The 144,179-nt window shown below is 37.6% G+C and overlaps 1 protein-coding gene and 1 pseudogene across 1 annotated transcript; one reads left to right on the plus strand and one right to left on the minus strand.

Moving 5' to 3' along the window:
• Positions 1–536: 536 nt before the first annotated feature.
• On the plus strand, positions 537–112,562 carry TINAG (tubulointerstitial nephritis antigen). Its single transcript, XM_003404131.4, has 11 exons — positions 537–1,529; positions 22,189–22,252; positions 22,895–22,984; positions 28,868–28,982; positions 42,136–42,259; positions 46,075–46,225; positions 48,184–48,364; positions 50,756–50,801; positions 53,950–54,073; positions 93,968–94,013; positions 112,297–112,562. The coding sequence occupies exons 1-11, from the start codon at positions 1,175–1,177 to the stop codon at positions 112,429–112,431; spliced, it is 1,431 nt and encodes a 476-aa protein (XP_003404179.1). The 5' UTR covers positions 537–1,174; the 3' UTR covers positions 112,432–112,562.
• Positions 112,563–138,233: 25,671 nt separating this feature from the next.
• LOC135232862 (NADH-ubiquinone oxidoreductase chain 5-like) lies at positions 138,234–139,148 on the minus strand (annotated as a pseudogene).
• Between the last annotated feature and the right edge of the window lie 5,031 nt (positions 139,149–144,179).

Consider the following 144,179-nt stretch of genomic DNA (forward strand, 5'->3'; position numbering starts at 1 on the left):
GAAGATAGTGATAAAATGAAGATAAAAGACTGAGTTGAATAATTTATGGAAAAAAGATGAGAAAAAAATTGAAAATTGCTATTGTGAATTACCCTTGGGGAGGAAGATCCTTGTTTTATAGGCAAATGACTTGGGACCGTAGAGAAGTGGTGAGCCCAAGGTCACAGAGCCAATTAAAGAGTAGCTTGGAGATCAGAGTCCAGGTCTTCTGATTACCAAGACAGGCCCTTTCCACTAGGCAATCCAGCTACTCTTGCTGAATCATCATCTGGTTGTCACAAATCCCTAATCCAAAGGGAGTTATTGTAGTTAATGAATAAATGCCGTAGGGCAAGACCCACTGTAAATGCACAGCTCTACAGAAACATGAAAGATGTGTTGACCTTTGAGTTTTCTTCACAACTCTATTCCCCCTGCAAGCTCTACAACAAGGAGTACTAGATTTTCTTGCCTATAAAATGCCTTCTGAATACTGCAGGTGCCTACATCCATGCCAAGTCGGGACTAAGGTCACCCTCAGGAAATTTCTAGCTGAATAAGGCTAGGATAACCTAAGCCTTGAAATCAAAATGCTTCTGGTAGATAAATGGGGTACAGATGGGAAATCAACCTAGTGTGTGACTAGGCATGATTTAGAGCAACTGTTATTGATATGGCAGATCCTAGCAGGCAATCTCAAGAGAGCTTTGATTTTAGTTGCAGTGCAAGTAGGTGGAATGAATAATTGCGTTTTTGACTTTTGCGTTTCCTGCATCTCACCAGTGGTTATTATAGCCATAATTTGGGCCATGTGTATTCCAGGGAGGTTTTTGATTTAGGAATATATATTTTTTGGGGTGGGAGGGCAAGCCATATTTAATGTATCATCTACACATAAGATTTTATGTAGATAATTTTATGGTGATGAAAAATGTTTATATTATATGAAATATAAATTTTTAACATTGGAGGAATGACAATGGTCTATTTCAAGTACTTACATTATCTTGGGCAAACACTGAAGTCCTTGATTAATGTTTAACTAGAAAAAGCTTGCTTGGTTCAAGTAAAGGATCAGTTTCAGGGTTCAGGCTGTTGTGTCTTGATGATTAGAATTTAGGCTCCAAGGAGAAGCCCCCAAAGCCAAGGGCAGTGGACATAACAGAAAGTGGGAGCCGAACCTGACGTCTAAAGAATGTGGGCTGGATACAAGATCTTAATCCTCTCCTATTTTACCACAGAAATTTGGATGGAAAAGCAGTATTTATCTCAAAGACAAGTGAACCCAGGAGCTTATTTGCCTAGAAATCACACCATTTTGGAAGGCACTCGATTCAAAAGAGCCATTTTCAAAGAGCAATACTGCAGACATTTTGGTTGTTGTAAAGACAGAGATGATGGCTGTGCCATTCAGTTCTATGAGGTGGATGCACTGTGTTACTGTGACAAATTCTGTGAAAGGGAAAATTCTGATTGCTGTCCTGATTACAAGTCCTTTTGCCGGGAAGAAGAAGAATGGTCTGATCATGCACAGCCTTGGTATCCAGAAGGTAGGCTTTGGGATTGTGTATAAGCATTATTCCAGCTATAATAACAAGATCTGATAAACTCTTTCTATTTTCTTTCCTTCTGCTTCTTTTTTTTAAATGTATGTACTTCTATTGTGATTGCCAAGGTAAATTTTTTGGGGGGGATTGTTAAAGTGCTTTTGTTTAGATGCAGGGTACCTGCATCATACCAGCACATTCAGAAATGTTCTGGTCTGGCGGCTTGAGTACTGGTTGGGAGCCTTTTTTTGAATACTCACTCAACACAAGGATTACTTAAAACTCTTTCCTTATAAAATGCATTGATATTAGGGCTTTCAAGTTGTTTGGAGTGTAATCTCTTAGAAAATCTCATGAAAGTCACAAGACTGAGCATCTACAGATTCATGAAATATTTTCTTTATTCTATGCAGCTTGTGGATGTCCTAGGATTAATTAGAACCTGTCATTTAGCAGTGCCATTAAAATAAGGGCAAAAAACAAAATGACATCAGCTACGCTCCTTGCTTAAACAATAACAAATAGGTTCTTCATGTGTCTTTGCTTTCTGTTGTTTTACTATGCCAGTCTGGAACTCTTTAAACTATTAAAAGGAAAAGAGGGCTTCATATAAAGTAATTATCAAGGGGTAGGATTGAGTGGATAAATAAAAATAATTCATAAGGAGGATAGTGATATTCACGATCTTTCTCTAATTATAGGAGAATGGTTGATATAACCAATCTTTGGAAAAATAAAAACCTGCAGCTGCACTCCTCTAAGGCTCTGTCTGCCCTCACAACAGAAGTCTTCTATCTCCCATCACATCAAATGTCTTGGGCAGAAACAGATTTAATCACAGATTTAATCACACTACTATAAAGGGGCAATGGTGACTAGAAATTACATTTAGAAGACAACTATCTTAAAATAAACTAGGGACTCAGTATCCCCATTTCAGAATCAGATCTCTACATGGCACATATATGTATGTCATGTTAGGGATTTCCACAGAACTGTCTTTTATCCCAGGCCTTTGTCCTTACCAATAAATAGTTCAATGAACATTTATTTCATCCTACTAAGTGCCAGATACCGTACTAGGCACTTATACTAGTCATTCACCAACGATTATTGATTGAATACCTCCACTGCACCAGGTATTGAGCTTGGTGCTAGGCAGCAATGGGGAAGAAAATAGACAAGGTCTCATGAAAGTCACTGTCAAGTGAGATGGGTTCATATATTTAACAAATTAACTGAATAATTGCAAATTGTGGTGCATGCTCTGAGGGAAACATTTAGGGTACTGTGAGAAAGTATAACAGAATATAACCTTAATATGTAATATACAAAATTAGCCTGGATAGGGGAATGGGTCAGAGAGTGAAGACTTTTAAACTGAGACTTTAGGGGGGAGGGGGAGTGAGCTGGAAAAGAGTTGACATCAGAGAGCTGCAGACCTGTGAGTGAAGACGTTGGCATGATCTCGAAACTGGAAGAAGGTCACCGTTTCTAGAGAATAATGACCAGGAGGTTGGGTGTTGACATGAGATGAGGTTTGAGAAGTGATTAGACGTCAGGTTATGCCACGCCATGTAGGCCATGTTAAAGATTTGGACTTAAGTCTGATTTATGAGAACTCATCGGAAGATGTTAAGTAGAAACAGTGAGCTTCACAGGTGTTTGACCTGTGCAGTTGCACAGGGCTTCATGCTCAGAAAAGCCCCACATTCAGTTTAATGCTATGCTGTTGCCATTTTGAAATTCTTAATAATTTTTTTTTTTTAAGTAAGGAGTTCTGTTACATATTGAGTTGTGTCCCACCAAAATATATGTTGTCAGTCTTAACCCCTATGCTTGTGGTTGTAATACCCTTTGGGAATGGGTTTCCTTTGTTATGTTAATGATACAGTATTAGCATAGGATGTGTCTTAAGTCAATCTGTTTTGAGATACCAAAAAAAAAAAAAAAAAAAAAATGGATTAAGCAGGCAAGAGAGGAAGCCCAAGCAGAGATAGGGGAAGACAGTTGCCCTACAACATGAAGATCAACAAGGAGCCAAGAAACAAGAACCTTCTTCCAGAGCCAACAGAGAGAGAAAGCATTATCCCTAGAGTTGGCACCCTGAATTCGAACTTCCAGTCTCCTAAACTGTGAGAAAATAAATTTCTTTTTGTTATAGCATCACTAGGTATCTAAGACAGACTTGAATTTTTTATTTTCCACTGGGCCCTGCAAATTAAATGGCCAATTCTGAGTACAAAAGTTATATTTGCATTGTTTAAAGATTGTGCTGGAAGACTGGAAGGCAGAAACAAGTGGAAGTGGAGAAATTAAGTAATAGATGATTGTAGTACTCTAGAAGGTGCTTCTCAAGCTATTGTGGTAAATGACCACCTTTTTATATTTTCAATCCCTCATGGAAATTATTTTTGTAAAATAGAAATCATGTGCTTGGATGTTGTATGATGTCCAATTGCTATAAAAATTTCAATAGACCTGTCCTCACTATTTGTACTTAATTCTTGGTAGACCAGTAGCAAACATTTCTCAGGCCTGTGCTCATCTATAGACCACATTTTTAGCAGTACTGGGAGATAAGAAAAGATGGCAGCTGGGCTAGGGTAGCAGCAGTGGGAATGAACTAAAGCCTGTAGATTTAAATGGATGAAAGTAGAAACTTCATAAAACATAGCTTACCCTTGAGAAATTAACAAAGGAGAAATACACATAAGGAGAGAATTTTAGCACAATAAGGTAATAGCTATGGGACAAATGTACTCACTATGATGGAACCCGGCAGGTTAGAGCTGAGATATAACATATGAAAAAAAAAAAAAAAGAATGAGCATTAATCCAAGGAACAAGATGAGAGGAGCAGGTCTGAGAATTCCTGGCTGAGAAAGTAGTACACACAGGATGAGGTTATAAGAAACTACACTGTACAGAATCAACAATTAGGTAGATGGGAAAAGAGGTAAGGAAGGATTAAATATTGGACAGCAAAAGAAGCTTATGTGTTAAAGGTCTCACATTGGCTTCCTGCCAGTCAAAAGATACGGCTTTTTGGCCCACATAGACAATAGTTTTTAATCAATTAAATAATTTTTTTTTTCCTTATCATCTGTGAGTGCAGAGCATTGAATTAATTAAGTTTTACTCAGCATACTATCGTCATTGGTCCATGAAGTTTCTTTCTTATTTACGGATGGTTCTATCATCTCTCTTTCTCTCTCTCTGTCTGTCTATCACGTATCTATTTAATCTTCTTTTATCTCATTCCCATCTCCCTCCATAGTTAATATGCCCTTTTTTTTACTTATATGAATCCTCTTTATTTTTCATTTTATTTTATTTATTGTGCTTTAGGTAAAATTTACAAATTATATCGGTTTCTCATACAAAAAATTATACACACCTTGCTATGTACTCCTAGCTGCTCTACTCCTAATGAGACAGCACATTCCTCCTCTCCACCCTGTATTCCCCGGGTCCATTCAACTAGCTCCTGTCCCCTTCTTCCTTCTCATCTTGCCACCAGACAGGAGTCGCCCACATAGTTTCAACTATCTACTTGAGCCAAGAAGCTCACTACTCACCAGTATCATTGTCTATCTTATAGTCCAGTCCCATCCCTGTCTGGAGAGTTGGCTTCAGGAATGGTTCCAAGCTTGGGCTAACAAAGGGTCTGGGGGCAATGACTGTCAGGGTCCCTTCAGTTTCAGTCAGACCATTAAGCCTAGTCTTTTTAAGAGAATTTCAGATCTGCATCCCACTGTTCTCCTGCTCCCTCAGGTATCCTCTGTTGTGTTCCCTGTCAGCAGAGTGATTGGTGGTAGCTGGGCACCATCTAGTTCTTCTGGTCTCAGGCTGATGGAGTCTCTGGTTTATGTGGCCCTTTCTGTCCCCTGGGCTCATCTTTACCATAGGTCTTTGGTGTTCTTCATTCTCCTTTGCTTCAGGTAGGTTGAGACCAATAGATGCATCTTAGATGGCCACTTGCTAAGACCCCAGCTGCCTCTCATGAAAGTGGGATGAAGAATGTTTTCTTAATATATTCTGTTATGCCAATTGACCTAGATGTCCCCTGAAACCATGGTCCCCAGACCCCCGTTCCTGCTATTCTGGCCTTCAAAGCATTTGGTTGTATTCAGGAAATTTCTTTGCTTTTGGTTTAGTCCAGTTGTACTGACTTCCCCTGTGTTGTGTGTTACCCTTCCCTTCACCTAAAATAATTTTTATTTATTATCTGGTTAGTGAATATCCCTCTCCCTCCCTCCTCACCCTCGTAACCATCAAAGAATATTTTCTTCTGTGTTTAAACTTTATCTAGATTTCTTATAATAGTGGTCTCATACAGTATTTGTCCTTCTGTAACTGACTAATTTTACTCAGCATAATGTCTTCCAGATTCCTCCAGGTTATGTTTCAGATTCATCATTGTTCTTAATAGTTGCATAGTATTCCATTGTGTGACTATACCATAATTTATTTCTCTATTCATCTGTTGATGGGCACCTTGGTTGCTTCCATCTTTTTGCTATTGTAAACAGTGCTGCTGTGAACATGGGTGTGCATATATCTGTTTGTGTGGAGGTTCTTATTTCTCTAGGATATATTCAAAGGAGAGCAATTGCTGGATTGCATGGTAGTTCTATTTCTAGCTTTTTAAGGAAGCAACAAACTAATTTTTATTATTTGCTTTCTTCTGGTGCCTAAGTGTTTCTTTTGTTGCTCTCTTTCTATTTGTTCAAGTTGTAGGATAATTCCTTGATTTTGGCCCTTTCCTCTTTTTGTATGTGTGCATTTATTTCAATAAATTGACCTCTGAGCACTGCGTTCGCTGTGTCCCAAAGGTTCTGATGGGAAGTGTTTTCATTCTCCTTGGATTCTATGAATTTCTTTATTCCATCCTTAATTTGTTCTATAATTCAATAGTTTTTGAGCAAAGTGCTTTTCAGTTCCCATGTGTTTGTCTTCTTTTCCCTACTTTTTCTGTTATTGGCTTCTAGTTTTATGGCTTTCTGGTCAGAGAAGATGTCTTCTAATATTTCAATATTTTGGATTCTGTTAAAGCTTGCTTTATGGCCTAATATGTGATCTATTCTAGAGACTGTTCCATGTGCTTTGGAAAAGAAAGTATACTTGTCTGCTGTTGGGTGGACTGTTCTGTATATGTCTGTGAGGTCATTTTGGCATTTAGCTCTTCCCTGAGCATCTTTCTGGATGTTCTGTCCTTCACTGAAAGTGGTGCGTTGAAGTCTCCTTCTAATATTGTGGAGCGATCTGTCTCACTTTTCAATGCTGTTAATGTTTATTTTAGGTATCTTGAAGACTTTCATTGGGTGCATAAATATTTAATATGGTAATATCCTCCTGGTTTTGTTTGATACTCTCCCTTTAGTCATTAGATAGTGTCTTTCCTTTTCCTTTGTGGTGATTTAACTTTGAAGTCTGCTTTTTCAGAAATTAGTATTGCCACTTCTGTTGTTTTTTGATTGTTGTTTGCTTGATTTTTTTTTTTTTTCCCATTTTGAGTTTTAGTTTGTTACTTTAAGTCTAAGGTGTGTCACTTGTAGCAGAATATAGCTGGATTATGTTTTTTTATCGAATCTGCAACTCTGTCTCTTTATTGGTGCATTAAGCCATTTACATTTAGCGTGATTATAGATAGGTATGAGTTTAGTGCTGTCATTTTGATGCCTTTTTTGTGTGTTGAGAGTTTCATTTTACTACTTTTTTTTATTAACTTTTATTGAGCTTCAAGTGAATGTTTACAAATCAAGTCAGACTGTCACGTATAAGTTTATATATACCTTACTCCGTACTCCCACTTCCTCTCCCCCTAATGAGTCAGCCCTTCCACTCTATCATTTAGTGACAATTTTGCCAGCTTCCAACTCTCTCTATCCTCCCATCCCCCCTCCAGACAGGAGATGCCAACACAGTCTCAAGTGTCCACCTGATGTAATTAGCTCACTCTTCATCAGCATCTCTCTCCTACCCACTGTCCAGTCCCTTTCATGTCTGATGAGTTGTCTTCGGGAATGGTTCCTGTCCTGGGCCAACAGGAGGTTTGAGGACCATGTCTGCCAGGTTTCCTCTAGTCTCAGTCAGACCATTAATTATGGTCTTTTCAAGAAAATTTGGGGTCTGCATCCCACTAATCTCCTGCTCCCTCAGGGGTTCTCTGTTGTGTTCCCTGTCAGGGCAGTCATCGATTGTGGCCGGGCACCAACTAGTTCTTCTGGTCTCAGGATGATGTAGGTCTCTGGTTCTTGTGGCCCTTTCTCTCTCCTGGGCTCTTAGTTATCCTGTGACCTTGGTGTTCTTCATTCTCCTTTGCTCCAGGTGGGTTGAGACCAATTGATGCATCTTAGATGGCCGCTTGTTAGCATTTAAGACCCCAGACGCCACATTTCAAAGTGGGATGCAGAATGTTTTCATAATAGAATTATTTTGCCAATTGACTTGGAAGTCCCCTTAAACCATGGTCCCCAAACCCCCGCCCTTGCTCCACTGACCTTTGAAGCATTCAGTTTATCCCGGAAATTTCTTTGCTTTTGGTCCAGTCCAATTGAGCTGACCTTCCATGTATTGAGTATAGTCCTTCCCTTCACCTAAAGCAGTTCTTATCTACTAATTAATCAGTAAAAAACCCTCTCCCACCCTCCCTCCCTCCCCCCCTCATAACCACAAAAGTTTGTGTTCTTCTCAGTTTATATTATTTCTCAAGATCTTATAATAGTGGTCTTATACAATATTTGTCCTTTTGCCTCTGACTAATTTCGCTCAGCATAATGCCTTCCAGGATCCTCCGTGTTATGTAATGTTTCACAGATTCGTCACTGTTCTTTATCGATGCGTAGTATTCCATTGTATGAATATACCACAATTTATTTAACCGTTCATCCATTGATGGACACCTTGGTCGCTTCCAGCTTTTTGCTATTGTAAACAGAGCTGCAATAAACATGGGTTGGCATATATCTGTTTGTGTGAAGGCTCTTATTTCTCTAGGGTATATTCCGAGGAGTGGGATTTCTGGGTTGTATGGTAGTTCTATTTCTAACTGTTTAAGATAACGCCAGATAGATTTCCAAAGTGGTTGTACCATTTTACATTCCACCAGCAGTGTATAAGAGTTCCAATCTCTCCGCAGCCTCTCCAACATTTATTATTTTGTGTTTTGGGGATTAATGCCAGACTTGTTGGAGTGAGATGGAATCTCATCGTGGTTTTAATTTGCATTTCTCTAATGGCTAATGATCGAGAGCATTTTCTCATGTATCTGTTAGCTGCCTGAATATCGTCTTTAGTGAAGTGTGTGTTCATATCCTTTGCCCACTTCTTGATTGGGTTGTTTGTCTTTTTGTGGTTGAGTTTTGACAGAATCATATAGATTTTAGAGATCAGGCGCTGGTGGGAGATGTCATAGCTGAAAATTCTTTCCCAGTCTGTAGGTGGTCTTTTTACTCTTTTGGCGAAGTCTTTAGATGAGCATAGGTGTTTGATTTTTAGGAGCTCCCAGTTATCTGGTTTCTCTTCATCATTTTTGGTAATGTTTTGTATTCTGTTTATGCCTTGTGTTAGGGCTCCTAGGGTTGTCCCAATTTTTTCTTCCATGATCTTTATCGTTTTAGTCTTTATGTTTAGGTCTTTGATCCCCTTGGAGTTAGTTTTTGTGCATGGTGTGAGGTATGGGTCCTGTTTCATTTTTTTGCAAATGGATATCCAGTTATGCCAGCACCATTTGTTAAAAAGACTATCTTTTCCCCAATTAACTGACACTGGGCCTTTGTCAAATATCAGCTGCTCATATGTGGATGGATTTATATCTGGGTTCTCAATTCTGTTCCACTGGTCTATGTGTCTGTTGTTGTACCAGTACCAGGCTGTTTTGACTACTGTGGCTGTATAATAGGTTCTGAAATCAGGTAGAGTGAGGCCTCCCACTTTCTTCTTTTTCAGTAATGCTTTGCTTATCCGAGGCTTCTTTCCCTTCTATATGAAGTTGGTGATTTGTTTCTCTATCACCTTAAAAAATGACATTGGAATTTGGATCGGAATTGCATTGTATGTATAGATGGCTTTGGGTAGAATAGACATTTTTACTATGTTAAGTCTTCCTATCCATGAGCAAGGTATGTTTTTCCACTTAAGTATGTCCTTTTGAATTTCTTGTAGTAGAGCTTTGTAGTTTTCTTTGTATAGGTCTTCTACATCCTTGGTAACATTTATTCCCAAGTATTTTATCTTCTTGGGGGCTATGTGAATGGTATTGATTTGGTTATTTCCTCTTCGATGTTCTTTTTGTTGATGTAGAGGAATGCAAGTGATTTTTGTATGTTTGTCTTATAACCTGAGACTCTGCCAAACTCTTCTATTAGTTTCAGTAGTTTTCTGGAGGATTCCTTGGGGTTTTCTGTGTATAAGATCATGTCATCTGCAAATAGAGATAATTTTACTTCCTCTTTGCCAATCCGGATGCCCTTTATTTCTTTGTCTAGCCTAATTGCTCTGGCTAGGACTTCTAGCACAATGTTGAATAAGAGCGGTGATAAAGTTCATCCTTGTCTGGTTCCCGTTCTCAAGAGAAATGCTTTCAGGCTTTCTCCATTTAGAGTGATGTTGGCTGTTGGCTTTGCATAGGTGCCCTTTATTATGTTGAGGAATTTTCTTTCAATTCCTATTTTGTTGAGAGTTTTTATCATATATGGGTGTTGGACTTTGTCAAATGCCTTTTCTGCATCAATTGACAAGATCATGTGGTTTTTGTCTTTTGTTTTTTTTATGTGGTGGATTACATTAATGGTTTTTCTAATATTAAACCAGCCTTGCATACCTGGTATAAATCCCACTTGGTCGTGGTGAATTATTTTTTTGATATGTTGTTGAATTCTATTGGCTAGAATTTTGTTGAGGATTTTTGCATCTATGTTCATGAGGGATATAGGTCTGTAATTTTCTTTTTTTGTGATGTCTTTGCCTGGTTTGGTATCAGGGAGATGGTGGCTTCATAGAATGAGTTGGGTAGTATTCCGTCATTTTCTATGCTTTGAAATACCTTCAGTAGTAGTGGTGTTATCTCTTCTCTGAAATTTGGTAGAACTCTGCAGTATAGCCATCTGGGCCAGGGCTTTTTTTTTGTTGGGAGTTTTTTGATTACCGTTTCAATCTCTTTTTTTGTTATGGGTCTATTTAGTTGTTCTACTTCTGATTGTGTTAGTTTGGGTAGGTAGTGTTTTTCCAGGAATTCATGCATTTCTTCTAGGTTTGCAAATTTGTTAGAGTACAATTTTTCATAATAATCTGATATGATTCTTTTAATTTCAATTGGGTCTGTTGTGATGTGGTCCTTCTCGTTTCTTGTTCGGGTTATTTGTTTCCTTTCCTGTATTTCTTTAGTCAGTCTAGCCAATGGTTTATCAATTTTGTTAATTTTTTCAAAGAACCAGCTTTTGGCTTTGTTAATTCTTTCAATTGTTTTTCTGTTCTCTAATTCATTTAGTTCAGCTCTAATTTTTATTATTTGTTTTCTTCTGGTGCCTGTTGGATTCTTTTGTTGCTCACTTTCTATTTGTTCAAGTTGTAGGGACAGTTCTCTGATTTTGTCTCTTTCTTCTTTTTGTATGTGTGCCTTTATTGATATAAATTGGCCTCTGAGCACTGCTTTTGCTGTGTCCCAGAGGTTTTGATAGGAAGTGTTTTCATTCTCGTTGCATTCTATGAATTTCCTTATTCCCTCCTTGGTGTCTTCTATAACCCAGTCTTTCTTCAGGAGGGTATTGTTCAGTTTCCAAGTATTTGATTTCTTTTCCCTAATTTTTCTGTTATTGATTTCTACTTTTATTGCCTTGTGGTCTGAGAAGATGCTTTGTAATATTTCGATGTTTTGGATTCTGCAAAGGTTTGTTTTATGACCTAATATGTGGTCTATTCTAGAGAATGTTCCATGTGCGCTAGAAAAAAAAGTATACTTTGCGGCAGTTGGGTGGAGAGTTCTGTATAAGTCAATGAGGTCAAGTTGGTTGATTGTTGTAATTAGGTCTTCCGTGTCTTTATTGAGCTTCTTACTGGATATCCTGTCCTTCTCCGAAAGTTGTGTGTTGAAGTCTCCTACTGTAATTGTGGAGGTGTCTATCTCACTTTTCAGTTCTGTTAAAGTTTGTTTTATGTATCTTGCAGCCCTGTCATTGGGTGCATAAATATTTAATATGGTTATATCTTCCTGATCAATTGTCCCTTTTATCATTATGTAGTGTCCTTCTTTATCCTTTGTGGTGGATTTAAGTTTAAAGTCTGTTTTGTCAGAGATTAATATTGCTACTCCTCTTCTTTTTTGCTTATTGTTTGCTTGATATATTTTTTTCCATCCTTTGAGTTTTAGTTTGTGTCTCTAAGTCTAAGGTGTGTCTCTTGTAGGTAGCATATAGACGGATCGTGTTTCTTTATCCAGTCTGAGACTCTCTGTCTCTTTATTGGTGCATTTAGTCCATTTACGTTCAGCGTAATTATAGATAAGTGTTTAGTGTTGTCATTTTGATGCCTTTTTATGTGTGTTGTTGACAATTTCATTTTTCCACTTACTTTTTTGTGCTGAGACATTTTTCTTTGTAAATTGTGAGATCCTCATTTTCATAGTATTTGACTTCATGTTTGTTGAGTCGTTACGTTTTTCTTGGCCTTTATTTTGAGTTATGGAGTTGTTATACCTCTTTGTGGTTACCTTAATATTTACCCCTATTTTTCTAAATTAAAACCTAACTTGTATTGTCCTATATCGCCTTGTATCCCTCTCCATATGGCAGTTCTATGCCACCTGTATTTGGTCCCTCTTTTTGATTACTGTGATCTTTTACATATTGACTTCAATGATTCCCTGTTTTGACCATTTTTTTTTAATTAATCTTAATTTGTTTTTGTGATTTCCCTATTTGAGTTGATATCAGGATGTTCTGTTTTGTGACCTTGTGTTGTGCTGGTATCTGATATTATTGGTTTTCTGACCAAACAATTTCCTTTAGTATTTCTTGTAGCTTTGGTTTGGTTTTTGCAAATTCTCTAAGCTTGTGTTTATCTGTAAATATCTTAATTTTGCCTTCATATTTCAGAGAGAGTTTTGCTAGATATATGATCCTTGGTTGGCAGTTTTTCTCCTCCAGTGCTCTGTATATGTCATCCCATTGCCTTCTTGCCTGCATGGTTTCTGCTGAGTAGTCTGAACTTATTCTTATTGATTCTCCCTTGAAGGAGACCTTTCTTTTCTCCCTGGCTGCTTTTAAAATTTTCTCTTTATCTTTGGTTTTGGCAAGTTTGATGATAATAGGCCTTAGTGTTTTTCTTTTTGGATCAATCTTAAATGGGGTTCGATGAGCGTCTTGGATAGATATCCTTTCGTCTTTCATGATTTCAGGGAAGTTTTCTGTCAGCAGATCTTCAACTATTTTCTCTGTGTTTTCTGTCCTCCCTCCCTGTTCTGGGACTCCAATCACATGCAAGTTATCCTTCTTAATAGAGTCCCACATGATTCTTAGGGTTTCTTCATTTTTTTAAATTCTTTTATCTGATTTTTTTTCAGCTATGTTGGTGTTGATTCCCTGGTCCTCCAGATGTCCCAGTCTGCATTCTAATTGCTCGAGTCTGCTCCTCTGACTTCCTACTACGTTGTCTAATTGTGTAATTTTATCGTTAATCTTTTGGATTTCTGCATGCTGTCTTTCTATGGATTCTTGCAATTTATTAATTTTTCCACTATGTTCTTGAATAATCTTTTTGAGTTCTTCAACTGTTTTATCAGTGTGTTCCTTGGCTTTTTCTGCAGTTTGCCTTATTTCATTTCTGAGGTCATCCCTGATGTCTTGAAGCATTCTGTAAATTAGTTTTTTATATTCTGTATCTGATAATTCCAGGACTGTATCTTCATTTGGGAAAGATTTCGATTCTTTTGTTTAGGGGGTTGTAGAAGCTGTCATGGTCTGCTTCTTTATGTGGTTTGATATTGACTGCTGTCTCCGAGCCATCACTGACTGGGACGCTGGCTCCAGGCTCCAAAAACAGTCGCTGCTTCTCCGTAGTTGTTCGTTCTCCGTCTCTGTCACTCAGGTCAACTCTTTAAATCTGTGTTTGTTGTTCAGGGTTCATAGATTGTCATGTATGTGATCGATTCACTTGTTTTTACGAGTCTTTGTTGCAAGAGGGATCCGAGGTAGCGTCTACCTAGTCAGCCATCTTGGCCCCAACCTCTCTGTAGGGGACTTTTCGTTTATCCCTAGCCACTCTTGAAATTCTCTCTTTATCTTTGGTTTTGGCAAGTTTCATTATAGTATGTATTGATGACTTTCTTTTGAAATCTACCTTATGTGGAGTTCGATGAGTGTCTTGGATAGATATTTTCTCATGTCTCATGATATCGGGGAAGTTTTGCGCCAACAAATCTTCAGCAATTCTCTCTGTATTTTCTGTTATCCTTCCCTGTTCTGGTTCTATAATCACTTGTAGGTTATTTCTCTTGATACAGTCCCACATGATTCTTAGGTTTCTTCATTTTTTAAAATTCTTTTATCTGCTTCTTTTTCGAATACATGGTTGCCAGGTGTTTTATCTTCAGTATTACTAATTCTGCCTTTCATTTCCTCAATTCCACACCTCTGACTGTCTATTGAGTTTTTCTCATTCTGAAATTTTATTGTTAAGGTTCTGAATTTCTGATTATTGTCTCTGTATGGATTCTTGCAGCCTGTTAAAATTTTCATTATGTTCTTATATAACCTTCTTAATTTCCTCAACTGCTTTATCTCTTTGCTCTTTAGCTTGTTCTGTGTTTTGCCTGATGTCATTCCTAAAGTCTTGAACACTTCTGTGTATTAATCTTTTGTATTCTACATCTGGTAATTCCAGTAAGACACCATCATTCAGAAGATTTCTTGATTGTTTTGAGAGCTTGTTGAAGTGATCATGGTCTGGTTCTTTATGTAATTTGATATTGACTGTTGTCTCCGAGCCAGCTATAAGTTATTGTATTAATTTACTTTATGTTTGCTTACTGTATCTTAGCTTCTTGCTTTGTTTTGTTTTGATATGCCCAAATAGGCTGCTTAAGTGAGCTAGCTTGATTATTTTTGCCTTTGAAGCTCTAACATCTTGTCACCAGATGGCTACAGCTGATACCAGGTATGTGAGCCTAGGAGTCCATTCACTTTTCTTGTATGGATTCAGCTTAGGTGTCCAGGTAGTTGGTCATCAAGTGTGTGCTATATGGTGCAGGCTCTGTCCTACAGTCTTACAGGGACAGTGGTGATTGGTGTAGGCACAGGTATCTGGTTTCAGCAGGTGGTCACACTCTGAATAAGGCAGGGGGCTGACAACTATCCCCCGAGTGTCTTTGAGGAAAACATGTTCCTGTTGCCTAAAGCACACAGGTGGGTGGGTTCTGTAGCCGGACCATGGGCACCCACTGCTTTTGGTTGTAAGGACTAGGAGGTACCACTTATCCTTGGACTTCTGTTACAGATAGCTAAGTGATGAGGGTGGAGCCTCCAGTCCTTCGGCCCCTGATGTGGGTAGGTAAGGACCCTGTTTAATAGGCAAAGTGGTGTCAAACATAAAAAAACCACCTCTCTGCTGAAAACCTGAAACAATTGCAGTCTGCCAACAAGGGCCTATTCTCCTGAAATAGGCCCACACAGGTCCATGCAGGGGTGAAAAATATTCAAAGTCCATGGACTGTTTGTGCCTGGACAAGAGCTGCTTTTGTCCAGAGCTCCCCAGCTTAGTGGAGCTAGCAGATTATCTTTTCCCCCAATTGTTAATTTATTCTTTCTCCAGGGTGGGAGAATGGCTCAGGATGCACCGCAGGACCTATCTCAGGCTCAGGGAAATCAACAGTCACTGAAGCAGGCTTAGGGGCTGAGGGTGAAGTAAAATAAATGCAAGTACTTAGCTTTTGCTGAGAGGTGCGCTCTTCTCTGGTTCCGGAGGTATGAGTAGGCTATGCAGTTCGCAGTCTCTCCCTGAGGAAACCACGTCCAGAGCTCTACCACCCGCTCCACTACAGTTGCTCCAGTCATCATGCCTGAGGGTTCCTTCCGAGTCAGGTCAGGCAACTTCTTGCTGCTTCTATCTGTCTCTCCCTACCCCTGCCTCTCAGTACATTTTCTAACTCTGCCTTTGACATTCAGGGCTCTTAGTTTGTCATATATATAATCGTTGAATTTTTTTTTTGGGTCTTTGTTGTAAGAGGGATCACCAGAAGCATCTGACTACTCTGCCATCTTGGAACTGCCTCTCCGAGTTTTTCTTGAGATGCATATCCCATTCAGAAAAATAATTGTTACTTCTTCAATGTCCATTTTTGCTTGAGAGAAGGAATTTTGCTAAGAGTTTAATTTAGGGTCACATTTTTGGTAGAACTTATGTTCCAGGTGTACTTTTTACCGTACTCATTATGGAAAGATACAATTAATCATTTTATTTAGTACCAAATAGTTTATATTATACTATAATTGCTATTACTAAAGAAAAATTTTTTTCTTTTACTTCCCCTTGTATGAAAGTAACTGGCTGAAAACAATAGTACTATACTACATTGAAATATGTGGAAAATTAACTGAAATAAAAAAATGATAAATTACTTATACTATTTTTATGCTTGTATAAAGCAACTTTCCTCTGAGATGCTATGCTGTACACTGATCTATTAAATGTTATTTTTAAAATTGTCTAGTTACATGGTATTGTCTAGTTCTCTCTACTATCCTCTACCCTCAAAGCTTTCTTAAATCCATGATGTAAAACTATGTATATTGTCTTAAGGATTAAAAAAATAAATAAGTCACTTTTGTATAAACTAGAAGTAGGAAGTCTCAGTAAATCTTTCTTTCTTTTTTTTTCCTGCATAACTGATGGTAACTTCTAGTATTTGGAGAATTTCAAATGTCAGAGACAGAACACAAATGATAGGGTTTGAATCAGAGCCTAAATGGATTTTCTAGACAGCATCTTTTGGTCTAACATATCTTAAAGAAGGAACCCACTACACATTTTGTTGTGGACAGAATTAAGCTAATTTGATTCCTCACTACTTTATGTCTTATTGATTAAAAATGTAGGCTACTGACATGTTGAATTGGATGAGTTATTCCTTCACAACCTACTTAACTAGATTATAGTGATGACAAATCACAGTCCAAATTCTGCCACACATCCCAGTAGTTACAAAAATATATATGGAAAGGAGGTACAAACAAACCAATTAGTAAGCTTTGGGAAGTCTCAAGACACTGTCTTAAATGTGTTCTCATGTTCATCCTGGGTAAAAAATTTCCTGGAAGCTCATGTGATAATATTATGGAGGTAGAACTCTGTTACTTTTACTGTGGGTACCAACGAAGGAGAAATCTTCCTGCCCAGTGGCTGAATACAGGGGTGTTTATAGATCAATCCTGTGGTACCAGGTCTAAGAGTTTAGGCTTTTTGCCTTGAGAGATACATATAAACTCTGAGGTATAAAAGATGGGTAGTAACTTCAAAATATTTTAGCTAATCCGCATAAATTGAAAACTATTAATTTAACCAGTAAGAGCTGATTACTTATATCCATTATGCTGATTAATAAGTTACTAATTTTACCAATGAAAGCCCATTTCTGACATTCATTATACTAATACTCAAAGGCTCTAGTGTTGATCAAAACATGGATAATGGAAACACTTGTAACAGCTGTCCTGGAGTCTGGCCTTTCAAAGTGAATGCTCCTGATCACCCCTGGGGTGTGGATTCCTCATTAGAGCAAGTAACTGAGGCCCTAAAATGAAGCTCAGAACAGCACAGATATTTATAACATAGTGCCTATGCTGAAGCATTTTAAAATAAATTCCAGACATCATATTATTTTTTTCTCAAATCAATTAAGACTAACTATTTCACTCTCTAAATTCTGATTTGCCTACTTTTGTTTTAGAGGCTGCTGCATTTTAAAAACTCCCTTAACTTTAACTGTCATTAGATTTCTCTTTGTCAAGATGCTACATGAGTAACAGATTTGACTAACTCACTCTGAGGGCTTCATACATATTTCACTGAGACAATAAAGCCATCAGATAGTAATTCTCTCATTTCTCAACTACTGTAGTTTTCAACTACTTCCATTTGTGTTACTCCTAAACGGAGTGGATTCCTCCTCTTGAGTGCTTAATTCCATCCTCTCTTGTCTTTTCAATATATTCTTGCAATACTCTTCCTCTCTCTCTCTCCCTCTTTGTCTCTCTCCTGTAGTATCATTTTCTCCTTCTCTCTGAAATGAATGGATATATTTTGGAGGCAGAGCCTCCACAATATATGTGTATCTTTTAACTTTAAAAGAAGTGTTTATGTATCTTTTAACTTTAAAAAAACTATGCTTAACTCCATGTCCTTAACCAGCTATCACTCCACTTCTGTCTTTCCTTTGATGGCAAAATATTTCAAAGAAATGTTTTGCTTCCTTACTAAAAAGTCTCTCATCAGCCCATTCCTACAGGACATCGCTCCCTGCTACTTCACTGAAACCTCTCTTTGAAAATTTATTGTGGACTTCCATGTTACCTCATGGCAATTTTCAGATGTCTGTTCTTTTCTTGACCCCTCAGCAATATTCCTCAAAGTTGACAACTGCTTGTATGAAATACTTTATTCTCTTGATTTCCATGACACCACCCTCTCCTGAATTCATTGCTTCCTCAAAAGCCACTCCTTTCCAGTTTCCTCTGCTGGATGCCTGTCTGTCTGCTGGAGTGTTTTGAGCTCAGTCCTAGACACCTTTCTCTGACCTACGTATACTTTGCCCAGCGTCTTCTTATTTAGTATCAAGGCTTTTAAAAAATCCACAAATGTTGATATCTTCCAAATTACTGCTGCAGTCCTTAATTAACTCTGGACTTCCATAAAATACTGCTTATTTGGCATCTCCTTTAGAATGACTAATCTAGATCTAACCTAAATCTAAAACATGCAAAGCAGAACTCTTGATTTCTTGCTACAAGCCTGCTCCTTATTTGCGTAATAGTTTCACTGTTCCTGTATTGCTCAAGCCCAATTCCTAATGAAATATCCTTGATGTTTCTTCCTTATTCCCCAAGCTCAATCTGTGAGCAAATCCTGTTGGCTCTACCTCCAAAATATATCCATTTACTTCTCTGTTTGCTACTATCATGCTAACCCTTCATTGCTCTGGGGAACCTTCACTCCAGCCAGCACAGCGGGAATGGTGAGGACAGAGGCGTGGGCAGAGATATTTTGGATAAGGCTTGTAGGCCATGGTAAGAAGTTTGGATTTTATTCTAGATTAGATGGGAAACAATTGAAGGATATTTAGCGGGGAGTGGCATGATTTATACATTAAAAGATCTCTAAATGCTCTATGGGGAATGAAAGGTACACCAAACTTGGGAAGGATTAAAGCAAAGGAGTGGACTGTGTGTCTGAATTGTGTAGAAGCTGATGCTTCACTATGTCATCGCCTTGACCAGGGTCAGATATAACTGATTATGGTTTATACATTTTTATGTTTTTATTTTTATGGTAAAATATAAGTAACACATTTCCCACTTCAATGTTTTTCACGTGCTTACTTCAGTGAGACCAATTACATCAGTTATGCTGTGCGACTTGACTATAGTTTATTCCACCTCTCAAGTGAGATTAGAGTGAAAGTGGTTTCTCATAGTTAATTCTGGCTTGATATTAGGGAAGGATGCCCAAGAAACAGATCTCTTGTTAACATTAGATTTAGTGCTTATGATTTGAGTAAGCCTGGTTGATGGCTTTCTTTTGACCTGGATTATGGGTCAGAGAAGGGGCCCTTAGGGCCTTTGTTATGAAGGGAGCTTTCGGACCTTTTTTACTTCTATACTCTTTACCTATATGTGTTCAACAGGTGAGATTCATGGTGTATGATTAAAAATCAGTTTTGTTGCAGCCATCTAAGGTACAACTACTGGTCTCTACTTGTTAGAAGCAAAAGAGAAAGAAGGGAATCAAAGTCTCAGAGAAGAAACTAGTCTGTAGGGCTAATAACCTACATGAGTCATGGCTTCATCTACCTTGAGACCAGAAGAACTAGACCAGGGCCACAACAGATGAACCCTGATAGAATGGGAGAAAAATGCAGAACAGAATTCAAATTTTTAAAATGTCCAGACATAGTGGACCAGTTGAGACTGAAGACTCCCTGAAACTATAGCCCTGAGATACTCTTTAAACCTTGAAACAAAACTATCTCCTGAAGTCACCTTTTAGCAAAATAACAGATTGACGCACAAAATAAAAGATATTATCTGTGAGTACAATGAGCCATTAAAAAACCATCTGTGTGAGACCAAAAAGTCAACAATTACTCTAAAGCAAAGAGAAGAAGATAAGGGAGTAGGGAAATAGAGTACCTGAAATGGAACAATCAGAATACAATTAAAGAGAATGTTGGCAGATCGTAAAAAATGTAACTAATGTCATTGAACAATTTGTATAAAAATTGTCAGATGGGAATCTAATTTTCTGTGCAAACTTTCACCAAAAACACAATAAAATATAATAAAAAAAAATCAGTTTTGTTTTTGTCCCACTCTCCCTTTAAAAATGGTAGGAAAGTAGGGCTCTGACCATTGAATGAAAACTTGGATCGTTGCATGAATTTTCTGTTGCTTAAAAAAAAAAAAAAAATTTTTTTTTTTTGTACATAATGGAGCCTTGGTGGTACGGTGATGAAGAGCTTGGCTGCTAACCAAAAGGTCGGCAGTTCAAATTCACCAGCCACTCCTTGAAAACCCTGTGGGGCAGTTCTACTGTCTACTACAGGGTTGCTTGCTATGGATTAGAACCAACTCAACGGCAAAGGATTTTTTTTTCCTATAGGTAGTACAGGGTCTCTTTAAGTTTTGCGCTACTTAATGTCAGTTCGGTTATTAAATGCATTCAATTTCGTGTAATAATTCGAACTCCAAACTTTATTTAAAGTTAAATTTTCTCCACTCCCTGAATTTGCTGCAGCAAAAAGCCTGCTGTCTAGGAAAGAGGTGGTTTTCATCTCTCTTCGCATGATTGTGGAGTGGCAAAAACCCATGGGAAGGGGGTGAATAGATTTAAATACATGGATATTTTGATTCATTAAGCAAAATGTGAACTGAGAAAACGTTGTAAATGCTGAGTAGGGGCAGTTGTGAAATCTTTTTGATGAACAATTGAAAAAACAAAAAACAGGATAGGTAACTCCATAAGTGGGTTTGGAGAAATTTTGGCCAGAAATTAAGCCAGTTCCCTTGGAATGCTTTCTAAACATGTATACTTTTCCCTATGATTTTATGAATCAAAAGTTAGAATTTATTTTAATTAAGGGCCATTAGTGTGATCTATTAATTATATGCTTCTCTCAAAAAAATTTCACCAAAGTAGAGTCTCTTGCTACTTCAATGTGAATTTTAAATTTGTGAAAATTATATTTTTGGAAGGGATTTAACTTATAACTACGTACTATTTTCGCAATATCTCAGTGATGGTTTTCTGATAATAGTGATCCATCACTGGGTTCTTTTGAGTAGTTCATGTGATCTGTTTAACTAGTTAACAACCGTTTTTAGGTACTAGTTAAGAAACATTTGGATTTGAAATATAAATGACTACAATCTTATGAATTTTTCTCTTGATCTAAATCCTGAAGAAAAAAATAGAATTCATATTTCTAAAGTGAATTCAAAGAAATAGCTTTATATTTTGATCCAAAACTATGGGCTACTTGGTCTAGTCATGTACAATTAATTATGCTCACTGAAAAGACTTTATTATAATATTTGAATAGTTTTTTTTTTTTTAATGAGAAATGTCTCAAATTGATTCAAGCCCTCTTTTATTCTGTATCTTTTTAAATACATTAATTATTTTTGAGAATGATTTGTCATTAATTCCTTGGTGTCATGGATTGAATTATGTCTCCCCAAAAATATGCGCATCAATTTGGCTTAGCCATGATTCTGGTATCCTGTGATTTTCCTATATGTTGTAAATCTGGCCTCTATGATGTTAGTGAGGGAGGATGGGTGGCAGTTGTGTTAGGGAGGGAGGACTCAACCTACAAGGCTGGATTGTGTCTTGAGGCAATCTCTTGAGATATAAAAGAAAGAAGTGAGCAGAGAGACAGGGGGACCTCATACCACCAAGAAAGCAGTGCCAAGGGCAAAGTGCGTCCTTTAGACCTGAGTCCCTGTGCTGAGAAGCTCCTAGTTCTGGGGAAGATTCACAAGAAGGCTGACAGAGAGAAAAAGCCTTCCCCTGGAGCTGACACCCTGAATTTGGACTTTTAGCCCACTTTACTTGAGAAAATAAACTTCTCTTTGTTAAAGCCATCCACTTGTGGTATTTCTGTTATAGCAGCACTAGATGACTAAGACACTTGGTAATCTAGTCGTCATGTTTTCAAGTCCTCTCTGTTGGATCATAATATGAATTTTAAAGATAAAAACTCATGGAACAAGCCCAGGAAAATTATATGTATAAACCTTGACACAAACCAAATGTGGATTATTATCAGATTAGCACTAAATATTTTTCCATATTTGAGAAATTAGACATGAATTTTGATTACTTCTTGTGTTAATGCACTTTTCTGCTAAATTTTTTGCATTTTTTATCTGTTTATATGGTATGTTGACAGGTTGCCTCAGAGATGGTCAATGTTATGAAGAAGGATCAGTAATTAAAGAAAACTGCAATTCCTGGTAATGAATTTAAGTGGCATAGAACTGAATTCTACTGTCTGTGTATGTTTTCTTCAAATAATAGAAATATTTGTGAAACTGAGCATATATTTGAAAACAGATGGGTGAAGTCATAAGACATCACATATCTGTAGCTTTTTTTTTTATCAGCTCATTTAATTTTAATGAGTGTTAAAAATCTAACCATGAATGTATATTTTAATGCTTGATTTTGATGGTCTTGACAACGAGTGTTCATAATACAGCAGACATTAGGTATTAAACATACTTCTTTATCACAGGCATATCATGTTTCCTTGAGCACAATAATAGTATCTAGCATAACTGCTTTAAAAAGATAAGCCTGCAGAAAGTTTCCAAATACAAATACAGTGATCTACTGTCTAAATTGTCTTGTTTTCAAAATTCAAGGAATGCGTGCTCATTTCTTTTATTAATTTTCTGGAGTAGAAGATCAGAGCAACTTGAATGGTAGCTTATGCATGTGTTAAGATTTACTTTGTCAAGAATCAAATAGCCAAATGGCTGACATTAATCTAGAAATTATGTTTTATGCCTTAACAATGTGTTACTGCTGTTGCTAATTTTGAAATGTACTCCATAAGGGCCAGTCCATTTTTGTATTTTGTTCTATCTTTGTAGCACCTGCTCAGGACAGCAATGGAAATGTTCCCAGCATGTATGCCTTGTTCGTCCAGAATTAATTGAATATGTCAATAAAGGAGACTATGGGTGAGGAAATTTGGCTTTATAGGCTTTCTGGCACCCCCATTTACTCTTCTGGTTTCAAATGATGTATCTCCTATCATTTCCTTCCAAAAATGGTCATGATTTAATAAAGAAAGAGTGGGAGAGAGATGAGAGATTGAAAGGCATATGAAATTGGAATACATAAGAGATGAACATTAAATAATTGAAAATTTGAAAAATACAAATAAGAAGGAAGAAAGATATAGCTTTTGCCTAGGACAGAATAATGTCACGGCGTGAGTGAGGAGAGTGGAGGGAGCTTTACTTTCAATAAATATTCATACAATACCAGGAAGTGAGCAGAATTTATTTAGTCTTGTTAATTATCTTTCCCTCCCTTTCTGCTCTGACCCAGGTAATCATCCAACATAGACAATTACCCTGAGTAGAGTCTTCCCCTAAAATGGCAATATTCTATCTTGATGATCCCCCAAATAACTAGTCTATCTAGTCATTTCACTGAAATGGCTGACATCTAACCAATTTCACTTGGAATTAAGTCAAAAGACAGGCTGAGCCACTTTACTTTGCTAGTAAACTAAAGATAGGGATGATTGACACTTAAATATTGGAAATAATTGTTACTCTCCTACAGATCAGTAAGTTAGGTGGTTGCACCACATACATAGAGGGAATTAAGATGTTGGCACCAACACTGGCTTTTGTTTACAGAACTGAAAGAAAAGGTTGGTTGATATCTGCCTCAGTAGTTCTCCAGTGCCATTGATCACATCTATGTATACTCTAGATAACATCTTCCACATTTCAAAAAATATTTCCCATAAGAGGATCTATTGTCAGGCAACTAGAAAATTGAAGTAATCCTGAAATGTATTTTTTTTAAAAAAGAAGTATTGTTTCCTTCCACACGTAAGACATATGTTTCCCAGCATAATGAGGTACTGAATTTCAATGTCCTCAAAGTCCTTTTTTGGAAGACACAGAATATAGGAAGTCAAATCTGTTGACATTAAGATTCTTAAACCACTCTCAATTCTTGAGTATGTGTGTGTGTTTTACTAACATTTTAGGTGATAGTAACTTGATAACGTTTTTAAGTATTTCTTGGAAAAAAACCAATTATACTTTTCCGTGGTTAAATGACACTTAAATCATTAAAGGAACGTCAGAGTATGTGTCATCATGAGAAATTATCTGAATCAGGTTCCTAAAAAAATTTGAATGCTTTACCTCAGAAGCATAAGCTTCCAAGAAATGATAATAGATTAGCCTACGTTCTTTGCCGTGTTACAGAACACACAAGAAATCACAGTCTGAGCTCTGAAATAATGTGGAAAGAAAGTACTTGTAAGAGTACAGAAGTTGTTGAGAATGTTGCTTTCTTTGGAAAGAGGAACTTTCTTTCCTAGAACATTCTAGGACTATTTAAGAAGCATGGGTTTTGCCTTTTAGTAGTAAACATTGTTAGACTTAAGTTATCTCTGATATAAAAATCTCTGATAGGTGACTTTAAAAGAGTAGGAAGTAAACTAGAATTGGAGCAAAGGAAAACACATAATAGAACAAAGAAAAATAGATAAGTAAATGAGACAAGCTAGGAAGAAAAGGAGCGACACTAAAATTATTTATTGGGGAAAAAAGGATAAAGTCCTTGAATTTTTAAAAGAAAATTCTCGTTCTCTGCTATTCTCTGTTCCTGAAGCTCAAATTGTTTTTATGTGTGAAAATATAATTATATTATTCAATATGTATTAAGCGGGGACCTGGTGGTATCGTGGTTAAGAGCTCAGCTACTAGCCAAGAGGTCAACAGTTGGAATCCACCAGCCACTCCTTGGAAATCGTATGGGTAGTTCTACTCTCTCCTATAGGGTCACACCAAGTCAGAATCAACTCGATGGCAATGGGTATATATTAAGCTTTTCCAAATAGTGTCTGTACAAATATACCACCTTTTCTTTAAAATATGTGTGTTCCACATCCTGGTAGCATTTTAGATCTAAGTCTTTATTCATTCTACATAACCTACTTCAGAACTTATCAAGTCCCTGTATTATTTTTCAGTGCAATCCATTACTATCAATAAAACGTTTTGCTTTGTGGCACTGCTGAGGATACAGACAAATAGTTGCTCTGTTAAAGGAATTTACCATCTAGTAGAGAGACAAAATATCATAACTTTGTATAGGAGTCTATTGATGGGGCAATATATACGTACCAAACTAGTGTTGCAAGTAATAATCAGCGAGATAGTGATACAAAGGGAAATTAATAACTATTTCAGTTGTCTGTTGCTGTGTAACAAACCACTCCAGAATTTAGTGGCTTAAAACCACAGCTTTTCACTTGCTCATATCAGCAATTTGGGATAGGCTCAGTCTAGGCTCTTCTTTCTGCTAGCCTTTCCTGGGGTCACTTATGTGTCTACAGATATCTGGAGCCTCAGCTGGGACTGGATTGTCTAAGATGACCTGTCTCCATGTCTGGTGATTGGTGCTAGTTTTTCGTTGGGCCATGTGTCTCCAGCAGGCTAGCCTTGGCTTCTTCACATCATTGCAATATTCTAATAAGGCAGAATAGAAGCTACAAGTTCTCTTGACACCTAAGCTTGAAATTTCCACAATATCAATTCTCCTGCATTTATTTGGTTAAAGCAAGTCACTAGGCCAGTCCAGAATCAAAGCCTGGGGAAATAGACTCCTCTTTTTGATGGGAAGATCAAACCAAACCAGACTTTCTGCTATTGAGTCAGTTCCTACTCATAGTGACCCTGCAGGACAGTGTAGAACTGCCCCATAGGGTTTTAAAGGCTGTTAATCTTTACAGAAGCACACTGCCACATCTTTCTCCCTTGGAGCAGCTGGTGGGTTCAAACCACAGACCTTTTGGTTAGCAACCAAGTGCTTTAACCAGTGCTCAACCAGGGCTCCCTTAATGGGAAGAGCTGAGAATAATTTGTGGTCCTTTTCAATCTATCATAGCATCTCTACAATTGAATTTTCTTATGGACTCAAAATCTGTAGTCTATTGAACAATTTGGTCTTCATTTTTCATACATTTCTCAAAATCAGCACACCCTGAACAAAAGGTATTGACTTCCTGTACCTGTCCTTGGTTACCAGCATCACCCTCCACCTAGTCAACCAAGCCAGAAAATTTGAAGTTCATTTGATTCTTCCTCCCCCTCCACTCCCACTTCCCAGAACTTGCTAATTTCCCATACTCCAAGTTTCTCTTAGATATTTATTTCTTCCATTCCTATGCTACATTCTAGTGCATTTCTTTATCAAGCATAGCTTTGAAGTGGCCTGACTGGTCTCTCTGTTTCCAGTTTGACCAAGCTCTAATCAATCCTTTATGCTTTAATGGTTAGCCTTCTAAAACAAAACTTTGATTCTGTCATTCAAATTCTTAAAAATCTTCAATGGCACTCCGTTGCTTAAAGGATATAATTTACGTTTCTTCACATAAGTAACAATCTGGCCCAGATGTTTCTTTACTGCCTCACCTTTTACATTCCTCCCAGTTCCTGTTCCCATATCTTTTCTCACAGTTTAAGCATTTAACTTATCTGCTGTACTGTATATTTGCCACCCATTTTCAAACCTGTGTGTTTTTCCCAAGAGTTGCCTTTATTTGGAATAAATGCTTTCTCCTTTCACATCTGGACACAAAATTCATTCTCATCTTTTAAGACTGAGCGCTAAAGTCAGTAAAAAAAAAAGTCTGTAAAAAAAATACATATATATCTATATACACACACACCAATTCCTCCAGGCAGAGTTATGTTTGTATTCTAGACTCTAACCATAATTTAACCTACTTCTAATAAATGACATACATTGAAGTCATGTCTGTTTTTGTAGTCCTTGTTAGGGAATGACCTCCTTGAAGGTAGAGAAATTTTATTCATTTAGTGTTTACCCGAAAACATGATAGATAAATTCAGAATGTTTAATACATGTTAAACTGGATTAAAAGGAAGTAATGGATGTAGGTCAAGCAGGGTGGTGCGGATAGGGCCTTTCACGCTATTTTGGGTTATGACTCACAGTAAAAGATACATTTTACTCTGTGACCTAATACACACATGTACGCATTTTATGTATGTGTGTATATACATATATATATACACACACATATAGACACACACACACACTATTTACATACACCAAACCAAAAAAAAAAAAAACCAAACCTGCTGCTGTCAAGTCTATTCTGACTCATAGTAACCCTGTAGGACAGAGTAGAACTGCCCCATAGAGTTTCCAAAGCTGTAATCTTTACAGAAGCAGACTGCCACATCTTTTTCCTGCAGAGAGGCCGGTGGGCTTGAACTGCTGACCTTTTGGTTAGTATCCAAGTGCTTAACCACTATGTCACCAGGGCTGTATTTACACGCACACACATACAATATGGAGTCCCTAGTTGGTACAAACAGTTAACAGGCTTGGCTGCTGGAGGTTTGAGTCCACTCAGAGGAACCTTGGAAGAAAGGTCTGGAGATCTATGAGAAATCAGCAACTGAAAACTCTATGGAAAACAGCTCTGAATCGACTGGACAGCAACTGAGTTAAATACACAGTATACAACATTTACCCTCACTTTTGCAATAAATTCAGTTTTATTTCTTATAAAAATGTTGATCCCTAGTCCCTAAAATGCAATTAATTAAATGACCTATGAATGTCTCATGACCTACGGTTTGAAAACTTTACGTGTGGATTACCAAAAACACACTTTACTGACTTCATCATTTTTCCTAAGGCTGGCTATGTTACTTTCTTAAATAATACTACAATGTCTAATATATTCAGAGGTTTCCTTATTGAAATTCTTTGGGTATGGAGATAGTTTGTTAAAATTGTAGTTGAAAGCTGCTTAAGATTTTATGAACTAACAACTTATAAAAGAAAAACATTAAATTGCCAGGCATATTATTGAAAATTGAGCTGTATCTTCAATCATTTATAAGAGCCTAGCACATTGTAAACAATTCTGGTGATGAACACAACAGGATAAAGCTTAGGTTGGACTTGAATTCTGAAAATATATTCCCCAAACCATATTCCCCTGAAGTTGTAGATAATTCAAACAGGCAATGATTAAATTATTTTCACCTTTTTCACTTTTCATCTCGTATTACCTTTTAAGGAATTTTATTATCTCCTAATTTTAATGTTAAATTTTATAAATAAAGTTAATTTTTCTAAGTAAGAGCACAAAATATTTCTCTAGAAAAATGCACTTTTTTGATATCTAATTTCACATCAATTGATTTTATATTATTATTATTACTAAAAACTAAAATTATTGAGCACTTAACACAAATTAGCTGATTTAATATATAACCGAATATTTCAATATCTAGTTAATTAGCACTGATGTAATTTTTTTAAGTGTAAGTATTTTGTCCTCAATTCTTCACGGATACTTTAAAAAAAAAAAAGGTCTGGTAGCTTCTTGTGAAATTTAAATTATCAATGAAACAGATTACCCAATTTAATCTATAAATAAATTTCTGCCTGTGTACGCTCCTTTCTAAAATGCATTTAATACCATTTAAAATAAACTGTATATATTGCCCTTATTATCACTTTTATGGTGTAAAGATTTCATGTTCTTAGGTTTAGTGCATACTGATAGCACCTTAGGGTCCTCATGGGTCATTAAATAATCAAAAAGGAGCTAATTCAGGAAGAGTGTCTCATATACTCGATTATTAATCAATAGTAAATCCTTTACTTAGGAATTTATTGAGAATATGTGACCTGCAGTAACAGTTTCCATTTTGTGAGGTCTGCTGCAATTTTCATTGTATAGTTTAGCACATATAAATAAGCACATAATTATAAAAGTGATATGCATAACCTATATGTATTTTTGTCTTTCATTTGTAAGGCAGATGGACAGCAAAGAACTACAGCCAATTCTGGGGAATGACTTTAGAAGAAGGTTTAAAATTTCGCCTTGGCACCTTGCCGCCCAGCCCCATGCTTCTGAGCATGAACGAAGTGACGGTAGGTGTTCTCGTTGACTCATGTATGCATGTGTGTATGTGTGTGTAAGTATATTTTGCATGTGTGTTTAAAGTAATGTCAAATAACTAAATTAATGAGTTTTCAGCATCCAGAGGTATAATTCAGTCATGTAAAAAAAAAAAAACTTTCTTAAGGTTATATTCCTCAAAATTTTGGGGGGACTTTGACAGTTTACTACTGTCAATTAGATATAGACTCTTATAAATTGATTGTGTGTTCTTTCAACCTATGAATGATTTTTCTGAGATTCGTATTTCTGATTATTGGTTGTTCTGTGACCCAAAGCTTAAGCAAGGCATTAGTTGTCTTTTTTTTTTTTCAAGTAAACACATCTATTTTTTTTAATTCAGTATCACATAAGGATAAAGTAAATGTCAGTAACTGTAGATATGTATGCTATGATGATTAGTAAATGTTTACCCCCCAAAAACAAAATTCCCTTAAAAGAGATATTGCTTCTGAACCCACCAGTTGCTCCATGGAAGGAAGATGTGGCAGTCTGTTTCTGTAAAGATTACAGCCTTGGGAACCCTATGGGGCAGTTCTGTTTTGTCCTATAGTGTTGCTATGAGTCCGAATAGACTCAGCAGCAACAGGTTTTGTTTTTTGGATCATCTGAAATATTGGTGGTTTGAACCCATGTAGGAGTGCTGTGGAAGAAAGGTCTGGCAATCTGCTTCTGAAAGGTCACAGTCATGAAAACCCTATGGAAAACAGTTCTACTCTACAACACATGGGGTTGCCATGAATCGGAATTGATTTAATGGCAACTTGTATTGGTACCGGTATCATCTGATAAAACATACCTTGCATAAAGAGGCACTTACCTTTTTAGTTATCCACATCTCTAACACACTGGTTTTACCACCCAGTGTGTAGTGTCTCCCAGTCATGTACACTTTTCAGTTGAGATAGTCAGTAAATTCAAGGCCTGGTACGAATGCCCAGGGTGAAGTGAGGCTCCCAGGCTGCTGGCATGCAGCCTCTTCACTCTGCAAATAAAACATCAGGTCCTGGCTGTCTGAAAGCTTTCAGCATGCAGAGTGAGCAGGATGGCTGTTTGCTGTTGGAAGAGTTATAAACCCACAGGTTTCTCATTAAACATTGATTGTGCTTTGCTGTCAAGAGATGTAATCATCTGAGTCACCAATTCAACTTCCAGTAGTAGGGCCAGCTAAATTATAATTTGTATCAGAGAAGATAATAATTGCTGGCATTTATTGGATAGCTGCTATGTTGAGTGCTTTCATACATTATCTCATTTAATTCCCACAAGAGCTTGATGTCGTGGGTACTATTATGACCCAACTTAATCTCATTAAGTTACACTGAGATTGAGAGAGGTTAATAGCCCATCAGAGCATTTCTTAAATTATAACCAGGACATCTAGAAACTTCTGCCCAAAAAACAGTCCCTAGATTTTCAGTACAGTCAGCTTTGACAAATTCAAATTCCAAATAGCAAAAAACAAAGTCTTTTCAGCTCTTAACCAGGGCTAATTTACTGAAATAATCAGTTTACATATATTTTTCCTTCTTTCCTACAATCAGTACAATATAAAAACCTTCAAAAATATGGTTCAGATTCATGATTTTTAGTACTCCAACTATGTGATCAATTGGAAAAGAGTCACTATGTTGTTTTGCCTTTCATTTTTGCCTCCAGATTAAAGACTCCTTATTTCAATTTGCTTTCCAGAAAGTAGTGTTATATACCTCTTTCAGCAGAATGTTGGGGGAGGGAGGAAGACAGCATTTTCTAAGAAAAGAGCTGCTCTCTTTCTAAGGGTTGCTCTTTCATTTGCTTTTATTGAGGCCCACAGTCTGCCAAACAGTCAATTGAGTGTCTATAGACATTTCATCAGGGCTATTTCTGACATATCCTTTTTAAGCTTCAATTTTTGCAGCTTGAAATGTTTTATGTTCTAGAGAAAATGAGGTATATTTCTTCTTCTTTTTTTAAACATTTTCAACCTAGAGTGGGCTGTACGTACAGTCAGGTCAGGCATTTGCTCCTATAGTTCGATTTCAGGCATACAGGGAAATTCCCCTGCAGCCCGCCCCTAAGGTATGTCCCTTTCCTTGGCCACATTGCCTTGATGAGAGCTGGGGTTCATGAAATTGTTTTTCCTGTGCAGGAAAGATGTGCCATCAGTCATCCAAATTCTTGGGAAAGCTCTTCTCTAACCTGACTGGTTTCCCTTCATTCCTTAAGTAACTATTTCCCATGTGTCTGCTGGCTTTATGTTAAAGGAATACCAGTATGTGTTACACAAAGAATTACGTGATCATATAAATTTGAAAAACCTATTTAATCTATGGAGCTCTGAGTAGTGCAAATGGTCAAGCACTTGACTACTAACCCAAAGCTTGGTGGTTTGAACACTCCCAGAGGAGCCTCAGAAGGAATACCTGGTGATAGCTGCCAAAAGATCACAGCCTTGGAGACCCTACGGAGCCAGTTCTACTCTGAAGCACTCGGGGTTTCCAAGAGTCAGAAACCACTCGATGACACCTGGTTTGGGTTTTTTGTTTTGTTTTGTTTATTTAACCTATATGAATTAGTTCAATCCAAATAAATTTTTGCAGAGTGTGATTAGTAACAAGAAGGAATAGGAATATGTTGATAGTGAAAACAAAAAACCAAGCCTGTTGCTGTCAAGTTGATTCCTACTCAGAGCAACCCTATAGGACAGAGCAGAACGGCCCCATAGAGTTTCCAAAGAACGCTGGTGGATTTGAACTGCTGACCTGTTGGTTGGCAGCCGTAGTTCTTAACCACTACACCACCAGGGTTTCCATGTTGATAGTAGGGGATTGGAAAATGTAGTTTGGAGGTTTTGGGCTGGTACTTTCTAAATAGACATCTTAAATGAGGGCAGATAAAAGGAAACATAAAGTTATTGTTTTCTCTGGGTAAAAACAGAGTAGACACAGTCCTGAGGGCACAAGACTCAGCAAGTCTAATTCAACTTTGAAAAGGATCTCATCTGCACAGACAGGATTACATGCCAGGGAAAAAGGCTTGGCAACACAGCAAAGATGGATTCCATCCTCTGCTTGACACTTGAGCTGGGCTCCCTAGAGCAGCTCACAACTTGAACAACTATAGCCAGCAGAGGGGTGTAGTGGAAACCTACTTCACTTACTTTAGTATTTTGTCTAGTGTCAGGTCAGCAGATGGTGCTGATCAATTCACTTTTCCTGAAGGTGTTATCTTGAGACTGTTCAAAGTCATGTGTCTTATTTGGACATTTCCTTAGTTTTAGAATCTGAGTCTCTGTCTAGGTGTGATTCAAAATTGTTTTCCTATAAAAAATGTAAAGAACAATTGGATGAATTAACCATTCTTTATCAGTCAATGCAAGCTTTGTTTGTTTTATGAATAGACTCCAGAGGGGACTGATTGAAAGCTGTCCTTCAGGAAAGACTACGGCTCCCCAAAAGAACTTAAAATTCATTCTATTGATAGGTACTGTTGTCACCTTATGGTACAAAACAGATTTTGACAGAGTTTAACTTGTAGCCCTTTCATAGGGTTCAAGACCTTGAGTCAGTGTTTCTCAACGTTTCTTCCAAGGAATGCAAATCTTACAGCATGCTCTAAGAACAAAAGTGTCCCATCTGTGGTCAAATAAATTTGTGAAACCATGCCTTATATCCTCCCTCTGAAGGTTCATATTGTTTGTTAGTATATAGAGTACTGGGAACCCTTATTCCATTAACCATTTTTTTTTCACCCACTATTTCTTAAATTCATGAGATCAGAGAACCTTTTTTGTTTATAATAATATTTACATAAACATTTATATAATTATTTATATTCCCCAGGGCTTAGGTTCCATAGAACATACTTTGAGAAATACTAACTTAAGCTCAAATATTGAAATGGGAATAGTGGAGGGAATAGAAACATATTCTGGGGAAAAATAGGACTTCCTCAGTGTCACGGGAAGAAAACAATAGAGACAACCACTTATTCTGTGTGCTAAACTGACATTGACTAGGTCCTTCTGAGCCAGTGGAAACATCAAAGTTGAAGCCAGGTTAAAAGCATGTGTATGAAATAGTGGCACAGACAGTTCACGCCTCTGCCACCGTTCCATATGCCATGGTGGGAGGAGCTCTGGAGCCCTGTGCTTAGGTCTCAGTCTGGCTCCACCACTTACTGCTTGACTTCAGGTGATTTATTTAACCTCTCTGCTTCCGTCTCCTCCTTTGTAAAACAGTGATAGTGGTAGTACTTAGCTCGTGGGGGTGTAAGAGTTCCATGAAATGCTGAATGTGAGGTGCTTCGCACAGTACTTGAAACATGTTGTCATTATAATTGTTGTTAGAACAAGAATGATTGGTCCTTGAGTCGACTCTGACTCATGGAGACCTTAAGTACAGCAAAATGAAACTTGGCCCAATCCTGCGTCATGCTCACAATCACCAGCATTTAAAGTCCACTGTTGAGGCTTTGTGCCAAGCCATCTCACCTGAGGTCTCACATGCCCTTGTTGGCCTCTACTTTACCAAACACGATATCCTCCTCTAGTGACTGATCCCTCCTGATGACATGTCCAAAGTAAGCAAGTTGGGCAATATTCTGTTGTGAAACAATAGTTTTTCACTTGCTAATTTGTGGAAGTAGATCAGCGGGCCTTTGTAATCCGTCTTAGTCTGGAAGCTCCAAAGAAACCTATGTACCATAGGTGACCCTGTTGATATTTGAAATACAGATGGCATGGCTTCCAACATCAGAGCAACATGTAAGCCACCACAGTACTGCAAAGTGACGGACAGGTGATGGATTTGGAATAGAGAAAGTGATAAAGAAATGTTATTATCTAATACATAATGTGGCACTCTCTCCCTTGTATTCACCTTGGGAGAATCACAGGGTACTGAAATATGTCAATTCTATATGGACTAAATGACCCAAACCTTTATCATTTGGAGCATTTTATTTGATAAAGAAAGGTGCAGCCCTGGATTTATTGACACTGATGAAGTTTACATACTCCTGGTGAGCCTGAACGTTTTTCAGCTATGCTCCTAAATCATATCAGGTCAAATCAAACCAAATCAAATCAACAACTCTGCACCTGATTGTTTTTCCAGACATAATGTTCAAGTGCTTTTGAATCTGAGAGATAATTCTAAGCAGCTTCACTGTGTTATATCCTATTATAAATATTGCAAATATTTCAGATGAGAAATCCTGCTTTTGAACAGAAATGAGAAAATTTAGAGTTTATTTTATATTTGCCTCAGTAAAAAAAAAAAAAAAAATTGTTTTTACTTTGTTGTTGTTAATTCCCCAGGAAGAGTAATGAAGTTATCAAAGTTATTACAGATAAGTAACGCATCCAAGGTGGAGCTATTTAGAGGCTATTAAAATACTAAAAAATCTAGTATAACATTTAAAACCTGTAGATCTACTATCTGGTAACAGATTGATATCTGTAAAAATGTTTTATTTATTTTTTTGGTTCAGCCTCATAGTTAACTAATAGAACATCTGTCCTTAATCATCTAATACAGTTTATGAATTTAGTGTGTTTTAGTTGGCATTACTAGCAAAGGAAAAATTAAGTCATATTTTAAATAATTTATTGGAAGTTAAAATAATATTCTGTGTAGTATATAATAACCTTCAAAGCCACCAGTTAATAAATTATTGAGGTGAAAAATGAAAAAAAATGTATTTAATCACCTGGATTGTCTAGACAACACATAGTAGATGATTGGCTTTTTTTTTTTTTTCCTCTCCAGTCATTAGTTATAATACAAGGATTTTTTTTTTCTTTCCAAAATTTATTTCAATGATAGCAAGTACCAAAGAATGAGAAGTACCTTTGGAAAAATAATCAAATGAATATTTTCAAGTTTAGTGTTTACTACTCATAAGTTATTGGAATTTTTTTATTTGATTTAGGAATAACCCTATCTGAACAAACACCCTCTATTTGCTTCCAATAACCTTTGTCGCCTGTATAAACAGAAGCCAAAGAAACCAAAATACTGATTAGAAAAGTGAAAACTACCATTATGTAGTTCATTTTTATATACTGTTGAACTGAAATGGCTACATTTTTTCCACAAAATTGATGTTTGGCTCCCACATAAGTGAACATAAGGCATGTGGCATAAGGCTTCCAAAATACAGTGAGGTGTTGATGGTGCTGCAGGAAGAAGGGAAGGGCCAGATGTCCTGGTGGGGGTCTCTGTTTAAGCATATAGTTCCCTCAGCTCATCTCAATATCTTCTCGTTCCTCTAGATAAAAGCCAGGGACAGAATGGGATGGCAGTCATTCTTGCTGTCATGAATTAAGAATTTTAAAATTCAAAGACCCTCAAAGCATTTGCTTATGTCTCCTCAAGCTTCTCTCTTTTCTCGTTCCCTCTTTCTCAGTGTGGAACATCAAACTCTTCCGTAAACTAGGAAGTGCACACCCAGACCTCACTCCTCATGCAGCTGCACTTGAGGTAGAATGAATGTCTTGTCTCTGAAGTCAGTTTGCAAGCTTTCAGTTTTGTTTTTCTGTGCTACTCACAGTCTGATGCATAACAACAGTGATATAATTGAACATGACTTGAACAACACAGCAGGACTGAATTGATCACCATGGGACAAATCTTCAAAAAGAAATCCGAGAAAAAAAAAATTTTCCCTTCTCTCTCTGAAAAAATATTTTGAGCTGTTAAAAAATACATTCTTGAGGTGATTTGGCATGTTGATAGAACAGACATCTACCCTCTGGTCTCCTCACGTATGGGTCTGTCTACTCCTTTACGTGGTACTTCCCAAAATATAATACCCAAAACACTAGTCCTTTGACCTGCTCCACTTTGAAAATAAAATGAAAAGAAATGAAATAAAATATTCCACATTGGGCCAAATTATAAACATTAAAATTATGAATATTATTTCCACTTAGAGCCTCACAACACATTAGCAGTTTATAAAAACTTTGCAATCAAGACCGACAATCTATTTAATTTTCAAAACCTGTGTTTTCTCGGAATTGTTTGATTAATCAACTCCTTCTTTTGTAATTACCTGTTAAAATACCTCAGAACTAGTGTTCTAAGAAACTCATTTTAAAAAAATCATAGTTCATCAATTTGCAGATGCACATTTTCTTTACTCTTTAACACCTCTGAAATTGGGATGCTTCTTACATTTTTGATGACATCCTGGATTCAGTGAAATGTAGTATTACCTAGCAACTTCGATCACACTTAGGTATGCTGTGTTAACTATAATTAGGCTCTCCTGAGAGTGAAAGAAAATCTAAAATGACAGTGGCCTAAATAACAGAGAAGCTGATATCTCACCCACAAATCTGGAAGTGAGTAGTCCTAAGCTGGAATTGCATTCTGTAGTGTTGGATACCCAGACTTATTCCTTCTGGTTGCTCCATTGCCCAGAGCCTTTATTTCTCAGGTTATATAATGATTCATGAATCCCTGAGTGGCAATCAGTTAACAAGCTCAGTTCCAGTCCACTTGGAAGAAAGGCCTGACAATCTACTTCCAAAAACTCAGCCACTGAAAACCCTACAGACTGATGGAACAGGAGAATAGTGGGATGTAGATCTCAAATTCTCATAAAAAGATCAGGCTTGCTGGTCTGACTGAGACCAGAGGGACCCTGACAGTCACGGTCCCTGGACCCTTTGTTATCCCAAGATTGGAACCATTCCCGAAGCCAACTCTGCAGACAGGGATTGGCCTGGACTATAAGATAGACCATGATACTGGTGAGGAGTGAGCTTCTTGGCTCAAGTAGATACTTGAGACCATGTGGGCAACTCCTGTCTGGCGTCAAGATAAGAAAGAAGAAGGGGAGAGGAGCTGGTTGAATGGACACAGGGAATACAGGGTGGAGAAGAGGAATGTGCTGTCTCATCAAGAGGAGAGCAGCTAGGAGTACACAGCAAGGTGTGTATAACTTTTTGTATGAGAGGCTGACTTGATTGGTAAACTTTCACTGAAAGCACAATAAATAAATAAAAATTAAAAAAAAACTTTTAAAAAAAAAAAGAAAACCCTGTGGAGCACAGTTCTACTCTGACACCAGTGAGGTTGCCATGAGTTGAAATCAACTCCACGGCAGCTTTTTTTTAAATAATGATTCAAGAAGGCTTTTCCACATCCATCTAAAATGTAAAAAATTTTGCCAGCAAGAAAAGAAAATAGACCAAGAAAAAAGGGGTTGAAGTTAATTAAGTTCAGCTGTCTCTGAAGGAACATTCTCAGAAGCTGTCAATGGATATTTCTGCTTACATCTCACTGGTAAGAACTTAGTAACATGGCCACACCTAATAGTAAGGGAAACTGGGAAATATAACTAGTTTTCTGAGCCTGAGAGTACTGAGCAAAGAATTCTATTATGATAAGGAAAGGGAAAGCCTGTAAAAAAGGAAGAGGACTGAAGAACAACTAGCACTACCTGCCATAATATGATCACTGAGTACTGCTCTGTAACTGGAAACTAGACAGTTACTAAAGCATGACTCTTTAAAAGTTAAGGCATGAAAGCTTATATTGTTGAATATGAGAAATTTATTTAGCCATTTGGAACCAGAAAATGCTCCCTTTCCTCTCCAACATCAAACAGTTTAGAATAAACCTCTTAGAGTCCATGGCCACTGATCTTGGTTTGTGAAGATCAGAACACAGCGATTATCTTCTGCTGCTTTCTTTTGATTCTCAGGTCACTCTGATTATTCAAATTTAAGTTGGAGAAAGTGCAATTGGAGATGGAAGAAGTGATTCATAGAGTGGCTATTGTGTGGACATGGGCTTGTAATAAGGATAAAAACCAAAAACTAAAACCAAACCCCCTGCTGTTGAGTCGATTCGAACTCATAGCGACCCTATAGGACAGAGTAGAATTGCCCCATAGAGTTTCCAAGGAGCGCCTGGTGGATTTGAACTGCTGACCCTTTGGTTAGCAGCTGTAGTACTTAACCACTACATCACCAGGGTTTCCTGTAATAAGGATAGCCACAATCTATTCTGAAGTTCTTGAGAAAATTGATCAGTTTCTCTTAGATTGCTCTGTGATTATGTTTCCAAAACTTCTTTAGAGATTTTGATTCAATTAAACGCAAGAATTATTGTAAGAAATTCTTCAGTGTTCATCATTGCATTTAATTCTTATATTTGTTCCCATTGTCTTTAATCTCTGCTTTCTAAATTGAAATATTAAAGCAGCAAGACTGTTCAAATTTAATCTCAAATTTGATTAATATTGATTTTGAAATATTAGGTTATGACCAAAAGTTTTTAAAAATTGCAACTAAAAGAATTTAAAATTCCCAAATGGAATAGTGTGTTGTTGTTGCAGTTAGTGGCTGTTGAGTTGACTTCAAGTCATAGCGATCTTGTGTATAACAGAACAAGACTTTGACTGGTCCCGTGCCATGTTCATGATCCTTGGTATGTTTGAGTCCACTGTGTTGGCTGTTGTGTCAAGCCCCCTCATCCATCTCATTGAATGTTTCCTTTAGTTTTACTAACCCTCTACGGTACCTAAGGTGATGTTCTTTTCTAGAGGTTGATCTTTCCTGATGAGGTGTCCAAAGTAAGCGAGCTGAAGTCTCACCGTCCTCACTTCTAAGGAACACTCTGGTTGTATTTCTTCTAAGACTGATTTGTTTGTTTTTCTGGTAGTCCGCCTTATGTTCAATATTTTTTGCTAATACCACAGTTCAAATGTATCAATTCTTCTGTCTTCCTTTTTCATTGTCCAGCTTTCATATATGTATGAGGTGACTGAAAAGACCATGGCTTAGGTCAGATACACTTTAGTCATCAAAGTGACATATTTACTTTTTAAAACTGTAAAAGAGATCCTTTGCAGCAGATTTTCCCAATGCAATACCTAGTTTGATTTTTTCAGTGCAGTTTCCATGGACATAAAATAGTGTATATCTCCTTTAAAAATACATTTCTATCTTTAAGCCACTATCATTTTGGATATTCTATCACTCTTGGCTGATTCTCTTAGTTTTCTTACTTTATTAAGCTATCTTTCAACAAAAAAAAAAAATAGTTCATTGAAACTAGACTTCTATTATCAGTTCCTAAAAGCTGTTATTCTGTGATGTTTACTTTTATTTATAAGCACTTGGAAAATGATCTTACTTTACAGAGAAATGAAATCATTATGGAAAAATGTGAAATAAGGTTTGCTGTGCTCATTATATCAGATTATCTTAAACCATGAGGCAAAGAAAATGACAAGGTAATTAGTGCCTGTTGGGCCTCAGATGGTATGGGCCCATTTTTAGGAAAACAATATTATATAACTTTTAAAAATCCTGAAGAATGAGCTTCATGAATTGGTCTTCTGGCTTAGTGGGATTGGTAAATATGTTTTTAATGAAAATGTCATTTTGCTTATTGTTTTTATTGAGAAGATTTAGAGATTCATAATTTTCACTTTTAAAGACTAAATCGTTAAAGCAACAAGTGCATGCTGGTATTGTAATTTATCTTAATGTTCCCATAAGGAAAACAAAGGATATTTTTTAAGAGATCATATCTACCAGATGGATATGTATCTCATCATCGTCATCAGATATTTACTGAGCATCTCCCACGTGCAGAACGCTGGGGTAGGCTTTGGCATGTAGAATTCAAGTTCTAAATAACTCAACCCTACTGAAATGTGCTTGAGCAATTGTTATATCTTTATTGCTTCAACAGAGCACAAGAGAAATGTGCTAGCTATACTATTAAATTAGAATTATAAAGTAATAAATTAAAATAACAACTGACACCCACCTATTTTTTTTTGAAGCTTGTGGCAACTTAGTCTTACAAATGCTTAAAATCATACTGATAAGCCAATAACTATAGTATTGGAAGGTATGAGTAACGTGAGAGATATGTGAACTTCTGTCCCAATTATAAAGACGCCTTTGTACAGTGAATCTGCAACTCTGAAACAATCTACTCAGAACAGTGAATTTATTCTGCTCCGACCTTAAGGTTCTTTACTGTGGCCCATCTAATGGCTGTTGTTATATGCCATCCGGGCGATCCTGACTCATAGCGGCCCTATAGAGCAGAGTAGAACTGACTCGTAGGGTTTCCAAGGAGTGGCTGGTGGATTTGAACTGCTGACCTTTTAGGTTGGCAGCTGTAGCTGTTAACCACTGCACCACCAGGGTGCCAACCTAATGGTAGCAGAGTCTAAAATCATCTGCCTTTCTATGATGCTGCCCTTCAGGTTATCGTGCAGACAAACTAGGGTGATCTGCTTGATCAAATGTTATAATCCAAACTATTTTTAGCACTTGACTTCCATCATTTATATAGCAGTGTTTTAGAAACGGAACCCAGGATTTAATAACTTCCTTATCAGACCAGAATAGTTCTTTAAATCAAAACAGAACTCTCCCATTAAAATTCAAATCCACAAATTATTTTGGAATACCTTTTCAAGCAGACATGTAAATTCTAAATTTCCCTTGTTTCAGTCTTTGAAGTTATTATGTACTTGTCAGAGGTAATTTTTTTTTGCAAGGTATTGAATCAGTAGCCTGACTTGTTCAATGAACCGTCATGCAGACTTTTAAATAGGTAAAATTTTAGCTTTTGCATACATTTTCTCCTGGTCCAAAGTATCTGCATATTTCTGATAAAATAGGGGAAGGATAGAAATGGAACCTGGTGTTAAGAATTCTAAAATCTTGGTCTAGTTCCAGGAGTATTTCTTATTTAACTGAGAGGGCTTGGCATGTTATTTAACTTTTAGAAGATAGTTTTCTCATTCCTAGAATAGCACTAATAATAAAAACCACAAAAAAACAAAAACCAAAAAACCCCAAACCCAAACCCACTGGCGTCAAGTGGATTCCAACTCATAGCAACTCTATAGGACAAAGTAGAACTGCCCAGTAGGGTTTCCAAGGATCAGCTGGTGGATTCAAACTGCCAACCATTTTGTTAGTAGCTAAACTCTTAACCAGTAAGCCACCAGAGCTCCAGAGCTAATAATAGGTGTGCTAATTTATGGAAACCCTGGTGGTTAGTGGTTAAGAGCTACTGCTGCTTACCAAAAGGTCAGCAGTTCGAATCCACCAGCTGCTCTTTGGAAACTCTATGGGGCAGTTCTACTCTGTCCTGTAGGGTCACTGTTAGTCAGAATTGACTCGATAGCAATGGGTTTGTTTGTTTGTTTTTAATTATATCATGTAGGGCTCCTGATAAGATCAAAGAAAATACTGAGTATTGAAACAATTTGAAAACATTAAAGCACTCTCAGAAATGATGTTTGCGTGTGTGTGTGTGAGAGACAGCGAGTGAGAAAGAATATAAGTAATGAAAAGTTAATAAATAAATCCTGATTTGTCTGGAGTCCTGATTACGTATGGGAATTAAATTCACTACTCTTAAGAAAAGTTTGGAAAGAACAGGGTGTAATGTTTTACATTTTCTTTAACTGATATGACATAATGTTTAATTTACCTTCTCTGAAAGATGACAGCTGAAATTGACTTCATTAGAACATTACCATGGGCTTTAAGATATCATGGTATTATTGGACACTTGCATAATTCCTGAAGTTTTTTTTTAAATCTTTGAGGATTTTATAAATACCAACCAATTCACCCCAGTTGTGTTTCCGAATATGTGGTGTAAAATTCATGTGTTCCCTGGGGCTCCAAGTGTGTTAATACTTAGTTTCTAAAAATACATCATTTTCGTATTAATTTCACCTCAGAATCACACATACTCTTCAGAAGAGGAGAAGCAGACAAGTCAATGTTCTTTCCGAAGGTAAATTTAAGTAACACTATGTGGGCTTTCACATGGATGTGCAAAACTCTGAATCAAGATGACAGAAACTGACTGGAATTATTGCCTTGTATAGTAACCCAGCAAAAGCAGTTTGTGTATTGTTCTTATGATTTTAAACTATGCTATCATTCCCCATGTTTAGTTGTCATTTTTAACACGAAGCAAAATTGAAATTCTATGTAACTGATACGTTTCAGGGATGCCATTGAGAAATCTTGAATATATAAAATAATTCAAAAATTAGTTATAAAAGTACATTGCATTACTTATGAAGGTGATTGGATTAAATGTGAGCAGATATGACACATTTGTCCTTTCTCTTTAGCCTTCTTTGCCTGCAACAACTGATCTCCCAGAGTTCTTTGTGGCTTCTTATAAGTGGCCTGGATGGACCCATGGTCCACTGGATCAAAAAAACTGTGCTGCATCCTGGGCGTTTTCCACTGCAAGTAATGAAGTCATTTTAACTATTTCCTTATAATTTCCCCCTTTGACTCTAGAGCCTGGTACAGTATTTAAAAAGGTTTTAAAACTAGAATATTTAAATATTAACATATAGTCATTTATGTCCATTATTAGTCTTAAAACTGGTCCATATTTTCAGGGTCTGATTTTAAAGAAAAAGTCAATCAAAGAAACAATCGATAAAGTAGCCATAATGTGTTTGTCCTTTGAGAGTGAAGCCAGATAAGAAGTGTTAAGTTCTCTCATCATCAATAATATTATCTGTACTTCTTAATGCACATGGACACACCCCTATATTGTCCTTCTATTCTTTTCCCTTTATAAGATTTGAAAAAAATATATTTAATTATTGAGATAATTTGATGTAAAGTAGGAATTTAGAACAAATAATAGTGTATCGAGTGGGTTTTATCTCCCTTTAGATGAAAAATGAAATTTTTCAAAATAAATAGATTGTGACTCTAAAATGATGTAACTAATTGTTTAATAACAGTGGCTTTCAAATTAGTGCTTCTATCATTCCAGAGGAGCCCTGGTGGCACAGTGGTTAAGAGCTTAGCTGCTAACCAAAAGATTAGCAGTTCAGATTAACCAGTTGCTCTTTTTTTTTTTTTACCTTGGAAACCCTGTGGGGGCATTCTCTCTCTTCTGTAGGGTCACTGAGTCAGGATCGACAATGCGTTTTTTTTTTATTATTATTCTGAAAGTATAAGAAATATCTCTTTTATGCTTTCATATAAGTTCATAAATTCAATAACTGAATTGGGTTTATCCCAAGACTTATTCTCCAAAATTATCCTCAAAGGAGTGTTGTTTGTAGTCCAACAATTAAATGCAAACTAACCTGATGATGATTGGCCACTACCAAAGATTTTCCTAAAAAATATACTTTAAGCTTTGTAGGTAATTCCAAAAGAGTGCTCAAAAACAGTTTAAGCACAGAAATCTTTGTGAAATAAGTACACAGCCTCTTAGAGAAACCAGCTCTGAGGATGGTGCTTCTGGCATGGAAGAGTGCCAATATCTTTGTCTAAATATCACTTTTTCACAGTATCAGCCAGTTCAAATCAGAAACAATGCCCTTGAGAGAACAATAAAGTTGGCCAAGCCCATTTATAGGGTGGCTCCATCTCTAACTCTACATTACTGCCCACACATTGGGTATAAATGCTTTCTGGCTATCTGATGTTTGCCATTATCAGAGATACAAATGGGGACCTACCTGAGCCCTGTTTCAAAGGATAAGTAGAGATATATTCAGATAATTTTTTTGTCATTTTATGTTCATGTAGTTAATGTGTTACCCCTCCTAGGTTATATATAAGAATTTTTCTTTAAACTTAAGTTAAAACAGTATTTTTGAAGACATATGAGGAGAGATATTAGTGGTGAAATAGTGAGAGTATCAGACTGCTTGAGGAGATATTTTCTGGTGTCCCCAAGTCACAGCCCTTCAGGTGGCCTTAGCATAGGGCTTGTCCCCCTACCAAATTCACCAGAATCTCACCCTTTTGTGATTTTAGAGGACACAGTTTTATGTCCTGTGTAAGGTAAATCAGGCTGATTTAATTTTTTTCTATTAAATAAAGAAAAGAATAAGCTAGGTTCTCTTGAGGATTTAGAAAACTATGTCAGGAAGTAATAGTTAAAATAAAAAAAAAGGTCTTTCAGGGAAACTAAAAGCTATAAGATGGAGTAAATAAAACATTAAAAATATACGCATACACATATGCAGTAGTTATGTAACCAAATAAAATTCAAGTGAGATGTCAGAAGATGAAGAGGTGAAGGTGTTTGGAATGATGGGAGAGATACGTATCACAGAACAAATTTGGAGACAGAAGAAAATAATAGAATGTGTCTCAGAGGTAAAGCCCAGTAAAGGGTTTCAGGAAGAGAAAGGAAAACAATTGGTTAAGCTGAGCCATTCCTTGGGTCTTCAAGCCTTTTCTAAATATTGCAAACGAATTTGGACTAACCCTTCACAAAGATTCAGATCCACCTGTATAAAAAAAAGTGCAACATATTGCATAACAGTAGAATTTAAAACATTTATCCTTCAGTTGAAATGTACAGCTTAATGGAGCTGCGAGGGGTCTTAGAGATCACCTTTTTCAAGTTTCTGGTTTCATAAAGGAGGCATAAATAGGTGAAGTGACTTAACCAAAGCCAAAACCAGAGTATCAGAAATGATCCTGGAATCCTGTCTTCAAACTCTTGGTTACAGTTTTTTCTATATTGTAAACAAATTTTCTGAACCAAAGAACAGTTATGCTAACATTTAAAAAATTCATATTTGCTTCCGAGCCCTTGTACTGAAAGTCAAAGCATCAAAGAATTTCTATTTTCTTTTATAAATAGAAATAGAGAATTATTTTCTTGAGACTAGCAGAGATAGCAGCATAATGTCGTTTGTTCCTATGAAATATATCCTAGTACAATAAGAGTTGGAAATTAAGAAGGAAATGGGAGGTTATAGATTCAACACACGTCGAACATCTAAAATGTGCCAGCAATTGCACTACAGAATTGTACATATGCTGTAGTTACGTAAAAACCATGACTATACAGAACTACATTTGCAACCTAATTTAGAATAATTGTAAAATTAATACTTTCAGGGGTTCCGGTACACATGCAATTTTGATGAACTAAACTGTAACTTCATTGAGAAAATTGGATGGATGGAAGGAATGTGGTGTTCTACTGCTCATTAATTATTTTCTGTATTATTCTGTTGTTGTTAGGTGCCATTGAGTCAGTTCCAACTCATAGCGACCCTATGCACAACAGAACAAAACACTGCCCGGTCCTGCGCCATCCGTACAATCATTGTTATGCTTGAGCTCATTGTTGCAGCCACTGTGTCAATGCACCTCGTTGAGGGTCTTCCTCTTTTTCGATGACCCTGTACTCTGCCAAGCATGATGTATTCTATGAGGGCAGAACTATGTCTCTCTTGTTCACTGTTGTAATTTCTAGTGCTTAGCACAGTGCCCATCACCTAGTAGGTCCTCAATAAATATCTTGAGGAAAGGAATGAACTGATGAACAAAAAACATGCTAGGAAATTGTTGAAACAGAAGAATAGAAGGTTTGATCATAAAAATATTAGCTCATTATATATACGCACAAAGTGAAATCTGTGTCTACTAAAGTAAGATTAGGATCATGGTTTTCAATCATAGGTATATTCAATCTCAGATACTGTAAATGGTAGATTCATATTAATCCCATTTAGGTTAAAATATGTTCTCCTGAGTAGTTAAACTAAATACCAGCTAAAAAGCAAGAGTTCCATTTACTCCAGTATATCAGATTACTATGGAAAATTTCCAGTTAATATTTATACAGTTAGTTTTCTAGATTTTTCCAGTTTAGTTATATTCATTTCAAAAGATAAATCGACAAGGACAATATGCAAGACACTGTCCTATGTGTAGGGGATACAAACATAAATGAGATAGGGCCCTGGCCTAAAGGAGTTTCAACATTTGCAAAATTATTTAATGAAGAATTCAGAAGTGTGCAGAACATAAAGGAAGAAGGAAATAGAAAAGTCTTTGGAATTGGTAAGACAATGGAACAGTACCAACAATTGGACAAAAAATCTGACTGGAATTATGACATAGCTGAACTGGTCAGTATACACAGATATATTAATGACATTTGGCCTCATAATTTTAAGTTACCTAGTTTCATGTAAAGTTTTGAAGAATAGCTTAACATACTCTGTGTAATTAATTTTTTTAAAAAACCTGTGCCATTTGACTATTAATTAATATTCTTTTTGAAACAGGTGTGGCAGCTGACCGAATAGCAATTCAGTCCAACGGTCGATACACAGCCAATCTATCCCCTCAGAATTTGATATCCTGCTGTACCAAGAACCGTCATGGATGCAACAGTGGAAGCGTTGATAGGGCTTGGTGGTACCTGAGAAAACGTGGGTAAATAGCTGCCCAACATGTGTTCCTAGAATTCTTATGAATATTGCCTAGGGTTGGAACAAGGGAAAAAATTACTGCATCTATATAAATACATATTTAAATATACACTATTTTTGGTATCTACTGAGATTAGAAGCTATTGGGAACAATTATTTGAAGAATATATACATTCCTAGCCAAATTCAGAAGAGCAATTTTAGTTTTGAAGACTCAAACATTGTTTTCTTATTGATTTGAGTCAAATGGTTCTACTGAGTTGCCATGGAGGGAATAAAGTAATCAATGTTGTTGATACCTCTGTTGAACATTTCAGTTTTCTAGGTAGGTGAATTGATAAAACCAAGTAAAAATTAGACTACACGTTGGAAGATGAAAATGAAGTAATTTATGATTGCCTTCACTCATCAATATAATCGTCCCCATTACATTTGATGGTAAAACACAAGTTGTTTTTCCTTACTCTCATGTAGTTTGATACCCACCCCACTTCCACCCCAGCCACTATAAAAGCTAATTTATTTAAGAGCTGAATTGTGCTGCTAAGAAACTGCAGCTGATATGCAGTGCTATACATACTTAGAGCTCACCTGCTCTGGGTCTGCTGTCCAACAGGTGCTGCAGAAGAGAGTGAGTGTAGGATGTTGATGGGTGTCAGCAATTTTCCTTACCTTTTTTCTCCTCCATGATTTTTTGCCTAATACGATGCTTAGGATGGGAGACTTGGGCTGATACTTTTCTGGTGCAGTGGTGCTTTGTTGGCTTATTTCACACTATGATAAAAATAAAAGCATTTTAGGGACTTAAACATATAAATTATCATTGCAATTTAACCAAGCTCATCACCACAAATTAATGCATGTAAAGCAGTTTTTTTTTTTTAAGTGCTTGAGTATTTTTAATGGCCTTGCTTTCATCATGCGCTTTGCTCAGATTCTCCTACTCTGTTCAACACTATTGAATTTTCTTGAACCAATCCTACTAGATACTTCTTTGGTCAGGCCAGCCTTGAATATTTATAAACCAGTTCCATAGTTTTATGTCCCTTTTTATTTCTGTATATTCAATATAATTATATTAGATTTGGAACCAAATAGATGTACCTTGAAAAATACAAATTTGCTATATTCAGTTTCAAAATCAGAAATCAAAATTGTTTTCTATCTTTTGTATAATGTATAAAAAAGAAAAAAAATCTTTTTTTTTTTTTATAATGTATAAAAAATATATCTGGTAAATTTCCACTTTATTAACTTTTCATATGATATTGGTATTATAATATTTCCCCCAAAGTTTCATAAACTGCAGGCAGGTAACAATTGAAGTCTTATGAGAAGATATCTATGACTTAAAAAAAATAAAAAACACGCATTCTAAAACTTACATAATTTATCAGAACACCCCATTTGAGAATAATCAAATTTATTGTCTTTTTCAAATTATATTTTTCTACACATTATAATTATAGATTTAAAATGAAGGCATCCTTCCCGTATTATGGGAAACCCTGGTGGTGTCGTGGTTAAGTGCTACATCTGTGAACCAAAAGGTCTGCAGTTCAAATCTGCCAGGCGCTCCTTGGAAACTCTGCGGGGCAGTTCTACTCTGTCCTACAGGGTCGCTATGAGTTGGAATTGACTTGACGGCTCTGGGTATTAGTACTACCACAGACAGTATTCACAGCCACTTTCCATCTTCAAGAAAGACTATACTACAGACAGAATTATTTATTAAAACAAATTGAAGCAAGATGTTTAAAATTACAATAAAGAAATAAGAGGGGAATGGGGGGAGGGTAATATAATTGAGCTGCTGTATTGGAGTCAGTTGACATTTTGAAAATTATACACGTAAGTAGCCAAATTAATTGGTGAATGTTTGATTTAGTAACATTGAATATAGACAGGATATTATGGCATTTTCCTAAATATTACTTTTGCTTCTTTGCTTATTCCCCATAGACTGGTATCCCATGCATGCTATCCACTTTTCAAGGACCAAAATGCCAACAATAATGGCTGCGCCATGGCAAGTAGATCTGATGGGCGGGGAAAACGGCATGCCACAAAGCCATGTCCCAACAACATTGAGAAATCTAATGTGATCTACCAATGTTCTCCTCCATACAGAGTCTCTTCTAATGTAAGTCTAAGTGGGAAGAATGAATAATGTTTGATTTTCTCATTAATATGCATCTCTGCTGTTATTAAAACTATTTAAACATTATTTAAAACTACAAGTCGGAATCAACTTGATGGCAACAGGTTTGGTTTTCTTGTTTTTTTATGTTCTAAAATGCTATGTTTTCAGGTATAATTGTTTGATATTCTTAATAATGTATCCTTAAAGACTTCCAGTTTGGGTACGATACGTACACACACATATACACTTGACAATCACAAATAGATGGATAAACAAAATGTGATGCATATATACAATGGAATCTTAGCCATAAGGAGATATGAAGTACTGATACATGCTATGACATAGATAAACTTTGAAAGCATTATACCAAGTGAAATCAGTCCCAAGAGGACAAACATTGTATGATTCTGCTTATATGAAATAGATAGACAAGTGTATACAGTCCTAAGGCTGTTAGTGGTTACCAGGTGTGGGCAGGATGGAGAAGAGAAAAGGAGACTCTGCTTAGGATACACTGAGCTCCTATTAAGGGTGATGGAAAAAGTTGGAAATGGATAATGGTGATGGTGGCACAACATGATGAATATAATTAATGTCACTAAATTGTACATGTGAAGAATGTTGGTATGTCAAATGTTTTGTTACATACGTATTTACCACAATTTAAAAAAAAAAAAGGCTAAGGCAAACCCTTTCTCACTAATTTTTTGGGTAGTGGCTAGATGGACTGTCTTGATTTCATTTTATCGATCCTTTGCCTTTTTTCACACAATAATTGAAGTGAACCAAGTCATAAAAGGAAGAAAACCCCCTTGAAATCCGATTTATCATGTTAAAACCTAGGTAAATTTTACTCCATCATGGCAATGTTACCATGTCTTCTCATTTTCAGAGTATCTGAGCCTTCAGTGGCTTCCAGTTACCTTCAGAATACAGTCCAATATTCCTGCCATGGCGTACAGACCTTTCATGAGTTAGTTCTGATGTACTTTTAGAGATTCGTGTCTTGCCAGCATCCATCCCTTCTACTTCTCCTACCCTTATAATGATCCGATATACCGGACTACTGTCTGTTTCCTAGATATACCATGTTCTTTTATAGTTTATCTGATTAGCCATATCCTCTGACCCAAATTGTCACTTCACTGATTTCTGTCTGGTGAAATCTCACACATGCATCCAAGCCCAGGTCAAAACCTCATCTTCTCTGTGAAGTTTTCCTTGGCTCCTAGGCAGAATTAATTTCTCTATTATTTCCATCCATGGTACTTTGTGCTTGCTTCTGTATCATGATGCAATTATGCCTGCCTGTTGTTAGTTGCCATGGAGTCAATCCCAACACATGGCGACACATGTGTGCCAAATAGTACTGCTCCATAGCGTTTTCAAGCTGTGACTTTTGGAAGCAGATCACCAGGCCTTACTTCTGAGGTACCTCTGGGTGGATTTGAATCACTAAGCTTTTGGTTAGTAGTTCAGTGGTTAACCATTTGCTGGAGTGAGGTAGGCTCCTTATATCTACCTGCTCCACTAGAATGTAAATACCTTGATGACAGTGGTGATCGTTGTCAGTTGCCATTGAGCCAGCTCCTACTCATGGAGATCTTATATGTAACAGAACAGAAGGTCACCCTGTCCTGTGCCATCTTCATGATCGTTAGTATGTTTGAGTCTACTGTCGCAGCCATTGTGTAGTGCCTTCCCACCTAGGGGTCTCATCTTTCAGCACTATATTGAATAATATTCTGTTGTGATCCGTAAGGTTTGCGTTGACAAGTTTTCAGAAGTAGGTTGCTAGGTTGCCAGGCCTTCCTAGTCTGTCTTAGTCTGAGCATAGGTACAGATTAAATATTTGCTTCTATCATAGTTTTTGGTATGTACTCTGTGCTCAGTGGTATGTACAGATGAATGAATGAATGAGCAAATGAATGACCTGCCTTACTACTGAGTACTGCATTACACACTGGGTGGCAACATAGAAACACTGTATTCTGAAAACCTAGACTAATGTGCCCTACTAAACTATCATTTTGGATGGCTTTCGTGATCAAAAGAGTGGAAATAACATTAATTTCCACAGTTAAAACATGGTTTTGGCTTAAATTATTTTTTCTTTTTGTTCATAAAAAGGTATTATAATTCCTCTCCATTTCAAAAGTATTACTTAGCGATAAAAGTCAATGAAAGAAATAGATGTATCTTGTTTTAAGCAACTTTGTCATTTCATACGTGAATATTTCAAAGCATGTTTAATAGAAAATTTAATAGAAAATGCACTTTGGATTGCATAACGCATAATTGGGATCATGCAACACCTAACATTGTTTGCCAGACAGAGGGTTTAGTAAACTCTGGTAACGAGATGCTCAGTGATATTTTTCCTTCCAGGAAACTGAGATAATGAAAGAAATCATGCAAAATGGACCAGTTCAAGGTAAGCTTGGATGAGATATGGTGGTGTTTTATTAATTTCTTTAATACATGACATTAAATTTTAGCTTACCTAAAAGAAACTTAATAATAAACAGGAAAACTTTCACTTTCAGATTGTTCATGAAGGCTCAATTGTTCTAATATCAGTGCAATTAAGGAAGATATGCTCACTTATGAACTTCATAAGCTGTCATTTTTTTTTAAGAAGGCAGATGTATTCACAAATCGAACTAAAGGCTGTGCTCTTAGATATTAGTGACACATTTGATCAAAGTCTGCTAAGTCTTTCAAAAGTGATTATAGACCAAACAGAAAAACATGAAATGTGAAGTGCTTGATTTGCAGTGGTGCTCACTTTTTGTGTTCAATCATGTTTAAGAATCATGCATAATGTTAGATATTTTCTCACCTTCAGTTTAAATGGCTTAGGTAATGAAAAGAGGAAAAAAAAATTAGGATTAACAGTAGAAAAAAAGTACTTTGCCTTTTTTATTAGCTCATAATAAATCAAATAAGCCAGTATGACTTTTGTGTTTTGCAAAAGACTTTCTATTTTGATGAATTTTATAAATATGTTATGGATAGTAAACTAATAGTAAATGAGAAAATAATACAGTGACTTACTGTGCCTTGACTTTGATTTTTAAGATATCATTTTTGATAAATAGTTCCTTGCTTACTTATTGAAAATACGTTTTATTTTATACCAAGGGCATAGATAAAGATAATTAGTTCACAGCATATATCTCTGTACTAAACGTTGCCTTGACGTACATGGAATAGCAAATCCAGTGATGCCTACAATGGAAATTCAGGTTGTGAACTCTGAAAGGCTTAGAATATATTATCAGTGCAGGAGAATATAAAGTAACCCAAAATTAAATTAAAATTAATTTAAATAAAAAACATTGGTATATGGCCAGTTTTTGTTTTTCTGAATGCTGATCTAATTGCTATTGGTTTAATATCTAGCAGGAAACATGTATTTTATAATTGTGTTGGAAGAATTTTTATTGATCATTACCACAAATTGGCATTTGCTTAGAAAACAAAGCATACACTAAACATGTATTGGAGTTGATTTAAAAAATTCTGGAACCTTACACAAAATCCTAAACAAGTGGAGGGGAGCTTTTTTTCTCCCCCTCTTCCTTAAAATTGTGTAATGTGTTCACTGCTGTAAGACTGGAGGAATCTGTCTCTCAATGTTGGTTTCATGAAGTAGAGCTTGGTAACAAACTTAAAGTGGCACAGGCATTTGAACTCGGGGCTGAATTAAAAATTCCAACTTTGTGTTCGCGACTGAAATGACTTTGGACAATTTATGTAACTTCTCTGAATCGTCAAATGATTACTGCTGTTTATATTTTTCTTTCTTTTTTTTTAATCAGCCAAAATACATGCAGATCATGATTATTTAAGAGTGAGAATACCTGAGGTTAATTTTATGGTAATATACTTAAATGCTTGTGAATTCCTCTTGATGAATCAAAAATAAAGAAAATTTCAAAGCAATGAAGTCAATTATGTAAACTATGCAACATCTTTTAGCAAATATTTGTGGTGAACCCACTCTTTGCCAGCCTGAGTCAGGGGCTGAAGACAGGGCAGCAATCAAGGCAGGCTCCAGTCTGTTCTCAGGCCTGTGATAGTCCTGTCTAATGAGCTTGCTTGCATTTTCCCTGGAGTATAATCGCACTAAGGTAGCTAATACGATTGTATGCGAGTGGGTTTATCAAATCTGTTTTGGAGTCAAAAACTGAAGAGAGGAGCCACTTTTAAATGAATTTTAATGGCTTCTCACCCAATCTTTATTTGGTAATGTTTTACAGCAAATAAAAAAATATATTTTATTCTTGGTACTTAGAAAAGAGGTAAATCACAGGAGTTAAAGAAGCCAATGGCTCTGTAGAATAGAAAACGCACTAGCTACTTTTGTACATTTTTATAAATGGGTAGAATGTTGGTTGACTCATCTTGCTGTAGTGCTGTAGATTCAGCTTGCTTATTGTTGACTGGGCTAACATACAGCATTTCTTTCCCTGTCTCAATATAAACAAAGGTAAAAGGAAACAAAAAGTTAAAGAGTGCGGTGTGTATTTTTCTAAAATCTATAGAATTAAAAATAAGCATAAGCGTTGGCAAGAGAATAAAAGCAAATAGCTACATAAAGTACAGTTATAGAAATTATTAAAATCCTATGGGAATGTGTTTTATAGTAGATAAAAAAAGATTTAACTTCTTTCTGAGAATATTTGAGCAGCATCGGAAAAGGCATGGAACATTAAAAAATGGAATAAAAAATGAACATTAAAAAGTTGAGTTAATTTTGGAGTAGGAGCTTCATTTTAGGATTTATCAAATTCTAGCTCCTGTTTTATTTAAAATACATTTCAAAGTAAGATAGACAAACATTATCCACATTTATCAAGGTTTACGTATTTAGCCCCAACTAAAAATATCTTTAATGCATGTCTTCTAGAAGTTTAAAGCCATTACCTTGTATTGCTCAAGCTCTTCAACAAAGCGGCACATACGTAATACAGAAAAGGAATAATCTAGGTGAGAGAATGAAGTATAAGCTTTTCTTTTTAAAGAATATAACACTGACATAACTCTCCAGAGCTGGGAAGTTAAAATTTTGTCATAGTGTTCTTTTGCTTTTTATTCAAACTCATTCAAGGGAAGGCTTGTATTTACTTCTGAGGATTAAGAACAATTACTATAAACTGGGTTTGCTAGGCTCAACCTTTGCCATTTGTTTAATTCGAGTTATAAGAGGCTGGTGGTGATGCGCAAGGTTAATGGAGAAAAAGCAATCACCTGCCAAGCATGGTGGGTTTTGCTGCAAGGGGCTCAATTCTTGGTAGTAGTGCCTCTGTCAATTAAGACTAGATGGAGTTTCAAATGTGTAATGTGTACTTAAGTAATAGTCTAAATTGCCAAAAGTCATTTTTACAAGAAAAAAATGCAGCAAATTAAATTGAGGAAAGAAAATTAGACTCCTTTGCAAAATCCCCTCATAGGTTCAACACCCAGCAATTTACGCAGTAATTTTTCTGTGAGAATTTCTGTAGATTTTTAAAGAAAATTTAAAAACAAAACAAACAAACAAAACTGTCCTTTTATCCTGTTGGCTTTTATTTTAGCTATAATGCAAGTCCACGAGGATTTCTTCCATTATAAGACAGGAATATATAGACATGTTATCCGCACAAGTGAAGAATCAGAAAAATATCAAAAGCTTCGGACACATGCAGTCAAACTCACTGGGTAAGGCAATTTCTCTAAAAAAAAAAAAAAATTCTTTTAATGCTTTTGGGAAATGAACCTTGAAATGATTGTATGTAGTGCGTTTAAACCAAAAAAAAGAAAAAACCAAACCTGTTGCTGTCAAGTCGATTGGGACTCATAGCAACCCTATAGGACAGAGTAGAACCGCCCCATAGGGTTTCCAAGGAGCAGCTGCTGGATTTGAACTGCCAGACTTTTGGTTAGCAGCCTGAGCTCTTAATCACTGCTTCACCAGGGCTCCATGTAGTGCATTAAAAAAAAAAAGAAAAACACACCTGTTGCCATCAAGTCAATTGTGACTCATAGCGACCCTATAAGACTGAGTAGAACTGCCCCATAGAGTTTCAAATGAGCACCTGGTGAATTTGAACTGCTGACCTTTTAGTTAGCAGTCATAGCTGTTAACCACTATGCCACCAGGGTTTCCATGTAGTGCATTTAAAAGAAAAAAAGTGCATTTAGGTACCAGTAATTCTTCCTTGTTTCTATCTCCTTATTGAAATTCTCATTTTGTGTCCTGATTTCCTTTAGTTCATTGTCTGTGTTCTTTAAATTCTTTAAGTATATTTAATGTTGTTGTTTTAAAGTCCTCTGTTTTGCCCATTATCCAGGCTTCCAAATGGCCGCTTTCTATCTCTTTGTATTGTTCTTTCGATTGTGTTATTTTTCTGCTTCTTTGTGTGCCTTGTAATTTTCTGTTGACACTGTGACATTTGAATATTTGAATATTGTGATATCTCTGGAACACAGAATCTTTTCCTTCCCCAGGAATTGTAATTGTATGTATATATTTTTAATTTTATTATTTTCCCCTAATTATTGATGATTGCAATAGACTGCTTAGCAACTTGCTCTATTGTTGAAAAGTCTGGACTTCCAGAATGTGTATGGATAATAAAGACTGGAGCCAGAGCCCTCGTTCTCCTAGTGTTTTGAAGATTTCCTTGTACTTCAGGAATTGCTATTGTTACTTGATGTAGGCTGTAGTTGACTGTTTGTTTAGTGCCTTTTCCAAATTACTTTTTGTAGAGTATGAGTTTCAATTCTGTTATTGCTACAGTCAGTAAGTGGCCTGGCTTATTCCACTAGGGTGCACTCTGGCCCTTTGATCCTGCCAGCAATGACACAGCACTGAGAAAAGAAGAAATCTCCATGTATGTTTGGACCTTTCAGGGCCCCACTGAATCAAGCCTTTTCTACAAACTGTGAAACCCAAAAACCTTGGAGGAGACAGCCCCCACTGCCTGCCTTGGCACCAGAGAGCTGACCTGGGAACATGGATCACAGTCCCCACCTCCATGAGGGAGGGGGAGGATGCTGAGGAATGGGGGATATTAGCCAGTTGGTACATGTGGTTCACTTAGGAAAGATCTACAGCTTATTCCTTCGTTAAGAACATCCCTAGTTGATTTAAATGTCTGCTATGCTTCCGGAACCCTAAAATGGTTCTAAGAGCTCTTTAACGAGCAGTAGGTAATTTGGTGGAGAGGCAGATCTTTACAATTTTTTAATCTATCTCATTGCTTTAAAAATTTTAACTTTTACCATAAACACACCCAGCACAGGCCTTTCTCAAATTTCAGCCTTTAGAAGCCTATTATTTGTGACCCCTGAGGGTTTAAAAAGGTTGAGGTAAATTGCTCCTATTAGATTCTGGGAGCCTGCAGGCTATGCAAATTAGTTCTCTCCATTCCAGCCAGAAGTAGCAGGGACTGGCTATTCCCTGAGGACCTAGTTTCTCCTCAGTTTTTCTGGCAGCCCCTAGATAGATAGGAAGAGTCAACACAACAGTTTGGCAGCAAAAGCTAACTCTGCTCCTCACACTCCTGGGCCCAAAGGGGGCAGTTCTGAGCACCTGCAGTCCCCACTGCTACAGAGGCTAGGAGGAGGAAGTATATACACAATAAACTTTTTTTACCTCGTCACTTTATTCTTTGTTCAGCTTTCAGTTAGATGTTGTATCTCTTTGACTGGTTTCCAGAGTTCTGAGTTCCTTATTTCCACCACATTTTTTATTTTATTTTTTCTCTAGTTGTTGTGGGAGTGTGAGCGTGTTTAACTGCTTACGTTGCCATCTTGCCTCTCTCCCAGCAATTCCTCTTTGTATGAGAGGTTCTGTTACAAATCAAAAATTATCTAAGCTTTGTCACTCTTTAGTCTTTATTTTAAAGTCCAGTAAAAGAACAACTCAATATTCTGGGTGGATGACCACTTCCTTTCTATCACTTACCGGTAAATACTTCCCAATGATCTATTCTAAGGGAAAAGGAAATATATCATTTAATTAAATTCTACACATGGCATAATCAAGGGAAGGATGTGAATCCAAAGTATGTTATGATTTGGGAAGAAGGTTTTGAATGGAATTACAAATGGCAGAGGGTAAGGAGAAAGTTATTTTATATTTATGTGAAAATTATGGAGATTAAATTTATCAAATTTGTGAGTAAAATACATTTAGCTAAGCAAGGACAAACAGGTTCAAAGTTGTTTGGTGATTGCATCTCAAGAAAAAGTCATTTCACAAACAGGCCCTGCTCAGAAGGACAGTGCAGTCATCTGAGACCACTTCCCCATTGCCTTCTCAGTCTTATTTTGATCTGGCCCAGTCTGTAAACTCTCCTTCAAATTCTACCTCTAGTTAAAAAAAAAAAAAAAAAAAAAGCTACAGAAAAGGCTTTGCAGTTGTTGTTGTTTGTTTGTTCCATTTTTATCCAAAATGCTTGGCAATGGTTAAGTGCTTAGCTGCTAACCAAAGATGGTTTGAACCCTTCCAGCAGCTCCATAGGAGAAAAGATCTAGTGATCTTCTCCTGTAAAGATTTCAGCCTAGTAAATCCTAGACAGCAGTTCTACTCTGTTCCATAGGGTAGCTATGAGTTGGAATTGGCTCAATGGCAACGGATTTGTTTTTTTGGTTTTTCGTTAGATATATACCAACCAATCAACCAACCAACCAGTTCTTCTTGAGTGACCCCATGTGTGTCAGAATGGAACTGCATTCCACGGAATTTTTTGAAAGTGGATCACCAGCTTTCTTTGGAAGTGCCTCTGAGTGGACTCAAAGCCTTTCAGTTAGCAGCCAAATGCTTAACCATTTGTACTGCCTAGGGATCCAACTAATACAATGCTAATCAATAAATACACGATATTTTTCTGTTCAGTGAAAGAATGCTTTTTAAGCTAAAGTTCTATGATAGTTTTCTGTTCGTATTACTCATCTTTGAATGGGGAGGCTCGTTGTTGAAAAACAGAGTGGGGAGAACTTGGAGGAGAAAGCTGAGGCACTCTTTAGCTTTGACTCAATTTTCAACTCATGCTTAACAAATCTATTCTTTCTTTTGTCCAGGCAGCATGTCTTCCCTTATTTTATAGCTCTTTGCTGCTTTGTGCCTTTGCAGAGTGGCTGGAACTTTAGCAATACAACTGGGTTCCAACATGGTTTCTCCTTCAGCTGACCTCCCATGGGTTGTGTGGAATGGGACTGATATATCCCCAGATATTCATGGCTTGCTCATGGCCCGAGTTATAAAGATCTGAGGAGTGTTTCTGGACTGTCCTACATATTTTAGGGGCAATTATTTGTATTCAGGCTGGGGGGGTGGTCCCTGTGTGGTGCAAATAGTAAATATACTGAACTGCTAACTGAAAGGCTAGAAATTTTAGCCAACCCAGAGGTACCTTGGAAGAAAGGCCTGGCAAATGACTTCCAAAAAATCAAGTCAATGAATAGCCTATGAAGCACAATTCTACTCGGAGTCTACTCAGTGGCAACTGGAAAAAAAGAGTCAGAGGTGTGGAGTTTTGTGGGGAGTGTTGGCTCCACACTTATTTGGTACAGAACAAAATGAGCCCTTCAATTATTCTTTGAAGTTGTCATTTAGGGTTATGGCTATTTGATTCACTAAAGATAGAAGAGGGAGATGAGTTTTCTTAACTTGCTTTGTTTTGCTTTGCTTTTTCTACTCTTAATTGTTTAATGACTCTTCAGGGAGGGAAATGGATAAAAATGGCTTTATACTGCCCCTTTAACTGGAAATTAATTTCTACCTTAATTCCCTGCTTTCCCTTCAATTTGAAATTTCCATTCCTTTTAAATCTCTTCTATGTTTCATAATCATTTTTTTTCTTCTCTATTGACATCCTTGATCAGGAAAAACTTTCCCTCCACACACTAAATGATTTAAGTAATTTTTCCTCTCATTCAGAGAATCCTGAAAATACCAACATTTTTTATGAAGACTCTTTGGATTTATTAAAACTGATCATTTTTCTTTTGGTGGCACAAATGGTTAAGTGCTTGACTGCTAACTGCAAGGTTGGAAACTCGAACTCACCCAGTGGCTCTGTGGGAGAAAGACTTGGTGATTTGCTTCCATAAAGATTATAGCTATAAAAACCCTCTGGGGCAGTTCTGTGGGGTCACTATGAGTTGAAATCGACTCCTTGGCACCTAACAACAACAATAGCCATATTTAGCAGTGCTGGTCATATTTTCTTCACTCTATTCCTACATTCATCCATCCCAGAGTTGAACAAGATATGAATTATGTCTATATTTAATCATTCATTCTCTGTGTATTCTCCATATTTAGTTTATCAATTGTAGTAGTGTGCTCACTTTTGTAAAGTTCTAGAAAATTGGCATCTTTTAAAGTTCATCTTACACATGTAACATTTAACAAGGCTAATTTTGCTAGTAGGCAAATAGCTTCCAGAGAATATGTTTATTTTTTTCAGAAATATTTTAGGTCGTCTGGGTGTTGTTAGGTGCTCTAGAGTGGTTGATTTTAATTCATTTCTCCATTAGTAATTCCTGTTTTGGTAATTACCACATTCAGGAAATTAATGCATCAGTGAATTAGAGAGTAATCAAATAACCCAAGAAAGCTAATGTTCCTTATCAGAGAACTTAATATACTCCTACAGAGTACCTTACAAATTTTTCTCAACAAATTCTATTTGCGCAATTTCTGTGGAACACAAAGCTATTAGATTTAACTTACTTGAACAAGTGAGCTCGAGCTCCTTTCAAGTGCCCAACACTGGGGAGTACAAGGAGGATGAATACATAATCCCTGCCTTTAAGGAGTTTAGGGAGTGAGGCAGACACATACACAGTTGATTCTAGCGTAAGATGATAAAGGCTATATCCTCCCACATGAATAAACTACAGGATTGCGTTAGGTAGATATGAGCTTGTGATGTCTTTCTTTGCTCTTAATAATCTCATTTCATTCCTCTTTCCATGACTATGTCCATCCTCACTATGGATACTATAGTTATAGAAACATTTTATTGAATGAAAAATGTCATATGATTTATAAGTTTCTCTTTTCTATGTGTTTGACAAATATTAAAAGTGTATCCATGGTACTCCTGGTATTGTGCTGGGCCCTAGGCATGGTAAGCAAAATCAAAACATTTCCTTTCCTCATGATGCAGCTAGTTATTGAACAAAAACATATGATAAATGTAAAATTATGATATATTTTATAAAGACAGAGTGGAAAATGGTAAGAGGGCATATGATCGACTTGATCTGGTCTTGGGATCTGAGAAATGTCCCTGAGGAAGAAAGTGTGAGATGAGATTTATGGGTTGTACAGGAAGTGACTAGGTAGAGAGGAGAACATTCCAGGCAAAGGGAACAACTCGTGCAAACTCGTGGTTAGAAGTCTATAGGACGTTTGTATGCTCTCAGAGAAGGCTAGATTTGCTGAATCTCAGAAGACAAAAACTTGTAGGCCTTGTTACAGATTTTGGTGAAGATATTAAGGATTTTGTTAAGGATTTTAAGAGCAAAGGGAGTCATTGAGTTGTTTTAAATAGGAAGGGGGCATGATCTTATTTGTATGTTGTAATGACGGATCTGTCTGTGAAGACTTTGATATAAAGAGGCTAATTATGGTAGGCTAAGTTAAAGATATTAGTCTGGACTTGGAATGATGTTGGAAAGTTGGGGAGACATGGGTGGATTAAGTGATATTTAAGGAGAAAAGCTAGCAGACATGATGTGGATTTGGAATGGAGTGTTGGGAGGGAGGAGGCAAGGATGGCCCACTCTTAGAATCATGGTTTCATGAACTGGATGGACAGTAGTGCCATACATTCAGATGGCAAAAAAGTTCACTTTTGGATCTGATGATTTTGAGTTTCTTTGAGATGGAAAAATGCAGATACCAGAGCAGGCAGGTAGATATACTGATCTCAGTGCTAACCCACAAAAAAAAAAAAAAAAACCCAGATCTCAGTACTAGAGGAGAGGTGAATGTTGAAATGGGTGGGACTGGACAGAAGAAAAAGAAAAGAAAGGTTGAGACTAAGTCATAGGGAAATCTAATATTTAATGACTGGCTAGAAAACAGGAGAGGGCAGTGAGGTTTAAAAAAAAAGAAAACGGAGGGAGAGAGAGTGATATTATAAGATCGCTGAGAAACTATAAAGCTGAAAGGGTTGGGATCCAGAGAGTATGTGTTGAGATTAGTCTCAGAGAGGAGAAGGAACAGCTTCTCTACTGTATCAGTAGAGAAGATAGAGAAAATAAAGTTACATAAAAAATGCGTTAGCACGTGAGGTGGTGGTAAATTGAGGAAAATTGTTATCAGATGGCTTCTTTTATCTCCAGAAAGTAGAAAGTAAGTTTATTTATAGAGGGAATAGGTGTTGAACAGAATGCATTGTCAGAAATTTGCAGAGAATAGAGATGGTTTGCAAAGGTCATCGTGCAGTAGAGAAGAGGGAACAGAGGAAACTGGTAGAATTGCCACACAGTGGTGATGGTACCAATCTGCCCTCCTTTGTGCGCTTTCAGCAGTATGGCCAGCTGCTTGGGTGTACACAAAGAAAAAGGGTATTTGAGTTCATCCAAAGGCTGATAGTTTTCCAGATGGGTGCAATGAGGAGCCAGGAAAAACAAGAGGTTTAGGATATTACTGAAATGACAGAAAGCTTAATATGACTGATGAAAGGAAAAGGTCAATGGATTGGAGGAAAAAGAAATCAGTGGATTAGACTATGATAATTCTAATCTCAGTAATTTTATGATTCTGAAATTTCATTTTTTTGCTTGTTAGATTTTTTATGATTATGAGAAAATAAAAAAAGTAATCACATCACAATAAGGCTAAGCATACAGCATTATAGACCCATTATACTGTATATTAGGTGTTTGATTATGTTGTGATATTGCCTACTTTGTAGTCATCATAAATCTTTGATACATATGTATGTATGCATAAAGATACTAAACTTTTTTTTATATTTAGCAGGGTGTACTTACTTACTTACTTAGGATAGTATCAAAATAATGCTTCAGAGTTAAATTCCAAATGCACTTTTCCCATATTTTTCGTATGTATTGTAAATAGCAAGCATTCCAGGAACATAAATCATTATTTAGTGCCATTACAAATTACCTTACTTAGCTTTATTGGGGCCACCACTTGTTTCTATTTATTTATTTATTTATTTTTCTGTCATCCTTTCTGAATAACAAATGAGTGTGCAGCCTGAACTTTTATGCTACGTTATTTTTAACCCCTGGCAAATTGATACATTCTGAGCAGATGTTTTCATTAGAGGTTTTTAATGCATGGGAAAGTCTAAGACAGTTGAATGAATATTCCTACTACACTTATTAAGCAAGTGCAAACAAATGTGTGATAATTAGTACAAAATTAGTACAGACAATGCAAAAACATTTAATTTGGGTGGTAGGATGTCTTTCAACTTCAAAATACTTAGCTCTTTCTTGCACTTTATAGGGGATGCACTGGTTTGAATAAAAGTAGCTACTGCAATAAATAAACATATCTAATGGTTAAAAAATATTAATAGAAGCTTATTTCTTGCTCACATAATAGTCCAAGATGGGTGTTTCTAGTTGTTGGGTAGCTCTTCTCCAAATGGCTTCAGGCACCATGTCAATCCATCTCATTGAGGGGCTTCCTCTTTTTCACTGACCCTGTACTTTACCAAGCATAATGTCCTTCTCCAGGGACTGATTTTTCCTGATAACATGCCCAAAGTACTTGAGATGAAGTCTTGCGAACCTCCCTTTAGAGGAGCATTCTGGCTGTGCTTCTTCCAAGACAGATTTGTTCATTCTTATAGCAGTCCGTAGTATATGCAATATTCTTTTCCAACACCATAATTCAATGGCTGTGACCTTTGGAAACAGATCTCTAGGCCTTTCTTCCAGCACCTCTGTGTTTGGTTTTGACCACCAACTTCCAGTTACAGCTGAACACATTAATCATTTGTGACCTTCACGGTACATGGTAGGTACTTAATAAATGTTAGCCATTCTTACTTTTAGGTGCTTGTTCCTAGCTTGAGTGGGAGGTATATCATCAGTAACTATTATTTTATCTTTCCCATTCCACAAGGTTATTGTGAGGACTAAATGAGATGTTGTTGTTGTGTTGTTAAGTGTTGTTGAGTCAGTTCTGACTCATTGTGACCTTATATACAACATAACAAAACACTGCCTGGTCGTGCCCCATTTTCCCAATTGTTGCTGTGTTTGAGCCCATTGTTGCAGCCACTGTGTCAATACATCTCATCGTGGGCCTTCCTCTTTTTCACTTACGTTTCACCTTACCAAGCATGATGTCCTTCTCCAGGGACTCGCCCCTCCTGATAACATGTCCAAAGTACATGAGACAAAGTCTCGCCATCCTTGCTTCCAAAGAAGCTGTACATCTTCCAAGACAGATTTGTTCATTCTTCTGGCAGTCCATGATATATTCAATATTCACCAACACCATAATTCAAAGCATCAGTTCTTCTTTGATCTCTCTTATCCATTGTCCAGCTTTCACATGCATATGAGGCAACTGAAAATACCATGGCTTAGATCAGGTGGACTAAATAAATAATTTCTTTTATAAGGATCGGCATAAACCTGGTTCTTATGAGGTGGAGGTTAAAGATGTCCCAAATGTCTAACTTTTCCAGTTTTCTGTACCACTCCATCATCTCTAACATCAACTACTCCTCCTCCCCTCAGAACTCTCTCTCCTGTCCTTGGCTTCCATAATTCACTGCGATGTCTCACAGAACTCACGGACCATATTAAGGAAATGGCTTACGTGGTTTTGGAGGCTTGCAAGTCCCAAATCCATGGGTCAGGCATAGGCTTCTCCCAACACACATGGCTGTAGGGGGTGATAAACCCAAACCAGCAGGTCAGACCGTAGGTTGCTGGTTCACAAGGCTGCAGAAACTGGTGAATCAGGCTAGACAATAGGCCACTGGCCCATGGGGCTGAGGAAGCTGCCAAATCCCAGAATCAGCAGGTCAGAGAGTAACAAACCAAACGCAGTATTCAGAAAGTAGAGAGAGAGAACCCCACCAGGGCCCCCACATATATTCATTAGTTATAGGCTACACCCCAGGGAAGGGCGTACTTGAGTAAGGGTGGGACTTGAGGTACACCCCACACCAATCCTGTCTCATTAACATGTAGTAGGTTAGGATTTACGATACACAGAATAGAAGACAATTAGGATAATTACATCAGATCACCAAATAGGACACTCATACAATACTGGGAATCGTGGCCTAGCCAAGTTGACACATAAGCAACTCCAACCATCACAAATTTCATACACCTTATTTGTATGGTCCCACTCAATCATTGTGTGTAAGTCACAAAGACCATGGCTAGAAGGACTATATTAAGTAATGCATTGCACTGCAGGCCACTCCCTGGCTCTTCTAGCTATTGACTCTTTCATACTTGAAGGATTAACTTCCTTCTCCCAATAATTTTAGAAGTTTAAAACAGTCATTGACAATTAGCCCTTCAGTAAAGCAAAAGAGTCCTAAGGGTGAGATTACTCAGGTACCAACCACTGAGGCCTGCTGCAGGTGTCCATCTGCTCTGGTCAGGTTCTCCAATAGTTCGTCTCTTTTTCACCCTTTCTGGCCTCTGATAAAAATTAAATGAAAGAAGGTTATTCCTTTGCTCTGAGTCTCTCGAGGTATCAGCATAATGTTAGATTTCCCTCACTGCATAACCCATTTATTCATTCTTTTGCCTTCAGCTGTTATTTCTCCTTCCTTCCATTTGTGATTTATTTTCACCCAAACGTTTCCACCTTGGGAAGGGACGTAAGGTCCAGCTGCAGTGTGAGTCCAGATTGCTGGTAGTGAGACCAGTCTAACAAGTACTTCTCCCTCGGTCTACTCCCATTCATGTTGGGTAGGTTTACACAGGTACAACACTAGTGGGCTATCTTGCCCACTAGGCAATACAGCAGTATTCACTGTCAGCTCTGATTTTGCCAGATCAGGGGAAGGTACAATCCATCTCATCAGGCCCTTGGGAATTCTGGTGTACATGTTGAGGAGTATAGTTACAGTCTCTTGCTTAGGGATCACCCCTGCTTCCAGCACCTGCAGCTGCATACCTGGTCCTGGGATCGCAGCATCCAGCAGGAAAAAAGCAATTTTAGATGATGTGGGAAAGCACTGTACCGTGGCACCAGTGTCCTCCCCTAGCCCCCCTTCCCCAGATCCCCCAGAGAAGCACAGGAATTTGTCTAGTGGTGATCCTCCCTTTGTCCCCCTCATGCTGAGTGTGAGCACAAACACATGAAAGTGAGTGAGCAAGCCCTTCATGCATTACTCTCCCCCTGTTTTAGATACAAATGTTTCAATTTCCCGTTCCAATTCTCTATCAAACTACTACTTTGAGGGTGGTATGCAACATGATACGCCCATTTAATGTTTCTTGGTCCATTGCTGCACTCTGTGGGCTGTAAAGTGCATTCCTTGGTCTGATGAAATACAACTTGGTGACCCAAATTGATACAGTATCTTTTGTCCCAATCTCTTAATGGTATTTTTGGCATTTACATCTGTCATGTGATATGCAGGGCCCAGTCCAGAGTAACTATCTATTCCTGTGAGGACCCATTTGTAGTCACTTGGTGCCACCGGCGTAATTGGTCCAATATAATCAACTTGCTAGCTATGTGCAGGGCCTTCCCCCTAGGGAGTCTTCCCTATAGCCATCTGCAACCTCTTTCTTGCTGACAGACAGAGCAGTCCTTATTGGCATTTCGTGCCTCAGAAGATGCAGGGGAGATGTGTCCAGATTCAGCTTATTTCTGCATTCCTGCAGCACTCCATGTCTGCTTATTTCACGGACCCAATAGACCACCTCAAGTGAACATACCAACAGATCTGCTTGCTGATTCCAATTGCCTTCTGATCCAGGAAGGGGGGTTTTCTGATGGGGCATGGACATGTCCTATGCTAATGAGCCCTCTAAATTCCCAGAGTGCTTCCCATAGGTCCATACCCCACATGGGTGCCCATTTAATAGTCCAGTTTTCCATAACCCATTTGCCTGACCATATAGCCAGGCCATTGGTCACTGCCCATAAAAAAAAAAAAAATAGATCGGTAAAAATTATGCAATGGTCTCTCACCATTGCACAATTCTTCCATCATGGATAGGAAGACAGCATACAGGTCAGCCCATTTAGCTGATCTGTTCTTACTGTCTTCAATCAGAGTCTTTCCAACTGCTGGTGTTAATGCAGCAGATTTCCACATCACATGTTGTTCGTGTACGCTGGAACTGCCACCCGTGAACTAAGCAGCCTTCTGCTGGTTAGTAGAAAGCCGTTCATAGGACACTGTCGATATAGCAATGGGCTCTGGCAGCTTCTCAGATGGTTCCAAGGTAGGACCTATGGAAAAAGATGCTGCCTGCTCGTGGATATGGTGAGTACCTTCCTGCATTCCTCCAGTAGCTTGTTCTCGTAGGAACCATTTCATTTTACTATGGAACTATTTTGGGAACTGTCTTCCTTATTAGAGTGTTTCTCTGACATCATTCAAGACATTATGGGTATTCCGACTCTCGTGATGATTTTATGTCCTTCTGTCATTGAGGCAGTCTCAATCAACACCCAATACAGGCAAGTAATTGCTTTTCAAATGGCATGTATTGTGCTGCAGGATCTGGAAAATTTCTAGTCCAGAATCCTAGTGATCACTGTATGGCTGCCTTCTCAGGTTTTTCCCATAAGCTCTGGTCTGCATCAGTATGTGTGGCAGACACCTCCAAAATCATGTCTGAATGTGGACCATAAGGGCCTAAAGGCAGGGAGAGTGAAATCACTTTCTTTAATTCAGACATAGCTTACTGTTGCTCTGACCCCCATTTGAATGCAGTTTTCTTCCAAGTGGTTTTATGGATTGGGGCCAGCAATATTCTCAGGTGGAATATATGTTCTCCAAAATCCAAATAAACCAACTAAATGTTGAGTCTCCTGTTTAGTATTGGGGGTAGGTAGTGACAACTTATTCTTAGTTGCCTGCAAAATATCACAGGTGGCTCCTGCCCAAGTTATTCCCAAGAATTTCACCATTTGGGCCCTTGGATTTTTGCTGAGTTTATTAATCAGACTCTGTTGGTCATGTGGGCCACCACTGTATTCATATCAGCCCTAGCCTGTTCTTAGGTGTTTGATAGTAACATAATATTGTCAATGTAATGTATCATTACATTTGAGATCTATACTAAGTCCAAGTCTCTTCTAATCAAATTATTACACTAAGCTGGTGAATTAAAGTAACCCTGTAGCAATGCAGTGAAAGTAAATGGGATCCTTACCAGGTGAAACCAAACTGCAGCTGGCTCTTTTCTGAGATTGGGGTGGAGGAAAAGACTTTTGCAAGATCAGTTACTGAGTACCAGTCTCCTGTAGCCTGCTGTATTTTCTGCACCATTGATAACATGTCTGGAAGAGCTGAAGCCACAGGTGGCACTACTGTATTTAGGCCTTGAGAGTCTACTGTCAGCCTCCATTATCCATCTGCCTTTTTCACTGGCCATATAGGGCTGTTATACAGGGAATTTGTTGGCACCAACACTCTAGCCTTTAAAAAAAAAAAAAGCCTTTAGTATGTCTTTAATCAAAGCAATAATCTCCTTTTGTCCACCTGGTATCCTATACTGTTTCAAATTAACAACCTGAGTGGGTTCCAGCAATTGTAATGGTTTCCCTTTAGCATGTCCAATCAATACTGGCCTAAGGGCAGACTTGCGCACCTTCAGTTTTACAATATCAGCTAGAGGGAGTGTTCCCCAATTAGACATAATATCTGTACCAATAATACATTCAGGTAAGGGAGGTGCAGATACTTCATACAAGATCTATTTGAATCTTCCAATTCTCATCCAAACTTTCACCTTAGTCCCATCAACCATTGCATCACCATATCCCCCCAAGTCTAACCTTAGACTCCTTCAAGATTTTATTTTCAGGTTTTGGAATTACAATTCATTGTGCTACTGTATTCAGGAGCCCCAAGAATGTCTCTTCCTTACCCCTGGGACATTTCACCCACACATGTGTGTATGGCCTTGAGTCCTTTAGTGGGAGCTGGACCAGAAGACCCTAGCCCCTTCATCAATCTTTATCTTGATCAACTAGCTGAGCCTCTGCTTCAAATGGTCCTGGGTAGGAATTCCCATCATTAAATACCTCCAAAGTAGGGTGAATAGAATGGACTTGTTTATGCCTCTTTAACGTTGGAGGACCAGCAAAAGTTTTTGTTGGTCTTTCCAGCCTCCTGTAGTGCTGCATTAGAATGTTTGTGTCAGCTCCATCAATGTCCACTATATTCATCCCATTTTTTAGTAACCATCTAAAAATCCCTGTCCTGCTGGGGTAAGTTCTTCCCCATTGCTTCTTCCTGTTCTATGAATCACCCTTATGTTTCTTGCATCTGTAACACCCATGAGGGGAAGCTGTGCCAACAGATCTGACAAGGCTTCTCAGATCTTTGCTTTGTTTCACAGTAGCAAGGTTACATGGAGTACCCATATAGAAGGGGCTTCCTTTATTACCATATCTGCCATGACCTGTGTAAGGGACATAATCATTGGATCAATATCCTGATCACCATAAGGCCATTCCAGCATGGCTTCCATAAGCAGCACATCAGCTGCATCCTTTGGAATGTTCTTTAGGTATTTAGAGGGAGAGAGGGGCAGTTTTCATTCTCTGGGTAAGCAAATATCACTGTAAATTTTATCCAGTCCATCAGGCTGGCTGTCCCCTCTGGGTTAACCTGCTGTGTAAATGGATGTTGTCATCATTTGTGACTGTTCCATAGTGAGTAGTAGGTCTTGCATCAACCTGAACATACTCTTCCATTCTGCAACATTCAAAAACTAAAGGCACTTCCCCTAAATTAGACACTCTCACAGTCCATTTTAGTAACAGTTCCTCAGAAAGCTGACAATAGCGATCTACAAAATGAAGCAACTCCTTTACGCTAAGCCTTCTGATTTCTATAGCTCCTTAATTTTGCCTGTTTTCCTCCTGGACTACTTTCTTGATGACCAACGGTCATAGGAGAATTTCCTGTTGTCCCAACACAATTTTTCGTTTCTGGGCCAGCCCTGAGACTAGTGGTAGTATCTCTGACTGGATTGAATCTGGGCTTGGTTCGGTGCTAAAATCTATCCCTATATTCTTTTTCCACACCATTGTACCTATTACTAATAACAGTAGCCAAGGAATTGTATGTCTGGCCCTTTCCTTATCACTCTGTATTTCTATATGGAACCAAGTAGCCAATTCTTCAGGAGTTAGATCCACCAATTCTAAATTCCATGAATAGCTTTTGCCTTGGGTAACTGATTACTACATAACACCTGCCTAAATCCATGAGTGTTTTTTATCCCATCTAGAAACCAATGGTTTCTCATCCTCCCTTTTGTCCTCCTTTTTCCAAAACTACGTATTCCCTTGAGTCTGGACTGTTGCAGTGAAATCCACCATTCTGACACCAACTAGATGAATAGTTTCTTTTGTAAGGATCAGACAAAGCTGGTTCCTATGAAGCGGAGGTTAAAGAAGCCAGAAATGTTCAACTTGTCCAAATTTCTATCCCACTTCATCATCTCTAACATCAACTACTCCTCTTCCCCTCAGTACTCCCTCTCCCATCCTTGGGTTCTGTAATTCACTGCAACATATCACAGAACTCATGAACTATATCAGGGAAATGGCTCACATGGTTGTGGAGGCTGTCACATCCCAAATACATGGGTCAGTCATAGGCTTCCCCCAACACATCAGCTGTAGGGGCGACGAACCCAAACTGGCAGGTCAGACCACAAGCAGCTGGCTCATAAAGCTGCAGAAGCTGATGAATGAGGTCAGGTGATAGCCTTTGGCCCATGGGGCTTTGGAAGCCAGCAAATCCCAGATTTTATCCCAGATAAAATGGAGGATAATTAGGATAATTACATCAGATCACGAAATGGAGGACAATCATGCAATACAGGGAATCATCACCTGCCAAAGTTGATTAAAAAAAACCCCGTTTTCGTCAACTCCATTCTGACTCATGGTGACCCTACAAGACAGAGTAGACGTTCCCCATAGGGTTTCTAAGGAATACCTAGTGGATTCGAATTGCCGCCCTTTTTGTTAGCAGCTGAACTCTTAACCAGTACACTACCAGGGTTTCCAAAGTTGATACATAACCTCAATAATCACAGATCCTACATACCTAATTTGCATAGCCCCACTCAATCATTGCATGTAGTCACAAAGACCATGGTTAGAAGGGCCATAATAAGTAATTAATTGCATCGCAAGCACCTTACCTCTCAAACTGACATCTTTGCTTTTCAACACTTAAAGAGATCTTTTGCAGCAGATTTGCCCAATGCAATACATCATTTGATTTCTTTTTTTATTATTATTACTGATGAAGATTTATAGAACAAACTAGCTTCTCATTGAACAATTAGTACACATATTGTTTTGTGATATTGGTTACCAACCCCACGACATGTCAATGCTGTACCTTATCGACCTTGGTTTCCCTATTATAAGCTGTCTTAGTTATCTAGTGCTGCTATAACAGAAATACCACAAGTGGATGGCTTTAAGAAAGAGAAATTTATTTTCTCACAGTAAAGTTGGCTAGAAGTCCAAATTCAGGGTGTCAGTTCCAGGGGAAGGCTTTCTCTCTCTGTCAGCTCTGGACAAAGGTCCTTCTCATCAATCTTTACTTGGACTAGGAGCTTCTCTGCACAGGAACCCTGGGTCCAAAGGACGTGCTTTGCTCTCGGCACTGCTTTCTTGGTGGTATGAATTCCCCCTGTCTCTCTGCTCCCTTCTCTCTTTTTATAGCCCAGAGAAATTGACTCAAGACATGATCCAATCTTGTAGATTGAGTCCTGCCTCACTAACTATCCCCCCTTATTAACATCGTAGAGGCAAGATTTACTACACACAGGAAAATCACATCAGATGACAAAATGGTGGACAATCACACAGAACTGGGAGTCATGGCGTAGCTAAATTTATACACATATTTTTAGGGAACAAAATTCAATCCATGTCACCAGCTTTTCTGTCCCCTCCTATCTTCTAGTCATTGCCCCGGGCTGGTGTGCCCCTTTAGTCTTGATTTGCTGTATGAGCCTGTCTAATCTTTGGCTGAAGGGTGAACCTCAGAAGTGACTTTATTATTGAGGTAAAACGATGTTTGGTGGCCATACTCTTGGGGTTTCTCCAATCTCTGTTAGGCCAGTAAGCTTGGTCTTTTTTTGTGTGTGTGTGATTTAGAAATTTGTTCTATATTTTTCTCCAGCTCTGTCTGGGACCCTGTCTTGTGGTCCCTGTCAGAGCAGTTGGTGGCTGTAGCCGGGCACCATCTAGTTGTGCTGGACTCAGTCTGGTAGAGGTTGTGGTAGTTGTGGTCCATTAATTCTTTGGACTAATCTTTCCCTTGTGTCTTTGGTTTTCTTCATTACCCCTTGCCCCAGATGGGGTGAGACCAGTGGAATATCTTAGATGCCCACTCACAGGCTTTTAAGACACCAGATGCTACTCACCAAAGTAGTACGTAGAACATTTTCTTTATAAATTACATTATGCCATTTGAGCTAGATGTTCCCGGAGACCATGGTCATCACAGCCCTCAGCCCAGTAATCTGGTCCCTCAGGGAGTTTGGTTGTGTCTATGGAGTTTCATGACCTGGTCTTAGACAAGTTGTTCTGGCTTCCCTAGTGTTGTGTACTGTCTTATCCTTCACCAATTTACCACTTATCTATTGTCTATTTAGTATTTTTCCATCCCCACCCTTACCCTCCCTTGTAACTATCAAAGATTGTTTCTTTTTGTGCATAAACCTTTTCAAGAGTTTTTATAGTAATGGTCTCATACAATATTTGTCCTTTTTGATTGACTTATTTCACTTGCATAATGCCCTCCATATTCATCCATGTTCTGAGATGCTTTCCAGATTCATCATTGTTCTTTATCATTGTGTAGTACTCTGTTGTGTGTATGTACCATAGTTTGTTTATCCATTCATCTGTTGATGAGCACCTGAGATGTTTCCGTCTTTTTCACTATTGTGAACAACACTGCAATGAACACGGGTGTGCATATGTCTATTTATGTGATGGCTTTTATTTCTCTAGGATATATTCTTGGGAGTGGGCTTGCTGGATCATGCAGTATTTCTATTTCTAGCTTTTTAAATAAGCACTATATCATTTTCCAAAATGGCTGTACCATTTTGCATTCCCGCCAGCAGTTCATAAGAGTTCCAGACTCCCTGAAGCCTCTCCAACATTTGTTCTTTTTTTTTTTTTTTGATTCATGCCAGTAATGCTGGGGTGAGATGGTATCCCATTGTGGTTTTGATTTGCATTTCTCTAACAGCTAGTGATTGTGAGCAAATCCTCATGTGTCAGCCACTTGAATGTCTTCTTTGGTGAAGTGTCTGTTCCTTTCCTTTGCTCATTTTTTAATTGGATTATTTGTCTTTTTGTTGTAGAGGTGTTGAATTTTCCTGTAGATTTTAGAAATTAGACCTGTGTTGGATTTGTCATAGCCAAAACTTTTTTCCAAGTCTGTAGGTTCTCTTTTTACTCTTTTGAAGTATTTTAATGAGAATAAGTGTTTAATTTTTAGAAGATGCCACTTATCTAGCATATCTTCTGGAGTTTGTCTTGTTAGTTATGGTTTGTATCCTGTTCATGCTGTGTGTTAGGGCCTCTAGCATTGATTCTGTTGTTTTCTTCTATGATCTTTATAGTTTTTGGTTTTATACTTAAGTCTTTGACCCATTTTCAATTAGTTTTTGTGTGTGGTATGGGTTCTGTTTCCCTTTTTCCAGATGGACATCAAAATTTGCCAGCACCATTTGTTAAAAAGGCTGTCTTTTCCACATTTGATGGTCTTTGGGCCCTTGTGTAAGATCAGGTGACTGTAGGTGGATGGATTTACATCTGAGTTCTCAATTCTGTTACATTGGTGAATGTATCTGTCATTGTGCCACTACCAGGCTGTTTTGACTACCGTAGCTGTACAGTAGGCTCTGAGGTCAGGTAGTGCGAGTCTTCCTACTTTATTCTTCTTCTTCAATAATGCTTTACTTATCCGAGGCCTCTTCCCTTCCCATATAGAATTAATGATTAGTTTTTCCATCTCTTTAAAGAATGCTGTTGGTATTTGGATTGAAATTGCATTGTATTTGTAGATTGCATTTGGTAAAATTGACATTTACACAACTTTGAGTCTACTTATCTATGAGCATGGTATGTTTTTCCATTTATATAAATCTCTTTTGGTTTCTTGCAGTAGTGTTTTGCAGTTTTCTTTGCATATCATTTGGTTTCTTGACTACTGCATCCATGGGTGTTGATTGTGGATCCAAGTAAAATGAAAGCCTTGGACAACTACAATATTTTCTCTATTTACCATGATGTTGCTTACTGGTCCAGTTGTGAGGATTTTTGTTTTCTTTATGTTGGCATGTAATCCACAGCGAAGGCTGTAGTCTTTCATCTTCATCAGTAAGTGCTTCAAGTTCTCTTCACTTCCAGCAAGCAAGGTTGTGTCATCTGCATATCAGTCTTCCTCCAAATCTATTCAAATGACTGCCTCTTAGTTTCCTCATGAGCACAATTAAGTGTTCTGGAATTCCCATTCTTTGCAATGCCATCCATAATTTGTTATGATCCACACTGTCAAAGGCCTTTGCATAGTCAGTAAGGTACAGGTAAACATTTTTCTGGTATTCTCTGCTTTCATCCAAAATCTATTGGACACTAGCAATGTTATCCTTTGTTCCACGTCCTCTTCTGAATCTGGCTTGAATTTCTGGCAGTTCCCTGTTGATGCACTGCTGCAACCATTTTTGAAATACCCTCAGTAAAATATTACTTATGTGTGATATTAATGATATTATTAGATAATTTCCGCATTCTGTTGGCTCTCCTTTCTTCGGAATGGGCACAAATAGGGACCTCTTCCAGTCACTTGGCCAGGTAGTTGTCTTCCAAATTTCCTGGCATAGATGTATGAATTCTTCCAGCATCTCATCTATTTGTTGAAACATCTCAAATTGTATTCCGTCCACTCCCAGAGCCTTGTTTTTTGCCAGTGCCTCCAGTGAGTCTTGGAATTCTTCCTTCAATATCGTGGGCTTTTGGTCATATGTTACCTCCTGAAGTGGTTGAACATCAACAAACTGTTTTTGGTACAGTGACTGTGCATATTTCTACCATCTTCTTTTGATGCTTCCTGCATTGTTCAATATTTTCTCCATAGAATCCTTCAATATTGCAACCCAAGGCTCGAATTTTTTCTTCAGTTCTTTCATCTTGAGAAGTGTTGAGCATGTTTTTCACTTTTCTAACTCCAGGTCTTTGCACATTTCATTATAATAATTTACTTTGTCTTTTTGAGCTGCCCTTTGAAATCTTCTGTTCACTTCTTTGCCTTAATCATCTCTTCCTCTCACTTTAGCTACTCTACATTCAAAAGCAAGTTTCAGAGTCTCTTCTGACATCCATTTTGGTCTTTTCTTTCTTATCTTTTTAATGTCCTTTTGCTTTTCTCATGTATCATACCCTTGATGCCATCCCTCGACTCTCTGGTTTCTGTCATTAGTGTTCAATGGGTCAAATCTATACTTGAGATGATCTCTGAATTCAAGTGGGATATACTCAAGGTTGTACTTTGGCTCTCATGGATTGTTTAATTTTCTTCAGCTTAAATTTGAAATTGTAGGTGAGCAATTGATGGCCTGTTCCACAGTTGGCCCCTGGCCATGTTCTGACAGATGATATTGAGCTTCTCCATCATCCCTGTTTACACAGGTAGTCGATTTGATTTCTGTGTATTCTATCTGGTGAGGTACACGTGTATAGTCATCCTTTATGTTGTTGAAAAAGGTTTTTGTAGTGAATATATTGTTGGTCTTGCAAAATTCTGTTATGTGATCTCTGGTGTCATTTTTATCACCAAGGCCATATTTGCGAACTACTGATCCTTCCTGGAAACCCTGGTGGCATAGTGGTTAATTGCTATTGGCAGTTCAAATCCACCAGATGCCCCTTGGAAACTCTACGGGGCAGTTCTACTCTGTCCTATAGGGTCGCTATGAGTTGGAATCGACTCAACGGCAACGGGTTTGGTTTACAAGTTTTTTGATCCTTCTTTGGTTCCAATTTTCTCATTCCAATCACTAGTAATTATCAATGCATCTTTAATGCATGTTTGATCAAGTTCAGACTTCAGAAGTTGGTAAAAATCTTCAATTTCTTCATCACTGGCATTAAACCAAAAAAAAAAAACCCAACGCCGTTCAGTCGATTCTGACTCATAGCAACCCTATAGGATAGTGGTTGTTTTTTAAATTTGAATAATTGTTACATTAAATGGTCTTTCTTGTAGTTGTATTGATATTATCCTATGATTGACAGCATTGTACTTCAGGATAGATCTTGAAATGTACTTTTTCACAGTGAATTTGGCACTGTTCTCCTTCGATTTGTCATTCCTGGCAGAGTAGATCATATGATTTTCTGATTCAAAATGGCCAATACCAGTCCATTTCAGCTCATTAATGCCTAAGATATCTAACTTCAAGCATTGTATTTAATTTTTGACAACTTCCATTTTGAAATCTAAATTTATGTAAATTTTAAAGGAAAATACAGAGACTCAAATTTTTAGTTAATAGAGAGGTACTTTGTTCTATACCTCCCAAGGCCTCTGAGGTTATGTGTTGTGTCTTTAGAGAATTTTCACTGAGAGATATTTAGGCTCATTACTCTATAAAACTGAACAAATAAAAGAATAAATGTATTTGATACCAACTCTGTCCATAATGGCTGTTTTAGCCACTGTCAGTCACAGTTTAATACTTATAAAATATTTAAGAGATAGGAATTATTATTCTGTTTTACCAGAAATAAGACATTGAGAGTATTTAAGAAAACTTCAAAATTCATATTCTACCAATACCATGTTTTAATATATATGTGTCTTGAAACGAGGAGGTCCAGTGTCAAGATTCACTTAATGTCTGTTTACTGCCTAGGCTTTCTCAAACAGTTGCAGTGTTTTCTCTTTCTCTAAAAATTTCCTCATGGTAAAAAATAAATGTATCCATTTTTCCTGTATAATATTTTATTATCACTTGCTTTAACCACAAATCTCTAGTCTGACCTAAAAATTTGCTTAACTTTTCAACAAGAAATTTTATTAATCATTTAACATGTGTCAAGGACTGTGCTAAGCATTGACAATACAAATACCAATAAAATACTGCCCTTGTACTTAACCAGGTCATGAGAGAGAAAGAGAAGAAAGAAGAGAGAGAGGAGACAAAGAGTAGAGGAGTTGAGATAGGAGACAGATGAGAGAGACAGAGGAGTAATTAATTAGGTGCTAACAAAGAATGTCTTTAACAGAGATTGTCTTAAGCGTAGCGATAGGATAGGAGTATATATTGGGTAGTGAGGAAGTGCATCATATAGGCAGGTACGTACCTCCAATTCTGGGTGTCAGAGGAGGTTCCAGCAAAGAGGTGGCATCTACAGTGGACTGTGGTAGGGTGAGTAGGAAACATTAAAGGTATATGGAAACAGAAGATGCAAACTCCAGGAAAAATAGGCAGCAGATACAATATTCCACGAGAGAAAACATGACATTGTTAAAACACTGGAAGGAGTTTAGTATGGGTAGGGAAGGAGTCTGATACCAACAGAGTGTAGAACAAATGTGACTGTAATGAAAAATGAGACTAAGAGGTAGCCAAATTAGAGAGGTATTCTTCTATTTAATCATGACTGACTTTTTATCCTGAAACCTGGCCTAGCTCTGACTGCTTCACTGCCTTTGAGTTTTCTCAACATTCCTCTATTATTTCCATATTAACTTAAGAGTTTTTGCAGTAACATTGTTTGTTTTACGTGATAAGTTTCAAGGAATGTCTCTGCAACATGCCCTCTACCCCATATGCTGTGACATGATGCTCCCAATAAAGAGACCAGTACAAGTCTTTCACATTTGCAAGCAGTTCAGCTAGACATCCTAGTTCTGAGGCAATCTCCTTTGAGATGAGATAAATCTGAGTTCAGAAACTGTCACCAAAGCAAAGACATGGATCAGTGAACTGGATCCAGGTATAAAGGCAAGTAGGAAAAACTGAATAACATTCAAAACGGAAAAGGAGTCTTTCGCTGTCATACTGAGACAGAGCTGAGGCTCCAGGGAATTGTAGCCACAATTATGAGAAAAAAACTTGTAATAATTATAGGAAAGCCTCAAGTAGATTTGTTAAGGGAAAGTTTGTATGATTAGAAGAAAGATCTCTGTGTTTTGTGAACAATGACATCCTTGGAATTTAAACTTTAGCTTCTACGTTTACCTTACTTCGAAGTGCTTACAATCCATTAGTGGAGACAGATACCCAAACATATGTTTTAAGTGTACTGATTTTAAAATGGATGGGAGAAGGTATATGGAAGCATAGAGTAGGGACACTCACCCAAACGTCCTCAGGCGTCTGAGAGATGGCTCCATTGAAGACTAAAGTAGGAAATGATCCTAGAAACTGAATGTGAATGTATTAATCCATTACTTTACATTTCCTCTGTTGTCAACTGTTTATTCCTGTCTTTTGATTATTTTTCTAGTGGTCTTAGTTTTTAAAATCTTGATGTGTATAATTTGAAACAAAAAACAAAAAACCCAGTTCCCAACGAGTTGGTTCCTACTCAGGACAGCTCCATATATGTCAGAGCACAACTGTGTTTCATAGGGTTTTCAATTTTTCAGAAGTATATCATCAGGCCTTTCTTCTGAGGTACGTATGGGTGGACTCAAACCTTCAACCTTTCAGTTAACAGCCAAGAACATTAACCTTAGGAGAAACAGAGGATGGATAATGTGGCTGAAAGGGACAAGAAGTGAGGTCAGCATAGGACAGAGCTTGCAGGGCCTTGTTAGTCAACGATTAGGGTATTGAACCTCATCCCAAGGCAAAGGGGAGTTGTCTTCAGGGCTTTCAACAGTGAAATTACATAATTTGCATTTTTTGAAATGGCCTTTTTATGTGATGCTTAGAGAATCCAATTAAGGGATTGAAGGTAGAAGGGACAGACATAGAAGGATTAATTGGAAAAGTAAAGCCCTAATCAAGAAATAGCAGTGGATTGAGCTGGGATGGTAGTTGTGGAGATGAAAATGAACATGAGGAGTATATATATATATTCAGTGAAGCCTATGACAGCTGGATCAAAGGGACTGCCTCTTTTTTCTAGCTCTCACAAGTTTTCTGAAAGGATGCAGTCTTACCACTTTTCTATTGCTCATATTGGCGGAAAATACTCAAGTTTTCCTTCTCTGACAGGTTTCTACTTAACATAGGTTCTGGCTTTCACAGATGTATATATATATATATATGTACACACACACACATTTGTCAAATTTCACTGTCCTCAAGGCCCTCTCACCTCCACTGTTTTGTCAGTGAGTTCGGTTCAAACAATTCCAAAGCCCAGTGGGACCTCTCAGTGGCATCCTGTGTGATTGTCTGGTAGCTTTCCATAGCTGCTTTGAAATCAATGGGTTATATTTATTTTAGTTCATTTATTAAGGCTGTCCATGTTATTCATTTTGATATCCCCAGCACCTAGCAGGGTGGCTAGTACACTGTTGAAAGTTTGAGTTCATAATCATTTTGAGGAGTATCTTCATGAACTAAATAGTTTGTGTTTTTTTCACTTTCGAATAAGATTCAAATTTTTTGGTAAGTCATTCAATGTGACAGCTAAATTATTTCCTTAGCCTTCAGATAGTCTTAACTAATTAGGTTATTTTTTTTCTTTTCATCAATTTAATAAATTCAAAACGTGATAAGATATAAATGCCAAGTAAACTCACATAAACGAAATCAAAGTTGACAAAACTTAAGATGGAGGTAAAAGAATATTCTAATGTAATTTGCACATATATTTATAACAACAGATAGAAATTCAAAGTTTTAGTAAAAAGAACCAACTGTCTTTTATCCTTTTTCTGCAAATTTCTGTATCGCTACGACCAAAGGTCACTTTTCTGTATTTGTTTTATTTGACCTCTCAGCAACATTGCACACAGCTCATCATTCCTGATTTCTTAAAACACTCTTTCCCCCAGGTCTCTGTGACACCATCATACCCTTTTGGTTTTCCTCCTTCCTCTTTGGCCATTTCTCAGTTTCTTTTGCAAGTCCCTCCTTCTGTATTTGATCTTTAAATGTTCTTCAGGTTTTGGTCTTGAACCCTCTTCTCGTATTTTTACATTCTTTCCCCATGGGACATCATCACTTCCATGGTTTTAGTAACTTTCTAATGGTGATCATTATTAATGTTTTATCTTTGAACTCTTAAAAGTCTGTTGTTTTACTCCAGAATAATATATAATTATTGCTTACTTGGTATTTCCATTTCATTGTCTCCAGAAATCTCGAACCCAATATATTTAAACTGTACTCTTGGTTCTTCTTCTGCCTCCTGCTCCTCTTCCAGTGTTCTCCACATCAGTAGGTGGCACATCTGTGCATCCTGTTATTCATGGAAGGTACTTGGGAGTGAACCGTAATACCTTTCTCTCAAATCATCAACCCACCCAACAAATTACCAAGTCCTGTCAATTCTACTAGATAAAAAAAATACAGCCCTGGTGGTGTAATGGTTAAGTGCATGGCTGCTAGCCAAAAGGTTGGCAGTTCGAATCTACCTAGCAGTTATGGAGGAGAAAGACCTGATGATCTACTTCTGTAAAGACTACAGCCAAGAAAAACTTATGAAACACAGTACTACTCTGTCACATGCAGTCGCTGTGACTTGGAATTGGCTTGACAGCACACGATAGCTATATGAACTTGACAAATGGGTTTATTTTTCTTCCATTTTCAGTGGTGGTTGAATCGTGTTGCCTTGTCTCTCAGTGCTGAGTCAAATTGACAGGAGTGTTGGTGCTCCATTTGTTTTCTCTTGTTTGACATTGTTCTTTCATTGATTTGTCATCTCAAACACTGACCAACTCCATTCTACTTTCCAATTGCTATTACTGTGAACTGGCCTTTTACAAAACAACAAAAATGACAGCAAAAAAGAAAGCTTTATTTTGATTTTGGTGAAGGCATTGTATGAGTGTTTAAAGGAGAATGCTTAGAAAGCTCTAGATATTCATAAAAATATGGTTTATGGAATACACATAAGGACACAAGGATTAGTCTTCATTCTGGAAGCAACATGGTACATCATGAAAAGCATGGTTGTAGAGTCAAGCTTAGGTTCATATGCTAGCTCAGCTACGTCCTCTGGGTCATCTCAGACAGGTTATTTAATCTCACTGTATCTCATGTTTCTCATCTGTACATTGGGATAATAACGGTTTCCTCACTGTTTTGTTGTGAGGAGCAAATAAGCCACCTAGTAGGCTGCTCATTTTATACTTTCTCTCATTTTTTAAATTTCATTTTTTAATATTGAAGAGGATTTAAAGTACTTCCTGATGAATATCAAAGACTACAGACTTCAGTATGGATTACACTTCAACATAAAGAAAACAAAAGTCCTCACGACTGGCCAATAAGTAACATCATGATAAATGGAGAAAAGGTTGAAGCTGTCAAGGATTTCATTTTACCTGGATCCACAATCAACGCCCATGTAAGCAGCAGTCAAGAAATCAAACAGCATATTGCATTGGGCAAATCTCCTGCAAAAGACCTCTTTCAAGGGTTAAAAAGCAAAGATATCACTTTAAGGACTAAGATGCACCTGACCCAAGCCATGGTATTTTCAATCATCTCATATGCATGCAAAAGTTGGACAATGAATAAGGAAGGCTGAAGAATTGATGCCTTTGAATTATGGTATTGACAAAGAATATTCAATATGCCATGGACTGCCAAAAGAATGAACAAATCTGTCTTGGAGGAAGTACAGCCAGAATGCTCAATAGAGGCAAGGATGGCGAGACTACGTTTCACATACTTTGGACATGTTATCTGGAGGGACCAGTCCCTGGAGAAGGACATCATGCTTGGTAAAATAGAGGAAAAAGAGGAATACCCTCAATGAGATGGATTGACATGGTGGCTGCAACAATGCGCTCAAGCTTAACAACAGTTATGAGGATGGTGCAGGACCGGGCAGTGTTTCGTTCTGTTGTACACAGGGCCTCCATGAGTCAGAACTGACTTGGTGGCACCTAACAACAACAATATAACTTTTTCTTTTCTACATTAGATCTATTTTGAGAATTATTTTTTTAAAATATAATTTGTAACTGGTCCTAATTGTTCCTTTAATGAGCATTTACCTTTGTTATGTGCCTTTACATTGACTGACTTTTGGTGCAGCTCACTTTGAGAAAACAAGTAGATAAGAAGAGATGACAAGGGAAAGAGGAATGAGACTATAGGAAGAAACAAGTGTTAATTTTTTGTTAAATAAAATTTTATACGACCTTTGATAATGTGATTCCATTTGTACTAAAACAAAGATAAGAAGGCATTTAATTAGTAGGAGCTAGGTCACTTATCCTTTAATTCTACTGGATTGTGTAAATCAGTGTGATTGGAAATAATAATTTCCTAATCTGTAAACTTCTAAAGAAAGACTTCGTACATGAACAAATGATTCACCTAAGGAAAGGGATAATAAGCAATCCTTAGACTTACAGAGAACTTGGGGCAACGGATTACACAAAGCCTGAGGTAATGCTTCAGTGGTTATGTGGAACGCCTTTCAATTATTGGGACAGTATTTATCCTTTATCTTCTTGCTGAGATTAGTTTTAATGTCTATGCCTACTTTAGATTTTGGTGGAATTTTATTAGCCCCTTGTACAATGCTACCTTCTAAAATAAACTTAATACATTCTTTTTGGTGATTTTGTCACACAGTCTAATATCTTTTATGGTGGGCGTTGTCATCAAAATTTCAAATAAGATACAATCCACGTGGAGGTTAGAGAAGTTGTATGCTTATGATTTGCCAGACATCTGAGTGGATGGGACATCAGGGTTAAGAGGTACAGGGGCCTCTGACTTCTGTTTGTCAACTGGGATATTGATTGGTTGTTACCTGAAAGACAGAGAGCACTTTCGGGCTCATCGCTGCACATCTGCAGACAGCAAGGTTATCATTTCAGAATCTAGGATCAGGATTTCATCCTGGACTCCAGGAATCTGATATATATGACACTCTGATAAATGAATGGAGCAGGAGGTTTTGTTAAAAGGCATGCGTTGCTATAGCAATTTGCAATGTCTTCTCCAAGCAGAAATATGTAGGATACTACTGACTACTTCAATAAGACCAAAGAGAAGGTCAGGCCCAGTCTATGCTATAATAAAAAGGGAAAGGTTGCAGAAAAATGAATTTTGCTGATGATGAATGAGTACTACTTGTACTGGTAAGTGACAACTTTATTTATATTGTAAAAATAAATGCATTAAATATTCTTCTCCATCCCCATCATCATAATTACATTCATTAAATTTATGGGTACAAATGAGACTGTTGGATGTCATGAATGCAACCCTGATTTGAATATTGATATAATGACCAAACTGTTTACCTTGCCTCCAACCTAACACTTTTGCATTTTAATCCATCCTGCTCACCATTACTAGTTTTATCTTCTTATGGCTGCCTACCGTACTCCTCCTTTCAAACCTTTATGGTCTGTATGTATGCATAAGGCCACATTTATTCATCCTGTCCTCTGAAACATGCACTCATTTCCCCTTGGCAGATTCTACAAATTATTCAAGGCCCACCATGTCTTTCCTCCTTATCACAGATAGAAATGATTCTATCCTTTTCTGCATTGCCCTAGTCTTAGTTTTTATTACTTATTTTACTAATTGCTTCTTAAACACGACTACCAACTTAGCCAATGTTATAGATTGAGTTGTGTTCCCTAAAAATGTGTGTCAACTTGGCTAGGCCATGATTCCCAGTACTGTGTAATTGTCCACCATTTTATCTGATGTGATTATCCTATGTGTTGAAAATGCTGCCTCTGTGTTAATGAGGCAAGATTAGAGGCAGTTATGTTAATGAAGCAGGATTCAGTCTACAAGATTAGGCTGTATTTTGAGTTACTCTCTTCTGAGATATAAAAGAGAGAAGGAAGCAGAGAAACAGGGGGACCTCATTACCACCAAGCAAGAAGAGCGAGGAGCATGTCCATCCTTTGGACCCAGGGTCCCTGTGCTGAGAAGCTCCTAGACCAGGGGAAGATTAATGACAAGGAATGTCCCCCAGAGCCAACAGACAGAGAAAGCCTTCGCCTAGAGCTGGCATCCTGAATTTGGACTGCCAGCTTCCTAAGCTGTGAAAGAATAAATTTCTCTTTGTTAAAGCCATCTGCTGTATTTCTCTTATAGCAGCACTAGATAATTAAGACAGCCTCTTACCGTATGACCTTGAAATGTCACTTAAACCTCTCTGGGCCTCAGTTGCCTTATCTATAAAGTAGTGAATTAGAGTTATACTAGCTTTGTGGGCCATACGGTCTCTGTTGCAACTATTCAAATCTGCCATTAGCAGACATAAACAGTATGTAATGAATGGGCATGACTTTTCCAATAAGACTTTATTAACAAAAACAGGCAGCAGGCTGGATTTAGCCGTGTGCTGTCGTTATCCTGGATTAGACTATAACCTCTGGGTCTCCTTCCAGTGTTGAAATTCTATCAGAAGGGGAAAGCTCATTTCTATTCTTAACTTCTAATCTTGACATCAAGGGGTTGATGTTTTCCCTCAACATATCTCATCTCTTCATAAGACAGTACTCTAGTTAATTGACATTGATTGTGACTGATGGCTTTGGTTTTCACTCTCTTTCCCCAGTACATTTCACAATGTTGTGGGCATTTTAATACATTTTCTATCAGTACAGTAAATATGGAGGGATACTTCTTAGTTCCAAAGCAGATCAGTCTGACCAGAGCATAAACTGGGCACAACCTGGTTATCAATTTTCCTCCATAACCTTTTAATAGATCAAATTGCATGCAATATTATACTTTCAAACTTTTTGTTTCCTGATGTATTAGGGGAAAGCAGGATAATGGATGTGGTAAGCACTCAATAAATAGTGTTGGTTGGATGATTAATTAATATTAGGAGCACACAATCAATAGTTTGTGGCATTTTCATGCTAAAAATGATCTTCCGGCAATGTCCATATGCTTCCCAGTATATGATAAAATGTATAACTCCTTGGCAGAATATATCAATAAAAGTACCCGATCTTAGATTCAGTGAGCCCTGGATTGATTTACACTTTGCTTAAGCAGAAAATGAAGGGGGGCATTTTATTTTGCTTTCCCGTGAAGTCTACTTTCACTCATCTTTGATCTAGCATTAATTAACATTTTCTGATAGCTCCCTATCGTATTTGACACTGCCATACTCAGCAGGCATGTGGATTTTTTTTTTAATAAAGTCCCTAAGATCTCTGGTAGAACACTTGTTCATAAGGCAACAAAAGCCTGCTGCATATCTTTGCTTCATTCGTACTGTAGTTATCTTTCAAATCCTTGTGTAAAGGGAGCTGAGATTCTATCTGCAGTCTTACCTCTAAAAGCAATATTCTATGTCCAGGGTAGTCATATCATTGCTATTGGCTTGAGGCCCCTCTGGTGGTTTTTTTTTTTTATCCTGCCTGACTTTCATTTCCTTAATAGGAAGGGCTGGCATTCCATATCAGCCCCTCTTATGTATTTTTTCCATTTTCTTCCAAACTTTCCTGTTCAAGTTGGCTGTACTGCAAAAAATTGCCTTACATGTTCACTGTTACAGAAACTTTTTTTTTCTGTCTAAATCTATATTTACTAATACAGAATTGATCGGCCCAAAAAATATGAGTTTGAATTCCTGTGGGCAGTATATTGGGCACATACTGGGACCCCAGAAGAAATGAATCTTCAGAAGCATTGCAATGTTTTTCCTGGATAATTCCAGCATGCTGCAGTATATACCTACCACCAATAAAAAATACGACCTTTTTTTCTTCTTTTAACTCCAGATTCTGAGATGAATGTGAGACCTGTTTTAAGAAACCTGATCCCTAAGCAATTGTGATTTTGACATGTGAGCTAGGAAATAATTTTTCTCATCACAGAAAAATTCCTCATTCTGCACAAATGCTTTTTCAAAATTTCTTTAAATTATCAGCTATCAATGTGTCTTTTACCTGACAGAAACCCTGAGGACCTTTTACCTGACATAAACCCTAAAGGTAAATATGAAGAACCACTACCATTAGAGATAACTCAAAGGAAGTTAAACCAACTCGGAAATTGCAGTCTTAGGCAATGATTAAGCAATGTGATCATCAGGGACACATCTCTTCTGTAATGAGAAGTGCTTCTAAAATACTGCTACATTTGATTTACCTGCTCATTCAACCTTGAAATCTTAAAGCTATCCTTTACTCTCCCTTTCTGTCCATATAAATTGACCAACAAATTCCATCATTATTAGTTTCTAAATAGCGCTCAAATCTATGTGCTCCTGCTCATTCCCACGCAAGTATACTTCAACTCATGTGATAGGAACAATTCTAGGTGTTGAAGATACAGCAGTGAAAAGAATAAACAATATTTGCTTTAATAAATCTTACATTCTTATTTAGAATTTCACCATTTCTTGCCTAGACTACAATATTCATGTTTTGCTTCCAATCTTCTCCCCTGAGAATCTACCCCTCCATCCCACCTTAATACCGGAGTTATCCTTCTGACAGGTAGTCTGGATTATGCCGTGTCTCCTATTTAGATGGCTCTTTATCACCGACTTTGTAAATTCCAAGCTTGGTAACCGTGAACATTCTTTATGGCTTTAGTCAATCCTCCTGTTCTACTTTCATTTCCAGTCCCTCCTATCACTGTTCTGCCACCACATTGGACCAATAGCTGCTCTTAGGATAGGCTGGGATGAGCTTTTCATGGCTCTCTTGTGACTTTACACTTCTTTATTGTGCCTGAAATTCTACCTGAAGAACTCCTACTCAACCCTGCAAAGGAAGCCTTCTTAGCGTTCTGCATACCATTAATTTCCTCATCTATAACTGCAGGAATTTTTAAAACATGCTTTTTTTTTTTAAAGTAGCAGTTAATAGAAAAAAAAATTTTTTTTTTGAATTCAGATTATTTGTATATTTTTTTGTTTTCTGTTCCCTAACATGGCCCCCATTTGATTGTCACTTTTTAAAGGCAAAAAATCGTGTCTTCTTTGTACTAAATAATATTTTTTTGAATAAAGGCAGAAATAAATGGATGAAATATACAAAGGAGTCTGTGCTTTTCTTTTAAAAAAGATATTTATGGAGTTATCAATACTTCTTTATAAAAGCTGTATATTCAGCTCTAATTTACCTTGTATCATCTGACCACTGCTGTGTGTATGGACTTCAGAGGCAAAATCTACCAAAATCAAGGTAGAAAAAAATAATCATTTTAAATCTTATCCAAATTAGTTCACCTGGTCCAATAATTTTACAGTTTAGGTATAGCCTAGTATAAGGGTTTCAGGAGTTTAGTATTGTTTAAAAATGAAAGGGCCCTGTTGACACAGTTATTAAAGCACTTGGCCTCTAACTGAAAGGTTGGCAGTTTGAACCGACCAAGTGTGCCAGCCACTCCGTAGGAGAAAGATGTAGCACTCTGCTTCTGTTTGAACCGACCAAGTGTGCCAGCCACTCCGTAGGAGAAAGATGTAGCACTCTGCTTCTGTTTGAACCGACCAAGTGTGCCAGCCACTCCGTAGGAGAAAGATGTAGCACTCTGCTTCTGTAAAGATTTACAGCCTTGGAAACCCTATGGAACAGTTCTGCTCTGTCCTATAGGATCACTGTGAGTCGGAACCGACTCAACAGCAATAGGTTTGGCTTTTGGTGAGTTTTAGTATTGTTAGCACAGTTATTATTTAGTACTTTTAAAACATTGTTTAGTCTTTACATTATCTTAAAGATCAATGTCCTTTTTAACTTCCAATTATTATTTTTATTGTAGTAAAATATATATAACAAAACATTTGCCATTTTAACCATTTTTAAGTGTAAAATTCAGTGACATTAATTACATCCATCATGTTGTACAACCATTGCAACTATCCTCTTGTCATGTTTTTATCAGCCTAAACAGAAACCTAAGTAATAACTCCGCAGCCATTTCCCTCAGCCCCTGGTAATGACTAATAAACTTTTGTCTCTACACATTTGCTTATTCTAAGTATTTCATATAAGTGTGGTCATAGGTCATATGGTATCTGTCATTTTGTGTCTGACTTATTTTACTCAACATAATGTTTTCAATGTTCATTCATGTTATAACATGTATCAAGGACTTCATTTCTGTTTATGGCTTAATAATATTCCATTTTATGGATATACTGCACTTTGTTTATCAATTCATCTGTTGATGGACAATTGGATTGTTTCCATCTTTTGAATATTTTAAATAATGCTGCAAAGAACATTGATGTAAAAGTATCTTTTTTTAATCCTTTCTTTCAAGTCTTTTGGGCATATACCTAGTAGTGGAATTGCTGGATCATATGTTAATTGTATGTTTGACTTTTCAAGGAACCACCAAACTGTTTTCCACATTGGTTGTACCATTTTCATTAGCAATGAATGAGGGTTCCAATTTCTTTACATCATCACTAACACTTGTTATTTTCTATTTTTGTGGTATTTGCCATCCTAGTGGGTGTGAGGAGCCCTGGTCGTGTAGTGGTTAAGAGCTAGGCTGCTAACCAAAATGTTGGCAGTTCAAATCCACCAGCCACTCCTTGGAAACCATATAGAGCAGTTTTACTTAGGGTCACTATGAGTTGAAATCCACTCGGTGGCAACAGTTTGGTTTTTGGTTCAGTGGGTGTGAAGCGGTATCTCATTGTGATTTTCATTTGCATTTCTTTTTCTTGCGCTTTTGGCCTTTTGTTAATCTTTTTGTTTTTGAGTTGCAGGAGTTCTTTATATATCCTAGATATTAAACCTTTATCAGATATATGGTTACCAAATATTTTTTCTATCTGTGGGTTGTCTCTTGATAAAGTCCTTTGATGCATGAATGTTTTTAATTTTGATGAAGTCCAATTTATCTCTTTTTTCTTTTGTTGCTTGAGCCTTTGATGTCATATCTGAGAGTCTGTTGTTTAAACTAGGTGTCAAAATGTTATCCCTATGTTTTCTTCTAAGAGTTTTATGGCTTTAGTTCTTATTTTGGTCATTGATCCATTTTTAGTTAACTTTTTTTGTATATGGTGTGAGGTATGGTCTAACACCATTTTTTGCGTATGGAGATCGAGTTGTCCCAGCATCATTTATTGTACAAGTGATTCTTTCCCTATTGAATGGACTTAGCACCCTTGTTTAAAATCAGTTGACTATAGATGTATCCATTTATTTCTGGACTCTCAATTCTATTCCATTGGTCTGTATGTCTGTCCTTATACCAGTACCACACTGTTTTTGTTACTATAGCTTTATAGTATGTTTTGAGATTGAGAAGGGTGAATATTACTTTCTTCATCTCTTTCAAGATTGCTTTGGCTATTTGGTGCCCTTTGCAATTCCATATGAATTTCAGAATTGACTTTTAGCATTGCATAAAAAAAAAAAGAAAAATGCTCTTGGAATTTTGGCCGGAATTGTATTAAATCTATAGATCTCTTTGGGTAGTATTGACAATCTCTTTTGAGTAGTCTTTGTCTCCATGAGCATGGAATGTCTTTCCATTTACATAGGTCTTCCTTTGCTTCTTTCACAGAATTTTATAATTTTCAGTAAACTAGTCTTTCACTTCCCTGGTTAAATTAATTTCTAGATATATTACTCTTTTGGATGGTATTGTACATGGAATTGTTTTCTTAATTTCTTTTTCAGATTGTTCATTGCTGGTGTAGAGAAACACAGTTGATTTTTGCACGTTGATCTTATAACCTGCAACTTTGCTGAATTCATTTTTTAGCTCTAATAGCTTTCTAGTGAATTCTTTTGGATTTTCGATATATAGGATCATGTCATCTGCAAATAGAGATACTTTTACTTCTTCCTTTCCAGTTTGAATTCCTTTTATTTCTTTATCTTGCCTTATTATTGTGACTAGAACTTGCAGTAAAATGTTGAATAGCAGTGGTGAATGCAGGCATCCTTGTCTTAAAACAACATACTTCTGAAAAAGAACACACATAAACACATATAACTGTAGATATACAAAATCTTATATCATCATTCTTCTGTGGGCTTTAATATCTTACTCTGCCAAGGCCGTATGATCGCTCCATAAAAAATTTTCAAATTATGTAAAAGAGCAGTGTTTCAAGAGCTACCTAAAAGTGAGCATAAAAAGGAATCCAGAAGGAAGATCTTAAATGATGACATGCTTGGAGTGAGAGCTATAACTACAGACTCAGTGTAGGGAGCGCTCACACGTACTCAGCAAATGTGGTACCAGATTAAGAGCTGCTCAGGTTTTTTTTTTTAATACCAGTTATTTTCCCAAGTGTTAGTAAATTTTGAGAGGTAAGAAGCACTAATAAGTCTTGACAAGTAATTGAAACAATTCAATTTAACAAAGCAGAAAAAATGCAAAAGAACAGTAAAAAGTTCAAATTAGGTAGAAGCCCTTGTGGAGAGAAAAGTCAGTATTAAGATCTCTCAAGCTTGTGAACCTATTGCACAACTTGTTTTAAATTAGCAAGGTTATGGAAACAGCCTCAGCAGAGTGCGGTTAAAGTTCTGGTTTGTCTACAAAATATTTGTCAATAATCTTAAAAATGAAAATGTGAAGGAAAGAGGAAGAATAGAAGACTAGTTGTATTTAGAGCAAATACGAATATAATAAAGATCTTCGTGTCCTCAAAGACATTTGTGAAAATACATGTATGTTTCTAGAATCTTCAGCCTTTTGGTATATTGGCAGCAAAAAGTACAGTACAGTTTAGAAACGGCCATATGTTAGGAAAAAATGCCCCCCATAGGTCAAGAAAAAAGGAACTCTGTCCTGCAAATAAATAAGCGGCCATCTTGTTTTGCACTAGATAAAAATAAACAGACAGTAGCTGTCAGGTTGATTCTGAATTATGCTAACCCTCTGTGTGTCAGAGTAGAACTGTGCTCCGTAGGGTTTTCTTTTTCTCCTTTTTATTTTAGTTGTGGTAAATATGTATGTAACAAACCATTTGCCTTTTCAGCATTCTTCACATGTACGATTCAGTGACATTGGTTATGTTTATCATGTTGTTCAACCATTACTATTATCCTTTTCCAAATCTCTCTGTCACTTTTAACAGAAGCTCAGTGTACCCTAAGCAGTGAGTCCTTTCCCCTCCCTCACAGCTGCCCCTGGCAACCACTAATAGTTACGACAACACAAATACTGTATGATTCTACTTATATGAAATATCTAGGATAGGCACGTATATAGAGACTGTAGGGTTTTCAGTGGTTGATTTTTTGGAAGTAGATCACCAAGACTTTCTGCCAAGGTGCCTCTGGGCAGACTATTTGTTTAGCAGCCTGAACACCGTGACCATTTGAACCACCTGGAGACTCTGCACTAGATAACCTGTATTTATTTTGTATGGATAAAGGTTTTAACACAATCATGTGTATTTGCTATGATTGTTGTTGTTGTTAAGTGCTGTTCAGTCTATTCCGACTCATAATGACCCTGTGTATAACAGAACAAAATATTGCCTGGTCCTGCACCATTGTGCCCTCACAATTGTTGCTATGTTTGTGTCAATCCATCTCGTTGAGGGTCTTCGTCTTTTTCGCTGACCCTCTACTTTACCAATGGGAAATTAGCTGGGGCAAGGTGATTTTTCCCAGTCTTTTAGAGCATGGGCTATAGAAAACAATTCACAGGTCTATTTCTCTACAACATCACATTGTGACTCTGTGGGATATTTGATTACCATTGTGGGAACCACCTAGAGAAGAGAAAGGAGAGAAAAGACTGCTGAAGGTCACAGTGCAAACATGAGCTCTTGTGATGGATGGACCTTATCTGTCATTTGACACAGAGGTTGTTACACAGGAGAATGGCACAATAGCTTCTGTGAGGAGGTGTGGTATTTTCTTCCCATCTAAATTTTGCATAAAGGTTATCATCCTTTGTTTATACTTTTCTTTCACAGGCATCTAACCCTCTGAAAGTCTTAGGCTCAGCAGCCTGACTTTCCCTTTCCTCTCTGACCTCTAGTAGATGACTTGATTAATTTGTTCTGCTGCCCATTTTGAGGAGGTTTATAATAATATGAATGCTGATGTTCTCTTCGGGTTTAAAATGACTGGTGTTTTAAATAATGCATCTAAAATTATGATAAACAGCAATGCTTCTTGCAATAAAAATTACACCCATTCTATGGAGTTAATAGATTTGCAAGATAAGAATTATTGCTGTTTTTATATCACTGAAAATATTATTTCGATAACTAAGAAAATATCCAGATACATAGTGAAAAATATTAGCAATTGGACAAAAGTAAATGTATTGGTTCATAATTCTTAAAAGTCTCCAAAGTAAGACAGTTTACTTAATTTTTATTTTATTCAGTAATGCTAGAATAAGAAAAGTTACACAACTATATTCTGAAGTGCTCTCCTCCTTTGTGAGAAAATGTTCTCTTTCCTTAGTATTTGTTAGTCTCTCACCTGTTGGTATTGGAGTTATGTGTAATTATTATTTTGCTGAGTCTTACTTCCATAGGAAGCTATGGATCCTCATCCTTCAATATACTGTTTCAGTATTCCTGTGACTATCTGAAAAGAACTCATTAATAAATGCAATACTCATTTTGTGGTGTATTGCTCTTATATGTCTCTTCTAGTCCCTCTATTGAATATTACTTTGTCCTCTCATTATCCTCAATGCATAGGAGCTAAGAAGCTTGAAAGATCTTACTAAGAAAGAAATCTTTATATACTTCTGGTGTTACCCACTATTTGACTGTTATTAAGGTGTTGTGGCACAATGGTTAAGTGCTCGGTTGATAACTGAAAGGTTGGTGGTTCCATCACACCAGCTGCTCCTCGGAAGAAAGATGTGGCAGTCTGCTTCTGTAAAGATTACAGCCTTGGAAACTCTATAGAGTAGTTGTACTCTGTCCTATAGGGTCGCTATAGGTCAGAATCGACTCAACGGCACATAACAACACCAATTATTTCATAGAGTATACAGAGTTTTGAGTGGAATAAGTCTTTCGGGTTTAATAACAAGTCTGACTTGTCACTTCCCCAACTCTGGACTCAGTTGAGTCCAGTGTGGGATCTAAGATTGGGTGTATTTGAGGGATGGGGAACAACCTACACTCTCAATTGCTCCTCCTCTCTTTTGTCCAGGCTTTGTTACTGGGTGAAACTTGTTATATCTGATACCTCTTTTTTGGTTGGGCGTTCTCTCTTAGCGGTCTCTTTAGTGCCTCCAGCAGGACTACCCGCAACTGCTCACCACACATGGTGGCATCTCAGGTGTTTTGTTACTCTCCTGCCTACGTAATCTCAGTTGAATGGCTTCTTAAAGACTCTTCTGATTTGGTTTTGTATTTTATGTAAATAGCTAAGGTAAGGTAGCCAGATGACCTTGAAAGGAGGTTTGATTGAGTGATAAAGGCTTTCTGAAATTGTTATGATGGACACGAAATTTCAGTGAAAGATGAGAGACTGGAAGTTTCAGATGTTATCACTACTTGACATAGGTAATGGCCTTTGGAAATTTTAGAGCACATTGTAATAATTGGTATTTTTTTTTTTATGGTGATGCCTTTTTTAGAGAAGCTACAAGGATGTAGATGCATTTACAAAATTGAAAAATGGAAATTCAATTAGTTTGAACTTAAAACTGCCAAAAGACTTGAAGCCTTCTAGATCTCCAGTCTATCCCTGTGTGCAGCAGAGAACTAAAAGAGAGATGGTGCTATCAGTGCAGTTACCACTCCTAGCCTGTATGAAAGCCTTGGTGGCATAACGGTTAATCAGTAGTTCAATTGCTAACAAAAGGTCAGCAGTTTGAACCCACCAGCTGCTCAGTATGAGAAAAGACCTGGTGATCTGCTCCCATAAAAATTCCAACCTAGGAAATGCTGTGGGGCAGTTCTATTCTGTTCTGTAGGATCACAATAGTTGAAATCGACTCAATGACACATAACAAGAACAACAGCCTCTACAAGGAACAAGAGAAAGCAAAATTGTCATTAGAGCTTTTCTGCCGTCCCCCACCCTAAGTCACTTCTTCTTCCCTCACTCACATGCCAAATAATCCAAACGCATTAATATTTTCTTGAAGGTCACAAGAAGCCTACTGTAAACCTGCCATCTTCAAGCAATGCTTCTATTCTACGATGCCACCATTCTATTCTGTACCTTATTTAGAAGCAGCCTCTGTAAACCCACATGTTGGAAAATGTTTGATCGATAAATTTGTATCACTTCTGGGAATGTTTGTTCTGTAGTGACAGAACATAATTTAGCTTGAAGTAACTTTGATGTTGGCTTTTCAGGAATTAGGATAGGTTCACGGGGACATATGTGGGCAGAATTGCATTCTCGTAGTCCCTCACATCACATGAACATGATCGTCAATATACTTTCCTTCCATAAAATTGATGCTATTTAGGACATACTGCAGTTGGGAGCTGTATGTTTCTAAGAAAAAGAAAATAATTTATCAAGAAGAATGTGGCATTTGGAGTCCTGGCAGCATTTCTCACTTTATGATCTTGGACAAGTCTTAGTAACCTCATTGGTAAATTAAATATGTTAATTACACCTATGCCACTGCATTCAGTCAAGAGAAAAAAAAGATTTTGTACGTGCAAGTGTTTTATCAACGGTTAGGCGCAACACTGAAGTGGGTCAGTTCTGGGAATATAGGATTTAATTTCTATATGTAGCACGTGTTTATAGAAGTCCAAAATTTTAGGTACATAGCCACTTTATAAAATAATGAATGCATATAAATACTTTTATATAAACTCATGTACAATTATCTACATTTCCATTATGGTTTTTATCAGTACTCTTGGAGATTTTCAGTTTATGCCTTTAGGATACAGGTTCAGTGGGGTAGCTATAAAGTGGGTATCATCTTCAAGTATTTTGAAACTTATGTACCTTAGGACTTCCGTACCTTAGGACTTCCGTACCTTAGGACTTCCGTACCTTAGGACTTCCGTACCTTAGGTCTTCCGTACCTTAGGACTTCCGTACCTTAGGACTTCCGTACCTTAGGACTTCCGTACCTTAGGACTTCTGTCTTTTAGTCAATGAGCTTGATTCAAGCCATTTAGATATAGACCAGCCTATTCCGGGCAAGTAATAAAGTTATGGTCAAAAAAAAAAAAAACTATACAAGAATTTCTGTAGGGCATGATGCTAATTCCATAGTAAAACAGGTTGGAGCAAAAGGAAAAATTAATATAACTGACAAAAATTTGCATTGTTTCAAATCAAAAATTGTTAACCTTACCAATATTTTTATTATTATTATCTATAGATGGGGCATGATGAAAGGAGCAAAGGGACGGAAAGAAAAATTTTGGGTATGTAATTCTTTCCAATTGAATTCCTACTGTGAGGCGAGAACTTTAGAATCTGCTGTCCCTCTACTCTCTGATTTGTTCTATTTAGTCACATCCTATGGCCCTATAATTTTGGTCATAATATTGGTGTTCTCTCTAGCATGAAACTCATCATACTTATTTATATGATAGTAATAGTTTTCCTTAATTCCTCTTATTTCAAATTTTAAAATGAGATTAAGTATTTTTTTTCAAATGGAGAATCAAGACAAGTTTTTGTTTTACTATTATAAACTCATAGTTAAAGTACTGCTTAGACTTCCCTTGTATATGTAAGTCAACTTTGTGTTCTGACATTATTTTTTGCTATGGATAATGTACTTGTTATGTTAGTATTGATTGTACCTCTATATAGCTCTCTCTTTCTCTCTATCCCAAAAACCCAGTGCCGTTGAGGAGCGCCTGGCGGATTCGAACTGCTGACATTTTGGGTTTATGTATGTATATACACACACACTATGGCACAATGATTAAGAGATTGGCTGGTAACCAAAAGGTCGGCAGTTCAAATCCACCAGCTCCTCCTTGGAAACCCTATGGGGCAGTTTTACTCTGTCATATAGGGTTACTATGAGTCAGAATCAACTCAATGGCAATGGGAGATACATATATATATATATGCTAGAGAGTATGTGTTTGTTTTTTGCCAATTGTAACAGACACGTTTCTTTACTGGGAAAGAATGAATATCTAGACTCAAAAATAACACAAAGTTACAGGAAACAGTTTTAAAAATATTGGATCATAATACCTCAAATATTCTGTTGATTAAAATCAATTTTAATTAATTATCTCTAGTCCTTACCTACTTTTTCACGTAAATAGAATTAAGTCTAAGTGATAATATTCACCATGGAATTTGTATTTGAATGCACATGCTAGAGGGCATATTATTGCTTATAAAACACTAGATACCAGAACTTGTGCTCATCAGAGCGGCTCTTGTTAATTAGATTTCTCTACAATGCACTCACAAAAATCCTTCACCCAAATGTGTGGTTACACTTTAAATGCACTTTATTGCTATGTGGAGGTATTATGTTTTTAAGTGGAATTAGTATTCTTTGTATTTAAACTGACCTTTATTAAATATTATTTTCCTCATTAAAATAAAGTGAAGTAGCCAACAATTAACAGTAATATGCAAGAGGTAAAATTCATAAATTGTGAAAGAGGATATGTCATCTGAATGCCTACAATTAAATTTCTGTATAGGATTTTTATTAAATGTATTTAAATTGTTATTCAAACAAGTTCTTTTATTAGTGTACTTAAGTCAGAAGAGTTCATAGCACGTAGCACTTGGTAACTATTTGTTAAGTGAATACATGAACTTGCAGAGGGAAACTTTCTGTAATTTTCCCACCCTCAACCCAATCATTTCCACCCTAGAGTCCAAATTATATAACTACATAGGTGGGGTGTACACACACACACATACATATATATACTCACACACTCATTCTCATATATTAAACACATATGCTATGTTTTTAACTACTTTTGTTTTAGTTACCATCAATTCTAAACTTAAGACGTATCAAAAATTTTCAAAGAAAACCTTATTTCATACGGGTGGGGACAGGCTTTCTTTCTACTCTTACTCTTTTGGATAAATTGTTGAATGTAAGTGGCAAGAATCAGTCTGAAAATTTATCGTATTTTATCAAATCGCACCTTTTGGCTGGCATTTTCCCCAATAGGCTGGAGCCCTGGTGGAGCAGTGGTTAAGGGTTAGGCTGCTAACCTAAAGGTCATCAATTTGAATCCACCAGCCACTCATTGGAAACCCTATGGGGCAGTTCTACTCTGTCATATAGGGTTCCTCTGAGTTGGAATAGACTCGATAGCAACGGGTTTGGTTTTTGGTTTTAGACTGTATCCTAATCTTGAGCAAAGATCATGTTTGCCTTATTTACCAATGTATCTTAAGGGAAAAGCATAGTAACTGATACCTAATGGGAACGTAAACACTATTTGTTGAATGAATGAACAAACCAATAACTTTAATTTATGCATTCAGGAAAAATATTAAAATCACTAAAATAATTTTTATTCTGTATAAAACGATATTAGTTTAATTAAAATATAAAAATCTTTAAGTACTGTTTTGCCAGGAATTGTGGCAGGCGTAAGAAGTTATCTCACTCACATACACGTATACATACACATATGAATGAATACTGCATTAGTCACCCGGGTCAGAAAAAAAGAATTCTTAATTGATATCACAATCAGATCAATAGCCAAACTAACATTGCAGCATCAGCCCCTATACTTTTAGTCTTGTGGGTGATGTGATAAGCACCAATTTTATATACATACACACACACATACATACATATATATATCATAGATGAGGGACAAAAACAATGGATTTCCCCACTTATATACAGGAAAGAAACAGCTATCCTCCTCCTTTCACAAAAGAAGAGGAAAAGAAAAAAAAAAAAACAAAAAAACTATTATTCCATTAAGACAAGATGGCAAGGCTAGTGTGTTTTCACTCTACCCCTTAGTAATATAAATATGTCTTCACAAGGGCAGTCAAACACCAGGAAATTTCTCCAAATGCTGGACTTCATCCCTTTTGATATAGAGATAATGTTCCAATATTCCTGGCTCCTTGGGGAGTAATTTAGGAACTTGTCTGGGCTGTAACGATTTGACATGCTTGGGGAGATAAAAGAAGTTTTGTTATCTTTTAAGATCAGATCAATTAACTAGACAAATGGCTACAGATCTAATTCTCATGGTATATGAAAGGTAAAATATTTCTAGGAGAAATGAAAGGAACACACAATCTTTATATCATATACATTTTTCGGGTGTGTCAGGAAACTGGGACATTTAGCAAGAGCACTGAGAAATCCAGGGAAGTTTCATTTCCTCATGGTTATATATGGATGTTTCAAAATATGGAAACGCTGGTGGCGTAGTGGCTAAGTGCTTCGGCTGCTAACCAAGAGTTCAGCAATTCGAATCTGCCAGGCGCTGCTTGGAAACTCTATCGGGCAGTTCTACTCTGTTCTATAGGGTCCCTATGAGTTGGAATCAACTTGACGGCAGTGAGTTTGGTTTGGGTTTGGTTTCAAGATATTTACAAATGTGCCAGAAATATAATAAATCATAATAAATAATGACTTCCATGACTGGGTAAAATGCAATAGATTACAGTGAGCCATAAATTCCGCTGAATAAGTAGAAGAAAACAATGTAATTAATTACCCCAAATTACATTTAAAAAAAAGAAAGAAAGCCGAATCTGGAGTGGATTTTCTTTCCTGTGAGCATCTGCTAGTGCTGGGCACAAGCTAACGATTGGGTTTCCAATAGCCATAGAGACTCCTCTAGGAGAAAGAGAATCCAGCTGAATTGGAATATAGAAGAGCCCAAACAAACAGACATTTCTTCCTATGGAATATTCGCTGATTGCTAGAGAAGTGTGAGGTGATATGGAGTGCAGACGGAAAGGCAGAATGAAATCTTCTGTAGGATTGTAATACCTAGTAAAAAGTCCCGCCCTGATGGGAGCCTGAAACAAACACATGATAGTTATAGCCATCAACATATTTCAAACCTAACACAGTTGAAATTTAACAAAAATGTCAATCCAAGCCTGACCCAACTCAATTCCTGATGGAGCTGAAGTAATCAGTCCCCCACAATATTACCTAAAAGAGGAACAGACTAACTTTTTCTTGTGGAAAGTAATTCCAGTGTCAGTCTCTATAATTAGAGTAACAAAGTATCCAGCATACATTTTAAAATTAACAGATATGTAAAGAAACAGAAAAATGTGCCTACTAATCAAGAGAAAAAACTATCATTACAAGCAATAGATGATTCTTTAGATAAAGCCTTTAAAATAGCTATTACAAAATATTAAAGAAAATATGGATGAAAAGATTGAGAATTTTAATGTATTAAGAAAATAAAACGAATTCATGTAGGCAAAGTTTTAATTAAGAACTTATTAGATGGGTTAAATAGTAGGCAAGTCAGTGATCTTGAATAAAATGCAAAGGAATACATCCAAATTGAAGTACACGGAGAAAAATATAATGGGAAAAAAAAAAAAGAAACAACAAAACCCAGAACAATGTGAAGCAACATGTGGGACACAGATAAACTGTTTGACATACACGTAATTGTTGTCTCAGAAGGATTAGCAAGGAAGAATGAGGCCAAATATTTAAAATGATTGGCACTTGACTACTAACCTAAAGGTTAGCAGTTCGAACCCACCCAGAGTTGCCACAAAAGAGGCCTGGTACTCTGCTTCCATAAATATTACAACCAAGAAAACCCTAAGTTCTACTCTGTAACACACAGGGTTGCCATCGCTGGAATCCACTCAACAGCAACTGACGTGGTTTTTGGTTTTATACTGCAAAGATTTTATATCCATATAAAAAAAAATAACCTTGACTCTTATAAAATATACAAAAATTAATTCGAGATGGAGCTTATGCATGTGATTGCAAAAACAAAGCCTCTAGAAGAAAACATTGGCAAATATGTTAGTGTGATTGGACAGGCAAGGCTTTCTTAAACTTGTCACAAAATTAACAAATTTTATAAGAAAAAAAAATCTGTCAGACTTCATTAAAATAAGGATTGCTATTCATCCAAAGATGACATTATGAGATAGAAAAGATAAGCTATAAATGAGGGAAAATTAACTGTCTATCTAACCTGACAAGCTATTTGGCAATGTTTTTTTGTTGTTAGGTACCATCTAGTTGGTTCTGACTCACAGTGACCCTAAGAACAACAGAATAAAACACTGCCCAGTCCTGTGCCATCCTCACAATCATTGCTATGCTTGAACCCATTGCTGCATCCACTGTGCCAATCCATCTAGTTGAGAGTCTTCCTCTTTCTCCCTGACTCTCTACCTTACCAAGCATGAAGTTCTCCAGGGACTAGGCTCTCCAGATAACGTGTCCAAAATACATTAGATGAAGCCTCCCCATCCTCTCTGCCAAGGAGCACTCTCTGGCTGTACTTCTTCCAAGACAGACTTATTCATTTTTCTGTCAGTCCATGGTAAATTCAATGTTCTTAGCCAACGCCATAATTCAAAGGCATCAATTCTTCCTCAGTCTTCGTTAATCATTGTCCAGCTTTTGTATGCATATGAGGTGACTGGAAATATCATGGCTTGGAACAGGCACACCTTAGTTCTCAAAGTGACATCTTCGCTTTTCAACAATTTAAAGAGGTATTTTGCAGCAGATTTGCCCAATGCAATATGTCATTTGATTTCTTGACTGCTGCTTCCATGGGCATTGATTGTGGATCCAAGTAAAATGAAATCTTTGACAACTTCAATCTTTTCTCTGTTTATCATGATGTTTCTTATTGGTCCAGTTGTGAGCATTTTTGTTTGCTTTATGTTGAGGTGTAATCCATACCTGAAGGCTGTAGACTCTGATCTTTGTCAGTAAATGCTTCAAGTCCTCTTCACTTTCAGCAAAGACTCATACATAGAATATATAAAAATTCTTACAAATCCATAATAAGAAAGAAAAATAAATAACTCAATTAAATTTTAGACAAAAGACTTGAACAGTCACTTCACAAAAGAAGAAATCCACATGGCAAACAGACATGTGATAAAGTGATTGACATCATTAAAGATCAGGGACCTGCAAATCAAAACCACAATGAGAGGTCACTACACATACATTAGATTGGCTAAAACTAAAAAGATTGATAATACCAAATGTAGGTGAGGATGTGGAGTAACTGGAATGCACACATTCTACTTACTGATGAATGCTTAGATCGCATAACCATTTATGTTCATCATGGTCATAAGCAGAAGAATGGATAAATTGTCGTATAGTCTTACAACGACTGCATACAGCAATAAAAAATAATGAATTACTTATATATGCTACAACATGGATTAATCTCAGAGACACTGTTTTGAGCAAAAGAAACCAAACACAAAAGAAAACATACTGCATTATTGCATTTTTATAAAAATCGGTAACAGGAAAAACTTACAGAAGGGAGATAGGAGAGTAGATGTTGACAGATGAGGAACATGGGAAACCTTCTGTGGTACTATAAGTGGTTTATATCTCGGTCTAAGCGAAAGTTGTTGTTGTTGTTAGGTGCTATTGAGTTGATTTTGACTTGTAAGACCCCAAGTGGAGGTTACACCAGCATAAACCTAATAAAAAAAAATTTTTTTTTTTTAAACCTAATAACCCATGCAAAAACTCACTGAACTGTAGATTTAGGATTAGTACACATTGGAGCCCTGGTGATGCAGTGGTTAAGAGCTGGCTGCTTTGCACATGTGACTATATCGTATATCTCAATATAGAAGATTCCAAGTTAAATCTTTAGAAATTTTCTCTCCTGCATTGTCATCCATTTCTTTATAATTAGATTTTTAAAAAATTAAGAGATTTGAAAGAAACGAACTAAGTAAGTGAAGAAATGGAAGAAATGAGAGTGGGAAGGGTAAGACTAATAAACAAAATGCATGTCTTGAGATGCCTTCTATTAAACATTAATTTACAAAGCACCACTCTTTGTAATTATGTTGCCCTTCTTGAAAATCTATGGTTAACTCTCATAAGCACATAAATTTGTATTTGCTTATAAAATCTTTACTTATTCTTCCCATTTTCACCAAAGATCTAATGACGAAATTTTGGATGGTAGTAACCTTAGACATGCAAATGAAAATAGAGTGCCATTTATTACACTTTAAAGAATTTAAAAATATTAATATGCTTAACAATTTATCTTAGTTTGTGACCAATTTTATTTCTGCCTTTATAAATATATACATTAGAACTGACTAGAAAATACAGAAATTGGAATTTAGCTTACTTTATTGTTTCTAAAACTCTCACACTCAGTTGCTGTCTCATTTCCAGCTAATTCAAAGTCCATTACATCTTTGAAATGGTAAACTGAGTTCATAATTTTAGCCACAGCTTTGAAAGTGCTCCTTTAAGGTGTCAGGGCTGATTAAGAAGCCAGAGTCCACATCTTAAAAGAAATGCTTAGAATTGGTTATTTCATAAAACTAATGTTGTCAGGACAATTTCTGGTACTTAATGAAAGTGCCCCTCTCTTACATGGTAGAAACAGTGAAAGTTCAAAGCAACACCATATGCCTTGAGAATATTAATGCAGATGACATTCTAGACAATTTTCCACCTTAGGGCCTATGTAGGGTGAATGTATGAAAGTGTAGGTGCTGTTGTTGTGGTCTCTTATCTACCAAATTCTGTGAATAAATTTCAGTTGTTATTCTACTGGGCTTTTCTGCTGTATTTAGTTGTAGTCCACTAACACCCTTATTCTGTACACCCTGTGTCCCATTATCTACTTGTTCACTCAAACTTTAAAAAACCAGGCATTATCGGACATTTCCTAATTCTCTAACCATCCATATTTAAAAAAAATAATAAATAAAATATGAAAGAAAATTTCTAATTCCTCATGATATTACTTTGCAAATATTTCCCATATACTTTCCCTATCCCTATCTCTCCCCCACATGTCTGTCAGTTTGTCGTACTATGGAGGCTTGTGTGTTGCTGTGATGCTGGAAGCTATGCCACCGTATTCAGATACCAGCAGGGTCACTCATGGAGGACAGGTTTCAGCTGAGCTTCCAGACTAAGACACACTAGGAAGAAAGACCATGCAGTCTACTTCTGAAAAGCATTAGCCAGTGAAAACCTTATGAATAGCAGCGGAACATTGTCTGATATAGTGCTGGAAGATGAGCCCCCCAGATTAGAAGGCACTCAAAATATGATAGGGGAAGAGCTGCCTCCTCAAAGTAGAGTCGACCTTAATGATGTGGATGGAGTAAAGATTTTGGGACCTTCATTTGCTGATGTGGCACAACTCAAAATGAAAAGAAACAGCTGCAAACATACATTAATAATGGGAACCTGGAATGTACAAAGTATGAATCTAGGAAAATTGCAAATCATCAAAAATTAAATGGAACATATAAACATAAATATCCTAGGCATTAGTGAGCTGAAATGGACTGGTATTGGCCATTTTGAAATGGACAATCATGTAGTCTATTATGCTGGGAATGACAACTTGAAGAGGGATGGTGTTGCATTCATCTTCAAAAAGAACATTTCAAGATCTATCCTGAAGTACAACACTGTCAGTGATAGGATAATATCCATACGCCTACAAGGAAAACCAGTTAATATGACTGTTATTCAAATTTACGCACCAACCACTAGGGCCAAAGATGAAGAAACACAGGATTTTTATCAGCTGCTGCAGTCTGAAATTGATTGAACATGCAATCAAGATGCATTGATAATTACTGGCAATTGGAATGCAAAAGTTGGAAACAAAGAAGAAGGATCAGTAGTTGGAAAATATGGCCTTGGTGATAGAAACAATGCCGGAGATCGAAATGATAGAATTTTGGAAGACCAACGACTTCTTCATTGCAAATACTTTCCTTCACCAACATAAACGGTGACTATACACATGGACCTTGCCAGATGGAACACACAGAAATCAAATTGACTACATCTATGGAAAGAAACAATGGAAAAGCTCAATATCATCAGTCAGAACAAGGCCAGGGGCCAACTGTGGGACAGAACATCAATTGCTCACATGCAAGTTCAAGGTGAAACTGAAGAAAATCAGAGCAAGTCCACGAGACCCAAAATATGGCCTTGAGTATATCCCACCTGAATTTAGAGACCATCTGAAGAATAGATTTGATGCATTGAACACTAGTGACTGAAGATCAGACGAATTGTGGAATGGCATCAAGGACATCATCCCTGAGGAAAGCAAGAGGTCATTGAGAAGACAGGAAAGAAAAGGCCAAGATGGATGTCAGAGGAGACTCTGAAACTTGCTCTGGAATGTCGAGGAGCTAAAATAAAAGGAAGAATTGGTGAAGTAAAAGAACAGAAGATTTCAAAGGGCGTCTCAAGAAGGCAAAGTAAAGTATTATAATGACATGTGCAAAGAGCTGGAGATGGAAAACCAAAAGGGAAGAACATGCTCAGCGTTTCTCAAGCTGAAAGAACTGAAGAAAAAATTCAAGCCCCGAGTTGCAATAGTGATGGATTCTATTGGAAAGATATTTAACGATGCAGAAAGCATCAAAAGAAGGTGGAAGGAATACACAGAATCATTATACCAAAAAGAATTATTCAATGTTCAAACATTTCAAGAGGTGGCATATGATCAGGAACCGATGGTACTGAAGGAAGAAGTCCAAGCTGCTCTGAAGGCAGTGGCAAAAAACAAGGCACCAGGAATTGATGGAATATCAATTGAGATGTTCTAACAAACAGATGCAACGCTGGAGGTGCTCACTCATCTATGCCAAGAAATATGAAAGACAGCTTCCTGGCCAACTGACTGGAAGAGATCCATATTTATTTATGCCTATTCCCAAGAAAGGTGATCCAACCGAATGTGGAAATTATAGAACAATACTATTAATATCACACACAAGGAAAATTTTGCTGAAGATCATTCAAAAACGGCTGCAGCTGTATAGCGACAGGGAACTGCCAGAAATTCAGGCCAGTTTCAGAAGAGGACATGGAACCAGGGATATCTTTGCTGATGTCAGATGGATCCTGGCTGAAAGCAGAGAATACCAGAAGGATGTTTACCTGTGTTTTATTGACTACGCAAAGGCACTCGACTGTGTGGATCATAACAAATTATGGATAACATTGCGAAGAATGGGAATTCCAGGACACTTAATTGTGCTCTTGAGGAATCTTTATGTAGATCAAGAGGCAGTTGTTCAGACAGAACAAGGGGATATTGATTGGTTTAAAGTCAGGAAAGGTGTGCATCAGGGTTGTATTCTTTCACCATACATCTTCAGTCTGTATGCTGAGCAAATAATCTGAGAAGCTGGACTGTATGAAGAGGAATGGGGCATCAGGATTGGAGGAAGACTCATTAACAACCTGCATTATGTAGATGACACAACCTTGCTTGCTGAAAGTGAAGAGGACTTGAAGCACTTACTAATGAAGATGAAAGACCACAGCCTTCAGTGTGGATTGCACCTCAACATAAAGAAAACAAAAATCCTCACAACTGGACCAATGAGCAACATCATGATAAACAGAGAAAAGACTGGAGTTGTCAAGGCTTTCATTATACTTGGATCCACGATCAACAGCCATGGAAGCAGCAGACAGGAAATCAGAAAACTCATTGCATTGGGTAAATCTGCTGCAAAGGACCTCTTTAAAGTGTTGAAGAGCAAAGATGTCACCTTGAAGACTAAGGTACGCCTGACCCAAGCCATGGTATTTTCAATCGCATCATATGCATGTGAAAGCTGGACAATGAATAAGGAAGACCGAAGAAGAATTGACACCTTTGAATTGTGCTGACGAAGAATATTGACTATACCATAGATGGCCAAAAGAACAAACAAATGGGTCCTAGAAGAGGTACAGCCAGAATGCTCCTTAGAGGCAAGGATGGCAAGACCGCACCTTACATACTTTGGACATGTTGTCAGGAGGGATGAATCCCTGGAGAAGGACATCATGCTTGGCAGAGTACAAGGTCAGCAGAAAAGAGGAAGATCCGCAACAAGGTAGATTGACACAGTGGCTGCAACAATGAGCAGAAGCATAACAACGATTGTAAGGATGGCTCACGACCGGGCATTGTTTCATTCTATTGTGCATAGTGTCGCTATGAGTCGGAACTGACTCGACGGCACCTAACAACAACAACATCCCTATCTCTATCTTCCCTAACCCAGTTAGGGTCATCCAAATTAAGTCTCATCCAACAAAAGTCTACTACCTAGTCTTCCTGTCTTTTGTTTCTACCCTTTTCAATCCATCTTCCTCATTTCATGTAGAATACTGTAATCAGAATATAAATTTGTCCACTTTACTACCTTACTGGAAGCAACTCAAGCACTTGTCATCATCTTCAACCCTTAGTATGGATGACCTGTCCTTACCTACCTTCCAGCCTCGTAGTGTATCAACCTGCTTCTGTTTTATGATCTAATTATAACAATTTCCTTGAAATGTCTCCCACTGCTTCACACTGCTTCATGCTTTGGTATTGTTAAAATGGCTGAGCAGCATTGCCAGATCTCCTCCCCTAACTCCACAAGGGGGGAAAGAGAAACATTATCAACATCAGCAGCCTAAGGCTGATTCCTGTGAAACAGAGGTCAGACCTACCTCCTCTCCAACCTTTTTATCAATTCTGACAACAGCTGTCCCTCTCATGGTACTCTCTACTTCTTTGCTGGGTTTGATAATTCATTGCAGTGGCCACACAGAACTCAAAGACAATACTTATGATTATGGGGTCTGTGAGGGAAACAACAGGTTATAATTCAGGATAGAGTGCTTTGATCAGGACAAACGCTTCTCTGCAATACCCACAGGGAGTCCTCTCTCTGGCACTTGGTCCCTTGTCCTGGCCTCTGCCCAGTTCAGGCAAGTGTTACAGAGCTTTTCAGCTGTGCTGATAAGTGCCTGGAGGTATCCCACTCTGCCAGGAAGCCTCCTGCCTAAAGGTGCTCAGCTCTTTCACTCTGTGGGTCAGCACATCCACTGTAACCACCTTTCTCTGTGGGCCAGGAAGCCCACTGCGCTGTCTCACACCAGTCTCCTTTTTCTCCTGCCACCATTTCTCTGCCACCAATTCTCACCGTCTTGTGCTGCCTTCACTGTTATAGCTCTCTCCCTACATCTCCTGGGTCTATGAGGTTCTCAGCACAGGGATCCCAGGTCCAAAGAATATGCTCTGCTCCCACCTCTTCTTTCTTGGTAGTAGTGAAGTGTCCCCTTTCTGCCTCTGGGATGGGTCATTCTAAGCCTAGTAGGATTGCTAAAGTGACCAATCCCTCATAAGGGTCCCATACAGCCAGAATGCTCCTTAGAAGGGAAGATGGTATACTCTGTCTCATGTACTTTGGACATGTCAGCAGGAGGGACCAGTCCTTGGAGAAAGACATCATATTTGGTAGAGGGTCAGCAAAAAAGAAGGCCTTCAATGAGATGGGTTGACACAGTGGCTGCAACACTGGGCTCAAACACAGCAACGATTGTGAGGATGGTGCAGGACCAGGCAGTGTTTTGTTTTGTTGTACATGGGGTTGCCATGAGTCAGAACTGACTCAATGCTGCCTAACAACAACAACACCCACAAGGATGCCATGCACCTTATTTGCATTATTGGCAATCTGTCCGATTAACTTAGTATGCCACAGTACCTTATTTGCATAGTCCCACCCGATCATTTGGTGGGAGTTACAAGGTCATGGCTAGAAAGGAATCCGTCACACCACAGGCTACCTCCTGGCTTTTCTAGCCATGGTTCCTTTGTACTTGGAGGATAACTTCCCCCTCCTAATCATTTTACCATTACAAAACAGTCATTAACAATTAGTCCTTCAATAGTGAAAAAAGTCCTCAGGGTGAGGTTACTCAGGTACCAACCATTCAGGTCTGCTGCAGGTATTAATCTGATCTGGTCAGGTTCTACAAAAGTCATCTCAGCTTCACCCTTCTGGTGTCTGATAAAATTTAACTGAGAGAAGATTATTCTCTTGCTCTGGGCTTCATGATGTATCAGCATAGCAAATCAAATCCTTTAAAGTACTTTATGTTCGGCCTCTGTACCCCAGTCCAGCAGTGCCTCTTCCTTAGTACACTTTCCCACTTACAACTTCTACAATTACAGTTTTTACAATTGAAATTAACACTGTTAACAATCAACACTCACAACTGAATCATATAATCCTATCAGCATCTTCCCCCACCCTCCCTTCTTCAGGACGCATAAGGAAAAGAGAAAACTATTCGGTGTGGATTGTTCAATTCAAAGTGACCAATACCAGTCCATTTCAGCTCACTAATGCCTAGGATATCAATCTTTATGCATTCCATTTCATTTCTGACGATTTCCAATTTTCCTAGGTTCATACTTGGTACATCCCACTTTCTGATTATTAATGAATGTTTGCAGCTGTTTTTTTCTCATTTCGAGATGTTCCACATCAGCAAATGAAGGTCCTGAAAGTTTGACTCCATTTTCACCAACATAAATGGTGTCTACACACTCGGACCTCGCCAGATGTAGAAAGAAATGATGGAAAAGTTCAATATCATCAGTTAGAACAAGGCCAGGGGCTGACTGTGGATCAGACTTTCAATTACTCATATGCAAGTTTAAGTTGAAAGTGAAGAAAATTAGAACAAGTGCACAAGAACTGAAGTATGACCTTAAGAATATCCCACCTGAATTTAGAGACCATCTCAAGAATAGATTTGTTGCATTGAACACTAATGACTGAAGACCAGATGAGTTGTGGAATGATATCAAGGACATCAAATATGAAGAAAGCAAGAGGTCATTAAAAAGACGGGAGAGAAAGAAAAGACCTAACTGGATGTCAGAAGAGACTCTGAAACTTGCTCTCAAACATTGAGTACCCAAAGCAAAATGAAAAAATGATGAAGTAAAAGAGCTGAAAAGAAGATTTCAAAAGGCAGCTTGAGAAGACAAAGTGAAGTATTATGATGATATGTGCAAAGACCTGAAGATGGAAAACCAAAAGGGATGAACACACTCAGCATTTCTCAAGCTGAAAGAACTAAAGAAAAAATTCAAGCTTTGAATCACCATACTGAAAGATTCTATGGAAAATGTAAAACAATGCAGGAAGCATCAAAAGAAGATGGAAGGAATACACATACCAAAAAGATTTGGTTGATATTCAACCATTTCAGGAGGTAGCATATGATCAGAAACCGATGGTACTGAAGGAAGAAGTCAAGCTGCACTGAAGGCATTTGGCAAAAAACATGGCTCCTAGAATTGATGAAATACTAATTGAGATATTTCAACAAATGGATGCAGTGCTGGAAGTGCTAACTCATCTATGCCAAGAAATTTGGAAGATAGCTATCTGGCCAACCGACTGGAAGAGATCCATATTTATACCTTTTCCCAAGAAAAGTGATCCAACCGAATGCAGAAATTATCAAACATTATCATTAATATCACATGCAAGCAAAATTTTGCTGAAGAGTATTCAAAAGTGGCTGCAGCAGTATATCGATAGGGAACTGCAGGAAATTCAAGCTGGGTTTAGAAGAGGATGTGGAACCAGGGATATCATTGCTGATGTCAGGTGGATCCTGGCTGAAAGCAGAGAATGTGAGAAAGATGCTTACCTGTGTTTTATTGACTATATTAAGGCATTCAACTGTGTGGGTCATAACAAATTATGGATAACATTGCCAAAAATGGGAATTCTGGAACACTTAATTGTGCTCATGAGGAATCTGTTCATGGATAAAGAGGCAGTCATTTAAACAAAACAAAGTGACACTGCATGGTTTAAAGTCAGGAAAGGTGTGCATCAGGGCTGTATCCTTTCACCATATCAATTCAGTCTGTGTGCCGAGCAGATAATCCCAGAAGCTGGACTATATGAAGAAGAACAGAGCATCAGGATTGGAGGAAGACTCATTATCAATCTGTGTTATGCAGATGACACAACTTTGCTTGCTGAAAGTGAAGACGACTTGAAGCACTTACTGATGAAGATAAAGATTACAGCCTTCAGTTTGGATTACACCTCAACATAAAGAAAACAAAAATCCTCACAACTGGACCAATAAGCAGCATCATGATAAATGGAGAAAAGATTGACATTGTCAAGGATTTGATTTTACTTGGATTCACAATCAACATGCATGGCAGCAGCAGTCAAGAAATCAAAAGACACATTGCATTGGGCAAATTGACTGCAAGAGATCTCTTTAAAGTGTTAAAAAGTGAAGATATCACCTTGAGGACTAAGGTATGCCTGACCCAAGCCATGGTGTTTTCAAAAGCTGGACAATGAATAAGGAAGCCTGAAGAAGAATTGATGCCTTTGAATTGTGGTGTTGGTGAAGAATATTGAATATACCATGGACTGCCAAAAGAACGAACAACTCAGTCTTGGAAGAAGTACAACCAGGGCGTTCCTTGGAAGCAAGGATGGTGAGGCTGTATCTCACATACTTAGGATATGTTGTCAGGAGGGATCAGTCCCTGGGGAAGGATATCATGCTTGGTAAAGTAGACAGTCAGCGAGAAAGAGGAGACCCTCAATGAGATGGATTGACACAGTGGCTGCAACAATGGGCTCAAGTGTAGCAACAATTGTGAGGATGGCACAGGACCTAGCAGTATTTCATTCTGTTGTGTATAGGGGCTCTATCAGTCAGAATGGACTCTTTGGCACCTAACAACAACAATTTAGTGGTGATCCTCTCTTGTCCTCCATATTTTAAGTGTGACTACATCCACAGAAGCATGTAAGCCAGCCACTTCATGCCTTTATCTCACCCCATTTTAGACAGCCAGTGTTTGAATTATCTGTCATCATCAACCCAGTACTCTGACTAGGCAAACATGTACCTTGATCTAAAGAATCTTCTGTTCTGGTTGAATCTTTGAGCATCTGCATGCATAAGCAAAGTCCAGTCTACAGCAAGCCATCAAATTGCAGTGATTTATATCAACTCACAGTGTCAAACATCTTTTTCTTCATTTTGTCGGATTCTGGTCAGCTCATCCCTAGCCCCTGTGGGCTAGGTCAACTGGTACAAGCCATAGGCTTGGGAGTCTACACACTTCCCTGCACATCAGACCAGCCAGCCCCCTCTCTCTCTCTAATCCCTAGCCCCCATAGGCTAGGTCAACGTGTGCCAATAGGACATGTCCAAACTTGGCCCATCTCTTCATTGCTGCACTTCCCCCACTTCCACCCAGGTGGTCAACATAAGTGAGCTTACCAGGCTGTCTACTCACCAGCTCCCTTTAACTTCCAGCCCTTGGAGGAGGTTCTTCTTATGGGCACTGACTTTTCCTGCCTCAGTGCACCTAAAGGCAAACCACCTGCTCAAAATTCAAAAAGGAAAACAGTAATTTTTTTTCTCTGCGGGTCATTCCTTCAAATGCAAATTTCTTGCTCTCCAAGTTCTGAGTGGGTCTGCATGTCTTTTGCAATGCAAATGTCCTAACTGAAGGTTCTGGGCGGGGCTTAGGTTTTCTACCTAAGACCCCAATACTCTTTACACAGGGCTACTGCATTCAAACCAACAACCTGTGTTTTTTTTTCAGACAAATCCTAGTTCCCCTTTTAGCATATTTAATCAAGTATTAGCTGAAGGTGGTTTTACATGCTCTCTGTAATATATTATACTCAATATTCATTTCTATCATACATTCAGGTCTGTTTTACACTGGGTGGGAGAAACATTCAATATCCAGAGTACAATCAAATAAACACATAGCCCTTTCTAAAATATTCCAGTTTCATCTTCTTTTCTCCACACCATGACTATTTTCCCATTCATATGCATAGGGCCTTGGACCTCTGGCTGGGTGGAACCAGAAGACCCTGACCCCCTATAAATCATCCTGTTTAACCAGACTAGCTTTTGCCCCAAACCACTCCAGATGAGGCTTTTCTCTACTCAGCTGCAGCATAACATCTCTTACTTTCCTTTCAGCCATTACAGCAAGAACAACCAAAGTAATAATCCAAAAATCAAAAGTTTCGTTTCCTACACCCCTTTGTTTTTTCTCTTACAAAGTCCCATGCTTCTATGAGCCTGAAGCCATTGCAATGAAACCCGCTTCTGCCACCAACTGTAAAAATGGTGGTGCGGCAGAGGCATCTGGCCTCCTCTGACTTCATGAAGCGGGAGAGAATCACCATCAGCATTGGCCCAAGGCTGATTCCTATGAAGCAGAGGTCAGAAATACCTCCTCCCTTCAACCTTTTTACTGATTCTGACACCAGCTGTGCCTCTCACGGCATTCTCTACTGTGCTGGGTTCAATAATTCATTGCAATGGCCACACAGAACTCACAGGCCATAGTCATGATTATGGAGCTTATTAGGGAAGTAACAGGTTACAATTCAGGATAGAGTTCTTCAGTCAGGACAACCTCTTCTCAGCCATGCCTGCAGGTAAGCCTCTCTTGGCCTGGCCTCTGCCCTGCTTGGATAAGTGTTATAAAGCTCTTCACCTCTACCAATAAGTACCCAGAGGCACCCCACTCTGCCAGGAAGCCTCCTGCCCAAAGGCATTCAGCTCTCTCACTTCGTAGGTCTGCATACTCAACGTGACCACCTTGCTCCGTGGGCTGAGAAGCCCAAACTGTGCCATCTCCCGCCGGTGTGCTGGTTCTACTGCTGCTGTTTCTTTGCCACCACTTCTTGCCATCTTGCGCCATCTCCAGTACATCTCTCTCTCTATGTCTCCTGGGTCTAGGAGGTTCTCAGTGCAGGGACTCCTGGTCCAAATGACGTGCTCTGCTCGCATCTCTTTTTTCTTGGTGGTTGTGAGGTCCCCTCTTTCCACCTCTGGGATGGCTCATTTTAAGCCTACTGGGATGGTAAAACTGATCAATCCCTTTGTTAGGGTTTCATACACCTTATTTGCATGATCGCACCCCCACAAGGATACCATGCACCTTATTTGCGTTATTGGCAACCTGTATAATCCTCTTGGTGAGCCACAAGCACTTGATTTGCATATTCCCACCCAATCAGCTGGTGGGAGTTACAAGACCATGGCTAGAAAGGCCATATAAAAGTGATCCATCACACACAGGTATTTGTGCTTTTCTGTTGCTTTTTACCTGAATTTCCTTTCTCTCTCTCTCTTTTTTTTTAATCTGGTTAATTTTAACGCAATCTTTACTATGCATCTCAGTGGCACTTCCTCCAGGACACTTCCCTGAATCACCCAGTTATTCATTGCTGATCATTTCTACAGCACCTGTGCAGATTTCTACCTTGGCACTTGCCTTACGTTGACTGTCCTTCATTAGACCATAAGTTCCCTGTACACAGGGTATGTTGTTTATCTTTCTTCTCCAGTGCCTAGTACAGGGTTGGTCATATAGTAGACCCTCTATAAGTGTGGCTTGAGCACAGTCTTCTGAAGTGGCATTTCAAACTTACATATATATGCTACCATTGTATTCTGGAAGTGTTACACCAATTCTGGTATACTTGCATATTAATGTAACTGCTGAATAATACAACTGTTTATTCTTATTTAGAAACTATTTAGAGTTGTAATAACTACTTTCTATAATATGTCAAAGGTTTCCTGTGTATTAATAGCCAGGATTAAAAAATACCAAAGTGTGATATTCAGCCTTTTCATTTTTTGTTTTTCTGCAGGTTGCTGCCAATTCCTGGGGAAAGTCATGGGGAGAGGATGGCTATTTCAGGATTCTTCGAGGAGTAAATGAGTCTGACATTGAAAAGTTGATTATCGCAGCTTGGGGCCAAATGACAAGTTCAGATGTACCATAACATATCATTAAATTTCCACAAGGCCATGCATTTAAGTAACCTTTTAAATTGAAGTTTAGCAATATGAAATTCTCAGTGCCAGTAGAATCTTTGTTTTTTTATCCTGTCATTATAATGTTCCCTTTTTCTTATTTTAGCCCAGGTTCCATGTGAATACTTCCTTTATATTACTGAGTATATGAAACACTAATAGAGCACAACAGAGCTGCTAAACGCCCTTAAACTTCCTTTTTTTTTTTTCTCTTCTGCCAGTATTCTCTTTGCCTTTAAAAATTCACAAACTGGATGATGGCAACTATCTTAAAAGCTTATAGCACTTGTTTGTAGAAGTGATCATGGTTTCTCTTTGACAAATGAGGACTTCCGACAACATAAAGCTAATGGAAACTCACCACTTTACCATCTTTACCACTTTTTTTTCCCCAACTAAATAGTGTTTTCTTAATTCAGACCTTACTTATGTTTCAACAAAAGCAGTGGAAATAGATTATGAAATGTTTCTCTTAATATACTACTGTTTTGTTTCTTTTCATTTACCTAATCCTAAACCTAACATAATCAGGTCACAAAAGGAAAGTAACTCTCCAGAGGAAATAGCTGCTCTTCATGGTCCTGTGCAATATTCCTTGATACGGATATGTTGAAGAATGCAAAAGCTTAGAGGCTCTGTTTAAAGTCTATTAAAATCATCTGCAAAACTGTATTTGGAAAGATAACATACTTACTCTTGAAAACTGCAACATGATGCCATGAGTCAGAAAGAAAAAATACACTTTTATCACAGCCGTTTCACAGTTCACTGCTTGAGATTCTAAAAAGCGAGCTAAATTGGCACTAATTTGCATCTAATTTTGACTTTAGTTGTTTGTAGTCAGAGAAACAAAAATAGCATCATCATAATGGTTGTGAAGGGTATAATCTTTTAATAATTCATTGCCATATTAAATGACAAACTAATAAATGAAGAAGCAAAGCTGATCATTAAGTGAAGATGGCCGATTATAATTACAATGGGGGGATATACATGGCCTGAATTTCTGGGCACTCTGTCATCTTACCTTTTGGTGTGGAGCTTTTTTATGTTGCTATGCTCAGAGGTGCTCTGATTAGATATGCCGGACAGGTTGAAAATGTGAGGAAACAGCACGGAAATTTGAAGTGTGGCTGCTTTTGTTTTCCCCTTAAAACACTTGGCTTTCCCTTAGAAAATATACAAGACAGAGATGCACCTTGTTGGCATTGGCCAACAGTCCCCAACAGGGCTTCAAGCCAGTTCAAACTGGTTCAGCCATGTCTAATAATGCGAAACCAGAACGGACTCAAATTTTTATAATTTAGGTGATTCAGAATTGTAACTGGAATGGGAAAAATTACAGATCGAAGTCCTGGAATGGGAGACTCAGAAGAGGCATAGTGAGTCCTTTAAGGAGCCTGATGCATGAGATTGGATTATTGCCAGGACTGTAGAGAGTGATGGACATTCAAAGTCGTGTGGTCAGCTGCCATCTTGGAGCGGAGCACCACTGTTTCCCACTCTGCACAAAATCCGACAGGCAAGAGATTTGGCTGCTATGCAATGTGTAAACTGCCCTTGTTTTCTAAGGGGAAGATTAAGTTTCTAGCAGGGCTTCTGTCCGTAATTTTTCCTGTTCGTTACCATTCTGGTTTGCCCAAATTCTGATAATTCAAATCTGCTCCGGTGTCACTTCCTCAGCTATGACTGAACCAGGAAGAACTGGTTTGAAACCCTGATTCTCCTAGAGGCTTTAGAAATAATCTGGTGTTGTTTCAGTTTGAGTTGCTCCAGAAACACCCCCTGAGACAAGGGTTTACATGCAAATAGTTTATTTTGATAGTGAAGGCAACTCCGAAAAGGGAGTGGGGAGGTGATGCAAGGTAATGAAGGCTGACAATAAAGGGTACATTACCAAGCAAATTATCACCATGGACAACTCATTCTTATCCCACTGGGAACTGTTAATGCATTCTTTATATATATGCCACCAGAGAAAAGAGGCATTCCTTGGTTGAGAGGTGCTTCTGAGAACCACGAATTCCCTGGTGGATCAGCGGTACAATTCTCATCTCCCATGTGGAAAACCTGGGTTCCATTCTAGGCCAATAAACCTCTTGCACAGCCACCATCAATTTGTTGTCAGAGGCTTTTGTGTTGCTATGATGCTAAACGAGTTTTAGTGGAGCTAACAGAATAAGATGGACTAAGAAGGAAACCCTGGCAATTTCCTTCTGGAAACCAGGAAAAGAATACCCTATAGGTCACAACAATCTGATCCATAACTGGTCATGAGGATGGTGCACTACCAAGTATCATCTTGTTCCCCTGTGCATGGTGTCACCATGAGTCAGGCCAACTCAATGGCAGCTAACAAAAACAATTAGCTTGGCACAAGAGTGGGTTCCAGTGCCACAGAAAAAATCCACAGGCAACAAAATGCATGTTCTTTTCCTTGGACATCAGGGCAATGTGCACTGAAATACAGCTGAGGTGATGTCGGCAAGATACCAACAGTGTCTCTGCTACAGGTGTTAAAACATTTTAAAACATTCCTTAGATGTTGAAGACTGCTGAAGTGGTAAGTCGTAATGCACTAATGTGTCAAATGACTAGCATTCATTCCTCTTAAAAACTCTTCTGGGGACTTTCAGCCAGTGTAGTCAGACACACCACACCGTCCTTCTACAACAAAGACCTGAGAAACCAAGAGAACAAGATACAGATGACAGTCCTGGAATTCTGAACATCAAATGAAAGGATAATGAACTAGTTTGAACTCCAATTGGAAGAAGAAACTGACTGAAAACAGCAAAGGAGAAGAGGTTGAGCAAGGGGCCTATCAGCCAGCCTGGCACAGCATAGTCATTTTGAGACAAAGACAGCAGCAATCCCAGGTAAGGAGCACAAAAAGCAACTTCATTCAATTCCCAGCAGAACACAGAGTAAATGTGTAGACATACCTGGGGTGAAATGAGGTCCCAATTGCTAGCTGCAGCTGACAAGAGGAGCCCAGGCACCCTTGCCCAGTGACCAGAGGAGCATGCTTCCCCTCCCCCCACCCTTCCAGTGAGTAGTGGCACAATCTGCGCCCCATCCCTTCAGACCCAACTGCTGGGGACCAAGATAGGAGCTCCCCTTCTTCCGCTAGCCCTAACCACCACCCCCTCACTGCCACCATGCCCCTTTGAGTGGGCTGGGACTACTCCAATAACTTTGCCAGCCTGAACAATCCCAACCCCACTAACTGCCCTGCCCCTCTGAGCAGCACAGGACCACTCCGGCTGCTTGACCCTGCCCCTGCCCACTGACCTGTCCCCCTGAGTCATGCAGGATTGCTCCAGCAACCCAGCCTACATGGACAAGCAGAGAAGAACATGTTCCCATGCTTCTGCTTGCCCACCATACCCACCACAGCTGCTGCCCTGCTCACTCATGTATGCCAGCACCAGCTCCCATGCCACTGAACTGACAACAGACAGTGGCCAATACCTGCCCAGCATGTCCTCAGTCTCCCCACACAACCAGTGGGCAGAGACCTCATCCAAACTGCCAGCTGCTAACCTGCCCACCTGGAGCCAGGCGGTGATTGCTTCAGTGCTACCAGACTAGAAACCAACATGGCATGCCATCCCCACCTGTTTGGATATATTAAAACAAAACAAAGGAAAAAATCAGGTTGCAGCAAACAAGCATACAATCAATCAATCAGTATAATACCTTAATGTCTCAGAGACAATAGACAATATAAAATCACATAAAGAAGCAGGACAAGATGCCTCAAGCAAGTGACCAAAATAAAGGGCCAGAAAACCTTGCTGAGGAAGAAATGGTAATGAAACTACCTGATTGAGAATTCAAAAGACTTATGTATAGGCCCCTCCAAGAGATCAAGAAAGAGGTCAAGGAAAACACAGACAAAACTCCAGAAGAATTCAGGAAAACAATACAAGAATGAAATGACAAAATAAATGGACAATTAGAAACCATAAAAAACAGCAGCTAGAAATCCAGAAGATTAATAAAATTTCAGCAATAGATAACTCAATGGAAGGACATAGGACCAGAATCGAATAAATGGAAGACAGAATTAGTGAAACAGAGAAAAAAATCCCTTGACACTAATTTGTTTGACAAATAATCAGAAAAAAGAATGAAAAAGGCCTAGGAATTATGTGGGATACCATTAAGAGGAATAATTTACATGTGATCATCAGAATTCCAGAACAGGACAAGACAAAAAAAAAAAAAAAAAGACAGAGACAAGTTTTGAAGATTTTTCTAGTAGAAAACTTCCCTAATATGAAAGACAAGAAGATACCCATCCAAGAAGCTCAGCATCCCTCGTACAAGATAGATCCCAAAAGAAAGTCACCAAGACATACCATAATCAAGATTTCCAAAACAAAAGGGCAAGAAAGAATCCTGGGAACAGCTTGAGAAAAACAAACTGTCACCTACAAAGGGGAACCAATAAGACTAAACTCTGATTTCTTGACAGAAACCATTCTGACAAGAGGGCAATTGGATGACATACACAAAACCCTGAAAGAAAGCAATTTCTAACCAAGAATTATGTATCCAGCAAAATTGTCTCTCAAATACAATGGTGGAATTAGGATGTTTCCAGATAAACAGAAACTAAAGGAATTTGTAAAAACCAGACCAACCTTACAAGAAATATTAACATGTCCTTTGTATAGAGAACCAACATCAGACAACAACCTAAGATTAAGACTCATGATAATATCACCTGAATACCAACCCAAATAAGGAATTTTCAAAAATAAAACAAAGCTACAAGAATGAAAACAGGGAAACAGAGATGTCAATCTGTAAATGATGACAATTTAAAATTAAAAAAGAGGAATAAATGGTGTAGTTACAGAACTTCAGTATGGAGGGAAAGTCAAGGCAATATCAAGATATAACAGACTGTTTTAAACTTAACAAGATAAAAGTAAGTTTCAGGGTAACCACAACAAAAACTAATAAACCTTCTCACCAAAATTAGAAAGAAGAAAATCATAAGGACTCAGTAAACACAAAATCAACAGTAATGAAGGAAATGAAGAAAAAATCCACAAACAAAAACTCAGCGCAGAAAAGTATATGGAACAAAGATATCATCAACACCACAAAAAATAAGCACAACAAAATAATAGCAGTAAATTTATGCTTAACAATAATTATACTGAATGTAAATGGGTTACGTGCACCATTAAAGAGACAGCGGGTGGCAGAGTGGATAAGAAAACATGACCCATTAATATGCTGCCTACAAGAGACACACTTTAGACACAAAGGTAAAAATAAGCTAAAAATCAAAGGATTAAAAAAAAAATCAAGCAAATAGTGACCAAAAAAGGACAAGAGTGACAGTATTAATCTCTGATAAAATAGATCTTAAGGCAAAAACTAGCATAAGAGACAAGGAAGGACATTATATAACAATTCAAGGGTCAATCCAACAAAAGGACAAAACCAAAATAAATGCACACAATGAAAGAGCTCCAAAATATACAAAACAAACTTTAACCAAATTGAAAAGAGAAATCGATAACTTCACAACAATACTAGGAGATTTTAACACACCACTTTTGATGAAGGACAGAACAACTAGAAAGAAACTCAACAAAGATACAGAAGATCTAAACAACACCATCAACCAACTTGATCTCATAGACATACACAGAACACTCCACCCAGCAACAGCAAAGTATACATTCTTTTCCAACACACATGGATCATTCTCCAGAACAGACCATATGTTAGGCAACAAAACAAGCCTCAATAGATTCGAAAACATCAGAATAATACGAAGCATCTTCTCAGATTACCACACTATAAAATTAAAAAAAAAAAGAAATCAATAATAGGAAGAACAAGGAAAAAAGTCAAATACATGGAAACTGAATAACTTCCTGCTTAAAAACCACTGAGTAATAGAAGAAATAAAAAATGAAATAAAAAAAAATTCCTAGAATCAAATGCAAATGAAAACACTACATACCAAAAATCTGTGGGACACAGCAAAAACAGTGCTCAGAGGTCTATTTATGGTAATAGGAGCACACATCAAAAAAGAAGGGGCAAAATCAAAATATTAGCCCTACAACTCAAACAAATAGAAAGAGAACAGCAAAAGAAGCCCACAGCCACCAGAAGAGAGGAAACAATCAGAAATAAATGAAACAGAATAGAAAAACAATAGAATCAAGAAAGCCAAAAGTAGAACAGTAAGACAGTACACAATACTGGGGAAGCCAGCACGACAGGTACAAGACAAGGTCATGGAAGTTCCATTGACACATTCAAACTCCTTGAGGGACCAAATTATTGGGATGAAAGCTGTGAGGACCATGGTTTTGGGGAACATCTAGCTCAATTGGCATAACATAGTTTATATAGAAAATGTTCTACATCCTATTTTGATGACTAGTGTCTGGGGTATTAAAAGCTTGTGAGCAGCCATCTAAGATACTCCACTCGCCTCATCCCATCTGGAGCAAGGGAGAATGAAGAAAACCAAAGATACAAGGGAAAGATTAATCCAAAGGGCTAATGAACCACAAGTACCATAGCCTTCACCATACTGAGTCCAGAACAACTAGATGGTGCCCAGCTACCACCACCAACTGCTCTAACAGGGATCACAATAGAAGGTGCAGGATAGGGCTGGAGAAGAATGTAGAATAAAATTTTAACTCACAGAAAAAGACCAGACTTACTGGCCTGAGAGAGATTGGAAAACCCTGAGAATATGACTCCTGGACACCCTTTCAGCTCAGAAATAAAGTCACTCCTGAGGTTCACCCTTCAGCCAAAGATTAGAAGGCCCATAAAACAAAACAAGACTAAAGGAGCACACCAGCACAGGGGCAAGAACTAGAAGGTGGGAGGGGACAGGACGGCTGGTAATAGGGAACCCAAGGTTGAGAAGGGAGAGTGTTTACATGTCGTGGGGTTGGTAATCAATATCACAAAACAATATGTATACTGTTTAATGAAAAGCAAGTTTGTTCTGTAAACCTTCATCTAAAGCACAATAATAATAATAATAAAAAAAGCAAGCCAAAAGTTGGTTCTTTGAAAAGATCCAAAAAAAAAAAAAAAATTGATAAACCATTGGCCAAACTGACAAAAGAAAAACAGGAGAGGAAGCAAATAACTCAAATAAGAAATGAGGTGGATGAGATGGGGGATATTACAACAGACCCAACTGAAATAAAAAGGATCGTAACAGAATACTATGAAAAACTCTACTCCAACAAACTTGAAAGCCTAGAAGAAATGGACATATTTCTAGAAACATACTACTTACCTAAACTAACAAAAACTGTGGTTGAAAATCTGAACACACCCCTAACAAAAGAAGAAATTGAAGAGGAAATTTAAAAATTTCCAGCAAAATAAAGTGCTGGCCCAAAAGACTTCACTGGAGAATTCTACCAAACATTCAGAGAAGAACTGAGACCAATTCTTTTCAAACTATTCCAGAACGTACAGAAGGATGGAATGCTCCTGAATTCATTCTATGAAGCAAGCATAACCCTGACACCAAATTCAGGCAAAGACACCACTTAAAAAGAAGACTGTAGATCAATATCCCTTATGAATACAGATGCAAAAATTCTCAACAAAATCCTAGCCAATAGAATCCAAAAACATATCAAAAAAATAATACATCATTTCCAAGTGGGATTTATACCAGGTATGCAGGGATGGTTCAACATTAGAAATCAATTGACTTAATCCACCACATATATAAAACAAGGGAAAAGAACCACACGATCATATCAATTGATGTAGAAATGGCATTTGATAAAATCTGACACCCATTTCTGATAAAAACTCTCAGCAAAATAAGAATAGAAGGGAAATTCCTCACCATAATTAAGGGCATATATACAAAACCAACAGTCAACATTTTTCTCAATGGAGAGAGACTGAAAGCATTCCCCTTGAAAACAGGAACCAGACAAGGATGTCCTTTATCAGCACTTTTATTCAACATTGTACTGGAAGTCCTAGCCAGAGCAACAATGCAAGAAAGGGAAATGAGAAGCAAACAGAATTGGTAAGGAAGAAGTAAAACTGTCCATGCCAGTTGAACTAGGTATCAACTATGTCCATAACATAGAACAAAGACAAAATGAACAATGTTCTACATTGGTGAGTAGTAACTGGGGTCTTAAAAGCTTCTGAGCGGCCATCTAAGATACAACTATTGGTCTCTTCCTGTCCAGAGCGAAGAAGAGTGAAGAAAATGAAAGTCTCAAAGAGACAATTTGTCCAAAGGACTAATGGATGACAGGTGTTGCAGCCTCCACCAGCCTGAGACAAGAAAAACTGGAAGGTACCTGGCTACCAATACTGACTGCTCTGATTGGGATCACGGTAGAAGTTCCTGGACAGAGTGGCAGAAGAATGTAGAACAAAATTCAAGTTTATTAAAAAGACCCCACTTGCTGATCTGATAGAGACTGGTGGAATCCCTGAGACTATGGCCCTAGACACCCTTCAAACCTGGAACTGAACCCACTCCCAGAGATCACCTTTCAGCCAAACAATAGTCATGCCTATAAAATGAACAATCGTTCTCATGAGGAACACGCTCCTCAGAACAATCAGCCACGCCAGGCCAAAAGGGCAGCATTTTCCCAAAAGCAAATTTCAGAAGGCAGGAAGGGGTAGGAAACATAGATGAATGGAAAGGGAAGCTGAGGGGATTGCAACTAATGTCACGAAATAAAATGTGTATAAATTGTTGAATGGAAAACTAATTTGCTCTGTAAACTTTTACCCAAACCACAATAAAATGTTCAAAAAAAGGCAAAGAAAAAGAAGTAAAGAAATTAAAAAAATATTAAAAAAAAAAACAAAACTTCTGGGAATAAGGTGATTCTTCCTCAAATGGATGAATGTTGTTGAAATTTTCACATTGTAGTTTGTAGGCCTATATTGTGGGCCTAAATTCTCTGTGTTCAAATTTTCTACCTTTTTGATGATTCCAGCTGATGAAGGAACTGAATCCAAATATGAAGTAAAAAAGAAAAGTAAAAAAAAAAAAAACACACACACACACAATAGTAAACCCTGTAAGAATGCCTAGGATGTGTTTGCCAAGCACAGACTATGAGCTAAAGATGGGGACTCCTTGAGACATACCAGTAAGGTAAGGGCAGGTTCGTTGAGTCAGTCTTTTCTTGAATGCTACTGTTCTTATATTTACAACTTTAAAGAGTCGTTTCCATTCATTTTATTATCCATGGACCCTGAGTCACCTTCAGAAAATAGTGATTGGTGTATTCCTTTGGGAGGACCCTTGGTGGCACAGTGGTTAAATACTGGGCTTCTAACTAAAAAGTTGGCAGTTCAAACTCACCAGCCGCTCCATGGGAGAACAATGTGGCCTTCTGCTTCCGTAAAGATACAGCCTTGGAAACCATATTGGGCAGTTCTACTCTGTCTTATAAGGCTGCCATGAGTTGGAACCCACTCAACAGCAATGGGTTTTTTGGTTTTATGTTCCTTTGTCTGTCTTAAGTCAGTTGCCACTGAGTTGATTCTGACTCATGAAGACTCCATGAGTGTCAGAGTAGAACTCTGCTCCCTAGGGTTTTCAATAGTTGTTTTTCAGAAGTAGATTTCCATGCCTTTTCTTCCAAGGCACCACTGGGTGGACTGGAATTTTAACTTATCAGTTAGCAGTTAAGTACGTTAACCATTTGTACCACTCAGGGACTCCCTTGCCCACCCTAGGGACTGAGATGTAGAACTGATTTGACTAATAAGTAGGTTGTCTCCTCCTACACTGTGGCTTTTCTTGGTCTGCGGGACTTTTCTTGGTGTGCAGGGCCTGAGCATGGACTAAGCAGTGGGTGGGACCACACATTTGGTGTACATCTTTTTACAGTTCCAGTCCCTGTTTCCAGAAACAGGGTCTTATTGTTTTGTGTTATGCCTGTGCCCCCTCCTGTTTCAAAAGGTTGTGTCTCATCTCTTTCAGTTCTAAACAAACAAAAGGCTTCCCCCATTATTTTAAATTCATGGCTACAAATTCTCTCAAGAATGCATAAAACAGAATGAAGTTTGTTAGTTGAGGTTCAACCTGTATAAAGGAAACTTCTCAAAGTGTTTCAACCTCTTGCCTTCCAAAATACCATCGATGCCTTCCATCAGCTGATCCTGCTGAAAGATAATTGCTATAAGAAGAAGCTATGACATTGAGCTGTGAGGGGACAGCTCCCACCACTCACCAGGTACAGAATGCCAAAAAATAAAAATAAACCAAACCCTTAAACCCATTGCCAGTGAGTTGATTCTGACTCATAACAACCCTACGGGATAAGGAAAATGAATCAATATAAGAGTAAACATAAAAAATAAAATTTTGATTCATCTCATATACATACTGAAAATTAAGATTATTTAAAGAAATATTTTATCAATGATCGATTTAGTTTATGACCTCAGTCCCTTCATTAACACATATGATTTAAGGCCTATAATGCTTACTATTACATGCCCTTTTCTTTGATCAAAATCTTTTGACCTATAGAGAATATGTTGTAATCTATGAGGGAAAGATTTTTCCCCTCCTTTTTTTTTTTTTTCCCACCGTAGTTTCTAGGGACTCCGGCTGATGTTTTACCATCCTTACCTATTAAAAATAATGGTAATGATCAGATCTCAGGGCATTTATTTTTCTTTGGTTGGAGATTAATTTCATTTTCAAAAGAAAAAAAAGAGTAGCATCTCAAATATTGCTTTATAAAATGTCTCAAAAGAAAAAACATCCATCCACTGGATGCGATTTTATCCAAAAGAGGACTCCTAAAGAACACACTGGCAGTCCCTCCTCAGAGATGTCGATGAAGGAGAAAAAAAAAAAAAATCAATCACACTGTCAAGAATGGGGTGATTGAACGAAGGGAAAACACTTCTCTATTTTCAGTCCTGAACACTCGTGTATATCATTTTGATGCCGTATCTGATAGAAATGTTTAAAAAATCATTGACAGGTTAATCCAATAACAAAGACACCACCAATAAGAGCCCTATGAGTTATAAAAAGAATGGCAATAACTCTTCCCTCCATCACTCACTCCTTCTCTATAACCTCTACCCCTTGTAAGGTGAGCAATTTAATTCCGCGTTTCATATGTTCCATGGAAGACTTGTCTTTTGAGATTATAAGGGAAAGAAATATCTAGTTATATTCAATACATCTTGTATTGCATCCTTCATTTTAAAGATTCACAATTCGGCTGTTGAGAAGTCCTGCAGTAAAGTCTAGAAAGGACCCACTGGATTTCAGTTCTCATTCACCTCGGCCAGGTGTGCTTGTGTGGTGACCAACATGTACGATTAGATACAATGACTCCACTTATGACCACAGATAATTTTCTCCTAAAAGTTACCACTAAATTGTACACTATCCATTCAATATTCATTACATGTCTGCAACATGCTAACTACTGTGCTAGATGCTAGACATATAGCGAGGGACCTACACAACAGACAGTTCCTGCCCTGTTATCACACAAACTACTCTTTTGTAAAACGTACTTGGGAGAGACTGACCTAGACGAAGTTTTGAATAGAAAGTTACTGTCTGAGTTATCTAGTGCTGCTATAACAGAAATAGCACAAGATGGCTTTAACAAACAGAAGTTTATTTTCTCACAGTAACGGAGGCTAAAATCCAAATTCAGGGTGTCAGCTCCAGGGGAAGGCTTTCTCTCTCTGTCAGCCTTCTCATCAATCTTCCCCCAGACTAGAAGTTTCTCTGCACAAGGACCCCGAGTCCAAAGAATGCGCTCTACTCCCAGCACTGCTTTCTTGGTGGCATGAGGCCCCCATGTCTCTCTGCTCCCTTCTTCATTTTATATCTCAAGAGATTGCCTCTAGACACAGTCCAGTCTTGTAGACTGAGTCCTGCCTCCTAATACAACTTCTGCCTGTCCTCCCTCATTAACATCGTAAAGGCAGGATTTATAACATATAGGAAAATCACTCAATACCAGGAATTATGGCCCAGACAAATGGATACACACATTTTTTGTGGGACATAATTCAATCTGTGACAGTTACATAATGAGTTTTTAGGGAGAAGTTGGCATGCTCTAACCTCAGTTTTGATATCCAGAAAACAAAACAAAAAAACAAACTTACTGCCGTCAAGTCAATTCTGACTCATAGTGACTCTATAGACAAAGTAGAACTGCTTCATAGGGTTTCCAAGGAACGGCTGGTGGATTCAAACTGCCAGTCCTTTGGTTAGCAGCCTGAGCTCTTAACCATTATGCCACCAGGGCTCCTAGTTTTTATGTAGTTGGAACTATTTACCTTTAATTACAAATCACCTTTGGTGCTGCTCTGAGAATGCAGCCTTGGCCTGCATGCACTTTAGGTCTGAGCTAGTCTGAAATTTCCTATGCTGCACCATTGGCACATAAAGTCAAATACTGTGCTGTATTAATGCCATTCAAGTGCGGGAGAGAACTGGCCTTCAATGAAGTGTGCTTTGAAAAGAGCCCAAGATTCCAATGATCCTTATTTCAAATATGTCCTAAGCTTATCGATTCACTGAAGGAAAGAAGATGCTGTAGATCCTTAACACCTGTGATGGATGCATACTAAGAATGTTGAGATTATCCAACCAATTGTACTAGGCCTTATTTGGTAATACAGTACAGAACCCCAGGCTAAACCAGCTTAAGCCAGAAAGAAATGTCATTGGCCCATATAGAAGGGGTGACCAAGTGAGGGGATCCAACTGCAGCCATAACTGGTTCCAGGGGTTTACCTGATTCCGTCAGTACTCTCCTTTTCCTCAACGTCTTAGCTCTGCTTGATTCCATATACCCTCTTCTAAGGTATATTATCTGTTTGGGGCAGCAAGATAGCTTCTGGAAGAGAGCAGCTTACAGTCATCGAGCCCCAGGTTCTGAATCTGTAAACTGGAGTTATTAATACCTATTAACCTTGCTGTTAGGAGTAGTAATTGAAAAAGTATATGCAAAGCACTTTGCACAGTTCTTGGCATAGCCAAAAAAACCAAACCCAGTGCCGTCGAGTCGATTCCGACTCAGCGACCCTACAGGACAGACTAGAACTGCCCCATAGAGTTTCCAAGGAGCGCCTGGAGGATTCGAACTGCTGACCCTTTGGTTAGCAGCCATTGCATTTAACCACTACACCACCAGGGTTTCCTCCTGGCGTAGAGTAAGCTGTAAATAAATGACAGTTATTATTATTACCAACATCATCATCATCTTTATGATGATCGTGGTGGAATGGCTCTTAACATGAATCTAGGCTTCTAATAATTCCAACCCTCTGCTGTTCAAGCTGTAGCCAAATTTTGATTCATGGCTAAAAGCCACCATTTTTCTAGAATGTTCACTTTTTTTTCATTTCACTCTTTAGCATTAGTAGATGGATTTTTTTCAGGGTCTAAGTGCCTTTTTTTTTTAAGTGCCAGTTATCCCCGCAGCAACTTCACAGTATTCAGACTCCTGCATCAGGGATATTAAAACTGTACAAGTCATTGACCTTCAGCTCATTTTTGAATAACAAGGCTACAAAGGTTAAATCTTCCAACTTCAAGGGCATATTTCCTGTATTCTAAGTTGGTAATCATTCACGTTTGGTAAAGTGTTACCTACCCAACTCTAAGCTGTTATAAGGTAAAGACTTTTCTTTCTTAGTTTTACTGGCTCCAGTAACATGCACAGTTTATAAACGGCAAATATTTGCTAGATAACTTATCTAGCGAATGAATATCTAGCACATTATCTTTAAAGAAAACTGCTTTTGACTTATCATAATGCACAGTCATTACCACTCTCTCTACTGCTACAATGTCATCTCCTAAAGGGCAGACGGCATGGCCATTATATGCCCAGTACACACACAGCGTCTGAATAAACAATGTCTAGTGACAAGTTTTGGGGGAAGCTTTTTCTTTTTTCTAACTTTCCAAATGTATTTAATTTCAATATTTCTTGTAGGAATATATAGCTTTCTTTTGGTGAACCACAAATGACTTACTAAAGTCATTAAACGTAGAAAAGTTTTTTGAGTCCAGCACAGTTTTAGTTCCTTATGCACTCAATTTGTTGAGTGAACCGAGCTGGAAGAGCTACACAGAAAAGAAATGGCTTTATATTTCTCCAACCACTGCCTTGCAACACGCTTTGTCAGATTTCCCTTCTTCAGCCTTGATGATATATGTCCAAGGCATCTATTTAGTCTCAATTATGAGAATAGTATGGTGTCAATATTTAGGTCACTTTCAAGTATTAAAAGGTCTTTATATTACAATTCAAAGTTTCATTTCACATCCAATTCAATGGTCTCAACTTCCACCCCCAAAACCTCAAAACCCTCTTCCCTCTCCCGCTCTAGCCCCAGGCCTGATTCCTGGCTTGGACTAAAGTAAGAGAGGAGCTGCCATGTGGTCTTTCACTCTTAAACCACTGCCTCTCTTCCTGCTTTTGTCCCCTCCCGAGTTAAGGCAGGAGAGGGGACAATGGAGTTGGACTCCATATGGAAGTGTAATAAACATCACAACATTCTCCTCTCAGACCCGGGCCTCATCTATGTCAACAGACTATCACAAGTTTTTAGCTTTTTTCTACATAGGCTATTGCATGATGATGCTCTGATAATTGTCAACTTTTAGTGAGCCACACATGATGGGCACGCCAGCTACAGCTCCACGGGTAGTGGGTTCTTTTGGTTAAAATTTTGTTGTTCATAACATGGTACTCAGTTTATCTGGGCAAAAATTAGTAGGAAAGGACACACTTATTAATTATTGCCACTATTTGGTTCTCTCTTGCCTGTAGCTGGCTGGCCCCGTGTCCTTTGATGACAGATCCAAACACTGCCTCTTTCATGGGGTTCAGATATATGGGGTTTCTAGTGGTTCTGCAGGGATCTCTGCCCTTTAGAGTTCCCTGATGCAGGTGAGATACCCTCTGGATGATCCCTTGCAATGCCACACTTAGTTCTTGCCCTCATAGTCCACCACACAGCCTTTACTGCTGGGTCCCCTCACCCTGGCAGCCTACTCTCAGGCTATGCGTCAACTCAGCTCGGGCTCTTACTTTATAAGACCTGTGGGAATCTTTTAAAGTGATTGAGGGTGTAGGCTTGCCCTTTCTGCTGTTCATTCTTCTCACCCTTCTTCTATCCTGGCTGCTCTAGCCAGGTTCCTCCCTTTAGAATTCTCTCATGGGTAAAAAACCAAACTGCTGTTGAGTTGATTCTGACCCTGAACAACTCTGGTCCTGGAAGCCAGTATCATACACATATACTTACCATCCATACCAAAGAATACATGCTGATTTCTCTAGATTGCTGCTGAGTCAAGGTGCCAGAGTGGGCTTTTGGGTTTATGTCTTCAACAAACATGTAGCTGGGGAATGAGATAATGGTGTCTAAGAAGAGGAGCAATTCTCTTGGAGCAACCCACACTTCCATATGGAAGGGTGATAAACACCACAGCGTTCTCCTCTCAGACCCAGGGCTCACCTATGTCAAAAAATTATCACAAATTTTGGCCTTTTTTTCCTGCATAGGCTATTGTGTATTGATGCTCTGATAATTACCACCTTTTAGTGAGCCATACATGATGGGTGTGTCAGCTATAGTTCCATGGGTAATTGGTTCTCTTGGTTAAAATTTCACTGCTCATAACATGTACTCAGTTTATTTGTAAAACATATCATTCTATAATGTTATTGACTGATTGAGGGATCCTCACTAATTACCAATGTCAATGTCAAACATTTTATATTATCTTCTTTTTTTCTGTTGTTGGATGCCGTCAAGTGAATTTTCTACTAGTAGTGACTCCATGTGACAGAGTAGAACTGCCCCTAAGGTTTTCTAGGCTGTAATCTTTACAGGAGAAGATTGCTGGGCCTTTCTCCCAGAGAGCCACTGGGTGGGTTCGAACTGTCAACCTTTTAGTAGGCAGCAGAGTGCTTAACCATTGTGCCACCATGTCTTCTTCTATAGTAGTCTTCTAAAATGTTTTATTATATATTTATATACATATAAAATATTTGTAGCAAATGTGTAAATAATGAAACATAATAATAAAATAGACATGAGAAATAAAATATAAAACACTATAAATATAATTTTATCTACCTGGGTACTTCTTACCTATTCCATTGCCTTGCCTCTGCCCCAGAGGTATCCTATCATTTTAAATAGTTTTATTACGTATTTCTAATACCTAAGCAATATATTATTTCATTTTACTTGTGTTTGAGTGCCTTGAAATTGCAATAACGTAATCTTCTGGAGTGTTCTAAGATTTATCCTTGTTGCATGTAAGCATAATTTTTTATTTTCCCTGCTTTATAGTATTCCATGTCAGTGAACATTTAGCTTGTTTTCTAGATTTATTTACTATTACAAACAATGCTTCCATGAATATTCTGGTATCTGTTTTTGGTGCACATGAATAAGTTTCTAGGATGTAGTGGTTCTTAAAGCATAGTTTTGGAAGCAAAAGCATTGGCAACAGCCATGGACATGTTAGAAATACAAATTCATGGGTTGCATCACCCCCTACTGAGTAAGAGTCTCTGAAGAATGAATCTAGAAAACTTTTAGTAATCCCTCTAGGTGATTTTGATGCATGTTAACATTTGAGGATCACTGCTTTGGGTATATACATATTAAAAAAATTGCTGGGTTATAAGATATCCAAATGCTTAACTATATAAGCAATGCCAAACTGCTTACCAATTTATATTCTCAATCAGTAACCACGGTGTTGACTCTGACTCTTGGCGACGCAATGTATATCAGAGTAGAACTGTGCTCCACAGGGTTTTCAATGACTAACTTTTTTGGAATTAGATTACGAGGTCTTCCTCCTCAGGCACCCCTGGGTGGACTTGAACCACTAACCATGCAGTTAGCAGCCAAGCATGCTGTTTGCATCACCCAGGAACTCCTTTATATTCCCACTAGTAATATGAGTTCCCATTGATCCTCGTCCTCTCCAACATTCTTTATTATTAGCCCTTTTGAGATTTTCCATCATTTTTGGATATAAAATAATATTCTATTATGCTTTTATTATGCATTCCCCTGATTTCTAATGAAATTCAACACTTTGCATAAGTTATGAGCATTTGATCCCCTTTCCGAAAAGTGCCAATTCATGTCTCGTCCAATTATATGTTATTTGTTTTTTTTTCACTTTATTGGAATTCTTTTTATACTTTACATATGAAATCTTTATTGCTTGTATATATTACAAATATTTTCTCTCCATTTCCACCTTGTGTGTTTTTCGACGAGCAATGTTCCAATTTTAATATAACAAAAATTAGCAAACTTTTGTTTTATGGTGAATGATTTCTGTCTTATTTTAGAACTACTTTCCTTACCCTGTCTCATAAAGATATTTGCCTATGTGCCTTTTCTAAAATTCTTAAATTTTGCTTTTTCACTTTTTCATCTTTGATTCCTTAGGAATTTATTTTTGTGTATGGCTTGAGTCAAGATTTAAATTTATGTTTCTCCCTATGGATGAATCAATTATGCCAGCACCATTTACTGAATAGTCCACGTTTTCATGATGACCTGCAATGACAACTGTGTTATTCACGTACAATTACTGAAACTGCAATAATACTATATGTGTATGAGGTTCCCATGCGAGCATAGGTCTACTTTTTTATCCTGTCCTCACCAGATTTTTATAGCAAGGTTATTCTCACTTCACTGAAAGATTTGGGAGAATTTCCCTTCTTTCATTTATATCTTTTAAAGAGTTTATATAAGATTATAATGATTTATTTGTTGATAGTGTGCTTCAACATGCACATAAAACCACCAGGAAATTGTATTTGGTAAAATAAATGTATTAAATTACTGTTTGAATAACTTTAATCATGTAAAACTTGTCCAAGCTATTTTTTTTTCTTGACTCGCTATACATATGTATAAGTATGTACAGAGTAGAACTACCCCATACGGTTTCCAAGGAGGGGCTGGTGGATTCGAACTGCCCACCTTTTGTTTAGCAGCTGTAGCTCTTAACCACTGCACCACCAGGGGTCCATAAGCATACACACACATAAAAAAGAATCTGCTCATTTCATACTATTGTAATGTATTACTTTATATTATTTATAGTTTTTGCACTTACTTTGTATTATTTATAATATTATTTTTATTGGATTTCAGAAAATTTATCTACTGTTTTACTGTGCTTTAAGTGAAAGTTTACAAAGCAAATTAGTTTCTTACTCAACAATTAATACACAAATTGTTTTATGATGTTGATTGCAATCGCTGTGATGTGTCAACACTCTCCCCTTCTCTACCCTGGCTTCCCCATTTCCATTCATCCCATTTTCCTGTCCCTTCCTGCCTTCTCATCTTTGCTTTTGGGCAAGTGTACCCACCCAGTTTTGTATACATGATGGAACTACAAAGCAAGTCCTCAAGGTATGTTATTGTTTGTTTTATAGACCCATCTGATCTTTGTCTGAAGGGTGAACTTTGAGAATACTTCAGTTCTGAGTTAAAAGGATGTCCAGGGGCCATAGTCTTGGGGGCTCTTCTAGTCTCTGTCAGACCAGTAAGTGTGGTCTTTTTTGTGTGTGTGAATTTGAATTTGGTTCTACACTTTTCTCCTGCTCTGCCTGAGACCCTGTATTGTGATCCCTGTCAGAGCAGTAGATGATGGTAGCTGGGCACCGTCCTGTTGTTCTGGGCTGTGGTACCTGTAGTCCATTAGTCCTTTGGACTAATATTTCCCTTGTGTCTTTGGTTTTCTTCATTCTCGTCTGCTCTGGACGGAATGGGACCAGTAAATGTATCTTAGATGAGCGCTCACAAGCTTTAAAGATCCCAGACGCTACTCACCAAAGTTGGATGTAGAATGTTTTCTTTATGAACTATGTTTTGCACATTGACCTAAATGTCCCCTGAGACCATGGTCCCCAGCCCTTAGCCAGTAACGCCATCACTCAGGGAGTCTGAATGTATCTAGGAAGTTTCTATGACTTTTTCTTGGTCAAGTAGTGATGACTTCACCTATATTCTCTACTGTCTTTCCCTTCACCAAAGTTACCATTTACTTAACCACTATCAAATCAGTGACTGCCCCTCCCCACCTCTCCTCTCCTTCACAACCATCAAAGATTGTATCTTTCTGTGTGTAAAACTCTTCTTGAGTTTTCACAACAGTGGTCTCATACAGTATTTGATGATCATTAAGTGTTTAAATTTTAGGAGATCTCAGTTATCTAGTTTATATTCTGGTGTTTGTGGATTGTTGATTACGGTTTATATACTATTTATGCCGTATATTAGGGCCCCTAGCATTGACTCTATTTTTTCTTCCATGATCTTTATAGTTGTAAGTTTTATATTAGGTCTTTGGTCCATTTTGAATTAGTTTTTGTGTATGGTGTAAGGTTTGAGTCCTGTTTTATTTATTTATTTATTTTTACAAATGGACATCAAGTTTTGCCGGCACCATTTGTTAAAAAGATTGTCTTTTCCCTATTTGATGAACTTTGCACCTTTGTCATGGGTCAGCTGAACATAGGTGGGTGGATTTACATCTGGGTTCTCAATTCTGTTCCATCAGTCTATCTGTCTGTCGCTGTACCAGTACGAGATTGTTTTGACTACCGAGGCTGTATTGTAGGTTCTGAGATCAGGTAGGGTGAGGCCTCCCACTTTGTTCTTCTTCAATACTGCTTTACTTATCTGGGGCCTCTTTCCTTTCCATATAAAGTTAATGATTAGTTTTTCTATCTCATTAAAGATTGCTTTTGGTATTTGGATAGGGATTGCATTATATCTGTGTATCGCTTTGGATAGAACTGATATTTTCATAATGTTGAGTCTTCCTGTCTATACCAAAACTCACTGCTGTCGAGTCAATTCCGACTCATAGCAACCCTATCTATGAGCATGGTACATTTTTTTTTTTTTTTATTTATTCATGTAGCTCTCTTGCTTTCTTGCAGTAGTGTTTTGTAGTTTTCTTTGTATAGTTTTTAAATAAAAACAAACCTCTTTATACCTAGGTATTTTATCTTAGCATTCACTTGTCTATGCCAGGAAATTTGGAAGATGGTTACCTGGCAAACTGACTGGAAGAGATCCATCCATCTCAGAGAAAGATGATCTAACAGAATGAGGAAATTATCCAACAATATCATTAATAACACGCATAAGTAAAATTTTGCTGAAGGTCATTCAAAAGCAGTTGCAGCAGTATATATTGACAGGGAACTCCCAGAAATCAAGCCAGATTTAGAAGAAGACGTGGAACAAGGGATATCAATGCTATGTCAGGTGGATCATGACTGAAAGCAGAGAACACCAGAAAGGTGTTTACCTGTGTTTTATTGACTATGCAAAGGCATTCAACTGTGTGGATCATAACAAATTATGAATAACATAGAGAAGAATGGGACTTCCAGAACACTTCATTGTGCTCATGAGGAACTTGTGCTTAGACCAAGAGGCAATTGTTTGCAAAGGGATACTGTGTGGTTTAAAGTCAAGACAGGTGTGCATCAGGGTTGTATCTTTTCACCATACTTATTCAATCTGTAGGTTGAGCAAATAATCCGAGAAGCTGGACTATATGAAGAAGAATGGGGTATCAGGATTGAAGTAAGACTCATTAACAACTTGTGATATGCAGATGACACAACCTTGCTTGCTGAAAGTGAAGAGGACTTGAAGCACTTACTGATGAAGATCAAAGACCACAGCCTTCACTATGGATTACACCTCAACATAAAGAAAACAAGTCCTCAGAACTGAAACAATAAGCAACATCATGGTAAATGAAGAAAATATTGACGTTGTCAAGGATTTCATTTTACTTGAATACACAATCAATGCCCATGGAAGCAGCAGTCAAGAAATCAAACAACACATTGCATTGGGCAAATCTGCTGCAAAAGACCTGTTTAAAGTGTTGAGAAGCAACGATGTCACCTTGAAGACTAAGGTGCGCCTTACCCAAATCATGGTGTTTTCAATCACCACATATGCATGTGAAAGCTGGACAATAAATAAGGTAGAAGAATTGATGTCTTTGAATTATGGCATTGGCAAAGAGTATTGAATATACCATGGGCTGCCAAAAGAATGAATAAATCTATTTCGGAAAAAGTACAGCCAGAATGCTCCTTAGAAGTAAGGATGGCAAGACTTCATCTCGCATACTTTGGACATGTTTTCAGTACCAGTACCCGTAGAAGGATATCATGCTTGATAAAGAAGAGAGTCAGTGAAAAGAGGAAGACCCTAAACAAGATGGATTGACAAAGTGGCTGCAAAAATCGGCTTAAGCATAACAACGGTTGTGAGGATGGCTAAAGACTAGGTAGTATTTCGTTCTGTTGTACATAGGGTCACTATAAACAGGAACCCACAGGACAGCACCTAACAACAATAGCAGCATTTTTTCCCTTATTTCCTTTTCATGGTTCTCTTTATTGGTGTATAGGAATCCAACTGATTTTTGTACATTTGTCTTGAATCCTGCCACTCTGCTGATTCTTTCAGTTTGTTTCAATAGTTTTCTTGTGGAATCTTTAGGGTTCTCTATGTATGGTATCATATCACTGGTGAATAGGGATTGTTTTATTTCTTCCTTACCAATTTGAATGCCCTTTCCATTTTTTTTTTTTTTTGCCCAGCTAGGGCTTCCAGCACAATGTCATATAGGAATGGTGATAAAGCACACCCTTGTCTTATTCTCATGAGGAATGCTTTCAGCCTTTCTCCATTGCCAATGATGTTGGCTGTTGATTTTGTGTAGGTGCCCTTTATTAGGTTGAGGCATTTCTCTTCTATTCCTATTTTATTGAGAGTTTTTACTAAGAATGGGCACTGGACTTTATCAAATGCCTTCTGTGTCAATTGAGGTGATCACATGATTCTTTTCTTTTGTTCTATTTATTTGGTGGATTACGTTGATTGATTTTCTAATGTTGAACCATCCTTGCACACCTGGTATGAACCTTACTTGGTCATGGTGTATTATTTTTTTGATGTGATGCTGAATTCTATTGGCTAGAAGTTTGTTGAGAATTTTTGCAAATTTATTCATGAGAGATACTGCTTTGTAACTTTCTTTTTTATGGTGTCATTGCCTGGCTTAGGTACCAGGATTGTGCTGGCTTCATTGAATGAATTTGGGAATATCCTTTTGTTTTCTATGCTCCAAAATAGTTTGAGTAGTACTGGTGTGAGCTCTCTGCTGGATGTTTGTTAGAATTCAACAGTGAAGCCGTCCAGGCCAGGGCTTTTTTTGTTGGAAGTTTTTTTTTTTTTTTTTAATTACCTTTTTAATCTCTTTTCTTGTTGTGGGTCTGTTCAAATTTTCTACCTCAGTTTGTGTCAGTTTAGGTAGGCAGTGTGTTTGTAGAAATTTGTCCATTTCTTCTAGGTTTTCTACGAGTTGGAATCACAATTTTTCATAGCACTCTGTTATGATCCTTTTTATTTCTGTTGGGTCTGTCATAATATCTCTCATCTCATTTCTTATTTGGGTTATCTGCTTCCTCTCCTGTTTTTCTTTTGTCACTTTAGCCAGTGGTTTATTGCTTTTGTTGCTCTTTTCAAAGAACTTTTGATTTTCTTGATTTAATTGTTTTTTTGTTCTCTCATTTATTTCTGCTCTGATCTTTATTATTTCCTTTCTTCTGGTGACTTTAGGCTCCTTTTGCTGTTTGTTCTCTTTCTATTTGTATGAGATGTAGGGCTTATGTTTTTATTTTTGGCTCTTTCTTCTTTTTTGATATGTGCGTTCATTGCTATAAATTGACCTCTGAGCACTGCCTTTGCTGTGACCCAAAGGTTTTGGTATGATGAGTTTTCATTCTCATTTGATTCTAGGGATTCTTTTGATTCCATCTTTGATTCCTTATATTAGTCAATAGTTTTTAAATAAGATGTTATTCAGTTTCCTTGTTTTTTTTTATTTTTTTTTTCCTTGCTGTTCCTGTTATTAATTTCTACTTTTATGGCTCTGTGATCAGAGAAGATGCTTTGTATTATTTTGATCTTTTGAATTTCATTGAGGGTTTCTCTGTGACCTAAAATGTGGTATATTCTGGAAAATGTTCCGTGTGCGTTGGAGAAGAATGTATACTTTGCTGCTATTGGGTGGAGTATTCTATGTGTATTAGGTCAAGTCGGTTCATTGTGGACTTTAGATATCCTGTATCTTTGTTGTTTCTTTCTAGATGCTCTGTCCTTTACCGAGAGTGTTGTGTTGAGGTCTCCTTCTATTATTGTGGAACTGTCTGTTTCTCTTTTCAGTGCTGTCAGAGCTAATTTTATGTATTTTGGAACCCTGTTGTTGAGTATAGAGATATTTATTAAAGTTTGTCTTCTTGGTGAACTGTCCCTTTAATCATTATACAATTTTTTCTGTATCTTTTATGGTGGATTTTGCCTTTAAGTCTATTTTGTCTGAGATTAGTATTGTTACTTCTGCTCTTTTTGGTTACCGTTCCCTTGAAATATTTTTTTCCATCCTTTGATTTTTAATATATTTATATATTTGTTTCCCAGGTGTGTTTCTTGTAGACAGCATATTGATGGGTCAGGTTGTTCCTTAATCCACTCTGTCACTCTCTGTCTCTTTGAGGATGAGTTTAAGCAATTTACATTCAGTGTGATTATCAATGGTTGTGAATTTATTGCTGTCAATTTGTTGTGTTTTTTTGGTGGTGTTTATGTTTTCTTTATTCTGATTACTTTCCTGTGCTGAGTACCTTTGTCTGCGGAATTTCTTTTCATTTATTTCATTATTATAGATTTTGTGTTTATTGAGTCTTTATGTTTTTCTTCTTTTTTATTTTGATGAGTAGGTTTATTAACTACTTTTATGGTTACCATGAAATTTACACTTATCTTTCTAAGTTTACAACAATCAGATATTACTTGATATTGCCTTGGCTTCCCTCCATTTGAAAGTTCTATACCTACACCATTTATTCCCCCTTTTATAGTTTTGACATTGCATCTGTCTTAGTTACCTAGTGCTGCTATACTGGAAATACCACAAGTGGATAGTTTTAACAAATAGAAATGTATTCTCTCGCAGTGTAGAAGGCTAGAAGTTCAAATTCAGGGCGCTAGCTCCAGGGGAAGGATTTCTCTGTCAGTTCTGGGAGAAGGCTTTTGTCATCAATTTTCCCCTGGTCTAGGAGCTTCTCAGTGCAGGGACTCTGAGTCCAAAGGACATTCTCCACTCCCAGCCCTTCTTTCTTGGTGGTAAGAAGTACCCTTCTCTCTGCTTGAGTCTCTCTTTTATATTTTGAAAGAGATCAACTCAAGATACAACCTAATCCTGTAGATTGAGTCCTGCCTTATTAACATAACTACCTCTAACCCTGCCTCATTAACATCATACAGGTTAGAATTTACAACACAAAGGATAATTACATCAGGTCACAAAATGGTAGATGACCCCACAATACTGGGAATCATGGCCTAACCAGGTTGACGCACATTTTTGAGGGGCACATTTCAATCCATAACATCATCATTTGCAGAATGACATCCTTGGTACCTGTTTTAAATCTTTTAGCTTTGTTTTATTATTAAGAGCTTGTTACCTAGGTTGCTATCTGGCTGATGCTATCCTTCTACTGGGCTCAGGTTGTTTTCTGATGTTGTTGGTTCTCTAACTGAAGAACTCCCTTTAATATTTCTCATAAGTTTGATTTCATGTTTACAAATTTGGAAATGTCCTTTTTCATGTCATTGGTCATGGTTATAGTCCATGTAGGAATAATGATATATGTTATTTTTATTATGAGTTTGCTTTTTGTGGTAGAGTTTGTCGAGTTTTCTTCAAACCCCTCTCCTATTTATGGGGTTAAATTGTGAGTGGTGGAACTGGATGTGGTATTATTGTGAGTTTGGGGGGAAATTTTTTAGAATTGGAAACCCTCCCTGGTGGTATAGTGGTTAAGTGCTATGGCTGCTAACCAAAAGGTTGGCAGTTTAAATCCTCCAGGCACTTCTTGGAAACTCTATGGGGCATTCTACTCTGTCTCATAGGGTCACTATGAGTCAGAATTGACTCAACGGCAATGAATTTTTTTTTTTTAAATGATTAATAATGTTTTTAGTATATTTAGGTAGGATGATAGTAGTTTTTGGTTATATGACTTCAATAGCTGCTGAAGAATATCCTGAGGGTTGGGGATCCAATGTTACAGTTTTGGGCACATTATTTATAGGGTTGCTGATGGAGGGGCTTTTATTGTTGTGATTGTTGAAAGGTGGGGTATTTGAGTTGGTAGGTTGTGATTCAAGTAATTTGAGAATTGAATGGTTTTTAATAGTGAAGAAATTGAGTTTCTTTATGAGGATTATTCTGGTGGGTTGTCATTGTATAATTATGGCTGTTGGTTGGTAATAGCTGGGTAAGCATTGTTTGTTAGTGTGTTCATTGTGATTGAGATCACTCAAGGGTGTTAAATAATAGGTAGCAAACCTGAAATTAGGGAAATTAGAAACGAGAGAAAATATAGTTTGATTATGCCTTTTTGGTTTGATACTAAGGTAGATGCTGTTTTTTGCATGAGTGCCAGGTTTTTGGGGATAGTTTTTTCTAGTCAGGTTAAGCCTATGGTGGTTGATGATAAGTTTTGACTTGTATTGAGGCTGAAGTAAGATGGAAATCAATGAATAATTGTTGGGTAATACCCTAATCTGTTTGAGAATTTGTATGACTAGAGTGGGAAGTTAAATTTTAGATTGTATGTTAAGGAGTTTAGGTCTATAGCTAGTGCAAACCCTAACAGGGTAACTGCTAGGGCTATAAATTTCAGGTAGTTGGGTATGGTTATTTGTGGTACTGTAGAGGGAGTGAGGTTTGTGGAGATAACAAAGCCAGAAAAGACGGTGCTAAGTATTAGTCGTTTGATGGTGTTAGTAAGGAGGAGTTTTTTCATCGATTTGGATTAGTACGGGGTATCATGGCAGTCCGAGTAGGGCAAAAAAGATAATTCAAGTACTGTAGACTGCTGTTATAGAAGTGGCGATGAGAGTAATTAGTAGGGCTCAGGCGTTGGTACAAGACATCTTTGCAGCTTCAATGATTAGGTCTTTTGAGTAGAAGCCTGTTAGGAAGGGGATACGGGTTAATTCCAGACTGCTGATAATTAGGATGGTTGTGGTAAAGGATATGGTTTTATACAGTCCTCCTATTTTGTGGATGTCTTGTTCATCATTTAGGCTGTGAAATGATAGAACCAAAGCATAGGAATAGTATGGCTTTGAAGAATGTGTGGATGCAAATGTGAAGAAAGGCTAAATGGGTTTGACTGATGCTGATGGTAACTATTATTAGGCCTAGTTGGTTGGAGGTGGAGAATGCAATAATTTTCTTAATATTACTTTGTGTTAAGGCACAGATGATGTTGAATAGGGTGGTAATAGCGCTTAGGCATAGTGTCAGGGTTTGGATGAAGGGATTATTTTCTATAAGTGGGTGGAAATGAATGAGGAGGAATACGCCTGCTACCACTAATGTACTGGAGTGGAGTAGAGCTGATACGGGGGTAGGACCTTCTATTGCTGATGGAAGTCATGGGTGAACTCCAAAGTGAGCTGATTTTCCTATGGCAGCTAGTAGAAGGACTAGGAGTAGGAGCATATCTCCTTCAGGTCAATTAGGAAAATTCTCGCCCTCTTTTCAGTGGCTTCTGATGTAATATTTTATCCCATCATTTAAATTTCAGGGTTGCAGGATTGACATCTGCATCTCTTCTACTTGGTTTTTGGGTCTTTGTTGCAGAAGGATGGCTTGGCATGTCTGACTAGTCCACCATCTTGGCTCTGTCCCCTGTTTATAGTATTCTTAATATTGTTTTAATCTTGCTGGATCTGCAGTTATTTCTCAATTTCCAGTGTTAATATTATATGTTTTTTAGTATATACATTCTCTTTTTTCCTTTAGTTTCTTGAAAAAGTTAGAAATTTTTCTACTTTATTTTTCTTCTCAAAGAAACAAATTCTGATCTTATTGATATTCTCTATTGCACCTTTGTTTTCTGTTTAATTAATGTCTGTTTTCATCTTTATTATCATCTTTTTAATTTCTTTGCATGTATTCTGACTTTTTTTCTAAATTATTAAGTTGGACTCTTAGCTCATTAATTTTGAGCTTTTCTTGTTTTCCAATTTCAGCACTTCTGTAGAGTGCCCTCTAAATGATGCTTCTTAGTATAATCATTGCCTTCTTTAGCTCTTTACAATAGTAATTACTCAATTTTTTAAAGAAAGCATATTTTTTAAATAGTCAAACCTAGAGAAAACTTGCATCAAATTTAATTATATTTTATATATTATATATAATATATATTTATTATGGATTATATTTTATATTTTGTCTCCTATGTACTCTCTCAGACCATCTCTACTCAATAAGCTTACAAATACAATGTAGAAATAATTTAATAGCATAATATGCAAACAATGTGATTTGATACTTAGCTGCAATAATATACCTTGGTTTAAAAGAAACGCTTGTTTTAGTCACTTAGGTTTCTGATATATACCTGAAACTGGAAAATTCCCAACAGGCATCATGATGTTGCTTATCGATCCAGTTGTGAGGATTTTTGTTTTCTTTATGTTGAGATGTAATCCATAATGAATGAAGATGTAGTCTTTGATCTTCATCAGTAAGTGCCTCAAGTCCTTTTCACTTTCAGCAAGCAAGGAGTTGTGTCATCTGTGTATCGCAGGTTGTCAGTGAGTCTTCCACCAACCCTGATGCCCTGTTCTTCTTCATATTGTCCAGTTTCCCAGATTATTTGCTCAGCATACAGATTGAATAAGTATGCTAAAAGGATACAACTCAGATGCACACCTTTCCTGATTTTAAACCATTTAGTATCCACTTATTCTATTCAAACAACTGCCTCTTGATCTATGTACAGATTCCTCATGAGCACAATGAAGTGTTCTGTAATTCCCATTCTTCACAATGTGATCCAGAATATGTTATGATCCACAGCTGAATGCCTTTGCATAGTCAATAAAACACAGGTAAACATCTTTTTGGTATTCTCTGTAGTCAAGATCCATTTGACGTCAGCAATGATATCCCTCATTTCACATCCTCTTCTGAATCCAGGTTGAATTCCTGACAGTTCCCTGTCAAAGTACTGATGCAACCATTTTTTAGTTATATTCAGGAAAACTTTACTTGTGTGTAATATTAATGATATTGTTTGATAATTTCCTCATTCTATTGGATCACCTTTCTTTGGAATGGGTACAAATATGGATCCCTTCCAGTCAGTCAGTCAGTAGTTTCTTCCACGGATTGAAAAATATTACATTTTTACCTTCTATAACATTTCGGTGAGCATTCCAGTGTTTCCCTAAGTTTAGCATTAGTAATGCCTGCAAATGTAGAATGAGATACTTCTGATTAATAAAATCCCAAGAAAACAATAAAATTTGAGTTTCATTAGCACCAGAAATTTGAGTTTGATAGAGCATCATATGATGTAAACATAAAGAAAAATTTTACGAAAATTTAGATGACCCATTTCTTGGCTACAAATATAAATGTCTTCCTTTGGATAAAACTGTGTATCCACTTGAAATATGAGCAGGAATAAAATGTCTAAAGATAGAAATAATCAAAACTGACAACTCCTGCTCAAAACTGATCATTTATGCTGTTTTTGATCTAACAAATTCTAAGTCAACTACAAAAGTTTGATATAAAAAAGAAGGAAAAAAATTCTGAAACTCCACGATTCTTCATTCATATAAACACTAAGTAAAATAGCAGAACAGCATGAGCTCTGCCTTTTAACTTTGTAATGCTCTGTATGAAGCCTAATTTAGACTTGGAAAAAAATTATATCATCACCAGAACTGGCTTTGTACTTAAAGCATTGATGAGAAATGAAGGACTTTTCAGCAAATTGTAAAGAAAGGGATCCATAGAAGTGGGGGCAAAATAAAAGATGAAAAGACTTTGATTTTCACTCTGTAGGGAAATTGAGAGCTTGTGCAAAGAAGGCATTACTTATTGTGTTAATTACCTAGTAGAATCATCAAAATTCTTCTCCTGCACTTTCTTTCAACCATTCTCCTATGACCTTCCATTTTAATTTCTAAAAATGAATTTAATTCACTTTTGAAATAGGTTTTGAGGTTGGAGTTACTAAAAAATTAGTAAAAGGGGTAATGCAAATATGCAAAAATATTCTCCCCTTATTGTGGATATTTTCCAAGCTAGAGCACTGGAAGTATATTTGTAAGTTAAATATTATGCTGCCTCTGTGTTATTGTAATCTGAACACTGATAATGGACTATTTCAAAACACAATGGAGAATAATGAACAAAGAAAAAGCCATGCTGAAATTAAATATCATCTTTAATGTTAATTCAAATGATTAAAGTGGTTGGCTGCTAACCAAAAGTTTGGCAGCTCAAACCCACCAGCTACATCATGGAAGAAAGATGTGGCAGTCTGCTTTCACAAAGATTCAGAGCCTTGGAAACTGTATAGGATCTCTATGAGTTGGAATTGACTCAAGAGCAATGAGTTTATCTCTTAAGAAACCAATCACCGTTGTACTGATACTCTGTACTATCTAATAAATTGCAGTGTATGACACATGAAAATAGTAAATCTATTTAAAAAATGAATTTATTACAAATTTTGTTCTATAAAAAGATACCTGGACCTTGTCTTCCTATAGATATGAATATGACCGCAATGCCATACATTTTTCTGTCACTTTTCTTAAATAAAATTCAGATCATTAACTGACGTTATCATATTAAATTTTCCTTTTTTTATTATTTTTTGGAAAGGTGGTGAACAGTTTTTTCAGTTTCAAGAAAGAGAAATTCATCTCATTATAATAAGCTAGATAAGAAACATATTAATTCACGGAACTAGGGAGAAAAGGGATGAAGCCAGGAATGGGGTCATTTGGATCCACAGACCAAATGGTGACATCATTCTCTATCTTAACTTTTCATCACTCCCTTTATTTGCACTTATTTCAACTTTGAGTTCATTATATACCATGGTGGCGGTGGTGGGGAGCAGGTCACAAGTCAACTTAACAGAGGAATTGGTCACTGATGGCTTTAGGCTTGCATCATCTTTATTAGTGACTCCAGAGCAGTGCTTCTTAATGTGTGGTCCCTGGAGCAGCAGCATCAGCAAGACCTGGAAAATTGTTATAAATGCAAATGCCAAATCCCTATCTCATATCTATCAACTCAGAAATTCTGGACGTGGTGTTCCCCATCCACAACTGTGTTTAATACACCTTCCAGGTGATTCTGAACCATGCTAAAGTTTGAGAACCATTGTCTTCCAAGAAATAATGGCTGTCTCTTTTATTTCCATGTATATGAATCTCAGAGCAGGACTCGTATTGGCTTGGTTTCAATTATATCTCAAAGTCTTGGGTGGATGACTAGAGGCAGAAAGGCTGAAAACTATAATGGGCTTGCCCTAAAGCATGTGCTTACCCTTTTGGGAAGGAGAGTGAGATTCCGTGTTTGGCAGTCCCTCCAGAATCACATGGGTATGGGGAATGAGGATATCTCCAAAGGCAAAGTGTCTTAAGCTGGGTTCTCTAGAGAACCAAAACCAGTGAAGAATATACATAGAGAGAGAGAGACAGAGAGATAGAGAGACAAAGACAGAGATTTACATTGAGGGAATGTTTCACGAAGTTGTAGGGGCAGGAAAGTGCCAAGTCTGTGGGTCAGGCCAGAGGCTTCTCTCAACTCACCTAGTTGTAGGGGCTGGTGAACTCAAGATTCAGACTACGGAGGCTGACAAATCCCAAGATTAGCAGGCAAAATGATAACTCAATTCCCAAGAACTGGAAGTCAGATGAAAAGAAGCCAGCTGCAGGATCCAGAGAGAGTAAAAGCCCAAGAGCCTTGCAAGGAAGACTACCCATACTGGATGCAGGCCACACGCCCAAGGAAACTCTCTTTCAATTTATTGGGTACTCACAGCAGATCCCATTATAGAGGTGATCATATTATATCAGATCTCATCATGGAAGTGATTGCATCACTATACAACTGCCAAACTACATCACCACTGCCAAACCACTGGCAAGTTGACCCACAACCTTAACAATCACAAAAGGAGATGCTGTTACCAATGAAGGGGAAAAGAATGTAGGGTAGAGAGAAGCACAGAAGACTGGACATTCTTCTCCAAATCAGAGAGGACCACGGTATAATATTTATTTCATACACTTCTTGAAAGAAACACAGAATATGTGCAGATGCTATCAATTCCATCTTTCCAACATTAGTTGGAGGCAAGAGTCATGTATTATTAGCTTTACCTTTTACTGCTGTGGAGAAATACAACATATAAAGGTTAACTGACTTGTTCAAGGTTACTCATCAAATGATGGAGTCAAAATTAAACTACAAGTATACAAAAGGGCAAGCTATGAAATGTACTCTGCTGCCCAGATGTGGCTAAAGGTTTTGCTAATATGATCATGTGGTTGACAATATCAATTGGATAATAATGTTTTCCTCTTGACCTGGTTATTTAACTTTATGTAGTTCAAACTTTTATGTAGGAAAGAGGAGAAAAATAGATCACAGGTTAGATTAATTCACCAAGGCAAAATAGTACCTTTTTATTGATAAAGAATATCTTTTAAA

Source organism: Loxodonta africana, chromosome 1 (genome assembly GCF_030014295.1).
Source record: "Loxodonta africana isolate mLoxAfr1 chromosome 1, mLoxAfr1.hap2, whole genome shotgun sequence".
NCBI lineage: Eukaryota > Metazoa > Chordata > Mammalia > Proboscidea > Elephantidae > Loxodonta > Loxodonta africana.

What these genes read in the sequence shown, in the direction of transcription:
- TINAG (XM_003404131.4), top strand. Translation starts at nt 1,175, where the DNA reads ATGTGGGCTGGATACAAGATCTTAATCCTCTCCTATTTTACCACAGAA. An exon ending in GCAAAATGGACCAGTTCAAG is followed by an intron (nt 50,802 to 53,949) that starts GTAAGCTTGGAT and finishes CTTTTATTTTAG; the next exon opens with CTATAATGCAAGTCCACGAG. An exon ending in GACGGAAAGAAAAATTTTGG is followed by an intron (nt 94,014 to 112,296) that starts GTATGTAATTCT and finishes GTTTTTCTGCAG; the next exon opens with GTTGCTGCCAATTCCTGGGG.